General features: G+C 34.0%; 7 protein-coding genes and 1 pseudogene across 16 annotated transcripts; 5 read left to right on the forward strand and 3 right to left on the reverse strand.

Moving 5' to 3' along the window:
• Nucleotides 1–356: 356 nt before the first annotated feature.
• On the reverse strand, nt 357–4,837 carry LOC115995233 (protein RMD5 homolog). The gene is made up of 2 exons (XM_031119717.1): nt 4,674–4,837; nt 357–1,773 (listed from the first exon to the last, which is right to left on the reverse strand). The coding sequence occupies exon 2, from the start codon at nt 1,733–1,735 to the stop codon at nt 575–577; it is 1,161 nt and encodes a 386-aa protein (XP_030975577.1). The 5' UTR covers nt 1,736–1,773; nt 4,674–4,837; the 3' UTR covers nt 357–574.
• A 3,292-nt stretch (nt 4,838–8,129) lies between these two features.
• LOC115950758 (tRNA-dihydrouridine(20) synthase [NAD(P)+]-like) lies at nt 8,130–25,205 on the reverse strand. 2 transcript variants are annotated; one of them, XM_031067996.1, is made up of 10 exons: nt 25,076–25,205; nt 24,832–24,937; nt 23,194–23,332; nt 22,748–22,856; nt 22,497–22,633; nt 15,543–15,679; nt 13,900–14,006; nt 12,678–12,805; nt 10,777–10,909; nt 8,130–8,497 (listed from the first exon to the last, which is right to left on the reverse strand). In XM_031067996.1, the coding sequence occupies exons 1-9, from the start codon at nt 25,118–25,120 to the stop codon at nt 10,843–10,845; spliced, it is 975 nt and encodes a 324-aa protein (XP_030923856.1). In that variant the 5' UTR covers nt 25,121–25,205; the 3' UTR covers nt 8,130–8,497; nt 10,777–10,842. The 2 variants fall into 2 exon arrangements, with proteins under 2 accessions (XP_030923856.1, XP_030923857.1); XM_031067997.1 differs by lacking the exon at nt 10,777–10,909.
• A 27,798-nt stretch (nt 25,206–53,003) lies between these two features.
• Nucleotides 53,004–59,978, forward strand: LOC115994354 (phosphoenolpyruvate carboxykinase (ATP)-like). Its single transcript, XM_031118471.1, has 13 exons — nt 53,004–53,135; nt 53,572–53,851; nt 54,390–54,571; nt 55,788–55,941; nt 56,055–56,139; nt 57,161–57,261; nt 57,495–57,793; nt 57,993–58,166; nt 58,284–58,349; nt 58,599–58,777; nt 58,989–59,158; nt 59,261–59,429; nt 59,548–59,978. Exons 2-13 carry the CDS (start codon nt 53,577–53,579, stop codon nt 59,689–59,691), a joined length of 1,998 nt encoding a protein of 665 aa, XP_030974331.1. The 5' UTR covers nt 53,004–53,135; nt 53,572–53,576; the 3' UTR covers nt 59,692–59,978.
• A 3,821-nt stretch (nt 59,979–63,799) lies between these two features.
• Nucleotides 63,800–65,021, forward strand: LOC115950229 (annotated as a pseudogene).
• A 10-nt stretch (nt 65,022–65,031) lies between these two features.
• Nucleotides 65,032–69,584, reverse strand: LOC115993878. Its single transcript, XM_031117861.1, has 8 exons — nt 69,441–69,584; nt 68,902–68,979; nt 68,752–68,819; nt 68,515–68,655; nt 67,760–67,801; nt 66,476–66,615; nt 65,405–65,503; nt 65,032–65,290 (listed from the first exon to the last, which is right to left on the reverse strand). Exons 2-8 carry the CDS (start codon nt 68,976–68,978, stop codon nt 65,162–65,164), a joined length of 696 nt encoding a protein of 231 aa, XP_030973721.1. The 5' UTR covers nt 68,979; nt 69,441–69,584; the 3' UTR covers nt 65,032–65,161.
• Nucleotides 69,585–84,339: 14,755 nt separating this feature from the next.
• Nucleotides 84,340–89,972, forward strand: LOC115995226 (protein SPT2 homolog). Its single transcript, XM_031119710.1, has 10 exons — nt 84,340–84,666; nt 85,319–85,407; nt 85,493–85,749; nt 86,692–86,818; nt 87,540–87,614; nt 87,708–87,831; nt 87,937–88,382; nt 88,512–88,648; nt 89,180–89,266; nt 89,439–89,972. The coding sequence occupies exons 2-10, from the start codon at nt 85,387–85,389 to the stop codon at nt 89,548–89,550; spliced, it is 1,386 nt and encodes a 461-aa protein (XP_030975570.1). The 5' UTR covers nt 84,340–84,666; nt 85,319–85,386; the 3' UTR covers nt 89,551–89,972.
• Nucleotides 89,973–98,280: 8,308 nt separating this feature from the next.
• Nucleotides 98,281–112,664, forward strand: LOC115994395 (probable starch synthase 4, chloroplastic/amyloplastic). Of its 7 annotated transcripts, none has more exons than XM_031118529.1 (21): nt 98,282–98,646; nt 99,245–99,295; nt 99,383–99,425; nt 99,542–99,608; nt 99,697–99,825; nt 99,942–100,034; nt 100,404–100,608; nt 101,679–101,813; nt 104,583–104,687; nt 105,028–105,126; nt 106,004–106,133; nt 106,929–106,979; nt 107,052–107,162; nt 108,721–108,830; nt 109,096–109,264; nt 110,351–110,437; nt 110,699–110,770; nt 111,290–111,403; nt 112,030–112,091; nt 112,204–112,300; nt 112,447–112,664. In XM_031118529.1, the coding sequence occupies exons 1-21, from the start codon at nt 98,543–98,545 to the stop codon at nt 112,564–112,566; spliced, it is 2,154 nt and encodes a 717-aa protein (XP_030974389.1). In that variant the 5' UTR covers nt 98,282–98,542; the 3' UTR covers nt 112,567–112,664. The 7 variants fall into 7 exon arrangements, with proteins under 7 accessions (XP_030974395.1, XP_030974389.1, XP_030974390.1 ...); XM_031118530.1 differs by having other exon boundaries at nt 99,392–99,425; XM_031118531.1 differs by having other exon boundaries at nt 99,254–99,295.
• A 2,280-nt stretch (nt 112,665–114,944) lies between these two features.
• LOC115994891 (probable sphingolipid transporter spinster homolog 2) lies at nt 114,945–129,621 on the forward strand. Of its 3 annotated transcripts, XM_031119215.1 has the most exons (16): nt 114,977–115,202; nt 115,643–115,774; nt 118,291–118,392; nt 118,503–118,607; nt 118,714–118,789; nt 118,914–118,988; nt 119,842–119,944; nt 120,034–120,099; nt 122,883–122,964; nt 124,246–124,343; nt 124,555–124,631; nt 124,749–124,862; nt 125,834–125,953; nt 126,165–126,293; nt 127,451–127,529; nt 128,801–129,621. In XM_031119215.1, exons 1-16 carry the CDS (start codon nt 115,084–115,086, stop codon nt 128,932–128,934), a joined length of 1,611 nt encoding a protein of 536 aa, XP_030975075.1. In that variant the 5' UTR covers nt 114,977–115,083; the 3' UTR covers nt 128,935–129,621. The 3 variants fall into 3 exon arrangements, with proteins under 3 accessions (XP_030975076.1, XP_030975075.1, XP_030975077.1); XM_031119216.1 differs by lacking the exon at nt 128,801–129,621 and having other exon boundaries at nt 114,945–115,202; nt 126,165–126,359; nt 127,451–127,532; XM_031119217.1 differs by lacking the exons at nt 114,977–115,202; nt 115,643–115,774 and adding an exon at nt 115,779–115,797.
• Nucleotides 129,622–141,171: the final 11,550 nt, after the last annotated feature.

Here is a 141,171-nt window from a genome sequence, read left to right on the forward strand (position 1 = left end):
CTTAATAAATATTTGCAGTTCATACCAAAAAAATAAAAAATAAAAAATGAAAAGAGAAAAGAAAATAAGGCTATGTAGTGGGCCACTACCTGGACTTTTTCCTTATCCCCCAAGCAAACTTGAGGCAGTAGGGCTTTACATCCACCAAGTGGACCTCGACTTTTTCTTAAATTGGGTAAATTGAACCATAAAAATTCAAGACCCAACCCATTTGATTGAAATAAGGACCACGACAACATAGGTTGCCATCCCCATGAGCGTTAGAGATGACATCTCTCAGGAAGCTAGGGGTTACTGGGCTTTATATACCAACATGTCCCCTTCATAGTGTATCCTTAGCTTGTCTTCTACAACAATTTTCAGGAACTGACGTAACTTTTCATTAGCAACAGAGAAAGAATGTCTATTTACAACAAATGCATCAAAGGACAGTACATCACAACGGACCTGTCAGCTTTGGCCACCATCCCCACACACCCCAACTACACAACACAGCTAGTTTCTACACAACTTGATTCAGTTCATCACAGTGGAAGAAGAAGAAGAAGAGTAAAATACAACCCCCGAACATATATCAGAAATGGAGTTGTTTACATTGTCCTGCTTCAATATCACTAGGACAGTAAGGGCACTTGAAAGATTTTGTGTGGTTCTTGGACATCTTCATTATAGACTGCTTGCACAGCACGTGGCCACAGGACAACAACATGGGTGGGTTATCCTCTGTTGATTGCTCCTTGGACACCGGACACACAAAGATGGAATGGAACTGAAATTCCTTGTCCAACTCCACTGGCACAGGCAACTGCTTCATAGACAGCCATTCAAGCTTCTTCCCTGCCATCACATTCATAAACTTCAAAAGCGATGGCAACCCCTGGACCCCTGCTGCTACAGTCACACTCAATGGGCTCTCATAGGAGTGCCCCAAAAGATTGCAGAACTGCCTGGTTAGCTCCTCAGCTAGTTTATCCCAATTAGTGGGTGATAGTAATGCAGAATATGGGGCACGATCAAGTTTTCCAGCCCAGAGAAGACAGCCCATGAGCTTCTGGAGTTCAGCCATGTGGTTGGAAGAAAAAGGAGTTAGGTGACTTCTGGCATACTTGAGAGCTTCATCTGTGTTTCCCTTCTGGAGTATTTCTAAAAACTGCATGCTGTGAAGTCGCAGAACAAGGTCAGATCCATTTTGTTTAAGTTTTTCAGAGTTATTGGCTGCCCAATTCAGTGCTGGCCCTAAGTCCCGACTCTTTATAGCTTCAAGTATCTTATTCATTTCCAAAAATGGGGATTTCATTGCAGCAGCAGATTCCGGTTCCTCGGCCTCGCTTATGAAGCAGTCACCCAGGTCAAACAGGCCCTGACGGTAGAAATGGCCGGCAATTATCTGGTTCACTGTGTGCACATCAAAGTCAACATTTCGATAAGCCTTAGATATATCTGAATTGAAGGATTTCTCAAGAAGCTTGGAGTACTTGCTCAGTGCTATGTTCAGCTCCTTTTGTGTGCCTTCCTGCTGACTGAGTGGAGCAATATCTTTTAGTGTGGTTCGAATATCAGAAAGGACAGTTTTATAATCAAGTTCAGACTCAGGATCATGGGCTGACAGTATTTTCTCTAATGCCTTTTCAATTTCTTGGATAATCTGGTCAATTACTTCTTGAGTTTTTGAACAGGACAGCTTTTGTTTCTTCGCCACACGATCAAAAGCATCTTTAATGGTATTGAGCTCCATTGTCAATCACCGTATGACAAATTTGTGCCACGAAACACCTGGAAAAGAGTGACAAGGTCTCATATTTTTATAATTTGATTGCAAAGATCATGTAACATCAGAAAATGTTACTTATCATGTTACATTCATATAGAAGAAACATAGGAATAATAGCTATCTAGTTAGGGAAAAGGGTTCATACCATACTATAACAGCAAATGTATTACCTCTATAATTTTATTTATTTATTTATTATTATTATTATGATATTCCAAGGAATCAATACTTATTAGAGAATAGAGAGGCCCCGCCACATATATCAAAATGCTAACAAATAGCATCTTTGGTGGTTACTTTGGAGATCCTAAAAACAAGAAGGATTCCCAGTAAATTTAAGGTGTTTAATGAGTCTAGAATGTTGATGGGGGAAAAATTGAATGTACAGATCAGGATCTACTTCACATAGTAACTAAATGAGGACAACTAGCAAGCTCATAAAAGTAATTCCAGCAAAATTATGCCTGTTTGAGGGCCCATAATTTATTAAACCCCAACCAATTGACTGTTTATAAGCTCAGCATCAATATGTGAGAATTAATTACCAATTAAAGCATGGCTCAAGCAAATTTCAGAAGATGGAGGTAACTGCTAGAGATGCAAGGACATTACCACCACAACAGAGATGAATAATGATATTCTCAATTTAATTGGAGACATTGACTATCATTTCCCCTCTCAAATGATAGTCACCATCTCCAATTAATGTCCTAGTGAAAATTAATTGGAAATAGTGACTATTATAACCCCCCTCCAATAAAATATATCATGTAAATCATATTGTAGAGGAAAAGATCCATCCCCCAGAACAAAACCCACTACAAAAGTGGTCATGAATGACGAAAAATTTGAAACGGCAATCATTTCATGAAAAAATAAAACAAGCCGACATGCAACAACAAGATTCAATATGGATGCCACAGTAAGCAAACATAATCATTCCAAATGCTATTTATGACAATGGGGCTTCTAATACTTACCCTTAGACATTAATAATTAGCAGGCAGTATGGCACCCTTCCGTACTGATTGTATACTTTAGGTCAAGACAAAGGTATATTACCTGATAGCTTATTTAAAAAAATAATAATAATAATGATGATGATGATGATAACATAAAATATGATTAAATGGTTCATTTTCATTTGCAAGGATCTCCTCTCAGTACTGTTCTACCAAGTTCTACTGCCATATATAATTAAAAAAATACATCACAAATACATCGTATGACTTCATCCAACCAAACTACTATTTAAATTAACTGAAGCCTCATACAAAATGGGCCAGTAATTCGAAACTTGTTCTTGTAAAATACATATTAATTGCAATGCTCAATGACAATCAAAGTATGAATACTTTGATGTCCCCTAAGACTTTTCATTCCTCTTCCAAAAAACTTATTCAGTTCCTGATTACAACCTTATGCCCTTGCCCAGACCAAAGGGCACACAAGCAGCAAGGTACCTCAATATATTCATCCATGACTCAGATGCAAAGAATTACTGACTTCAGTGACTATAATTTAGAACTAAAATGATTCCACTCAACACTAAAGAAAAATAAATGCTGATGTAACTGCCTAGTACTAGAATAACCACATCTTAGAGTAGCAAATCATTTTGTTCAGTAAAGAAATGCTAGTCCACAACATTTTCACAACAAAATATAGGTGGTAGGTTGTTATTGGCAGTTATAGCCTGTAGGTGGGCAAAAAAGTAATTTAAGTTGTGAATTGAAATTAGAACCAATAACAACTTACCACCTATGATTTGTTGTGAAAATATTGTAAAATTGTTGTAGACGTAGCACTTCTCTTGTTTAGTAATATTATTCTGACAAGAATGACCCATCATAAAGGTTCTCGGCACAAATATAGAACTTTACATAAAAATTAATTGGAAACCACAGAAACCTAAAGCATCTAAACCATCATCACTAAAAACACCCAACTTCAAATAATTTTTATTTTATTTTTAAAATTCTTTTTAATTTCCCTTTTGTTTGCTTTCCACATAGTCGCATACAAAAAGACAGAATCTGGGAAAAAGCTCCCACAAGCAAATACACACAATACATAATAGAATTGCAAGAGCAGAACAGGAGTTCAAATAAAAACTAAGTCTCATCGATTAGACATTAACTAACAACTAAAAAAGAAAGAAAAAAGGGGGAAAAAAAACACTAAATTTATATTGGGAATTCAAAGATACTGAAAATTACCCAAATGTTAAAAAAAAAATCATCCTAATATCAACTAGATCAATGAAAATTACTATTAATAGCTACTTTCCTTCAACTAAACCATGGACATATCAACCACTTTAACTACTTTCACAGGTTGCATCAATTAAAAATCTTAAATTTTGGTGTCTAATTAGTGCAGAATCAAAAAATATATATATATAAAAATAAGCATTCAACAGCTAACAGATTCATGGTCAAAATACACAGATAAAATTAGCAAAAAAAATATTCAAAGACTCACTCAAATTTTGGATTTGGAATATTAAAAATAAAATTTCCTAAGCTGACAAAAAATAGTTGTGAGAATTGCCTTGCACTGAATCGTGTCTTAAAAAATTATATTTTTATGACACCGAAATAATAACAGAAGGAGTTAACCAAATATGCATCAAATATTTACTGTTAGCTATTTAAATAAAATAAAATAAAAACTGATTGGAATAACAGATCAGTAATACTAGCATTAAAGGTTCAAAGATCTAAAAAAAAAAAAAAACAAAGGCGAAATAAAGAAAAGGAAAAAATTGAAAGAAAGCGAAGAAGCATGGAAATGTGAGATTTGAGGAGAATGCAAAGTGAAATTTCCAAATTTGATTAAACTGTGTTTGTAATATGCAACAAATCCAATACAAGATTCAGAGAGAGAGAGAGAGAGTTACCAGAAATAGAGAGAGAGAGAGAATCGAAGAAGCGCGGTAGAGAAAAATGAATAGGCTATAAGCACAAGTTAATTGAAGCGTGTAAAAGCGGAATGAGAGAAGGAGAGAAAAGAGAAGAAGCCTCGGTGGGAAGTAAACGCACGCCTCTCTCAATATCAAAACAATACTTATGTCTTGTGACTTGTGAGTCGTGACAGATACAAACAGAGAGAGAGAGATATTTTTGTATTTACTAAATGACCCTAAATCTACTCTTTTCATAATGTTGTTGTCTTTTTTCTTCCTTAGAGACTAATAATTTTTATTTTGACTATTTACGTTTAAATTTTTTCATGATTAATATTGTTTTCATGTTAGTAATGCAATTCATTTTTGTAATGTAATCTTCCATAATATGTTTTTTTGGTGCATAATATTGAAAATTCTTGCTATCCAGATCATTTTAAAGATAAATTTCTCAAAATAGTTAAAAGTTAAAACGGTCAATTTACTAAATAAAAAATGAATGACATGAAAACAAAATCAAATATAAAATAGTTCCAAATTTTAAAGGGAAATGCTAACGGATGTTCTTAGAGTAATGGTTAACAATCCATTTAAAGAAAGTTTTAACAGTTTTTTTCATTTTTCATAAAAATTGTATAAAAACTTTCCTAAAATGAATTGTTAACTATTACCTTAAGAGCACTCGTTAGCATAACCCAATTTTAAATACCAAAATGTATTTTAGTAGTCTACTGTATATAGTATATACACATAGGGTAAAGCTGTATAGCTAGCTGTAGCTGTAGATTCATTGGTCAGTGATGAATTTGGACAGTTGAACTGTAGATGGGCTGGGCCCATCACCTGTTGATCTGATAATTGATTGAGAATGAAGATGAACTCAAGCAAATGCTCCTGTAGAGTGAGTGTGTAGACGCCATGCATGGCTCAGAGATTTTGCAACATGAACAAGTCCACTCTGTTTAGTTGCTACTTTTATGGTTTTATCTGGCTAGGTTATATTATACTTTATATGCCAATTTTGGTGCCAATTGCATAGAATGTATCATTGTATCTTGTCTTTTTAGCTTCTTCATTGGTCTAAATGTGTGGAGACTGTAGAGAAGAGAACAGGGTGTGAGCACTGTGAGGGACTGTTTATGAAAACTCGATAAGGAAAATTTCTTGTTGAACTAGCGGCTTTTTGAGATTAGATATATGTCGTAATCTGCTTCTCAATCTAGTATTTCTTTTCTTTTATTATTATTCTTTATACCATATAGGTGCATTATTGGAAAGCGAAACTCCCTTGATGTGATCCAAATTCCAATAACCTCATTAGAGAATAAAGACCCAGTTAAATTTTTCTCATTAGTGTTCTTATTTTTACAAATAAACACAAGTTTTGGTTATTTTAATGTGAGTAATGAGTAACTACTACAACCCACAATTTCTTGCCCCCTATTTTCTCTCGCCACTATTCGTTCCTGTCTCCCACGCAGTGTCTCTAGCTTCTCTTTCTTTTCCATTTTACTCGCCTTACATAAACTCTGTCCTAGTGATAATCCAAATATACTTCACTTTTGTCTAATTGTAGTTATGAATCACGAAATTCTTAAATGCTTGTGAATTGACTGGGTTATTATAAGGAAGAATATTCACATGGGTCTCACTCCACTGTATAAGCCCATGTTAACGAAAAGGTGACATGAGAAAAGAGAGATGACCTAAAGTACATTTCAATGCAACTTTTGACTACTTATTTGCTTATAGCTCTAAAAACAGAAAGTTTATTCCTTATTGCCAAAAGGTTTTGTAGTGACCCAAAAGTGGGGTCTTACATTCCATGGAATCCCACATCGCCTAGGGAAGCACATGAGAATGTGTTTATAAGGAATGATTTCCCTTTAATGTGTAGAGGCCTTTTCCCCAGCGCAACCTGGGGAAGAACAAAACCATGAGGGGTATGGGCCCCAAAGTGGACAATATCTACACAGTTGGAGTGAGGTCGTTACAGATGGTATCAGAGCCATGCCCTAGCCGGAAGTGTGGGCCCCACACGCGAGGACGCGTGTGCCCGTAAGGGAGGTGGATTGTAGTGACCCAAAAGTGGGGTCTTACATTCCATGGAATCCCACATCGCCTAGGGAAGCACATGAGAATGTGTTTATAAGGAATGATTTCCCTTTAATGTGTAGAGGCCTTTTCCCCAGCGCAACCTGGGGAAGAACAAAACCATGCGGGGTATGGGCCCCAAAGTGGACAATATCTACACAGTTGGAGTAGGGTCGTTACAGGTTTGTTAAAGTATAATTATACCTAGGAAACAAAAAACAAAAACAAAGAGAGCGGGAGAGAGAGAGAGAGAGATATGTTAAAAAATGGTCAATAAACAACTGAGCCAAAAGATTATTAAAAAAATAACTCTTGGTTTTGTAGAGGTTTTTAATTTTGGAACATCATTATGTTAAATGAGTGTGTCACTTTCAGCTGCACTAGTTAGGCTGACCGGCCAGCCCAAGGTACATAAATAATACCACAGTTACAGGGCCAAAATGGCCCATTAGCATTAATTTTTGAAATATTTAGCAACAGAGCACTGTTTCGGAAATAATTAGGGAAATACCACTTTTTCGGGCCCTATAGCGGCGTTTTCCTGCAAAAATTTTTTATAAGTCCCATAACAGGTTCAAGGGGCCCTATAGTGGCGTTTTTAAGCCCTATAGTGACGTTTTTGGGTCCTATAGCGGCGTTTTCCTGCAAAATTTTTTTATAAATCCCCATAACAGGTTGAAGGGGCCCTATAGTGGCGTTTTTTAAGCCCTATAGTGACGTTTTCGGGCCCTATAGCGGCGTTTTCGGAAAAAGTGATACTTCCCTAATTATTTCCGAAACAGTGCTCTGTTGCTAAATAAAAAATTAATGCTAATGGGCCATTTTGGCCACAGTTACAGCCTAGTTTGGATTCCTCAACAGTGTGTTCATCCAAAAAAAAAAAAAGAGATTCGCCAACAGTGAGCTGCAAAGATTCAATCGGGAACACTGTAACAGACGTAAACTACCTGTAGTAGCAAGACCTGTACTATGCCTTTTAAGCATAAATTGGAGGAAGTAAAAATCTTTGGGAAAATGACAAGCCCCTTGAATCCTCGATATAAGGAATTGGAAGCCTTGGAAAAGACAAGTCATTTACTCTGGATATATAAATTACTTCTTTTTTTGGCTAACAGAGAAGTTCCATTTAAAAGCAACCCAAACTCCTCAAGGTTTGGCACAACCTTGAAGGAAAACACCAAGTAGAAACAGAAACAAAAACAGTTACAAAACAAGGACCATTTTACCAATGTCATGAGCAGCCTCATTCCAGAAATAACAGCACACGGCTTCCGAATGGCCTCAAGGAGATGGCAATTTCATGATTCAATGCTTTAACTTGCTATTGTTATCATTCATTTCTGATGGATTCTCCGGTAGTTATTAAAAAATTATGATTTTCCTTTCCTTGAACATAAAAGTATATCTCAATCTCCTACATCATAGGTCAACAAGGAAAATTGATGCTACACCTACACACGCACTCAATTACTTCCAACTTAATCATACAACCCCTCCAAATGTTGAAAACCCTCAATATAAGGAATTAAAATTTAAGCAGAATTTTATAAACACAGCAATTTTGAAGAGCACAAAATTAGTTCTACAACTCGTCAACAACCCCATGTTGGTTCAGCTTTATAGGCCCCTGGACTTGGGACAAGAACACCATAGCTTTGGCTAACCCAACCTACAGGGCATCTCTGCTTCCGAAGTCTCTAAAACAAAGAATACTGCACAATTATCTGCACAAGACACATTTTGTGCATCTTCAAAATAAAAACAGGTACCCAAGGAAGGAATTATAGCAAGATATTATGGACTTCTAGCATACACGACATAAATAACATTAGAGGTACTGTACGAAAATCCCAAACAATGAAAGTAGAAGGAATAAGTAAATGATACAATTTCAAATGTATGCAGAAAACAGACTTATTCATGAAAACAGATTTCAAACTAAAGAGGAAAAAAAATTATCCAACCTGATCCTATGCAACTATTATATGGGTTTTTTTTTTTTAATTATTTTTTTTATGGGGTTAAGCCCATTAATTTACTCTAGAAAATATTTCCTTCCAAGAAGAGAACCAAATTTCCATTAATGAGATTGTGACCAGATAAGTTTTTACCTTTTTGATAAAATAAAGGCGAAAAACACATTTTGGTCCCTACATTTTCAGTCGATTTCCGTTTTAGTCCCTAAGTTTTTTTTTTACCGTTTTTAGTCCCTCTCCTGAAAAACGCTTCCATTTTAATCCCTGCCGTTACATCAGAAACGGATATTGCAGACGTGGCAAACGGCAAAGTTAAATAATAATAAACTAATGTCCACGTGGCCTAAATTAATAATAAAAAATATTTTTTAATGCCACGTCAACATCTAAATTAAAAAAATTAATTTATTAATTTTAACTAAATAAAAAAATTAATTTATTAATTCTAACTAAATAAAAAAATTAAAAACTCTCATAAAAAAAAAAATCAAAAACAAATTTAAAACTAAACCCAGCAAGAACAACAAAACCCAGAAAGAACTAAACCCAGCAAGAACAACAAATTTAAAACCCAGCAAAAACAAGATCAACAAAACACAAACACGGCAAATTTAAAACTCAAAAAATTAAATTCAAACCCACGTTGTTTTTGTTTTTTATTATTATTATTTTTTTTTAATATTCAAAAGCAAATCAATCCTTTCTCATATGATATCTCTTCTTTTCTCGGAGAAAAGAAAATCAGAAAACAAAGAGAAACAAAAAGAAAAAGGCCAAATATTTTTTTTTTTTGAAAGGAAAGAATTGAAAATGGCAGACCAACTCACCGACGACCAGATCTCTGAGTTCAAGGAAGCTTTCAGCTTGTTCGACAAGGATGGCGACGGTTCGATTCTCTCTCTCTCTCTCTCTCTCTCTCTCTCACCGACGACCAGATCTCTGAGTTCAAGGAAGCTTTCAGCTTGTTCGACAAGGATGGCGATGGTCCGATCTCTCTCTCTCTCTCTCTCTCACCGACGACCAGATCTCTGAGTTCAAGGAAGCTTTCAGCTTGTTCGACAAGGATGGCGACGTCTCTCTCTCTCTCTCTCTCTCTCTCTCTCTCTCTCTCTCTCTCTCTCTCTCTCTCTCTCTCTCTCTCTCTCTGTGATTATTATTAATTATCAGATCTACTTCTTTGATAGATCAACGTATTTTTCCGCCTTCCATGTTTTTTTCAATAATATATGCATTGTTGATTTAGATCATCATTTCTGGGTTACTAGACAATTTAATTATTATTTCCCCTTTTTATTTGATTTGGACCGTATTTGTGGTTTCACCGTTCCCTTGCTTGCAAAGAATAAGAGAAAGGATTGATTTGCAAAGAAGAAGAGAAAGGATTGATTTGCTTTTGAATATTAAAAAAAAATAATAATAATAATAAAAAACAAAAACAACGTGGGTTTGAATTTAATTTTTTGAGTTTTAAATTTGCCGTGTTTGTGTTTTGTTGATTTTTTTTTTGCTGGGTTTAGTTCTTTCTGGGTTTTGTTGTTCTTGCTGGGTTTAGTTTTAAATTTGTTTTTGATTTTTTTTTTTTATGAGAGTTTTTAATTTTTTTATTTAGTTAGAATTAATAAATTAATTTTTTTATTTAGTTAAAATTAATAAATTAATTTTTTTAATTTAGATGCTGACGTGGCATTAAAAAATATTCTTTATTATTAATTTAGGCCACGTGGACATTAGTTTATTATTATTTAACTTTGCCGTTTGCCACGTTTGCAATATCCGTTTCTGATGTAACGGCAGGGACTAAAATGGAAGCGTTTTTCAGGAGAGGGACTAAAAGCGGTAAAAAAAAAACTTAAGGACTAAAACGGAAATCGACTGAAAATGTAGGGACCAAAATGTGTTTTTCGCCTAAAATAAACTAGTAGAAAAATGCCTGTGCAACTTCAGTGGCTATGATATTACTAATGTAGGTAAGGATATATGGAAATAACTGTGTGGCAAATAAAAATAAAAAGGCAGGAAAAACTCACAAACTAGTCTCTGTTTGGTTGACAAACAAACTCTTGAAACACTTGAACAAAACTATAAAGATTCATCTACTCCCATGCCAATAACCTTTTTTCATGGACAAACTTATAGTACTTTTCCTCCCCATAAAGTTGCCTGAAAGGTAAGAGAAAACAACATCAGCTCTCAAAAGGAATAACTAAATAACCACAATGAGCAAGATTAATGAAGTTTTTAGTTTCTGGAAGCTTCAAAATCTAAAAATAATTTTTAGATGATAAAATGAAAGAATTAGATTTCTTAGGATCTTTTTTCTTTTTCCTCATATGGCTTGGGCTTTTTAAAATATCTGAATTTGTTGTTTTCATTATATCAAGAACATGTTATTTATCTCCAGAATCATAGATATTTAAAAGCATTAAATGAGGGGGAAAACCCTTGCTCCCAACATAGAATAATCATAACATTAAATATTTATTCACACCCATTATTCATACTTTATTTGATCTTCATTGTTAATGGTCTTTTGTGTTGCGTTGCTCCTGTAAAATGCATGTCTTAGAGCATTCACATCAGCTCTTGCATAACTGTGTATAAATGTGTAAAATACACATTTTGACCGTTTTTACATATTTTAAAGCAAAAAACACACTACATCAGTCCAGCTAAAATCATGCATAATCGTCTAAAATTTTCCACGAGCTACAGTACCCGTGTAAATTTACACGGGCACTATAGCTCGTGTATTTAGTTTTTTATTAATTTCCGTTCGCACCAATTTTTCTCTCTCTTATCCGTGCACAACGACCTCAATGGAAAAACAAACAAACCCAAACGGAAAAACAAACAAACTCAAACGAAAAAAAAAAAAAAAAAAAAAAAAAAAAACAGAGACAGATCGGTGCTAAAAAAAAAAACCCAAACGGAAAAACAAACAAATCCAAACGGAAAAACAAAAAAGAAACAGATTGTTGCTTAAACCAACACAGAGATATACTTGCTAAAAAAAAAATCCAAACAGAAAAACAAACAAACCCAAACGGAAAAACAAAAAAGAGACAGATCGGTGCTTAGCGGAACGATCGGAGCTCGTGGGTCTCGCTTGGTCGGAGCTGTGATGATGATCGGAGCTGTGGATCGGAGCGGTGATGATGATTGGAGCTGTGGATCGGTGATCGGAGCTGTGATGATGATCGGAGTTGTGGATCGGTGATCGGAGCTGTGGATCGGTGATCGGAGCTGTGGATCGGAGCTGTGATGATGATCGGAGCTGTGGATCAATGATCGGAGCTTTGATGATGTGCATTGGTTTGTGACCGAGAGGGAGAGAGATGAGACAGAGAGAGACCGAGAGGGAGATAGAAGAGAGAGAGAAATCAGAAAATATGAGGGAGAGGGAGAGAGTGCGCGTATAGAGAGAGAGAGGTCTTTCTGTTTTTTTGGCTGAATAGAGAGAGAGGTCTGGAAAAATGAATAAAGAGAGAGAGTGAGAGCGCGTATAGAGGGATAGGCAGTTGAGCGAAATAATAAAAAAATGAGAAAGGTGATTATTTTATTAAAATATCTTGTAAAATAGAAGAACTGATGTGGGTGTTTTATATAGGTGGTAGTGTAAAATAGAAAAAGTAGGTTTTTTCGTGTAAAATAGACGGAAAATTTACACGAACTGATGTGAATGCTCTTACAGCTAAAAGGTTGGTATCTAAAAGACCATCAAAGTCAGAAACTAAAAATTAAGCCGAAATCAAAATGGTGAATAAAACAACCATACCCAACATAAAGTAAGGGTGCTCAATGGATTTCCTGAATTCCAGTGATTAGCATAAACCTTAGGATAATTCCAAAGTAAAAAAATATGGATCATGGAATAAGCAAGTATAAATAGAAGCACTTTTGGTTGGGTGCCTAACTAATTTGAACTTACGCTAAATCTGCCAAGGATTCTGATTTGATCACGGCCTTCCCTTCTGGGAGTTCAAGGGATGAATAATGCATAATCATCTCCTTCAATGTGTGCTTTGTGATTTTAATGTCATTGTCCCACAAGATGCTCTGAAGTCACAAGTGCAAACAAGTTAGCTCAGCTAAACTTCAACCTAACCTACTAGAGTACAAATCTAGCCTGATGGTTAATGCTACATCCATAAATATAGAATTAAATTAATAAATAGTGATGCATGCACCAGTTTGACTGACTGAATCCATTGGCATGATAATTGTTGCCAATTTAATGTTGTGCTATTCTGCAATTTTCATTTCATTTCATTCTACTTTATTTTAAGAATTTTATGGGATTTGATTGTTATTTATTCATTAGCTGATTCTCCTTCCTTATTTGATGCAATTTGGTAGCCTATTTAAAGCCCCAGCGAAAGCATTATGGCATACATGATACATGATTGTGATGCAGCAATGGAAGCATAATTTGCTACTACTCTACAAATTCTCCTATTCATGATTTTACTTAATGGGGCCAATGTGTGAAGTCCAATTGAAGTAAAATTCATGATTTTAAGGGTCTAGTTATATGCATCTTAGGGTAAAACAGTTTTTAATATGGGTGTTTATAAGTATGGTTAATTTTGAATTTAGGAGCAAAACTGTAATTTCTGCAATCCTACGAATTAAGGGTATGTTGGTAGTTGGGTCTAAAATTTTCTATGAGCTTTTAAGAGTTTCTTTTTTTTTTTTAGTATTTGGCAAAAAGATGAAGTGGAGGCTAGTAGGGCCATATAACATGGAGGTAGCTTTGGGCAACTTCATTTGCCAGTCCTAGAACACCCCCGATGGTTGGGCCGGGGACCACACAGAAAGCCATCTGATACAAAAATGGCTTTACCTCAATGAGTAAAGGCCAAAGTAAACTTCCTTGAGGATAGCATATCTACTTAAATCTATATATATATATATCAGACAACTCTATTCATTTCAAAAAGGAAAACATCATAGACATTTCTAATTCATCATAAGTTTTTACAACTCATTTAAGATTTTTGTATGATTCAATTGTTATAACTAGTGGAGAAGGGGTGATTTGGTCCCCAGATCTCCTTATAAAGAAGACCAAGCAATGCCACTAAGCAACAAGGCTCTTGGCTTAAACTCATTTAAGAATAACTGGAAATACAATGTTTTGTCAAAATTACCTTCCTAATATATTCTCTTTTGACGTCTTCCTGAGATACTTTGCCTTTGGGAGAGAATATTGAAGCATTCCAAAGAGCTCCTCTTGCAACCATCACTGATGAGGCACCTGAAGAAAACCAGCATGACTTAGAAATTGTATGTATATTCTATCATTAATTATAATATTCATTAGCATTGGATCCTAGATATCATGAATACAAGTTTTAAAATGAAAAAGTCAGAAACATCCCTCAAATACACATCCACACTCCATATATACATGTAACAACAATTGGCCTGAAGGATTTGGATGACACCAAATGCTCTCTTTATCCCTGCTTTTCCTTCAAAGTGAGATCCCTTTGAAAGAGCACGATTCTATCACATTGCAAGAAATGATCGCCTTTTTTTTTAAAGTAATATATTTTTATTGATGACAAGATGTATCAATAAGACAGCCTGAAGAATTACAAAAAAATGTGAATTACAATCTAAAATAGACTTCAATGAAATTTACAACAAAGTATCACTAAGACTCAAAACATGAGACCATTCAAACAATGATCTTCAATCAAATCACCAAGGCTGCCACATCCTCAAATGTACAGTGATTCCTCTCTCCACAGTGTCCACAACAAGCATAAAGGGCCTAGATTCCAAACAAAAGAAGAGAGAGTGCCCAACCAATACCTCCAACCAAGATACAAGTAGCATATCATGAAATTTAATAATGTATTTACCACATAGCAGACGCATTTCTCTAAAGTAATTTCTTGCAGTACTCTGTTTACAGACCTACTCTAGCTAGAACTCTTCCATTATGCAAGTATCTTCCTTGTGACTGTGACTTTGTACACTTTATTCATACAGTCACAAATATCTCATGATCATAGAATAAGCAGACTTCACAAAAGGCTACACACCAAATAAACCATAATTTACCCCCCCCCCCCCCAAATGCTTATTTGGTTTATTTGGTGGGGTTATGGAGTAACCATTATTGTCACATGAAATTACCTATGCTTATAACACCCCTTTCCTATTGCTTTAAGGTATTGAACTTCTTATATGGTATGCATTTGGATAGGCTTATTTCATCAGTTTATGAATGAGACAATAGGCAAACAACTGTAACTACCTAATTGTCACTATTTGTTTATTGTGTAAAAGTACAGTTGTACCTTGAAAAAGGTGATGTTTTAAAAAGCTACAAATTACCTTTTGGTATGAAAATAGCTAAATAAGTTCATCCAATGAATGCATGGACAGACTCTCTGAATCAATAGCAGAAGAATCATCCCCAAAATGAATTTGCACAGCTGAGAAAAAATTCTAGGATTGTTGGCTAAAGCAATACTGGTTCCAACTATAGAAGAAACCAAAACCTTTAATAATCTTAGATTTGGCTGACAAATCATGATCCAATATGGATAACGACACGAGTTGTTAAAAACTCTAACCAATTAGGCCCTTGGAAATGTGAGGCATATATGATAGGAGAAAAGAAAGATAGAAAGGGCTGTGCAAGTAAGAAAAAAACATCAAACAAGGATAACAGCAGCATCTCTACTCCATGCATAATGGATCAAATTATAGGGCTCACTGTGCAGTAAATAATTTTTGAGGAACATCATTTACAATCAATTAAGAAACTCGTAATGACCTGTAGCATCTTTGATGCATTGAAAATCATCATACTCGAAGATGTCACCATTTGCTATAACTGGAATGGATAAGGCTGCTACAACATCAGCAATCTCACTCCACTTAGCTGGATCCCTGGGCCTATCTGCTACTCTTCTGCAAATATATTGAACAGGAACACATGAATCCATTAATTAAATAAAAGAAAAACATTGATTTTTAACTTTGCTATAGGTCCCAAACTCATGAAAGAATACTGGTAGCATATGAATATAAACATAGTGATGCCTTCAACACATTCGAATTGATTTCTATCAGTTCTTTAGCTTGTAAACTTGCAAAGTTGCAAAGTTGCAATGCAAATTGAGTACTCATGTTACTTATACTCTAAACACTAAAATACTAGTTTGTTATCCCTATCAACACTTCTTCTTCTTCTTCTTCTTTTGGAATATTATCCCTTTTAACACTGTAGTTACAATCTTACAGTGTAATTTTGTTCTTTTTGTTTCTCGTCATGTCTCTCTCTTTAACATCTATGTCCCTCTCTTTAGCATCATTCATTAACACCCTCATGTTTCATAAAGACACTTCCTTTACAATTGCTAACACCACTTTTCCTCAACCACTCATGATTGAAGTCTTTAAATATCAAAAGCAGTTTAGAACACTCAGGAAGTCTTCTGCCAAACAAGTCCATGGTTGAAAGTTCTGCTTCCTCACCTACAATTGCATCCTACTAACACCTGTCAAAACACTTACTATTACGGTCATTAACACCAATGTCTTACTTTACAAGACTTTTCTCATAGCATTATTAGTTTCCACAACTGCTCTTGGTTCACCTCAATTTCGTGATTCTCTAATTCTTGCACTTTTAAGCCCTCAGTTAAAACCCATTTCCAATCTAGATGGACCTAATTCATGATTGGAACATATTCCCTGTACTGTACTTCAATTTCAGCACCTATAAAAGAATGCATAGATGGTTCAGTTCTTTTCCTCCTCTTCTTTTTATGAGTGATAATAATTTTATCACTGTTTCCTTCTTATTTAGACTAGAAATTTTATTTTTCTTCTAACTTTTGCTATTAAGGAGGTAGTACTATTTTATATCCTACGGGATTGGAGAGATGCAAAATTTATTTATTTGAATTGGAAATAGACTGCAACTGTAACAGTAAATCAAGCTAATCTCAAATCTCATAATACCAAAGAGCTAACAGAAAGCTTAACCAAACCACCTATTAAAAAAAAAAAAAAAAAAACAGAATGATTAACCAAACTAATCTTGGACAATGTACTTATCCAAAAAAAAAAAAAAAAAAAACAAAAACAATCTTGGACAATGTGTTTGTTATGAGTAATAGCGGCAAAACAGTAATATCATGTACTATATATAAAAATAATATTTTATGTGTTAGGGTTGACTTATCAAACCCTAAAACACTTTCACAGTAAACAACATGGTATCAAAGCCACCAACCCGCCGCTGCCTTTAACCCGCCGCTGCCTTTAACCCTCCGACCACCACCCACCAATATTGTCGTCACCAACAACCATAACCTTACTCATTAGCTCCGACGACCCTAATAGAGACCTCCGACAATCTCGATTTAGTGGCTAAAGGAGTTTTTCTAGCGCCGGTGACCCCCTCTCCGGTCTCACGACACCAGATCGACATCGCCTGACCGCGAGAGAGGCAGGGTTTTACTCGCCCTCCTCCAACGACCCATCCTAGCTTACTCACCGGTCCTCGCGCCGCCACTTCTGCACCCTAGCGCCGCCACTGGAGTTTTTCAATTGAGGGTTTCAACTTTCAACCATGGTCTGATTTTTCTTCTCTTCTTCAATACATTCTCTGATTATCTGTTCAGGCAGCCTTAGGTTGATGTTTAGTGGTGGATTGGGCATTTCTTTTTGGTGTTGGTATGGATTTGTTGCTGCCTTATTTTTGGAATAGTTTGGTGTTGATTCTTTGATAGATGAGTTGCTGTTGGCGTGGCTGATTGGTTGAAGTACATTAGTTGTTGGTTGGAGTTTGTTTTTAATTCAGTTCAACATATTTCTTTAGTGTTAGTTTGTTCTTCAGATTGCTATTATGAAGTCCAAAGACAGTGCTCAGCCCCTTAATTATTTCTTATCTCCTGATATGTTATCAATTACCTTCATTCGTCTAAATGGTAGTAATTATGCTCAGTGGGCACAGGCAGTTGAAGTCTTTCTTCTTGGTAGAAAGAAGTTTGATTACGTGATTAAGGAACCTCCTGTACCTACAGACCCTAAGGCCTCGTTTGGAAGGAGAGAATGGAAAGGAATGAAAAGAATAATTTTAGAATATCCTTTCCTTCCCTTGTTTGGAAGTTTTAATGGAGGGAATGGAAAGCTCATTCCCTTATTTGGCAGTTTAAGTGGGAGGGAATGGAATGAGTGAGAGGGAACACTTATTCCTCTCTATTCCCTTAAAACCTTAAATTTTTATTCCCTTCGAAATTAGGAGGAATGGGAGGGAATGGAATTAGATTTAATAATTTTTTACTAAAACTCCCAAAATACCCCTATATATTCAACCATTTATTTTAAAATAAAGGTCTAATAGTAATATTGTCATAAAATGATTCTATTCCATTCCCTCCATGTTGCTCCCAAACAAGATTACTTACATTCCATTCATTTTCATTCCTTTCCATTCCTTTATTTTAAAACATCCAATCAAGGTTACTTAATTCCATTCCATTCTATTTTTTTTCATTCCTTTCCCTTACTTAAATATATTCCATTCCATTCCTTTTTATACTCTTATGATCATTCCATTCCATTCCCTTATGAGCTTCCAAACGAACCCTAAATTTGTTGATTGAAGAGCCGAAGATGCACAAATTAGGAGTTGTTTGTGGAATAGCATGGAGTCTAAGATCAGTTGTAGTTTGGTTTTCTTACCAACTGCTAAACTTGTTTGGGAACAAGCCAAGGAACTTTACTCTGGTGTTAACAATTTGAAGCGGATTTATGATCTTCATCAAAAATATTTCTCCTTGAGTTTGAGTGATATGTCTTTGGAAGATTATTATAACAAGTTTAAGGGTGTATGTGAAGAACTCAATATTTATCAGCCTATCTCCTCTGATGTTAAAATTATGAAGAAACGACGAGATTCTATGCATGTTGCTCGCTTCCTCTCTGGATTGCCTAATAGTTTGAATCCAGTAAAATCACAAATTTTAGTTAGTCCAGAGCTCCCTTCATTGAGTGAAGTTTTTGGTAGACTTCGACAGGCCACATTATCTGATTCAAGTATTGACCATTTCTCTTCCTCCAATACTAATGCATTACCTTCTGGCGATAAATCTGCCTTTACCACTTATATGGGGAGTAATAGAGGTGGTCGTGGAGGCCGAGGTCGTGGGGGCCGAGGCCGTGGAGGTCATGACCAAGGGGGCCGTGGTAGTGAACAAGGGGGTCGTGGTAAAGGACGTGGTCTTCGTAAGTGCACTTATTGTCATGGTGAAAATCATAAGGTAGACTTTTGTTGGGAGTTGAATGGTAAACCCTCAGCTCACCAAGGTAGTTTTCAAGTTCAAGAACCGCCTTCACAGTCACTTCTACCAACATCCAAAGTAGTCTCTATTCTTGAGGAAGAGTACAATCGCCTCTTGTCTCTACATTCCAACTTTGTTGGGTTTGATTCTACTACTACTTTGGCTCAACAAGGTACTTCCACTGCTTGTCTTGCCACTCAAGACCCCTGGGTCATTGACTCAGGTGCTACTGATCATATGACAGGTACCTCAAGTTTACTTTCTGACCTTGAGCAATCTAGTAGTCTTCCCAATGTTACATTGGCAAATGGCTCAGCCACTACAGTTTCTGGTTTGGGCACTGCCAATCTCAGTCCTAATCTTTCTCTCTCTTCTATCTTATATATTCTTGATTTTCCTTTTAACCTTTTGTCAATTAGTAAGCTTACTAAAATTTTGAATTGTGCTGCCATTTTTTTATCCACTCATTGTATCTTTCAGGATCTCAAGACAGGGAAGATTATTGGTGGAGGGCATGAAGCCGATGGACTTTATTACTTGGATCGATGTGGTTCTTCCCGTTTAGTGGCTTCTCATTTGTCTATCTCGCCTCTTTAGCATCATTGTCACCTTGGTCATCCATCTCTCAAGAATTTGAAGTCATTAGTTCCGTCGTGTCGTCTAATTGAGTCTTTACAATGTGAAGCATGTCAATTGGGTAAACACCATAGGGTGCCTTTTGCCTCTAGGTGTGAGAGTCATGTTAGTAGTTCTCACTGCTTGTCACCTAATTAATCGTATGCCTTCCACTGTTTTAGGTGGTCAGATCCCTTATACTGTGCTCTCCCCTGATGCACCTTTGTTTCATCTACCTCCTAAGATCTTTGGTTGTGTGGGCTATGTTCATATCTTAGGTCTAAGGAGTGACAAACTTGATCCTAGATCCATTAAATGTGCTTTTCTTGGGTATTCTCGTACTCAGAAAGGATACCGATGTTACTCACCTACTCTTCGGCATCGTTTCATTAGTGCTAATGTCACATTTGATGAATCTTAGTCCTATTTCTCTCCTTCGGTTGCTAGTGACACTTCTCCACCTTGTCTTCCTCTCCTACCACCTGTGTCTCCTATTGAATCTCCTCAGAAACCACTCTAGGTATATTGTCGTCGGCAAAAACCTCCAACAGAGACTTCTACCCCGCCTAGTGATCCAACTCTTGATCCTGCCTCTCTTCCAATTGCTTTGCACAAAGGTAAGTGTTCTTGTACCTCTCACCCTATCTCTTAGTTTGTCTCTTATGGTCACTTGTCTTCATCTCTTCATGCCTTTACCACATCCTTGAATTCTACTGTTGTTCCTAAGTCTGTCTAGGAGGCTATGTCCATCTCTGGTTGGAAATCTGCTATGGAGGCAGAAATGTCTGCCCTATTTGAAAATGCTACTTGGTCTTTAGTTAATCGTCCTCCAAGGAAAACTACTGTTGGTTGTCGTTGGGTGTATACTGTGAAGTATTTGCCTGATGGTTCTATTGAGCGTTTGAAGGCTCGCTTGGCTGCCAAAGGGTATACCCAAACATACAGTGTTAACTATGCTGAGACATTCTCACCTGTTGCTAAAATTTCTTCTGTCCGGATTTTGATCTCCTTGGCTGCTAATTTGGGTTGGCCATTATTTCAGTTAGATGTTAAAAATGCCTTCTTGAATGGCAATTTGAAGGAAGAGGTGTATATGGAGCAACCACCTGGGTTTGTTGCTCAGGGGGAGTCTGGAAAAGTGTGTAGGTTGCATAAGGCCATCTATGGTCTTAAGCAATCTCCTAGAGCTTGGTTTGGTAAATTCAATGAAGTAGTGTTAAAGTTTGGATTGCGACAATGCCACTTTGATCACTCTGTGTTTTCTCATACCTCTGATAGAGGAAAGATTTTGTAGATAGTATATGTTGATGATATTATAATGACTGGAGATGACAAGCAAGGTATTGATGATTTGAAAAGATACCTTCAAAACTCCTTTCGAACTAAGGATCTGGGTAAACTTCATTATTTCTTGGGTATTGAGGTATCACAATCTAAAGAAGGTATCAGTTTATCACAGAGGAAGTATGTGTTGGATATTTTGAAAGAAACTGGCTTGTTAGAATCTAAACCAGTGGAGACTCCTATGGATCCTAATGTCAAATTGTATGAAGATCAGGGGGAGCTGTTATCTAATCCTAAGCGATATTGTCGTTTGGTTGGTAAACTAAATTATCTCACAATTACTCGCCCAGATATATCATTTGCAGTTAGTGTTTTGAGCCAGTGTATGAAAGATCCTCGCCTTCCACATTGGGAGGCAGTTATTCGAATTGTGAGGTATCTCAAAGCACATCCAGGCCGTGGTCTTTTGTATAAAGCTAATGGTCACCTACAGGTAGAAGCCTACACTAATGCTGATTGGGCTGGATCACCGTCAGATAGAAAATCCACTACTGGGTATTGCACTTTTCTCGAAGGAAATCTGATTACTTGGAGAAGTAAGAAACAAACTGTTGTTGCCAGGTCTAGTGCAGAGGCTGAGAATAGAGCCATGGCACACACATCATGTGAGCTTATGTGGATTAAGAATTTACTTGAGGAATTAAGATTTGTTGTGAAGCTGCCTATGATTATGCATTGTGATTATCAAGCAGCAATTTACATTGCCTCCAATCCTGTGTTCCATGAGCGAACCAAGCATATTGAAGTAGATTGTCATATTACTCGGGAGAAAGTAGAAGATGGTGTAATTGCTACTCCATATTTTTCTACAAGAGTCCAAATTGTTGATATGTTTACTAAAGCCTTGTGTAAGACTCATTTGGGTTTATTATGTAACAAGCTAGGATTGTATGATATATACTCTCCAACTTGAGGGGGAGTGTTATGAGTAATAGGGGCAAAACAGCAATATCATGTACTTCATATAAAAATAATATTTCATGTGTTAGGGTTGACTTATCAAACCCTAAAACACTTTCACAGTAAACAACAGTGTTTATTTCCATAAAGGAGAAAGAAGGGAAGAAATGGAAGGGGACTACCCTTCCATCCATGTGTTTGGCTGTAAGGGATAATAAAATGAACCACAAAAAAACTCTTTAAATTTCATTTCTTTCCATTTTCCAATAAGGAAGCAAAAGTGGCAGAGCCAAGATAAAGTGCAATGATCAACTTTCCTCCCCTCCCCTCCACTCCCCTTCAACTAAAAAGGAACTCTTCCACCTTTTTTCCCTCACAACTTTAACCAAACATGCTTGAAGGAATAAAGATTGAAAAAGTACAGGAAGTATAACAAATGCATTTCAAAAGCTGATATTACGAAGAACAAAAACCTTCATGAAGGACCCCGCTTGGGGGGGGGGGGGGGGACAAACAACTGTTATAATGAAAGCTATAGAGGCTGGGAAAGAGAAACAGGTTAAATAAAAAATTACCTCCCATGGACAGCAAGAGCAGAAACACCAGTTTTCTCGATTCGCCTTGCTAGTTCTACCGTATCCTGAGATGATTTTAAAAGCCGAATCTTACATGTTACTGGGGTGTCCAAGTTCCTCTTTAATGTTGTCAAAATCTGGTTTTGAAAGGAGCAAGGTGAGGAGTCAAGTACAAAAGGCAAAAGTTCTTCATTGAGAGTAGGGGAAAAGGAAGAAAAAAAAAAGCATTTGAGAGGATAAGCATTGCATACATCATGGATTAGCTCTGGTTTAGTCAATAGTGCAGCACCCATACCCCCACTAATGGAAAATGACTTAGGGCAACCCATATTGATGTCTATAGCTGCTACATCTTTACACCTAAAAGAATGATTACTGTGTCAGTAATTTAATCATTGCATCAAATGAGGGAGAAACCATTTTATTTCCAAGGCAATCCATACTTAAGTTTTAGACAAACTATATTTTCCAAGCCCGTAAAAGTAGATAACCAACTAAAAGTAGACAGAGCTGCATTGTAAAACATATAGCACCTAATGCAACAAAATGTCACATAGCAGACATGTAAATCAAACTAAAAAACTTATAATTTATATCCAAATTTATAGAAACAAATCTTAAATTTAGAGTTATTACTCTTTTTAAAATCATCCTAATCTCATAATACAGAAGAAAATGAAAGCCCCAATTAACTTACACCATTTGCGCAGCAGTGAGAGCTCTCACTGCATCAGAAGTGCCTATCTGAAATACCACCCGGTTTCTTTCTTCGTTACAGGTTCTGAAAACAACATTCTCTGTTCCCTTCTCAATAAAATCGGTGGACCCAATGTGTTCTGAGCAATATTGAAAAAAGATATATGAGTTTCTTGAATTTTCCAAAAAGAAAAAACTAAACGAAGGAATTACTCAATAACTTCCTTCCACAACTTCCATCAAAAACATATACTTAAATGTCCATCAATAATGACATCATACCCCAAATCACGTTTCTTCTCTCTCTCTCTCTCTCTCTCTCTCTCTCTCTCTCTCTCTCTCTCTCTTTGATATTCTGCCACTGTTCACATGCATTAATTTTTTTGAAAGGTAAAAAATATTTTATTGAAAAGAGACTACTTCGTGAAAAAAGACATGAAGCAATCTAAAGAATTATAGATAGGAAAATATCTACATATGAATAGAGTCTATGTTCATGGATACTGTTCACATGCATTAATTGTTCATGGGTGCTGTGCACATGCAATGTGTAAGATTGTGGAGAATCTTTATTTCTGTTTCTTCTTACCTCTTTTCAATCCTAAACCAAATCTTCCTCTTCCCTACAAAACTCTTTTCATTCTTGAACTCTAAGCCTTCTTTTTAAAAGTTCTGAAATCTAGCTTCATTCTAATAAATTATTCTCTTACCTATCCCCCACCCCCCCAAAAAAAAAAAAAAGTTCTAAAACCCAGATCCACAAATCCTCCTAAACCTCTACCAACCACAAGCACATGTAGACAAATTTTTCAATTTGTCCAGCATCAAAGTGTATTTGGAATAGCAAAGGACCGAATAGAGTAGTATTTTTTTAGTGGACTAGTGTTGGGTAAAATGATTATAAACAGTCTTAGTAAAAGGAATAAGGTATTGGTTAATTAGTGTTCATATGTAAGGATAGCAGAGAAACCTGCAGATCGTCTTCTACTTTCATTGCTCAGTAACTCATGATTTGTCCTCCTTTCTTTTCTCAGTGTTTGGGGTGCATTGGGTTTTGTCATATAAGATGTTAGCAAGTGCTCTCATGTAGGAAAGGGATGTATAGAATAGAAGGCATAGTAATAGTGTTATGTGGGTAATTTGGAGCGAACAAAATAGTCACAAATTCTGATGTAGTAGAGATTTCTGTGACTGAACTCAAATCTATCATTTTAATGTTCTTTATTTGAATAGTGCAACATGATTATAGAGGTTTTTATAACTATTTAGTTGATTTTATGACCCATTACAAAGCTCTTTAATCAGAACTTCCTTTGATTAATAAAATTCCCTATTACTTAATAATTACTAAAAAAATTTATATTTTCCTTTCTATTAGTAAGCACTCAAGCAAGTTTTACTTCTGATCTTTCCAGTTTCCACATAAGATTAATTTAAGCCATTAGAAACAAGCAAATTATGATTCCATTATAATTAAAAAATTAAGAGCCTTGTAACTTAACTTTTGCTTCTCAAAAAAAAAAAAAAAATTGATTTTAATTATCACGAGAATTTCCTAGAACAAAAGCAATTAAAAATTTGATCAATGAATAGCTAAATTTGAAATCAAAACCATGAATTGTAAGAAGAATAGCGTTACCATTGACTCTTCGCTCGCATTTGACAAACTTATGGTCAATAATCTCTTCCCCGTATGTGATATCTGCACCATAATCAGCAGCTAGTAACCTTAACGGTAGCGTTCCCTAACGAGAAAAACTCCTCCTAATCAAATAAATTTTAAAAAAAAATATTGAACACAAAAAGAGCTTTCTCTCTCTCTCACTTTGAGTTTTCTCGGTAACCAAACAAAGAAAAAGAGTTTAAAGAGTTGGAGAACTTACAACGCGAACCATTGGAGCGAGGACGAGTTTGTTGTAGTAGTCCATCTTCGTCGGGCTCGGCTCGGCCGCCGGCGGCTCAGATCGGAGAACCGGGCTTGACCTTGACCGCGTTCAACTTTCAACGTTCCTCAACGAGTTTAAAGCGTGAAATAAATTTGCAAATTCATATATCAAAGATTTTTAAGGGAAACCATGGGCTGGACTTGCTTTGGGTTATTGTATCAAGTATGAAATAAATACTTCCGGCCCAGTTCATCCAATTTGTGACTTTCTAATCAAAGGGATGGGCCCATTTCTGACAAAAAAGCCCAAATCAAGCACTACGCGTTTAGTGATTTTGTCCGTAAGATATGTTATCTATTATGAACTTTGAACCATTTTAAGTGTGTGGCAACTTTTTTTTCTTTTTTTCTTTTTTCTTTAAGAATACTAAGTATTTTTAACACACAGTGAGAGGAAATAAATAAAAATTAAAAAAATTAAAAAAAAACTTGTAGTGGTGTATATCCAAAAAGGCCTAACTCTTTGATACACAGCACAAGTTTTAAATCTGTTTTACTCACACTCATTTTCCAATGTGGGATTAACCCACTATTTTTTCTTTTGAGAATACTAAATATTTTTAACACACACACGGGGAGAGAGGAGAAGGCTTTTTTTAAGAAACTTACAGTGGTGTATATCCAAAAAAGCCTAACTCTTAAATACACAACATAGGTTTTAAACCTTTTTTACTCACACTCGTTTTTCAATGTTGAATTAACCCACTATTTTTTCTTTTGAGAATACTAAGTATTTTTAACACACACACACGCGGGGAGAGGAGAGAATATTTTTTTAAATAAACTTACAATGATGTATATCCAAAAGGGTCTAACTTTTGGTTTAATATGTTAAACTCTTTGAACGGTTGTGGGTTCACATTAACTCAATTGTTAAAATCTTTTACCTACTCAATAGTTTGTAAGTGATAATAAGAGTTTCTCTTCTAAAAACTTGTTGGTATCTTGGTTTTTTAATAAAGAGCAATTATCCGAAACAAATGTCATAGCCTCATAGGTTAAAATTATATCTTTAAAAAAAAAAAAAAAAACTCTTTGAATGATTGAATTTTTATGATTTTATTTAAAATTTTGTGAACTACTATAAATTTATTTGAAAAATATCTATATACTGAGTTGATTTTGTAGTTGTTCTAAATAACTGTCATGTGAATGAAAGTTTTGGTTTATATAATTATTTAAAATTATTAGAAGTACTATTAATGATTATTTAATTATTTGTACTAGTAGGAACATCAGAACATGCCATTTTAATTCATTTTTAAGGTCACAGTCAAATAAGCTGCTTGAGGCGTGGTGCGTTGGTATGAGTTCCGAACGGGTCACACTTACGAGTTTAGGAGTCGTCTGATTCAAGTTGTGTGTTTTGCAAAAATGTTGTAGCACGACGTGGATAACCCTAATGCACCCAGTGGTTCCCCACAACATGAATTTTGCAGGGTCAAATAGGCCAGGTCAATGATCACACATGTGAGGCTTTTTTTTATCATTAAATAAAAAGTTACAATCAAACAAAAACATGAATCAATAATTCACAACTGTTTTCCAAAAAGACCTTACACACTTTCCAAGAACCATTTTCCACCAAAATAAATGGAGGATTATTTTCTCAAAAAAAAAAATGGAGGATTAAGTGTGGGTGTGGATTCGCGTTTTAAGCCCCACGTTTGTTTGTTTGTTTGTTTTTTTTTTTTTTTTTTTAAAGACCAGCGCTTGAACAGTGCACCAAGACATATGAACATAATAATAATAAAAATAAAAAAAATAAAAAATTTGAACAGTAATTTTTCACACATTTAAAAATTATTTTGCTACAATGTTTTCAGTTTTCAATTTTCAGCAAAATAAGTTGTATCCAAACAGATTCTAAGTGTTTGTTTAGCTAACTTATTTTTTGCCAACTTATTTTACTATTCAGCTTATTTTTACTACTATTCATGAGTCCAATTGCATTTTTTGGTACTATTTATGAGTCTCACTGTACTATTCCAACTAACATTTACCTTTATCTACCGTACTTTCAGCAAAAAGTTTTCAATTTCAACAAAATAAATGAATCTCAAACAGACCGTAAATAATACTTTTGTATTTGCATAGCAAAAGAGATTAGATGAAAACAAGAAAAAGAAGAGCGCATAACAGCTTTCACAACTATGCAATATAGTACTATCAGCCAGCTTCACCATTGTGTAATGTTCCTTACCACCAATTTAACAATGTATTGGATAGTCACTTTCGATATATACCCAACTATTAAAGAAATTGGATGTTTGTGAATGATGTCATAGTCAGGATAATGTTACCCTATTTGTTTTTTAATCAAGGAAGGAAATTGAAACAAGTATATATGTGAATAAATATTATTTGATCTTTATTCCAGTTAACCAAATAATAATAATAATCTGATCACTCTATGTTACTTTTTGTAAAATATAAGTTATTACAGGGATAATTGACTTGTAGTAACCAAACGTAGTTCAGTATTATATAATCGCTAGACTCCAACTTTTAGCATCGCGTAAATTTATGTCGACCTGATCTTGTGCAGATGTGCCCAAAGCCTAGTAGTGATTTAGTTTTCTACAGGGAATTTAAAAGAAGAATTAGAGAGGCTTGTGTTAATTGCATCTAATTAGCCTTGCAATTCTGACTTTGCCTAAACATTTCCACGAGAAACAAGGACGGAGTTAAGACTTTGAGTTAAGGATGGCGATTCTAACCTCTAGCTCGACGGCTTCTTAGTCGCTGAGGGTTTTTTTTTTTTTTTGTTGAGTTTTTGATGTGTGCGCCTACTGGGTAAAGGTAAAATTATTTTATTTAAAACTTTTTAAAGGGTCAGTTGTTTATTTGAGTAAAATTAGTTAATTAGACTTAATTTTTTTTAGATTTGCTATTGGTGATTTTTGTTGTTGCACAAATGTTTTTGGGCTAGTATATGTTGCTTTAAATTTTAGATTTATAAATTTTTTTAATGGCCTTTAAAATGAGGAAAGTGTTAGAGATACATTGTTGATATAGTGAGTGATTATTGGTAAGAAAAAAAAGTAATGTAAGTGACAAGCTCATATGCGAACCAATAAGAATTTGTATCTCAACAGTATATAAAAATGCTGTACCTAAGTTTGTAACTGTAACGTTATTCTAAAAAGAATCAAAGATATTGTTAAAAGAGTAAATTGTAATTTTATAGAATAAAATTGCTAAATTTAATGCATATATATACTAATATATTAATAAAAAAATAAATAAATAAAGGGGCCATTGCTCCCCCTTGGTCAATTAATGCCTCCGTTCCCTGACGTGAAAGGTAGGTATTATGTCGCTTCTCGATACAATAATATTTTCTGGAGGAGTTGGTATAACTTTTCTTTGGTATAGACTATAGAGGTCCCGTCTTGAACATCCTGCATATGATATCTACCTATCTAAATAGCGTGCATGTGTTACGGCGTGTATGGGTGGCCTTAAAATAATAATAAAGATAATGTGATATAGATATGACAAGTTTTATGTCCATAATATTTTTATAAAGTTGTTATTATTGATTCAAATTTGAACTTAACATTAAGATTTTTTTTCTCCAATAATAATAATAATAATAATAATAACAATCAATAATAATCAATCATTTAAAATTTATTGTAAAAATATTGTGAAAATATTATTTATACGAAACAAAGTTTACCACCGCTGTTGGTCCCCCATCTGGAATTCTCTTTTTGGACAGAGTAGGGCAGCCGTCCATAAATCTAGGCCATCTCTTGAGAGGTGGGATTGGATTGGATCACTCTGCATCTCATAATTGTATAGAATTTCAGGGCTCCAGCTACATCTTTCTTTGTTTTGTCTTGTTTTGCTCTTTCTTTTTTTCATTTGGGGCCAAATAATGTCAGCCATAAAAGAAGAAAAATGATATTTCAACGTATGGCCTCTTATTCTTTTAAGTAAAGAAAATAGAGAGAGAAAAAAAATCAAAACCAAAACAAAAAAAAATAAAAAATAAAAGGGAAACGATATTCTTGTTCTGTTTTCTTATCCATGACCTGGTTTTCTTTTGATTAAATTTAATAATGGCCAAAATATACCGTTAGCTCTTTTAAGTTTGCCTATTGGTCTCTCAAATTTTAAAATGAGGGGAATTGATCGTTCTATTAACAATCATTAATCTTAATTATCTACGTTACTAACAAAATAATGATGTGGTAATTTTTTAGAAAAAATGTTAATAGTATTATAAGTTTTACTACATAAAGATTATAAACTGACGTGATAATGACTATAATTGTTGGATTTTAATCACCTTATAACTGGATATTTAAATTGTCATTTGTAATTGTTGACACATTAGTTTGTAAGCTTAATGTAGTAAAAGTTATAGTACCTGTAACACTACTCACTTTTTAATGACGTGACATCAATTTTAATATTAAATAAATGGAATTTGATATGGATCAAACCATGGCCACACCTCTTGACCTGTAATGAAATGGGTCTACCCAAATCAAATCCCCATTTTGAAACCCTAAAGCCTAATTTGAGAGAAAGAGAGAGAAACAAAATCCCAAGTCCAATTGGTATCCGTTTATTTTGCTGAAACTAAAAACTTTTTATTGAAAGTACTGTAAATAAAGGTAAAAGTTAATTAAAATAGTATAATGGGACCCATGAATAGTACCAAAAAGTACAATGAGACCCAAGAATAGTAATAAGAATAAGCTGGCAAAAATAATCTTTACCAAACGAACACTTATGTGCAGTTTGGATAGCACGTCCACATTCACGTTCTCAACTTTGCGCGTTTTCAGATTTTTTTTTTTTTTTTTTTTTTTCAGAGTCGGTTTTGTTGACTTTTTAACTGTGAATAGTGCATTTGTGCACTGTTTACGAACCCACAAACTCCACTTTTTATCAACTTTTTCATTAAAAATGGGTCCCACAGTACTATTCACACATTTAAAAATTATTTTGCTACAGTGTTTTCAGTTTTCAGTTTTCAGTTTCAGTAAAATAAGTTTTATCCAAACAGACCCTTAATCTCAATTCACACTTGGGCCAATCAAACTTAATTCAAATTGAGTAGATTTGGTCCTTGATCTTTTATGTTTATTTCTTATGGATCTAAGTTGTTTGGTTGTTGAGAAGTGAAATATTGTTTTGTGGTTATTTGCTCTTGAATATGAATTGTTTGGTTGGTGAGAAATTGCAAGAAACTGAATGAAATTTATTTTATTTTTGGTGGATTAGAATGGTTTGGTTGGTTGGAAAGTAAAGAAAAATTAAATAAAATTTTGTGCATTTATTTCAAATTGATATTTTTGGAATTTCATTGGAAAAATTGTAACGATTGCTAGGAATGTTTTGACCCAAACAAATAAAGCAATGTCACATCCTTGGAATATGATGGTAATGTAACATTGAAACTAATCAACTAAACACCGCAATGTCATATTCTCAGAATGAGATTCCATGAATCTAGAATTACAAGAATCTTATCACAAAAAAAAGAATTACAAGAATCATTAGAATGTAATGTAACATTACACGAATGAAACACGCATTTGTTGAATTGGATTTTATTATTGCGTAATTATCATTGAATTAATAATAAAAATGCCACATATACCTAAAAAAACCATAACCTTAATAAATACTCCAACGTCCAAACAAGACTCTGAACTCGAATCGACAACTGAAAATACTTGAGCTGAATGGACCCATTGTATCAAGAAGTTTCGTAAACGCTTAGGTGTTGTTTGGATGAGTGAGTTTTGAGTGATATGATTTTGTTTTCATCACTCATCATCCAAAATTTGTGGGACCCACGGAAAATTTTTTGTTTGGACACCATCACTCATGATCCGTGACTCAGTTTCCATCACTCAATTCTCTGATTTTTGAGTTATGAGTTATGGAAACTGAAAACACATTTTAATTGTTTTCAATTCTCATAACTCATAACTCAATGGCATTTTTGTAATTATACACACATGGAGGGACCCACAGCCGCAACTTTTGACCTTTGACTTTTTTTTTTTTTTTTTTCAATGGTTGGTCTTCCATTCTTTTTTTTTTTTTTCAAATGGTTGGTCTTCCGTTCTTTTTTTTTTTTTTTTTTTTTTTTTCTCTTCACTGATTCTTTCTTCCTTCATCTCTCTCTTTTTTTTTTCTTTTTTTTTCACTATTCGGTCTTCAGTTATCCTCTTTTTTTTTTTTCCCTCTTCACTGATTCTTTCTTCAGTCTTCGTCTCTCTTTTTTTTTTTCTCACTATTCGGTCTTCAGTTCATCCTCTTTTTTTTTTTTTTTTCTCTTCAGACTCTGTCTTCAGTTCTTCGTCTCTTTCTCTTTTTTTTTTTTCACTGTTCGGTCTTCAGATCCTTTTTTTTTTTCCTGGGTTCAGTGAGTTTGGTTTTTTTTTTTTTTTTTTTTTCTCACTGGGTTTGGTGAATTTAGCTACTGGGGGTTGAAGGAAAATAAATAAATAAAAGCTACACAAGGTACAAGTATGGGACCCACAAATAATTGAAAAATATTGAGTGATGACAAGTGAGTAATGGTACCAAACAAGGTGGGATGTTTTAAGTTATGAGTGATAAGTAATAAGTGATGAGTGATGAAAACTGAGTGATGAGTGATGAGTGACCATTTTTTTAAACCAAACAAGGCCTTAAATAGCCCTCACTTTTTCTGTCTTTCACTGAAGATGTGGGCTGGACTTTAATGGTTAAATATGAAAGTTGGAATGGGCCATTGAAACAAGAAGCTTCGTCCACGTTACGGTCCATATGGGAATTGATTCCTCTCATGCAACTGTCAATGACTTTGAATGGCTTATTAATTAAGTAACATCCATGGTCTCTAACTTTGATTTTAATTCAACATTCAAATTCAACTATTCAACATGACAAAATTCAATGTCACGGATCATTAAAGTCTACACAATTTGACCGTCATTGTGCAAGCGAGACTGTCATTTTTCTGATGGTGAGGTTTTTGTAGAATATTTTTGCCATTATCCATCTAGTTAAAATTTTTAACTAGCTTGTATGCATTTATAACATAAGAATAAGTGCTATTATATATATACAAAACCCTAAAGATATTTAACAAAAAGTAGAGAGTTCTTTGTAATAAGAAGTTAAAGTTAAAATCTTCTCTAAAAAAAGAAGTTAAAACGTTAAAACGTTAATAGTTTGTAATATTTATTTTGACCTAGTAAACATGGATCCAAATTCGTCAAATCGCCCAAATTCAAAAGGCAAAACGTGGCCTAGAGGTATTTGTGCCTTTGCGGCCTATGGAAAATGGGTCAATACGAAACCCAACATTCGAAAAATGGATAGGTTACGAGTTTGTCCAATTGACCAAATAGATCAGATTATAATTTTACCCTAAATTTAAAAATTTATACTAAAATTTATGAAGTTTGATTAGATCTTATTGAGCCTAACAAGTGAAAAAAATGTCTTTTATTATTATTATTATTATAGGTTTAATACACGTGCACATTTTCAATATATGTTTATGTTGTCTTCTTTCTCTTCGTTCCTTTTGCTTGATTGTCTATTCTCTTATCTTTTTTAGCTTTCACAGTTTTTGTCCATGAAAGTCACGAAATGACAATATCACAAATCAAGTATAACTTTTTAGAGTCCCCAAATTCCCTCTCCAATTTCTCACCACCTGTAAAATACATGATGTATTAGCTCCCTATTGCTGTATCACAGTTCAACTAGCTTTAAGCATCCTTGATTTGGTCTAGGCCGCCCTAATTACTTCTTCTGATGACAGGACAGGTTTCTATGCTAGACTAAAAGCATTGCATTGGTGGAGCTAAACATTTTAGCATTTATCTCGAAAAGTTATTTTATCTATTTAAATACAATTTCAAAACATACTCTATATTAATTTTTTTATTTTTTTCCATTAACCAAATACTATTCATTTTTTTTATTCATTTTTTTCTCACTTCCTCTCCACAAAACCCAACAAAGGTCATAAATTATTATTATTATTTTTTATGCCTGCTTGCTTCAGTGATGAACTGCCAAAAATTTGTCTTTGACATCATTAATGTTAGATACTAAATTGGAGTTTGAGGTGGTAAAAAGCTATTTTACCACCGGTAATACTAATGATTATGCCAAGTTCATAAAAAATATACCTGGTATAACACACACAAAATAGTGTTAATTTATCATGATTCATATGATACACAAAAAATTAAAAAAAAATAATAATTAATTCATGATAATCAATTCATGCTTTGACAACGATATTTTTATAAATATTAAAAAAAAAAAAAACCATTTTACCTGAACTCAATTATGATAGAACCCAATTGGGTTAAATCTCAACTATACTCAGCCCATGGCCATCATCTCCCTCTCTTTTGCAAAATCTTCTTTTATTATTATTTTTTTTATACCACTTTTTAAAGCTATATATCTTGTCAAATCACATAAATTATTGTTATGTGCATGTGTGTTTGTTGTTTTATTTCTCTTTACTATATTGCACAACACAACCTACTTGACAATGATATCAAATAAATAGCAAAATATATTTTAATTGAACTCTTTTAATTTTTAATCCTTCTTACAAAATCCTTTTAAATTGAACTGGGTTCGACAATCAGTTTCTGTCAAACTCGTGAATTGCACGGTGCTAGTACATCTTACGTCTCTTTTCTTACAGGTAATTTAACAACCATTATGGAATTTAGACTCTGGAATTCTATCATATTGATTAAAAAATAGAATATTATAGTTTAATTACAAATCACAGCATGAGCAAGAAAAAAGTGACACTCCTTTAAAATTAAGATACAAGAAGCCAACCTTAGCACTGGCACCAACCACACCAAACTCTCCCAATATGTCTTTTATGTCTTCTGGTTCTGGGTCAAGAGCAATATCACTTTTTATTTAGTTTATATTATTGGGTCCTCCAAAGATGTAATTCCAATAGAGATATTGTCAATCTCCACCAAGCTTGGAATTCCCCCACTAGCCAGTACAATTTTGTTTAATTACTTTATATAAGCAGTACCCACCTCCCCCTGAACCAGACAAATCATAGCCATGCCACTCCACCATTGGAATCAAGTAAACCCTACGCTGATTGACCCATCAATGTCACAAAGACTCACTTAATTCGGGTAAGTAATAAAGGAAAAAGGCATTTAGCCTCTACCACATATCCCCTCCCCTACTATCATCCATCAACTCCTGTTGAAATCATGACCAAACCTAATCTCTTTTTAATTTATCGCTCACGTTCATGGAAAGTTTCATTTCACAGCAGCACTTTTTCTTTAATTAGTTTGAGTTTTCACGGTGCCCCTCATGTGAACGTGTCATGTGCGGCTTTGAAGTTTTGGCCTTGAATTGAATTTCCCAGTTGTTTACATCACCATCACCTAGATGATCACGAAGAAATGAAGAACGAGTAAAAGATTCTTTTTTAACCATAGTTCTAATTGAGCTCTTTCTGGTTAGCGTCAAAACTCATCATGCAATCAAAATTTAAACTTTGGGACCAAAGCATGCATCTTTTTGACCCAAAAAACACCCTTAGATCCAGGGGCGGCGCCAAAGAGAAATTCTAAATTAATATAGATGGTTGCACTACCCTAAAAAAAAAAAAAAAAAAACTTGAACATCCTAAATAAAAATTTGTCCATTAAAAAAAAATAAAAATTGACTTCTCTAAAATTTTGGTCCACTGAACATTGAACCAAAAAATTGCAAGAAGTGTTATGTTCACAACATGTTCTCAATACTTTTATAACAAATCTTAAGTGGTAAATTGTTACTAGTAGAAAAAAAAAATATATATATATATATATATAAATTAAAACTAGTAACAATTGCTAATTAGGATTTGTTGTGAAAATATTGTGAATGTAGTATTTCTCAAAAATTGTCCAAACAAACAAATTAGCCAAAAAGCTCAAATCAAATGTTTAATTGTGATATTTTAAATTATGTTTACAAAAGACTTTTTTTTTTTTTTTTTTTTTTTACAAGATAGAATTTCTACTCTAATTTAATCTAAGTGTATATGTGTGTAAAGCTCCCTCCTGGAGACTTGAACCCCAACCCTTACCCCCCCCACACCCCACAAGCATTTATACTTATGGAGTAACCACTACACCAAGGGTGTGCGGTGGTAAGACATTTTAAAATTGCTATTTTTTTATTAAAAAAATGCATATTTTCCAATAGCTAGTTAGTTACTACTTGCTTTAGTCTTTAGATGAATTTATTGGATTTATGTGATACATCTTGTACATACACGTATGCACTAAAATAATACCTCAATATTTTATTGAACATGATTAATGTAACGATTTAATGCCTAAGTTGAATACGTTGAATGAACTTGTAACTTACCCTTTCAGGGGCGGCGCCATATACAATTGAGGGTGGTCACAGGACCACCCTCAAACTTGAAAAATAAATAAATTTTATACCTAAAAAAGAGAAATTCTAAATTAATATAGATTGTTGACCACTCTAAAAAAAAACAAAAATTGAGCACCCTAAAAAAAACTTGAATGTCCTAAATAAAAATTTGTCCATTAAAAATAAAATTTGACTTCTCCAAAATTTTGGACCATTGAAGATTGAACCAAAAAATTGCAAGAAGTACTATGTTCACAACATGTCCTCAACACTTTTATAACAAATCTTAACTGGCAAATTGTTATTGGCAGATTTTTTTTTTTAATGATATGTAAATTAAAACTAGTAACAATTGCTAACTATGATTTATTATAAAAATATTGTGGACGTAGCATTTTTTAAAAATTGTCCAAACAAATAAATTAGCCTAAAAACCCAAATCAAATGTTTAATTATGATATTTTAAATTATGTTTACAAAAGACATTTTAAAATTGCTATTTTTTTATTAAAAAAAATGCATATTTTCCAATAGTTAGTCAGTTAATACTTGCTGTAGTCTTTAGATGAATTTATTGGATTTATGTGATACATCTTGTACATACACGTATGCACTAAAATAATACCTCAATATTTTATTGAACATGATTAATGTAACAGTTTAATGCCTAAGTTGAATACGTTGAATGAACTTGTAACTTACCCTTTATTTTTTTGTTATCACTATGGACAAAATTCTTATAAGGAAATTACTTTTATTACAAAATTTATTTTCTAAGCAAATTCGTATTCACTTGAATAATCTTCTTTTAGATCCTAAGCTATGAGAAAAGTTCTCAACTTTTCATCCTAATAATCGAGAGAAAATAAAAAGAGCATATTTACAAAGATATTCTTGTCAACCTCTTTGCCATGATTTCCCTATTAAAGAAATTAGTAGAGCACTACATTAATTTAATCCTGATTAGTTTAAAAAATACGAAATATAGGTTGGAACATATCATAAAAAAGGATGATGCATTTTGTTTATATTATTACTTATTTAGGTAAGATATTGGTAATTGAAAGGGAGATCAGTAGTTTAATGATTACTTGATTGTGTATGTTGAAAAAAAAATATATAGTTGATAGCATTAATAATGAAGCTATCATACAACAATTTCAAAATATGAAAAACTTGTAGAATGAAATTTTAAAACTTTATGTATTTGCGATTTTTTTTTATGTCAATATATTCAAATTTTATTTTTATGAAATTTTGTTTAATTTAAATTTCTTAATGACCACCCTGAACAAAATTTCTGGAGCCGCCACTACTTAGATCTTAGACTAAATATACTATAAAAAAAAAAAATTTAATATTCATTCCCTGTTAATAAAATATAACCAAAAAGACAAAATGTTGTATTTAACATATTTCAAATCAATCATTTATCAAAAATAATTTTTAGAATTCTTTTAAATTTTGAAAATATAATGGGGTTTAAAGATTTGGCTCTTTTTAACGATGCTTTGTTGGCCAAACAAGCTTGGCGTCTTCTTCATAACAAAGATTCGCTTTTGCATAGAGTCTTTAAAAGTAAATTCTTCCCAAATTGTTCTTTTATGGAAGCCCCAGATAATCCTAGTGGCTCACATGCTTGTCACAGTATTCTTAAGGGTAGGGAAGTTTTGTGGAAAGGAGCCCGTTGGAGAGTGGGTACGGGGGACACCATCAAAGTGTGCGACTATCCTTGGCTGCCTAGCTTAGAGCATCCAAGAATTTTATCCCCAACAATTGATGGTTTACAGGAAGCTACAGTTGACTGTCTCATAAACCCAATTACAAGGAGCTGGGATAGTGAAGTTTTATATGGTTATTTTACTCCTTTGGAAGCTGAATTAATTTTAAAAATACCCCTTAGCCCGACAAAGGTTGAAGATAAGCTCTTTTGGCCTCATGTACCTAATGGAGTCTATAGTGTGAAGTTTGGATATAGGTTCCTTGTTAAAGACAAATCCGATCCACTTCCATCTCCCCCCTCCCAAAATGAAGCCACAAGTTTTTGGAGCCGTCTGTGGAAGCTTTCGGTGCCAAACAAAGTCAAAATTTTTCTGTGGAGGGCGTGCAGGGAAGCTCTACCAGTCAGGAAAAATTTGGTTCGCAGGAAGATCCTTGATGATGAAGTTTGCTGCCACTGTAACGTGAAGGCTGAGGATGGTTACCACGCTTTGTGGGACTGTTCTGCACTCTCAGCCATCTGGGAAACTGACTTAATTTGGCTGTTTTGTAGGTCTAAGAAATTCTCAAATTTTTTTGAGCTTGCCAAGTTCGTGTTGGAACAAGACAAGAATCCTGAGATGTTTGCGTTGATCACATGGACCATTTGGACTCGTCAGAACTAGCTTTGCACCAGCAACAGACCCTTCCCGTTAGCCCAGGTCGTCCCTTTAGCTAGGCAGATGCTCCACGAGTATACAGAGGCAAACCAAACAGCAACGATTCAATCTCTCCCTCCTCAACGTTCTCAGCCTAAATGGGAGCCTCCGCCTCCACCGCTCATCAAAATCAACTTTGACGGTGCGCTATTCAAAGATACAGAGGAAGCAGGATTGGGAGTTGTCGTACGTGACTCTCATGGAAAAGTTCTCGCCTCCCTGGCAGAAAAGATCAAAATGCCATCAACATCCGACGAAGTTGAAGCTCTTGCAGCCGTTCGAGCTATCACCCTTGCTATGGACCTCAATCTACCCTCTTTTATTGTCGAGGGAGACTCCGAGGTGGTTATTTCAGCCTTAAGGAAAAAAGAAGACTCTTTTTCTTCTTTTGGCCATTTGATTTCTTCCGTTAAGCAATTTCTAGTTTACTGTAATTGCATTTCATTTTCTCATACCCGTAGATCGGGGAATTCAGTTGCTCATTCTTTAGCCAAATTCGCAAAAACTATTGATGGTGTGTTAGTGTGGATGGAGGATGTTCCACCACCCGTTTTAGATGTACTTTTAGCCGACTTTGGCTGATTTCTTTTCTAATAAGATGAAGATGAATTCTCAAAAAAAGAAAAAAGAAAAAAAAAAGACTCATAGTATTTTCCTTTTGACTCTTCATTCAATTAATAAATCAAATAATCTTTTATAAAATCATATTATTTATTGTTATGAAACCTACTTTTAATAATATTTATGATTGAAAATGTACGTTTGTCTTGTCAAGTTCTTTTTTTTTTTTTGATAAGAAGCATGAAATATTCATTCAACTAGAAAAGAGTTACAGCAGAGAGAGCATACAAACACTGAGAGAAAATCACAAACAATTACACACCACTCCCCTCAATGAACCCGACAGCCCAACAATATTTCTAAGTTTGCATATTAACATTTTTGGGGTCTCTTTTCTTAGGCTCTAGTGATGGGCTCATTAAAAGGAGAGATATTACTTGTGGTTTTCGGGCTGGGAAGTCCTTGGGCCAGAGCATGAAACATTGGAAAGCCCAAAACCGATTTTTGGCCTCAGAGGGCCATTGGGAAACCCGTGAGTGCGCAACAGAGGAGGGTGAGCAAACTGCCGGCACAGAAGAACAGCTGGCTTTCTCCGTACCCATGCTCACCGGATTGACAGCCACCGGAATCTGGAAGCCGGAATCTTCCTCTCTTCTTTCGTCCTCCGACCCGCCTCGCCAAGCAGCACAGAGCTTCTCAAAAATCCCCCTTCTCCAAATGGATAGATCATAAGACCCAGACCGAAGGAACCAACCGGAACCCAAAACACCACAAATAAAGCAAAAGGAAGGCAGCCATTCCATTTGAAGACAAGATCTGAAATAAAACTGGCAGATCTTTATTTGCTTATCTACATACCTTAGATCCAAACCCATTTTCCAGACAGATCTTGGAGTGGACTTGAAAGCTCGCACACGCTCCTCTAGGATGTCCGATCTCATGACTGAAGTGGAGCTTTCATCATCCTCATTTGTGGTGAGATGAAAATGCAGGAGTTCTCCAGCGATAGCATGATCCATGCTGCTGAGGGAACCTTGAAGGCAACAAAGACTAAGAGAATACCCAAATAGGGGAAGAGGGTTTGTACCATGGCAAGAGAAAAAACAAAAAACAAAAAAAGCTCCTACTGAGGGAGAGAGAAAGTCTTGTACCACGGCAAGAGAAAAAACAAAAAACTCCTACTTGTCTTGTCAAGTTCTAGCATAAACAAAAGAGTAAACACAAATACAATCACAACAAATTGATAGGTTGTTAATTTTTTAATGACTATCTCAACAAGGAAAAGAACTTGGCATTCGTTAGTTATTAGGGACATCCCAGATCGAATTGGAAAATAGAAAAATTTGTACAAGTAACACCTTCTTTCGTCACCAGTACTCTTGACACAAATCAAAAAGAAATTATGATATATAAATAAAAATATGTATTCTTTAGATCAACTACCATCCCATCAAAGTTTTGAAGGAAAAAAAACTTGTACATGCATATATACATACATATATGAGCAAGAAACTATAAAATAAAAGTAATACACACACACACCATATATATATATATAGTAATTTTGCTTGAAATACCCTAGACTTTTATTGCACGGTAAAACTTAGTTTTATGCTGATTAAGGAAAGAAAGAAAAAAAAGTTTACTAAAGGATTTTAACTGCACATGAAAAAGTAAAAAAAAAAAAAAACCCATTTTTTAATGTTTTAAGTTTATATATATATATACATATTTATTTATTTTATCACTTTAGACCAATTGAATTTTTAGGAAGAAAAAATTTACTGTAGATATTTATTATAAAAATAAATAAATTTGAGGGAGAGGGGGAAGAAGGGAGCATGGCCATGTTTGGTCCCAACATAGGTCTGTCCCTACATTAGCATGTAAAAATCAAGCTTGGGTTGTGTTAAATTTGGTTCAACTTTCAAGACAACAACACCAAAAAATCGATCACTAAACAATGGGTCATGCTAACAAGTGTCCTAACTCGTTAACAATCCATTTTAGAAAAATTTTGACATCGCTTTTATGGGAAATGAAAAAAGCCGTCAAAACATTAATTGATTTTTTTTTTTTTGTGAAAATGCACTTTTGGTCCCTACATTTTGGGCCTATTTACAATTTGGTCCCTAAATTGATTTAGCTCCTAGATCAGTCCTGATTTTCAAAAAATCGTTTTTAAAATAGTCCCTACAATCAACCCACTAACAGAAAATGCTGAGGTGGCAAACGGAAGTGCCAAGTGACATGTTAGATCTGACGTGGCTAATAAAATAACATTAATAAATACCACATTAGCATCCATGTCAGCATTTTGATTAATAATTTTAAAAATATTAAACTAAAAAAATTCAAAATCAAAAACAAAAAAAGAAAAAACTTTTTCAGAAGAACATTGTTCTTCTTCTTCCCCAGGACATGAACTTCATATGCTTCATGTTCTTCCCTAAATCAAACCCAATAAATCCAAGAAATCAAACCCATAAACATCCAGCAAATCAAACCCATGGCTTATAATTTCTCTTCTCCACACATAACCTCTCTTCTCTTCGACCCTTACTCTTTCTCTCTGTAACTCTCATGCACTCTGACTCTTCTTTCTCTCTCTACCCTTCTATTTCCCTTCTCTCACTCCCGTGACTTGCGATTGTTCTTGGTGGTTTCGTGGTTGTGCTCTGGCGATTCGTGGGTCTGATTTTGTGGTTGTGCTCCGGTTGGTCGTGGGTCTGATTTCGTGGGTTTTTGTTGGCTATGATATAGGTTTGAACTTTGTGGTGGTCAGATTCGTGGGTGAGGACGTGCTCGATGGTGTCGCTGTCGGTTTGGCCGCGAGTCGTGGGTGACTGTGCTTCGATGGTTCCGATCGGTTCGTGGGTTCGACTGGTTCATGGTTCGTGGGTTTTTCTTTTTTTTTTTTTTTTTTGCCATGGACCGTGGCTGATTTGGCCGTGGGTCGTGGCTAATTTGGTTGATTTGGTTCATGGGTTTTTTTGGCTGTGGGTTGTGGTTCATGGTTTTTTTTTTTTTTTTTTTTTTTTTTTGTTTGGCTGTGGTTGGTGGTTGCAAATTGAGAAGTGGTGGAAGAGGAAGGTTGTTAGGTTGTGGCTGCTGTGGTTTGTGGTTGTGGCTGGTGGGGCAACGGTGGAGGTGATTTCGTTGAAGCAAGATGACCCAAACAAAACGCCAACACCGATGGAACTTCAGTCAATCACGGATCCAAACGAAACCCAGATTTAAACTGAAAAAGCTATGGAGATTTAGGCATGGGTCTTTGTTGAATTTTTTGGGTTTTTTTTTGTGTTTGTTTCCCAAGAAAATTTCTAGGTTTGGGTTTGTTGGAGATTAGTTAGTTTTTTTTTTTTTTTTTTTTTTTGAGTTTATAGGTTTGATTTGCTGTAGAATTTGGTGTTGATTGTGTTAGAATTTGTTGAGTTTGATTGTGTTAGTTATGTTAGGGAAGAACATGTTCTTATGTTCCTCCAAAAAAACAATGAAAAGCAATTAAAAAAATACAAATTTAATTATTTAATTTAATGAGATTTAAGGTTTTGTTTTTTTATTTTATTTTATTTTTTAATTTTCTGACATGGATTTTTATTATTAAAATGCTGATGTGTTATTTTTTAAAAACCAAATAATTTTTATTATTATTATTTTATTAGCCACATCAGATCTAACATGCCACCTGGCACTTCCATTTGCCACCTCAGCATTTTCTGTCACTGGGTTGACAGTAGGGACTATTTTAAAAACGATTTTTGAAAATCAGGGACTAACCTAGGAGTTAAATCAATTTAGGGACCAAATTGTAAATAGGCCCAAATGTAGGGACCAAAAGTGCATTTTCGCATTTTTTTTTCCCATAAAAACTTTTTTTAATTGAATTCTTAACCAGTGCCCTAAGGACACTTGTTAGCATTTTCCCTAAACAATAACATATATATATATATATATATATATGAGATTCGTTCCATCTCTTGAAGCACCAAACTAACCATTTTAACACATACAACCAATGATAATACACCATTTGAGAAAAAATTATTATTTAAAAAACAAGGTGGATAAACTTATAGTTATGCTTTTAAAAAATGAGCTTTAATAAGTTTTAATTATATTAGCGGTGATGTCGTGGAAGCCTAAAAAAAGTGCACACAATACTCTATTTGATGGAACAAAAACTAAACTATTAGTTTCTAGTAGTAATCTTGAATCACCGACAAGTTTCTTGAATTCACAAGGTGATAGGTCTGGAATCAACCAAAGGAAAGTTTGAGAAAAACTCTAAATTTAATTAATAATAATCACTCCCCAAAAAATGTTTACAAACTTAGGAACTTATTAAGGGTTCCATAAAACTTAATGGATAAGAAAATATATTCTAAAATAAGTCCTAATTAATACCTAATCATAACAAGAACCAAATTTGACCTAAAAAGCATTAAAAGCATCTAAAAACGAGTAAACAAATAATCTCAACCTAAAATAACGAAAAATTATATAAAAATTCCAAAATTAAATAGTTGATTCTATCCTACATCAAGCAAGATGTATAAATAAATTGGATTTTAAATTTATCTAATCATACACAAATGCATTTTAGTTAAATAAAACACCAACTAGCTAAGGGATACAATCTTTGGTTTCTATTGAATTAACCTATCTATTAGAGACGGCTCATATCAGTCATCATTTCCCAAAATGCCTTAGGAGTTGAATAGAGCATAGTGGAGCAAACACAACTGGTAGAGTGAAGCCTATAAGGTCGTGAATGTTTAATTAGAGTTTATTTTGCTAGGTCGAATAATAAGTTGGAGGTATATGGTCATTTTAGAAATTTTTACAGGTACATGATTATGTTATATATATAAGCACTATTATAACCATTTTTTTTTTTTTATATCGTGTATTATTAGCCCCTCGTTCCCATTGCGTAGGCATATTGCTCAATCACATAAATTATTTATGTTAATTTCTCTCTTCTCCCTTCTTCAATCTCATGCAAACTAATTGTTTCTCAACACTATTTCTTATGTATAAAATATGTAATTAAATAGATATAACAAGTTAACAATATTTGATTGTATACACTAGACCAAGATAAGTCTATTACACCAAATGTTAATACAACAACATTAGTATAGTAGTATTAGACACAATATTGCATCTATAAGTTTAAAATCATTGCAATAATAGTTTTATAGTAGTAAATTATCACATTTACAATAATTAGTTGCAATAACTTATAATTATTAGGCCTACATTAGAAAAATTTATTGCAATAACTTAAAATAAAGATATTGTTACAATAACTTGATAACAGTTATTTTTGCAATCTATTACAACAAAAATTTCAAAGTGGTATTTTATTGCAATAAAGACATCATTGTAATCATTTGATATCAATTATTTTATAATCTATTACAATGACAAACTCGAAACTAATATATCTTTGCAATAACTTGATATCAATTATTTTACAATCTATTATAATGACAAATATGAAACAATTATTTCTTACAATGAATATATCATTGCAATAAATTGTTTATTGCAACAACATATATATGATAGGAGTTTTACCATACTGTTACATTAGCTAGCTTAGGAAGTTTGTTAGTAATGAGTTGTGAGAGTTGTACTAGTGGTTAGTTAGTTAGTTCAGGAGTTGTAACTAATTGTATAACAGAATTCATACATGTACTAAATGTATAACATATTGCTCTACTATAAAAGGGTAATCTGAATTGTAAGCAAGGATATTGAAGAAAGATATGCAATTTCCTTCTCTTTGCTCTTCCTACTACTCTCTCCTCTTCTTTACTCTAATCTACTCTAGGAGGCCTAGTTCCTTCAAAGAACTACCATAATTATTTTCATTACTTGATTAAGAACTATTGAGTTTTTATCAATATATCATTGCATCAAAATTTTTATAAAAATATCTAGTGATTATTGCAATGAAATTTTTTGTTGCACAAACTTATTACCTCAAAATTATTGTAACAACTTGCATCGACTATTGCAATGACTTTGATGTTATTCCAATGATTTTTTGTTGTTGTAATAAACATTTTTTTAGAGCATTCACATCAAGAGTGTTATAAATGCTAAAATGCTATTTTTAGCATTTATAACCCCAAATCCCTACTCCATCAAAGATGCCATATGTTAAAAAATTTGTTATCTTGCTACAGTGTGCTCTCATTTTTGATACCGCATTGTAGCAACATGCAAACATTTTTTATTAATTTATTTCTCTCTCTTCCGTGCTTGTCTCCTTCCCAAGTCTCTTCTCTCTCCTCTCTCATTTCTCCTCTGTCACACCATCTCACCCAAGCTTCTTCCTCTCCCTCTCACCATCTCAACCAACTCTTTCACCACTACAATCCAAAAAATACCTAGAAAATACCAGAAAGAACCCTGTTGCAATCACACAAAAACTCAAAAAGAACCCCATTGCAATCACATAGAAACCTAACCAGAAAATCAGCACACAAAAAAAAAAAAAAAAAAAAAAACCCCAAAACCTCACTGAAAATACCCATAAAATACCAAGAAAAAAAAAACACAAAAAAAAAAAACAACTTCCAAAACCCAAAAAATCAATCCTAAAACTCCCTTTGTACACACCACCAAAAATAGCCCCAAAACCCAGCAACAAACCACTAAAAAGCCCTCAAAATCTCATTGCAAATCCACTGTTGAGATCGTGTGCGGTGGTTGGCATTGCCGTTGGCGTTGGTTGGGTTCAGTGGTGGAATGGGGAGGCTTTGTCTTGTTTGGATCAAAGTCTAAGTAGGATCGGATCAAGTTTGAATTCAAAGATAGAGCAGAGAGAATGAGGTTGTTGAGTGCTGTGGTTGGAGGTGATACGCTTGAAAAGCAGCGGCCATGGAGGTAGCTCAGTTTTAGAGAGAGAGAGAGAGAGAGAGAGAGCTCAAAGGGGTGAGAAGTGTTTTAGGCCGATAGAGAGGGTGATAAGTGTTTTAGGCTGACGGAGCTTGGTGGTCAACCATGGAGCATGAATTTAAGAGCAGAAGATCAAAGAGAGGGAGAAGGTTCTAGTCTTCTACAACTATTGGGTTTTTTTTTGAGAGAGAGAGAGAGAGAGAGAGAGAGAGAGAGAGAGAGAGAGAGAGAGAGAGAGAGAGAGAGAGAGAGAGAGAGAGAGAGAGAGAAAAATGAAAAAAAAAGAATATATAAATAAAGTGGTAAAAAAAATAGAAGTTTTGATGTAGGGTGAATTGTAAAGTGATGTGTCAAATGCTATAAAGTTGGTTTTTGAGATAATAAATACTAAGGTCCGTTTGGATTGAACTTATTTTTTCTGAAACTGAAAACTAAAAACATTGTAACAAAATAAATTTTAAATATGTGAATAGTATCATGAGACCCATTTTTAATATTTTTAAATGCGTGAACAGTGATTTTTGTCTCAGCACAGTAAAATCATGTGATTTTACTGTTCATGCACTGAAAAAAAAAAAAAAAAAAAAAAAAAAAAAAAACTGAACGCAAACGCGTAAAACGCGCAATCCAAACGGGTACTAAATTTTTTTAGACTCTTGATGGGAATGCTCTTATAGTGTTAACTAGTTTTTAGCATTTCTTTTCCCTTACTATTTGCGGGTCCCACAATAAAATTGCTTTAGTATTTTTGTTGCAAGTCCTACTATTATGCTTTTGGTAAAAAAAAGCTAATATAATTAATTAAATGCAGGTCCCATGCTATACTTTTTTTCACAAGGCCAAGTATTTTTAGGCTTATTATAGGTCCCATTCTATTTTTTTTCTTTTTTTTTTGCTAAAGTACTTCTAGTAAAAAAAATTCAATCAACTTATTTTATTTAGCTTTTATCAATAATATTTTTAGTAAAAAATTAGATAAGTTATTTTCAAACGGAACCCTTAATATCGGTTCTTAGAAAGAAGCACCAGTATTCAAAATCAAGCCCCTCTTTCCCACTTGTTGTAATCAATGTTGTTAATTATGTTTTGGTGTTCGTTCCAATTTTTCTGCTGGAACATAATTTTTCAGTATTGGTCAAATCCAATATATCGTTTTGAGATTTTTGCTAATATATAAATATTTAACACTTATATTTTACTCATCATCAATGAAATAATAATAATCCCATCAAAACAACATATCATTATTATGAATAGTATTTATTTAACAAAAGAGAGGAGCAAGCTAAAATTTGATCAGAATGAACTGAAATAACCAATTGAAATTGGTTGAAATAACTTGAAATTGTCCAGAATTCAACTCAAGGTGGAGCGAAAGAGTTTTTCATTATGGTTTGCTTACTGATATGATATTTACCAACTATTCAGGCCGAAACAAAATCTACAACAATGGTTGTAACAATTATTTGAAAAAAAAAAAAAAAAACTAAAGAATTTCAATATTAGAATGTTAGAAGTATATGGTTAAATAATTAAATTTACCATATCTCAATAGCTTAAGTTTTTTAGACAATCAGTAATTTAACATAATATAAAAGTAGGAGGTCTTGAATTCGATTCCTGTCTCCTCCACTCTATCTTCTATTTAAGTTCCAACGTGTTGGGCCTCACATATTAAAAGGTAGACTATATTCCAATAGTTTAAACTTTTAAGATAATTGATAATTTAACATAGTAATACTATATTGATTAAGAGTCTTGTAACTTAGTTGATACCTCAAAAAAAAAATTTTAATTTTTTTTTTCCAATAAAAACACCCATAGTTTAAATCTCCCTACTCCATTGTAACAATTGAATTTTCAAACTGGTAATACATACTTAACAATGTAAGTTTATATGCCAAATGGACGAGATTTGCCATTTTTGACAATTTTGTTTCCCCTTTGAATACTTTTTTAATGAATTTAGTCCAAATCCCAACTTCCTTTAAATTTCAAACTTTAAAGATAAGGCTTCAATTTTCCAAGTCTTTCAGACGTTTCAAGCATATTTGCCAAAATTAAACTATCACCCCAAATACACTAATAGCATGATTATACATATGATTTTCGTCGAATATATTAAGAAATTATTGGGTCTAAGCTTTGACTAAGCATGGACCGCTCGTGTGCTTTGCACTCTAGGGTCTACTGGACAACATTTGTGTGGTTGAGCCGAAAAAAGAGAAATTGTGTCAGCTTGCCATCTTACCAATTTACCATTTAAAATAAATTGGATTTCAGATAACATCAAGCCAAAATAAATGGATAGTGACATGGAGCCATGTGCCTAGGCTTTCTTGACAGAAGAGTTGGGTTGGTGAGGACTTTAACTTATACATCAAACTTAAGCATGGAATTAACATGCTTATCTACAGCTCAATTAAACATTTTGAGAGAATTTATCTTTTTTTTAATTGGAATGGGATATGATTTACTTACTTTTTCAAACGGGTTTTTTTTCAAAATAAAAATTAGGTAGTTTATGAATCTACTACATGAATCCGTCTTCAACCATCCAAGCAAATTGATAAATAAATGAAAATTCATGGTAAATAATTTCTCACAACAACATATGCTTGATTCTCACCTCATGGCTCATTCGAAGGCACAGGATTGTTTTTTCACCACTAAAAACAAAAAATATTTTTTTTTTTGAGAACTAACCAATTCGTATATTAAATTTAAGAGTCATGTTAACGGGTACTCTTAAGGTAATTGTTAATAAATTATATTAGGAAAGTTTTGACATTATTTTTATAAAAAATATAAGAAACTATCAACAAAATTAATTGTTTCATCATTTTTCTATAAAATAAAAATAGTTTTTAAGGGTATTGATCAAATTATTTCACAATTTTTTTACCATAAATTAAATGAATTGGATTTCACAACATTTAATAGTTTTTCAAATTTAAAACCAACAACAACTAAAGTCATTAATTTCCAAAACTCTAGAAAAAGTAAACACTTGTTCAAAAAAGTTTTAATTATTAAAACATAAATTTTTTTTATCATTATGTATTATTTTAATGCTGGTTGTGGAAGTGGAACGAGGGTCCAAGTTTTTGACTAAAAAATTTATATCTGCGTCCATTTAAAGAAAGGAATTATTTAAAGGGAAATGTTAATGAATGCTCTTAAGACAATAATTAAGAATCTAATTAAAGAAAATTTTTATTAAAAAAAAATTTAATATTTTGACAATTTTTTTTATTCCTCATAAAAATAATATTAAAACTTTTTAAAAATGAATTATTAACCAGCGTTACTACGGACGCTAGGTAGCATGACCATTACTTAAAAAACCATACAAACAATGTTGTTCCTGGATGATGTCGTAGCCGGGATTTCTTGGGAGGGACAGTTAGGATGCTTAAACCTCGGATAGTTTCAAGACAACGACAAATGACGTGGCGCTTCGTTTTGGGCTGTACTTAATCTGGATGACCGAACGATAAGCGGCTGACGTGGACGTAACGATGTGAAGGCAATCACTATTGACGCGTCGTTTCTTGCTTTTTTCACTCAACAACAAAACAATTATTATTATTATTATTATTTTTTGATGCGGCTCGGCTTCTTCTTTTACTCCTTAAGGAGTACCTCCACCCCCACCTCTCAGAATCTGATTCTTTTGCAAGATGTGAGAATTGACGGTGCAGATCCAAGGATAACGTTTTCCCAATGAAAAGATTATTGTCCAAAAAAGATTTTTATTTAATTTTTTATTTTTTAAAGACTGTCCAAATTGGAGAATAAGTTAGCAATACTAAAAGATATAATAAATTTACAATATTTTTAATAACCGAGTTGGTAAGTTTCTTATTCGTTTTTTTTGAACCCACAACTAAGAACACTTTTTTTTACTTATAATTAATGATTTGTCACATTTATAAAATTTCTTTTATATATTTTTTAATCTATAGAGTTTCTCTATTTATTTAGGTTTTAAAAAAAAACATATATTACTTATTTAATAAATTAGATAAAATTTAACATTTATTATTTTTTATCATCAAACCAAATCATTATTATTATTTTTTAATATATGGTGCCAGGACAAATTTTGAATATGTCGAATGTCTCAAGAACTGAATTTTCGGGCAAATAACACTGACCGAGTTTCTCTGGAACTGAAATAATTATTCTAAAATCTTGAAGATCGAAGACATCTTAAAATCACAATACTCTTCAAACTGTATACAGAAAACTTCCCTCAAAATAGGGTGAACCATAAGTCTTAAAATACATGAATTTAGGGGTGGAAAACTTAATTTTATAGTCATCTTTTGGACTAATCAAATTATATGCAGCAATGATCTAATTTAGCAATTATCCACACACACACACAAAAAAAAAAAAAAGTTTCATAAACGTCACAGCAATTTCTGCGAACCACCGAACAAACGAAAAGTAAAAAAGGGAAGAGGAAAAAAAAAGTCATCCAGAATCCATTAACTTTTGGTACAATTCGATAAGAGATAATTTACAAAATAGGTACGTCACGTATATTTTTGTTTTACACCTCATCACGATTTCCAGCCATGTTACAATTGTTAATCACAAGCGTCCCATAAAAATGTACACTGTTATTGATGGGGTCAACAGCCAACAAGTTTGCCCATGACGATTCGTTTTCAATGTTTATGATGGACCTATGATTCTTGCATAGCAATTGGGCAAAACAAACTTATAATTGAGATTGTAATTCCTTCTCATTATTTTTATTTGTTTCAATAAAAGACCATGATATTATATATATATATATATATATATATAAAGTTATTCATTGGCTTTTTTTAAAAAGAAAAAGAAAAAGAAGATATTTCTGATGTGAACTTAACGATACTACGTATACCATCAGAGTTTTGATAAGACTATCATACACCACATGAATTAGTTGGACTCTTGGCAAAACTTTTAATTATTACGAGTAAGCAAAATATAGTTTAGTGCTCGGGTCAAAACTTTTTTTTCCCTTTAATAGAAAAAGGCTTTTCTTCTTCTCCTTCTTCTTTTATTTTTTTTGATAGGAATAAGAAAAAGGCTTCTTGTTTGGTTGTGTAGTTCAAATACATATTTTCATATTTTAAACAATTTTACACATATTTCAACACACTTTTTTACTCACATGTATATTAAAAACACTCAAAAAACATTACTCAAATTTTTCTACCGAACAGACCTTAATTCTAAACATCGTCAAATTCGGGAATAATGACTCGGATCGCCACAGGTTTTTTTTAACCTTTTTAATACATCCATAAGTTTTATTTTGTTCAGGTCTAATTTTTTCAAAGTTTATAAAAATTATCTTGAAAGCTTATAAATATTTTTTAAGAAACAAATATTAAATAATATTCTTTTCAAAAATTAGATTCAAAGCAAACAAAAATGGAGCAGGGAATATAAAATTAAGTGGACGGAGTAATTTAGAAAATTGTGTAAAGGGATTTTAGGAGCCTAGGTCCTAGGACAGTGAAGTAAAGGAATTACCGTCAAACACAGATCACTTGCTTTTCCACATTATCTTCACAATTTTCCATGCGATCATGTACTACCATCATTTGATAAGGATTCACTTCACCTCCACCGTCCGATTCATCACAGGTGGTGGTGGCACGAAAAACCCTTTAAATCAAAGGACAGACAAACTCTCCAACAACAAAAATTTACGCTACAGGCCTGGCCAGAATTATTCACACCGCTAGTATCACAAAATTTTATATTATTTTTGTTATAATTTGTGCCGTGACGAGTTTTAAACGGTAAAAATATAAATCTAATAGACTCATGATTTTTTCACCATTAATAATTCAGCATGTGGTGAGTTGTAATAAAAATGGTGACACAATCTTTTTATCATTTTTCTGGAACTATTGCTAGAGCCTAAGCGTGCGTCTGGATTGGCGTTTTGCCCAATCCCCAATCCTGTGTTATGTGTTTTGTCTGTGGGTGTTATGGGTACTGTTTACAGACCCATAAAAGTTACACAAACACAAATTTCTAACAAAATTTAGATCACACAATACTATTTACATAATTAAAAATTATTTTATTAAAATATTTTTAACAATAAATTTTTAATTTTTAACAAATAAACAGTATTTAAATACGCCTTAAGCTGAACTTTAGCTTAGGTGAGAAGCTCAAAATAAGTGGACGGCTAGCTAATAATCAATCACGATAATGAATTAGTGGGTCCCAAATTTGATCAACACTAATGCATAGAAGCTTGCGGCGACCACACGCAGATAAGTTTTCCCATGCACATATTTTAAGATCTGGTACGTGTAAATCATCACACGGTAAATATGAAGGCATTATTGTTCACAGACTCACAGTGCACACTGGAAAAAAAGAGAGGGATCTATAAATCCACCAACGTATAAAAAGTCCGAGTTTTTGAAGGGACTTGAGTCACTTTTTGACAGTAGTTCCGGAACTGAACATGAATTCAAATTTGGTTTATTTACCCCCAAAAAAAAAAAAAATTTGGTTCAATGTAACGCATAGAGTTCAAACTTTTTGTACACGTGTGGGGGCTACGTTTGCTTCCATCTCAACTTGCATGTAGAGATTAAATCAGCTGAGCGTGAGACCACGAAACATAGATAATCTTATCCAATCAGTTTCTTGTATTAAAAAAACCGCTCGTCTTTCGGCTCAAAAGTCAAAAACATGGTTAATAAACAAAGTCACTAAAACCTTTATCTCAACATACATTTTTTATAGTTAAAAATTTGTAATTATTCTCTTTTAGCTTTTCACAATTGATTCTATCCTATCGTGTTAATCCTACCATTCATTTTTGTCACTATGGTTTGAATACTTAACATTCATTGGATAGTTATTTAATGAAATACTAAGCGTGCGTTTGCCTGACGAGTTTTGCGCGTTTTACCCTTCTTTTTTTTTTTTGTCTCACGATACTGTTTATGGACCAGTCTATTTGTAAAAAACGCGTGAACTGTGTTTTGTCTTTTAAAAATTATTTTGTTACATTATTTTTAACAATAAATTTTAATTTTAGCAAAATAAACGGTTTTTAAACAGACTCTAACTCTAAAATATTATGTAATAATAAGAATTTTATAATTATAGACATAAAAATATAGTATGGACAATTAGACTATTTACAAAAATGAACAACAAAAAAGTTAAAATGAAAACCACCATAATTTAAGGGCTAGGATGAATTCTAGTTTTTTTTTTTGAGAAGGAGGAAAATATTAATTTAGTATTAGTAGATGGACTAAAAAAAAAAAAAAAAATGTAGCAAGTTGATTGATGAAGACTACGAAGCTATGGTGGTATGAGAAGCATCGGATTCCCAGTCTATATCCGAGCTCAGCTTCTCTCGTTTATTGGGTTTTGGAATTTTTCTCTTTTGGGAGCTTGACTCGGGGAGAGATAGGATTTAACCATGGTTAGGAGCACTAGGGTTTAATCTTGGTTAAGCACGGGCCGGGCCAGCCCAGTGAATCCTTTAAAAGGCACCCCTTGCTCCTCTATTTTTCCCATCACCTTCTCGTTTTCCTTTTCTCAGACTCAAACTATTGCACCTTTGATGAACACAACCCTTTATTTCTATTTCATTTCTCTTTAGCCTTTCGCTTTTCCTTCTTCATTTTCGTTTCAAGCTCGCAATCTCTGGTCTAGCCTCTCTCTCTCTCTCCTTCATTTATAGCCTTTTTTATTTCTCTTAGTTTTCATTATTGTCTCGCTATGATGATAATCTTTCCCTATTCATGTTGCATGCCGAACTTAAATGATGTGCTGGACTGTCATTTTGATCTTAAACCAACACAGCTTCATAATATTTGACAACCAAATTTTTTTGCTAATTCCTAGAGAAAACCCAAGTTGGTTTTCTTGTCTTGGGGAACCCAGAATTTCTTTTCTTAAAAAAAAAAAAAAAAAAAAAAAAAAAAAAAAAAAAAAAACCACCTCCGCTTGAGTTGCTGACAATATAAAGTGGGACAAAAATTAAAGTTGCTGATCTAAGAAACAATAACATAAATATTGTGATTGTGATTGTGATTGATCAGTATCTTATTATTGTTGTTGTTATTTTATTTTGTGGGTACAGCAGAGATGGCAGGAAACGGAAGCGGACACGCGAACGGAGAGTTCAGTTTCGGGAATGGAACGGCACGGAACGGTCTGGCTAAGATCCAGACGCATAAGAAGCAAAACGGGATCTGCCACGATGACAGTGCGCCTCCCGTGAAGGCTCAGACCATTGATGAGCTCCACTCGCTGCAGAAGAAGAAGTCCGCACCCACTACCCCCATTAAGGGGACCCAGGGTGCCTTTGCTAGCACCATCTCCGACGAAGAGCGCCAGAAACAGCAGCTCCAGTCGATCAGGTATATCAGACTTCCAGTAAGCTCGGTTGGTAAAATTATCGACCACCACGCGTATTACTTTCAATAATTATTTTATGTTGTTGTTAATTAATAATTAAAAATTAAAAAGTAAAAGCTAAATTAATATAGTAAATTTAAGAAGAAACAGAGAAAAAGAGAAGGGGAAGTGGCACTTTTTAAGGAGTGGGACCCAGTGATGCCTCTGATTTTCGTTTGACTTAAAAAAAAAATTGTATGATCCGGTGGTGTAGAGTCTACACTGGACTAATTTTGATTATTGACAAGTGGGACCCACGTAATGTTCGGCGATGTGGCACAGCCACTGAAACGACAGGTTACCAGATCCCGTGAGAATCCGATGAAATTACTAAAATATTACTTTGTGTGGGGCCCTAATAATATGGGTGTGGTATTTTTATATTCCAAACATGGTTTAGAAATAATCATGGTTATAAAAAGATGTTGTGGGAAATTTCCAGGAAGAAAGAAAACGTTGGAAATATGTTTGGTTTCTCATTTGTTTAACTGTTTGAAACAGTGCATCTTTGGCGTCACTTACGAGAGAAACTGGACCCAAGGTGGTGAAAGGTGACCCAGCTAGGAAGTCAGAGACCCCAAAGCACGTAGCACACGCCCATGAACACCATTTCACACCGACTATCAGTGTCAGCGACAGTTCCTTGAAGTTCACTCATTTCCTCTACAACCTCTCCCCTGCAGGTACATGTACATACATGTTACATGTCTCTAACGTTTTCCTTTCCTATCAATTATTTTATGGATTTGTTTTTCATAATAAAAATTTATAAATAAATAATTGTAATGGTTTTGTCGAGAAAACAAAAGTAGTGGATTTATGTGAGCCACTAGTAACATAGTAACATGTGAAAAAAATTGTGGTAAAAATTGTTGTTATAAAATATCTCATCAAAAAAATCTTAAGATTAATATCTTTTGTAGCGTAATTTTGCTACGACTTTATTGTGGCAGAAAAAATAGCAAGTTTATGTTAAATTGACAGATAACTAATTAATAAAGTGAGATCCTTGAATTACTCGGTCCTATCTTATCATATATACAAACGTAGCGCTCTCACACACGTATTATTTTGATCATGTAAGTCAATGTTGTTTTTCTTCTTTTGTGGGATTAGTTCTTAAGTTGAATTTCTTTATATGTGCTTAAAATATATATATATATATATATATATATATATATATATGATCTTATTGCGTAAAATGGATTATAATTTAAGTCCGTACTGGACCCATAATTATGAAAAAAGATTGTGACAAATTAACTAATGAATCACTATAAGATGATAGTCAGCGAAGAAAAGGCGCCCCACTAGCTTGTGGGTGACTCGTATATGTTTTGGGGGGGGGGGGGGTAGTTCAAGATTTGCGAATATCTGCAACAGTTTTATTTCGTCACCGACATATATTTATCATGAATAAATAGTCATTCTGAGAACCCAGAAAAGGAAAGAAAGAGAGTCAAGAGTGACTGGACAGTTCGGCTATGAACTGTGTGAGCATGTTTGAAAATGAAATGAACTATTTTGAATCCATACTATAAATAATCCACCAATTGAGAAGCAGGATATGGGTGTGATAGCTCGTCACTTCATCCAAAAAGCAATTTTGAGCTTTAAGTCAAATTGGTGTCTAATTTTTTTTCACTAAAAGTCTATAATCCTCTTCATATTTTCGAGACTCCTTTATATCATCTTATAGTAATTATCATCCATTAGTATGTAATTTTTTTCAATTAACATACATGGAAGAATAAATCCTGGACCAGGAAAATCAATTTTTCTGTATGAGATCCTAATACACTAACTTTAGATGGGGGCAACCCGAGACGTTTGAAGAGTCTGCCAATTAAACTACAAAGCTCTCGACTAACGCACTAACTTTTGTGACATGTGGTGCAGAGCTATATGAGCAGGCCATAAAGTATGAGAAAGGGTCATTCATCACAGAGACTGGTGCCTTAGCAACACTTTCTGGAGCTAAGACAGGTCGATCTCCAAGAGATAAGCGTGTTGTAAGGGATGAGACAACTGAGGATGATCTTTGGTGGGGAAAGTATGTGGTCCTTGCTCATCACCCACTCCTTGTCTATAATTTTATCTGCATGAGCCTTTTTTTCCTTTCCATTTTAACAACTACAATTAATATCTTACTATTGTTTATGATAGGGGCTCACCAAACATTGAAATGGACGAGCACACATTCATGGTGAACAGGGAAAGAGCTGTCGATTACTTAAATTCTTTGGACAAGGTTAACTTCTACTCTCTCTTAGCTTCCAACCTTTATTTACTTTTCTAATACTTAGCTTTTTGGTCTTCATTATTGAAAACTCACTTTTCCTTATAAAATTACATGAACAACAGTCTATTATTTATTTATTGAATTTAAAAATATTACAATGAATTTTACGCGTTTTGATCAAATAAAAAAATGGTAAAGGGAAGTGGTTTATCTTGTATTTTTGTTTTTCCTTTTAGATGGGGTGATGTTGGTGATGCCGTGATGGTATCTATTTTGTCTTTTTTTTATGCAGTTGGCCAAATGGCCTCAGATCCATTATCCCTTGATAGAATCAACTTTGTCCTAAAAAGAATTAATTTATTAGTCCTTCCTTGCTCTTTATTTCTTTTACTTGTGTCGTATTCTCTTTATTTATTTTTTTTGGGTGGGGGGCTAAGAATACTTGTGTCTTATTCAACCTCACCAATTCATTTACAAGTTTAGCATAAAAAAATATAAAATGCTAAAACTAGTACCGAATTTATTTAATAGACTTACTATTACAAACTGATAAATTGATATAATAATAAATATGATTGATGGCACTTCAACAACATAATAAATAAATGTTTAAATTATATTTTTATGATTTGTGACACATTACTTGTAGCTTAATTGGCACCAGTAGGTCGAATAGATGTCTAGGGATCAATGGACAAAATGTCAAATTGACCTTCTTTGGCACCAAGAGTAAAGTTTATTTAGTAAAATTTGTAGTATTTCTAGCATTATTCTATCCATTGATCCTTAAAAAAAAAAAAAAAAAAAAAAAAAGAAGAAGAAGAGTAAATTAAGGGTGTTTGATTCCATATACATACAGAGAGTAGGCAGTATGTATTTCAGTTAATGTCTTGCTAACTATAAATCAAAATGTCTTCCTAAAAGTCTTAGATATGGTTACGAAGACAATGATTTATATATTATTTGGTCATCCTTTTCGATATGGTGGAATAATTGTAATTGCTGATGGGATGAATTTCATGATTTTCAGGTCTTTGTGAATGATCAATTCTTGAATTGGGACCCAGAGAACAAAATTAAAGTCCGGATTGTCTCTGCCAGAGCATACCATTCCTTGTTCATGCACAACATGTAAGTAAACATGAATAATTAACAATTACAGCTTTCTTTGTTTCTCTGTTGTCCCTTCCACAGAGGTCTATGCCTGCCAGATAAGTCTCCTTTAACGTTGACATAATGCTAATTTATCCTATATTGAATAACTATCATCCCTAGCCCGAATTCCATGGAGGGAAATCGATGAGAAAAAAAAAATGTAATGGTCTATTAGCTTAGTGTACAATTGGATAACTGGGTGGGTGCAGGTGTATCCGACCCACTCCTGAAGAGCTGGAGAATTTCGGTACTCCGGACTTCACTATATACAATGCTGGCCAGTTCCCATGTAATCGTTACACTCACTACATGACATCCTCTACTAGCATAGATCTTAATCTTGCTAGAAGGGAAATGGTCATCCTCGGCACCCAGTACGCCGGGGAAATGAAGAAGGGTCTGTTCAGTGTTATGCATTATCTCATGCCTAAGCGTCAAATCCTCTCCTTACATTCTGGCTGCAATATGGGAAAAGATGGAGATGTTGCCCTCTTCTTTGGATTGTCAGGTATAGTATCGTTGGATCAGGTCATGGTGTGGCTCCAACTGCTGCCATATGATATGTGCCTTAAAACTCTTTCTCGCCGTCCTTGAGAACTTATTAAAAACTGTTACAGAATAAGATTTGGCATATGCCCTCGAGAACGTAATTCTCCTTCACGTTTGTCACTCATGAGTTTTTATTTTCAAATTTCTTTTATTATTAGGTACTGGAAAGACAACTCTATCTACGGATCACAATAGGTTTTTGATTGGAGATGATGAACACTGTTGGAGTGAGAATGGTGTGTCAAACATTGAAGGCGGTTGCTATGCCAAGTGCATTGATCTCTCAAGGGAGAAGGAGCCTGATATTTGGAATGCCATTAAATTCGGGACAGGTAATAGAAAAAGTGGAAGATGACTGAAAGAATCATATTTATTAATTTATCCTTGTTTTTTTATTTTTGGGATAGATTTGTCATCATGAAAATAATTGAATTGATTGTCAATGGCAGTTCTGGAGAATGTAGTGTTTGATGAGCATACCCGAGAGGTTGATTATTCTGACAAATCAGTCACAGGTATACTTCTAATTGGTTGAATTTAGTTGAATATGATGAATATTAAATATCAGTGCTCAAAGTTGACAAAGAATTGGAAAAGGTTATGACTTGGTAAAATCAGTGTAACATCTGATTTAAATATTAATTATCATTTCTGAAAGCTGACATGGAATGGGATGTAGTTATTTACCACAAAGTAATATGCTTAAATATGAATCTAACTAAAGTTGACGACTTTTCATGAGGTTGCTCTTCTTGTTGAATCAGAAAACACTCGTGCTGCATACCCAATTGAGTATATCCCCAATGCAAAGATACCATGTGTTGGCCCACATCCAAAGAATGTCATACTATTGGCATGTGATGCATTTGGTGTCCTCCCACCAGTGAGCAAGCTGAGCTTGGCACAGACTATGTACCATTTCATCAGTGGCTATACTGCTCTGGTAAATGTCTCATTATTGAAGTACTTCTCTTCTTTAAATGAATTTATTTGGTAATAAATGGGGGTCCATGACTCGGGCCCTTCATTAATATTTTGAGCATATGAACACTTTCTGCTTAATTTAGGAAAATGAAAATGTGATAGCTGCATCTAAAACAATCTTATTGGGCTACTTCTTTATTGATGACTGAACGTCTTGATGAAAATTTTAGGTAGCAGGCACAGAAGAGGGTGTGAAGGAGCCACAGGCGACATTCTCAGCTTGCTTTGGTGCAGCATTCATTATGTTGCATCCTACCAAGTATGCAGCCATGCTGGCTGAGAAGATGATGAAGCATGGTGCCACAGGATGGCTTGTCAACACTGGCTGGTCTGGTGGAAGGTGTATTACTGTATACTGAGCTAATTGAAGTTAAGTTACACCATTAATCCAGTTTCACAATGAAGCTGATTTCTTCCTTCTTCTTTTTTACCCTTGATGCAGCTACGGCTCGGGGAATCGAATTAAGCTTCCTTACACAAGGAAAATCATTGATGCCATACACTCTGGCAGCCTCCTGGATGCAAACTACAAGAAAACCAAAGTGTTCGGACTTGAGATCCCCACTGAAGTTGAGGGAGTGCCTTCCGAAATTCTGGAACCAATGAACACTGTTAGTTTGCCTTCTACTTAATACCCTTCACACCCTTTTCACCATTGTTTGGTAACCTTCTCTGTGTTCATGTGCTTCCATTTTTCAATTTCCTGAGATATTTGATTTTGACTTGCAGTGGGCAGACAAGAATGCTTACAATGCTACACTGCTGAAGCTGGCTGGCCTGTTCAAGAATAACTTTGAGACCTTCACTAACTACAAGATTGGCAAGGATGGCAAGCTGACCGAGGAGATCCTTGCTGCTGGTCCAATCTTCTAATCATGAGCTGGACAAACAAACAAAACTGATCCTGGGAGTTTGTGGTTGATAGAAATAAGGATTAAGTAGGCTTAGATGCAATCATGTGGTTCCAGTAATTTACATGTAAAATGGTTTGCCTTAGTTCATTTTGAATTTTATGTTACTTAAATTAAGATTAATCCTTTTTAGATAAGTCCAAGTATTCCTATGTTGGTCCAACTATTGATAGAAAAAAAATATCCATGATTGTCAAATTTTCCAACCAGAAATGTGACTTAATTTTGAGCAGATCAGCTTCGTCCAAATTGCCGACTCTAAGATTGTCCAAATTGCCGACTTTAAGAATGAGACAGTTTCATTATTTCAATAACAAACCTTTCAAGCAGTTCGCTAGACTTTGTCAGATTGTTGAAGTTATTCCATGGAAGTATGATTAATTAGTTTTCTTCCAACAAAAGCAAAGAATAAGTATTTGCTAAGCTTTGATCAAACATATAGACTGCTTTTATCTTTGTACGCCACAGATTTTCTTTGCATTTATTTGGGGGCCTATAGTTTAAGAAAGTGGGATTCATGTCAGCTCTGCATTGGCAAGGAATAAAGTACACATAGCAGCTCTTCAACGATAACATGAAAACCGCTAAGAGCATTATGACTTCGTCCAAATCGTGCGTTTGTGGCTCGTTGAAAGATTGGTGTTTCTTATTTTTATTTATTATGATTATTATTATTATTATCTTTCTTTGCACTATGTCAGCTCTGCATTTGCAAAGAATAAAGTACATATTATTATTATTATTATTATCTTTCTTTGCACTATGTCAGCTCTGCATTTGCAAAGAATAAAGTACACATAGCAGCTCTTCAACGATAACATGAAAACCGCTAAGAAAGAATAGCTTATAACTTCGGCCAAATCGTGCGTTTGTGGCTCGTTGAAAGATTGGTGTTTCTTATTTTTATTTATTATTATTATCTTTCTTTGCACTATGTCAACTCTGCATTTGCAAAGAATAAAGTACACATAGCAGCTCTTCAACGATAACATGAAAACCGCTAAGAAAGAATAGCTTATGACTTCGTCCAAATCGTGCGTTTGTGGCTCGTTGAAAGATTGGTGTTTCTTATTATTATTATTATTATTATCTTTCTTTGCACTATGGTTTTGTATGTGTGGATTTAAGACTATTTGGGATTATTCAGAGTGAGCGAGGGGGTTTCTAAACCTAAAAATATCGTCGTTTATGCATAGAGTGATGTGTGTTTTTGCATAGAATGATGCGTGTAAAAAACCAAATGTCTATATAAAATTGAATATTCCAAGTGCTGAATACTCAAAGGTGCTTTTCCTATACTATTTATAGAGTTAGGACTTCGTAGACTTGGAAAAATCAATTAGATTCCTCTTTTTATCTTTAGCTCATATTTATCCCTCAATTTGATAAGAGAAAATTGCATGACTAAAAATTGAGTTAGGGGCTAAAAGATCGAGTTAGAGATATTTAATTGAATTTTTTTTTTCCTTTGACAATGATGACTAAATATGAAACCTAAAAAAAAAGGCTTGGATTTCGTGTAAGTGATTGAATTCTAAAGATTCTAAAGTGACGTGTGCTGTGTGTGGATGGTGAAAAGTGCAGAAAAATAATGGGAATTCGTGGGTTTGGATGTGGGTGAGTTTCCTATGCACTAGAGCTCCAAAGCTTACGTTGGGTGAAGATACTGGAACCCTTTCTCAGGTAGGATGGTTGTGAAAAAAGCCATCAAAGAGACTATTTGTTTGCATGGTTTGATTGGAGATTTGAGGATTCATCAAGAGCATATCTGTGAATTTGTGATAGTCCAAAGTGTTATTCATCTATTGTAGAACGAAGTCCATAATTCTCTACTAAGCACGTTGATGTTCGCTTCCACTTTGTTCTTTAAAATTGGAGAGATATATTCTTTTTCAAAAGATTGAAACTTCGTAAACCTACTAACATTATGACTAAATCAATTCTTTTGCACAAGTTTGGCATTGCTTAGACTTGATTGGTGTTTGAGTTTGAGTTTGAGATAGCGTTTAGGGACTCTAGTAGAGGCAGGGCCGGCTCAAGGTATTGTAGGGTCTAAGACGACTACTTTAAGGGAGTTCTATTCTTATACTTTGAATATTAATAGAATATTTATTTTTGGTTTTTTTTTTTACATTTAAAATCTATTTTTTAGAAAAAAAAAATACAAATTAAAATGAACTCATTGCATTACTCAATGACTATACAACTAAAATAAACACTATTTATTAAATGAAGTGACCAAATACTAAAAAATTATGATTGAAAATTTAATAAAGTTATATATTTGAATAAATAAAATTTGAGTATAAATTTATTTACGGGTGGAAGATTGACGAGTTCTTTTAACATTTATGTGTAAGAGATTAAATGATTGACTCATCCAATGAAAATAGTTTTCTTTAACTATTTTTTCTTTGATAAAAAACAACTACTTTTTATTTATTGATGAATATTTAGGGCTTAATTAATACTTTTATTGGTACAAGAATATCTCTATTGGTAAAAATTTAGGGGTCTTTTTTTATTGTGAGCCTTAGGAGGTTGCCTATTCGGCTCACCCATTGAGCCGGCACTGGGTAGAGGCAATGGAGAAGTTTATGTGAGGCCAGATCCAATGCAAGCCAAGATGGAAATTTGTTAATGCGGTTTGAATTGGATGGAAGTTCACCTAACATGGAGTTCTAGCCTTTATATAACACTTTTATACCAACCTACTTTGCCAGCAAAGAAATTTTTTTAATAATTTTTATTTGTGAGAGAGAGTTCATTGGGTGTATTTCAGATTTTGGTTTTATGAAAGTCTCTATATTAACTTTGTAATTGTAATTTCCATTTTTAATTTAGTGAAATTGTCTCCTCGTCGCTGTTGGTGGACATAAGCCTATGACCAAACCAGTAAGTCCTTGATGTTCTATTTTATATGTGGTTATGTCTATTTCTCTTTTTCAAGTTTTCTTTGTTCCTATTATTAATTTATTTATGAAATCTTTCTCAAACTCATAATAGCTTTCACAAGCAATCTTGTTTGTGGGGCTGTTATTTGGAGGCCTCTTTGCACAACAAAAATAAGCAATCTAAAACCACCACAGTTTTTGCAATGTTCTCTTTGAATTGATCATATTATAATTTTCCAAAAACTAAATCTGATCGCAACCCCATGCACTACTAAATATTAGCGGTGACAACCAATAACGTGCAAGATTTTGAAGAGCCGATTGTTTTGTTAATTAAATTCAAAAAGCTGTTTTCGCTTCTGAAAGAATAAGTAATGAAAATCTTATAGAACTCATAATATTTTAGAATTTAGATAGTTGTTTTTAGGGAAAAGAAACCTCATAACAGTCTGTGTTTGATAGATTTTAGAGAAGTTAAGATAATATTATTCCAAACGTGTTGTTGGTGTATGTTCAGCTGGTGACTTGCTAACAAATTTTTTTTTTTAATAAGTGTAGTGATTAACTCTTGCGTGTTGGTGACAATGAAAAATCTTCTACAAACACAACGAAATAGTACACTATTTTTGCAATAAGTTAGGTATTAATTCATCGTGATTCTAAAAAAAAATCACCATAAGTCAAAATAAAATTAAAAAAACCCACTATAACTCAAATGTCAAAAGATTCGAACAAGCTTATTATAAAAATATTGTGAAAATTTGTTGTGTTCATAGACTCTCTTTTAAAACAAATTAGTCACAAACCCACTAATATAATTATTTTTATATTTTATAAGAATATAATATAAAATTTATAGGTTAAATTATGCATATTTATTCAAAAGTGTTTTCTATTTTTATAAGTTTTATACAATAGAAAATATAATGTATTTTGCATTCAACAACAATACATAGCCCCATAAAAAAAAATTACATAGTAATATATATATATATATATATATAGTACATAATTATAATAAAAAGATTTATATTACATAATTACGATGACATTTCAGTCACGGGTAAATTATACTTGTTTGGTTATGATCTCAGGGCTTTTTTTAACTAATAAATGTTGAGAAGAAACCAGAATAATCTCTAGGACCTTAGTCATGCTCACTCTGTATTCAATAACATGATTAATCTACTAGTGACAATTCCAAGTAATTCTTTAACTAAAATAATAATAATAATAATAATAATCTAGGGTTGTTCCGGGTAACTCTTTGGCCCCCAAAAAAATCAAGATGGCTTTTTTTTCTGGATGTTTATGAATTAGTGTGTGGACGAACCAGAAGAATGGTGTGAAAAACTCATTTCAACCTACATATGATAGTCACTCCTAGCTGAGGTTTCTTCTTGTTGCAGAGAACACCCTTACAGCCTACCCAATTGAGTACATTCCTCCTCCAGTGAGCAAGCTAAGCCTGGCACAGAGCATGTACCATTTCATTAGTGGCTATACTGCTCTGGTACATATCTTTTTATCAATGTACCTATTCATTGGAAAATTAGTAGTATCTTTATGGTGACTATATAGTATATACACATACTATTAAAAAACTAGAAAAGTGTTGTGGTGACTGGTAACTAAATATAGTGATTATAAACATGGGTAACTGGCCACAGTAGAGGGTGTGAAGGAGGCACAGGCAACATTCTCAGCTTGCTTCGGTGCAGCGTTCACAATGTTGCACCCAACTAAGCATGCAGCCATGCTAGCTGAAAATATGCAGAAGCATGGTGCAACCAGGACAGCGTTAACACTAGGTGGTCAAGTGGAAGGTGTGTCTTGAATCTTATAATTGCATATTTTGATATATTGCCCATCAAACGACAGCATTTATCAACGTCCATAAGAATACTTGAATCAAAATTTTTCTTTTTTCTTTTTCCATGCAGCTATGGCTCTGGAGATCGAATTAAGTTACAGTACACACAAGGAAAACCATAGATGCCATACACAGTGGCAGCCTCTCAAATGCAAATTACAAGAAAACTGAGGTTTTAGGCTTGGGATTCCCACAGAGGTGGAGGGGTGCCTTCAGAAATCCTGGAACCAGTGAATACTGTAAGTTGGCTATCCTTACTCCCCTCCCTCCCGCCTTTTTTTTTTTTTCAATTGCTTGGACTCTGCCTAGTTCATGTGATTTATAAAGGTTGATATAATGATTTTTATTTAAGCGATGCAGTGGTCAGACAAGGATGCTTACAATGAAAAACTGTTAAAGTTGGCTGGTCATTCAAGGATAACTTTGAGAAATTCACAAACTACAAGATTGGTGTGGATAACAAGCTGACAGTTGAGACGCTTGCAGCTGGTCCAATCTTCTGATCATGGGAACAATAAAACAACAAATCTGTGGAAAATGTAACAATAACCAAAAGTCAATTGAAAATCATATATTTGGAAAAGGTTGTTTTGTCTGTCTTGGTACTAAGAAAGCCTGTAATGGTCAATTAAATTATGAAATTGGCACTCAAAAGCCCGTGATAGTTAAGGAATAAGTTTCCAAGCTTGATGCATAATTTCATCACTTAGAAAGGGGCGCAAAGACCACATTAGGCAGTAGCTCTCTAACTCTCCTGATGATAACTTGAAATTCAGAGCAGAAACAATTTTTTCCTGCAACAAGGTACAATATTATATTCATATGTGTAGACCCCAAACCATATCAGATGTTTGTAATGTTTATCCAGATTGGAGAAATGACATGAAGAGAGATATGGAGCTCACTACCTGCATTACGTAGTCTTGTTTAAGCATGCTGTAAATGAATCCCATCAGGGCAGCAAAATCAGTTACTTCAGGTCTTTGAATTCGAGATGATGCTACTTCCTTTTAAAGAAAAAGTCAGCATTCAGGCATTAAAATCATAACAAACATATCCATCAAATCAAAATACCATGCAATGATTCTTCTACTAGTTGTGTACAAATCTGCATTAGGATTTAAATGTTGTAAAATAACTAAATAATCAGTCAGCAATATGAGAGAGAGAGAGAGAGAGAGAGAGAATGAAACAGTTCTGTAAAAGTTTTTTCATGCTAATGTTTAAATACAGATCCAGACAAGCGTTTTGTGATCCAAAAGTTAATAATATAAATTTGCAATACATAGAATCTTAGCCAAGAATTTCTTAGTTCTAGGGATTTTTTAACTACATCACACATGGCTAAACCAAAAATTGGCTGACATGTTGAATATTGAGAAGCATAAATTAAACCTAGTTATTGACAAGAAAAGACACGGAATGTTCCTAACAGCCAGGTTTCCATGCAGTGCGTACAGATTGCAGGCATGGAAATGAAATCTAGGGTGCCAACAAAAAATTCCATTCTAAGAGATATAGCATATATTGTCACATTTCTCATTTTCTCAAGTACGGCTTTAAATGCTTCACTGATAATTAAAACATCAGAACAGCAGGAGAAATTGCCAGGCCACAATCATCTTCTTCAATAATTAAAACATATTTGATTGCTACATCAGAAACAGAAGGAGATCATTTGTGCCTCGATAGTTCAAACTAATTGAATAAGAAGGTATTGTTATCTTAACTCATCAGGTTTGAAAGGGTGGAAGATAGGATAATTTTGCCAAAAAATAAAAATAAAATTTAACAACAAAAAAAGGCACTAGTTTATAACAATTGAACAAAGAACATTATTAAGAACTACAGCAAGACAAAACAAATTGGTTACACAAATTTAAACATGAGAAAATATAGAGTATATATAAAACAACACATTAATAAATGAAAACAAGAAGATGAAGGAAGAGAAAAGAAAGGGGGGCGGGGGTGCCTACCTTGCCATTAGTAGTTGCTTGTTCATTCAACCCATCACCAAAATCTTCAATGCAAATTGGTGATAAGGTGCCATTCACATTTTGCATTGCACTAGTTACATCCTCCAGGAGGCATTCAAGTCCACTAAGTATGCTTTTTGCTGCAATTCCCATTACAAATTCAAACATAAATTCAAAGCCACAATAATGGAGCTTAAATTTCCAAAAACAATAACCTCCAAAAGACAATGACAAGGGGAAATTTACACTCTTATTCATGCCCTTCACATAAGCCTACATAATAAAGTTATAAATCCATGCTGAAGCATGCCACTAAAAAAGAGGAGGGAACGGAAGTTAACAGAACAAACAATGAGAAACTTGTCACTGCCTGTATTTCTAGATAACATATGCAATTCCATTATTCATAAAAGGTAACGTATTTTCTTTTTTCCCCCCTAATTTGTGACTAACTCACCCATCTTAAAAGATTTTTGAATCTATGACCTCACCCATCATGGCGCCACCCCATTCTTATGGGGGGCAGAGGTCCCATTTGTCTCAAAGACTATTGGCATTTTTTTTTTGGATAAGTTCAAAGACTATTGACAATTGGCACTCCTCAAACTATTAAAAGATATTAGTCTATCTCACATGACCACACACAAGGGGAGTGACAACCTGCAATGTTTCCAGCCCTTGAAAAGCATAAATCTCCATATAAATAGCTCTCACCCCCAATTAAAATGGAATAACATTAACTTCTTAAGAAATGTTTGCTTGAACAAATGAGGAAATTTCTTTTTGAAATTAACCAAAAAAAAACCGAAATTATTCTATTCATTTTTCAGGTGAAATGAAACTTTCTAGAAAAATGTAAAATACAAAGAATACCAATCTCGTAACCCGATGCATCCTCCTATAAGCAAATTTTCAAAGAAGTTCATATAATTGGGGGAAATGTCAACTTTTGTTGCACATATAAGTTAAATTGTGCAGCCAAGTTTACTAGGCATTGAGCTATTGAGCCATTTCTCTAGGATGGGTTAGCATATGTGGATATTCCACTAAAAGTTCCACCATTCCAGAGATGATTAAAATGTGGCAGTGGCATTGACCTAGTACACAGTGCAAACATTAATAAACATCAGACACTGCACAGAAGCAAAATCTAATGCTATGAACATATAAGATCATATATCACTTTTAAGGCATCAATGATTCATAAATGTATTTGAAGAGTTTTACTTTGTGATTGAGAATATAAAAGAACAGGAAATGGGAAATTTCAGAAGGCGTAGTTACCTTTACTTAAGTGGTCACGAAGTCCAAGTTGGCATGTATGCACTTCTGTATGCACATTTTTCCCGCATACAAACAATAATTGCAGTTAGACCAGTAATTTGCGGGTAAAATTTTCAAAATGCAAAGTTAACTTGAAACATCATAGCAAATCTACACAAAGACACACAGAGGAGGGGGGGGGGGGGGGCAGAGACAGATAAATGAACCAATAATACACCAAGAGCAGAATTAATTTGCTGGGTCGACTTCTAGAAAAAAGTGTGAGGGTGACAAAATGAGGAAAAGATTGATGGAGAAGAGTTTAAAGCCTTTACATTCCAAGGAACAGAGAGATAGTCTTACTACAACAACAACAACAACAAGCCTTAATCCCAAATTTTTGGGGTCGGCTATAGGTCCTCAACAGATTAGTTAGGGTCAGCCACATGTATTCTTTTCCTCCATTCTATTCTATATGAAGTCATATTCTCTATTACTTCCTTAATTGACAAATCCTTTTTTGTTACTTCTACTAAAGTTATTTTGCGCCTTTCTCTACTTTTTTTCATTTCCTCAACTTGGATCAACTCACTTTTTCTTACCAATGCATTAATCACTCTCCAAAGATACCCAAATATATATATATATATATGAACTAGGCAATTTGTTACCCAAAAAAAAAAACTCGCAATGCATAGAATGTACAGCACCATTTATTCAACTAATTCCAAAGATACAAGAAAATAATAATAGCAATAGAAAACAACTGCACTTACACTTGCTTATACTATGAACACCATCATGAGTATTGATACAGCCAGCTTCAAAATATAATTTAACTCTCTTTGTTTCGTTAGCTTTGATAATATTCTCAACCAACTTAGATGTCCTATCTATTGGGGGTCGCCGAAGATACTCTACATGAAAATTTAAGAAAATAATAATATTGAGAATAGTAAAAAGAAACATCATTAGTAAAACAAATAAAACCATAAACTCTAGAGAACACTAACCCAGCCCTTCCTGAAAGCCTGCAAGTAACCTGCCTCCTACAGCCACCAATTCCTCAAACTTCGTAACCCTAACACAGTAACAGTATTACCATTCAAAATCATCAAATTATATAAAAACAAAAACAGATTAAAAACTTAAAAATGGATTACCTTGTCAAAAAATCCTTGTATATTTGGTAAATTTTCTCATCTAGTTCAGAATTCAATTTGCCTTCATCAGTTTCCATTCTGCAAAGACACACAAAATATAAAAAAAAGCAACCATATAAGCGGAATGCCACTTAACTGATTGCTAAATTATCTAATGGTCTCCAAATAAATTAAAAGAGAAATCTTGAAAATCACATAAAAAGCTTCACAAATCATCAATGTCGGAGATGATTGATGTGGCTCACTGCACAATTAACAACCCATTAATGCCCATGAGTTGAGAGGCGGCTTAAACTTGGATCAAAGTGGGACATTCAAATTTATAATACAAATAGCTAAATTTCCCAATTCAATTAAATTGACGAAAAAAAGTTTTAATATATAAGAATACAAAAGCTGAGTAATTGGGTTTGGGTTGGAGAGAGGTAAGGAAAAACAACCGCAATTCATAGGAATTAGAGAAAAGCAACAGCCCAACAGCCGCTGCTACTCTCAAAACTTAAATTCAGAGAAAAGAGAAAGAGGAAAAGCAAGTGTACCTTGAAAACACTTCCAAAACCACCACGCTGGAAAACAAAGAAGACTGGCAATGGTGGAAGCTATGAGAGAGAAGGTAGTGACAGCGGAGTGTGTTGGGCGAAACGATGGAGAGACAGTCGAATTTTTTTTTTTTTTTTGAGCGTGTTTTCTATTTTTTTTTTAATATTATTGATATGGAAAATTGCAGCAAGAGTCATGTAGCTTAGGGATGTTAATTTTCGACCCAATCCGCGAGCACGATACGAACCCGACACGGGTTTTTTCGGATTAGGATTGGGTCTTAATGGGTTTTGATCATAAACAGGTCGACCTGAAAGTGACACGATAAGAAATGTGTCATAAGCACGATACGAACACGATACGGGTTTTTTCGGATTAGGATTGGGTCTTAATGGGTTTTGATCATAAACGGGTCGACCTGAAAGTGACACGATAAGAAATGTGTTATAAGCAGGTCAACCTGTGTAACCTGTAATAAACACATTTGACACACTAATTTATTTGTATCAACCTGAAATGACCCACTTAACACAACTCGTTTAACGTGTATAACAAATAAATATTTATTTTATTTTAAATTTGTCAAATACCTTTTATATCCAACATATATTTTAAATTTAAAAAGAAAAGTGAGTAATTAAAAAAATTTACAAGAGATATAATTGGAAATTGAAACTTTATAGACCCTAGAACTAATAATACTTTTTTTTTTGGTATAGAACTTGCACAAATGAAATTGGATGAGCTTGTGAAAGATGTTATGAATTTGGATATCAACAAAGAATCTATAGATGATAGTCGTGGTTATAGTTAGGATTAGTCTACTGTTTACTCAAATTCTTTCAATATTGATACTTAGCATTTGGTGAATTCTAAGGATATTATATTTTTGTTGAACTATGTTATTTTATTTTTATTAAATTTTGTTATTTTGAATTTGGGTTGAAGTGTATGCACTTCTTTGGAGTGTAAAGAATTTATTTCTAGATGAATGTTATATTTTTGTTGAACTATATTATTTTGAATGTGGGTTGAAGACTTTGAAGTGTATGCATTGCTTTTTGGGATGTAAAAAAAATTATTTCTAGATGGATGTTATATTTAATATTTTGCAGGTTGAATTGGGTTGTGTTACATTTGTGTCAACTCAACACGACTCGTTTATTAAGTGTGTCAAATAGGTTGGGTTAGGTCAACCTGCCTTATTAACAGGTCGAGTTAGGGTTGAAGGATCATGACACGATTATTAAATGAGTCGGGTTAGGGTTGAGTCATTTAATTGAATACCCCTACCTTGACACGTCACGAATCTGACACGTTAACCCGAATTGACACCCCTAAACTTGTCCTACCTAGGCCTACGCCATGACCTAAGGCCGCCTGACGTAAGAAGGCCCCAAAATATGGGGGTAATTTTTTTTTTTTTTGGAAAAAAATGCAAAATGAATGGAGAGAGAGACTAAAGTCAGACTGAGAGAATTGAGACCGATTTGGAGGGTGGGGTCTGCTGATGTGGTTGGTTGATTGGAAAAGCGGTGACTTTGCTGAGATTGGTTCGTTCCCCTTAATGTTTTCTTCTTCTTCCTTTTTTTTTTTTTTTTTTTTTTTTTTTTTTTTTTTTTTTCCAGATTTTTCTTATTTTATTTTATTTTAATTTTGAATTAAAAAAGAAAAAACGTCAAGAGTTCCAACGGCAGCCATTAATTGAGTTGTAACGAAGTCTTGCATTGATAAAAATTGAAAGTTAGAGGATTTACATGACAAAATTGAAAATTAAAAGACTGAAATGAAAAACGGTGAAAGTTAAATGGTCAATTTTACATTTTTGTCTTTTTTTTTAATAAAATAAAAAGTGTGAATTAAGTGTATACTTTATCCCAATCTTAAGAAGGCCTAAAATATTATAGTTATGCTAATATATTACAAGTTTTATTATATAGGTCTTACAAATTTTTTTGAGAATCTATAGGTCTTACAAATTGATATGTCACAAATGAAGTAATTCAATACTCATTTATTCTTTTGTTGAAGTGCTACCTCATTGACACATCAATTTGTAAGTTTTTTGTAGTAAAATTTGTAATAAGTTTAGCATTTTCTAAAAAAAAAAAAATTTATAAAAATACAACACATTCAACATTAAGTGTATGAAAAATGCTAAAGTTAATACAAATTTTAGGGAAAAAAAATTACAAACTGATGTGTCAGGAATATGATCGATGTTACTTAAATAATATAATAAAATAAATATTTGAATAACTTTTCTTTTATTGGTGATATGCCAATTTGTAAAATCTATATAGTAATTATCATTAGTTCACTTTGAGTGAATTATTCATATTAATAAGTAAAAGGGATAATTACACATAACCCACCTGTGGTTAGGGCGAAAATCACTTTGCCTACCCGTGGTTTGAAAAGTATCACTTAACCCACCTGTGGTATGTTTCCGTCAATCTGCGTAACCCACCTCAAGCCCAGTCGTTACAAAAACACCTCTTAACACCAAAACACAACATAACGCAAATCAAAACACCCAAAACTCAGAAACTTTTCAAGAGAGAGACTTGTGGTGAGATCAACGTGTTCTTCGTGGTTTTTATATCTCTTTTTCAGCATCACTCACCCGCAAATCCCTACTCTCTTTCAGTTTCATGGGGTTTCCTCATAGACCCATTTTGCATTCCACCCGAATTCCCACAAACCCAGTTCAGATTAGTGGGTTTCGTACTTGTTCTTCGTGCCACTCTTACTCTCACCCGTTGAGTTCTAGCCATGGAGCCGAGTTTAAGAATTTGGGCCGTTCTGAAATGCGATTTGGGCAACTGGGTTTTGATCATTTTCTAGTTTCTATAGTTTCGAATGGTGGGTCGGGTGGCTATGGGCAACTGGGTTTTTTTTTTTTTTTTTTTTAATTCGAGGAGTTAGCCAAAGGGTTGAGGGAGGCAATGGGGGAAAACTTCTATCTTTCTTTTCTCTCTATTGTGAACCCATAACCACTGGCCACCGTGATTTCTGCCAAAAAAAATAATAAAGCACACCCAAATGCAAAAACCAACAAAACCCACAAATGGTGACACAAAACCACCAAATGGAGATCCACAACTCATTAATGGCGAGAAAATTTGTAACCACTTATGATGAGCCAGAACCACCGTGATGAGATGAAACCACCAGGCCAGGACATGCTGAAAAAGAGATATAAAAACCACGAAGAACACGTTGATCTCACCACAAGTCTCTCTCTTGAAAAGTTTCTGAGTTTTGGGTGTTTTGATTTGTGTTATGTTGTGTTTTGGTGTTAAGAGGTGTTTTTGTAACGGCTGGGCTTGAGGTGGGTTACGGAGATTGACGGAAACATACCACAGGGGGGGTAAGTGATACTTTTCAAACCACGGGTAGGCAAAGTGATTTTCGCCCTAACCACAGGTGGGTTATGTATAATTATCCCTAAGTAAAAATTAATAATGGATTTGAAATTAAATAAAAATAAATAAATATTATTTAAGTGATATTTAGATATAAAAAGACTCCTATAAAATTCTCGCCTTAGGCCTCAAACAATCTTGGGCCGGCCCTGGTTCTACCCTCCCTTAAAAGTTAGGACAAAATTTAGGTACAGTACTTTAGGTGCTGTTTCTTAGGTTTCTTTCTTAAGATTCAACCATACGAGTACTTAACTAAAAAATATACTTCCATCTCATGAACAAAAATCCACATGGCAAAATCTTAAAATGGGAACCTAAGAAATAACACTTAAGTACTGTACCTAAGTCTTGTCCTAAAAGTTAATATGACTTTTGAGTAGAGTTGTGGTGTGTTTTTGTATTAGAACTCATTTCCTTCTTCTTTGTGTGTGTTTGTTTCTCAAAATAAATAATATAATATATATATACACATATACACACTTAAAAAAATAAAATAAAAATAAAAGATATATAGGTTGTGTTTGGCATTGGCTTAAAAGGCTTTTTTTTTTTTTACTATTTAGATCATTTTTCCTACTATTTATAGGTCTTATTGCATTTTTTAATAAAAAAAAAAAATCAATTTCAGCTAAATAAGCTGTCCTCAAATAGACTCAGTGTCTAGATTAATTGTTGACCCCTTGCATGGTTTTTATTTTTTATTTATTAATATTATAAGCAAACACATTCTCAATATATATATATATATATATATATTAAGCAAACATGTTTCAAAACAGTGTTTGTTATCTAAAAGAAGAAGTATTATTATTATTATTTTTTTTTGGTCAATAAGGAAATATCATAAAACTAGGAACAAACAAGTCTGTTACAACACAAGCTAGCTTTATCATTAGCTAGGATTCTTTCCACCACAGACGGTGCATTCAAAAACACAACAAAAGAGTTTACATTGTTTGCGCCCATTTTGGCCATTGCATCCGCACATTGGTTGGCCTCCCTATATATGTGCTTTATCTGCATGTTGGGGAACTCCTTCACTAGGTTCCTGCAATCATTAAGCAAAGGTTCCAAAGTCAAGTTGTTGGTATTATTGTTTAAGAGTAATACAACACTTAATGCATCCAGCTCTACAATGATGTTGTGCAGCCCCATTTCCTTAGCAAGTAAAAGACCATCCCTCACAGCCCATAGTTCAGCCACACAGCTGTTGGTGCTACCAAAAGATCTAGCATATCCTTTCAACCATTTCCCCTCATGGTCTCTAAACACTCCGCCCCCACCAGCACGTCCTAAGCTGCTAATAGCTGAACCATCTGAGTTTAGTTTCACCCAACCCGCTGGAGGTCTCTCCCATCCCACGGCCACAACAGATTTGATTATAGGCAATTTAGCATTCAGCCCTATAGAGAAGTATTCAACACTATCCTTTACACTCTTATTGTAGCAAGACCGGTTCACCTTGCCGGATTTGAAAAGAAAGGTGTTTCTATGCAACCAAAGCTGTCACACTCCCATGGGGAACACAATCTTCCAAGGAATGCCCATTCTACTGTGTTTGATTTCTGCCTTACAGTTGGCTTCAAGCCATCTACTAACCGGTAAACTAAAAGTATCCCTTAGACAAACCGGGAATTGAATTTGCTGCCAAAAGTCACGGGCAAACCAGCAGCCCCTCAAGAGATGATCCATAGTTTCCATGCTTTGAAGACAGATTTTGCAGGTGGGGTCAAGACTTAAACCCCTTGAACCCAAAACTTCCCCGGTGGGCACGCTATTTTGAAGACACAGCCATAGTAAAAACTGAACCTTAGGATAAGTTTTAGCTTTCCACACCCAATCCACCATGTTAGTATCAAGGTTCAAAGGGTTTAAATCCCTTGCCAACAAGTATGCAGATTTCAAGGAGAAAAAACCATTTTTGGAAAAGGCCCAATGAAGAGAATCCTCAACCTCCGGGCTGCAAGACAGCGGAGTAGCTTTAATGACGCTGAGAATGTGTTCCGGCAGATCAAAAGAAAGACATTGAGCTTGCCATTCATGGTTTTGATTAAAACATTGCCTCACCGTAATGAGATTATCATGCCGATTTAAAGGCCCTTCTAATATGTTTTTCAAAGGTCCAATAGGAAGCCAAAAATCATCCCACACCTTTACTTTCTCCCCATTCCCCACTGACCATTTTAGTCCCTTGACGTAGACTGGTCCACCCTTCTTGCAAGCTGCCCATATAGAGGAGCAAGGAAGCTTATTGGCTTCAACACATAATCTGCTAGGCGAGAGATATTTTGCCACCAGCATCTTCGCCCAAGGAGCTTCCTGCTCACAAGCTAATCTCCAGCAAAGCTTCGCTAACAAAGCACAGTTCCTATCCCTCATATTATGCAGCCCCAGCCCTCCAAGTTCTTTGGGAAGTGTCACAGTCTCCCACCTAACCAGATGCAGCCTCCTTTTTTCCTCAGTTGAACCCCAAATAAAGTCTCTTTGAAGCTTATCAATTTGGTTGCAAACTTTAGCAGGCAGCATATGGCATTGCATAAAATATTCTGCCACAGGAGCCGCGGAGGATTTAATAAGGACCAGCTTACCAGCCCTAGATAATAGTTTAGACCTCCAACCATCCAGCTTACTTTGGATCTTGTTTACCACAAAATTAAAGGCGTTCCCCACTCTTCCTTGGTTAATAATGGGAAAACCAAGGTATTTACCTAAGTTGTTGGTTGCGGCAATACCCAATCTCCTACAAATGCCTCTCACCCTTCCTCTAGTCACATTAGGAGAAAAAAGAACCTTAGATTTGGTATAGTTAACTTTCTGTCCAGCCAAATTGCAAAAATTGTCTAGGACTTCAATGATAGCTTCGCAGTTTTTGTAGTCTGCTTTGGCAAACAGCAACAAGTCATCAGCAAAGAAAACGTGAGAAAAGCTTGGACCACTTCTAGAAGCCCTTACTTTATCCCACCTTCTATCCTCGCACATACCAGTGATTTGGGCTCCAAGAAACTCCATACACAGCAGAAAAAGATAGGGAGAGATGGGATCTCCCTGTCTTATTCCTCTTGAAGGATGGAAAGACTCAAGTTTGCTACCATTGAACAATAGCGCTGTGGTAGTGGAGGAGACACAACTCAAAATCAGCCTTATCATATTCTCTGGAAAACCAAAATGTTCAAGCACCATTTTAATGAACGACCATTCTAGGCGATCATATGCCTTTTCAAGATCAATCTTCACAACCATGAACCCTGTCCTCCCCTTCCTCTTCCTAAGAGAGTAAATTAATTCTTGGGCAATTATGACGTTATCTGAACCCCTTCTGCCTTCAATAAACGCTGCCTGCATTGGGGAGATCAAGGATGGTAGCAAGTGACGAATCCTCAAAACAATAATTTTTGTAATAACCTTGTATAGTGTGTTGCACAGGCTTATGGGCCTATATTGATTAACAGTTTCTGGACCAGGTTGTTTAGGAATCAAAACAATTAAGGTTTGGTTAAGATACTCCGGAACTTTTTGCTTCCTAAACACTTCTTTGATTTCCCTTTTAACCGATTCCCCCACTACTAACCAGAACCTCTGGAAAAAACCCGCATGAAGCCCGTCAACACCAGGAGCTTTGTAGGGCTTCATTGTTTTGAGAGCATTCCAAATTTCCCCATCCGAGGGAATGTTCTCCATACTAACAACATCCTCATGGCTGAGCTTGGCACACCAATCTGATCTCCATTGGGAGGCCATAGGACAAAACACTTGTTCGGAAGTATACAACTTCTTAAAACTAGTATTAAAAATTTCCTTCACTTCCTCAATATTGTGACACCATTCACCCTCATTATTCTGTATACTGGTAATTTTATTCTTACTTCTTCTGCGGAGCGTGGAAATATGAAAATACGAAGTATTCCTCTCCCCCAAAATAATCCAATTAGTTCTGGATTTCAAAGCCCACAGCTCCTCTTCTAGCTGGCTGATAGAGTTATATTCTTCAGTCAAACGATCTTGTAAATTAATCAAAAAACCATTTGGACAGGTAGCTAAGACTTTTTGGGTATCTAATAACCTGGCCAAAATTTTCTTTTTTCTAGCGAAAACATTTCCAAACACTTCTCTGTTCCATCTCTGAGCTTTGGTCGAGAAGCTAGAGATTGCCTCAGCTAAATTCTCTTCCCTACCAGCCCAAGCATCCCTCACAACAGTCGGGAAGTCACTGTGGCTCAGCCAAATTGACTGAAATCTAAAAGGTCTGTTAGCAGTGGACCCTAAAAAAGGATTCAAACTAAGCAAAAGAGGACAATGATCTGAATTTATCCTGGCTAAGTAGGTGACGTTAGCTTCCGGATATAATTCCTTCCAACCTGGATTAACCCAACATCTATCAAGTCTACACTGTATCAAATTACCCAATTCCCTCTTATTAGTCCAAGTATATTTTGGGCCTGAAAACCCCAGGTCCATCATCCTACAATCATCCATACATTCCTTAATGGCCCTAACCCTCCTCTGGCAGATTGGATTCCCCCCATATTTCTCATCCTCAGACAAAACTTCATTAAAGTCCCCCATAAGGGCCCAAGGTAAATCATGCATGTTAGCTAACATCCTAAGATTATTCCAAACAATGCATCTTTCTTCAAAACGAGGACTGGCATAAATTGCACTAATTAACCAGCATAGAGTTTGAGACCTTACCCGTATCAAAGCATGGATCTCTTGCTCTGTTGCTGCCAGGACATCCACATTCACCAAGTCTGAGCACCACAGCAACCATATTCCTCCAGCAAATCCAATGGTGTCAGCCGCTGCATGACCATCAAAAGGAAGGGATTCAATGATCTCATCTGCTCTAGCACCACTCATCCTGGTTTCAGTGATCACCATAAGGATTGGAGCATGCCATTCCACTAAATCCATGACCGTCTTCCTGAATTGAGGTTTCATAGCACCCCTACAGTTCCAAATCAGAATGTTCATCATTTTGTAATGAGTAGAGACAACATCCTCGTGAGCTAGAGAAGGAGAAACATCAGTGTTTCTCAATCTCCATACCTCCAACATCTCTTTCCTCGACTCCCGAATCCCCTTGATTAGAGTCACTGAGTGCATGATTATTCCCAAGTCCCCTTGTGTTGCCTTGACTACAATCGTTCCGCTTAATCTGGGTTCGGTAAACTGGATCATTTTCACCCTGTGAAGGCTGCCCATCAACAAGCATTCTACCGGGAAGTTGGTCAATTTCTTCATTTCTGAAATCACTGTCTCCGTCAACATCGCTTCTGCTTCCGAAAGATATTTTTCCGAGTTCTGCATTTCGGATCTTGTTGCTGATGGCCCTGAGTTTGTCATCGGAATGCTTGGTACTGGAGGCCGATCCGTCAAAAACCTCCACCATGGGTTCGGCGTTGTGATCCACGCCTCGTCTTTCAGAGGCAAGTAACCCAGCTGCTTACTCCTCTCCGTTAGAGGAAAAATGTTCTTCCATGCCACCATCAGCTCTGTTTCGAACCAGCCCCACACCTCTGTTGGGTCTTGCCTTATCCACCGAATGGTTGAGTCGCTCACCGGTATGATCTTTCCTTTGTAGAGAATCCCCCACTTCTCCTTGCCTTCCATCACCTTTGCTGTATTGTTTAGTTGCTGTATTCTCCTTTCCCGTTGGACTGCTATACTCTAAATTGGTTACTTTTGGGTTCAAAGAGCCAGAAAAACAAACCGGGCCTTGCTCTAAATTAGACCCAAACACAAAAAGCCCACTCTTGCTGCTCTGGCCCACTTCTTTTGGTTGTAAACCAACTGATTTCGTTGCCTTCTGATTAGTCCTGGAACTTATTCCCTTATTCTTTGCTCCCTTACCACTTTTTAGCTGACTATGATTGGACGTAGCCATCTCTCTCTGTGACACGACGGGTTGCGTGTGCAGAGATTTTCTTTTCCCATCTCTTCTACTCATGCTTGCAACGCTAGGCTCGGCAGTGGTGGCTATGGAAGATTGCGTCATCTGCACATTCGCCGTATGACTCACCGTCTGAACCCGTTGCACTGGTCTAGCTCTATTATTCCCTTTCCTTCTGTTAACAACCATCCATTCTCCATATTCCTGCTGCACATCTTCCTTTTTCTTCAACCCTTCTCCTTCTTGAGCACTTTGCATGCCCGCTTGGTCATCCTTTTGCTCCCCTGTTTCTTCACCACTTCTACCCGTATTCTTCTCCTTGGGCTGCTCTCTTATGGTGTACGGACATGATTCAACCTTGTGGCCAATCCTTCCACACGAGAAACAGAGGGTGTTAATCCCTTCATAGAGCACACACTGCTCTAGCTTGCCGAGGTAAAGTTTCCTAACCAACGGTTTATCCAAGTTAACTTGGATACACAATCTAGCAAATCTGCCCCTCTCCCCATTAGCAGTATGAGAGTCAATCCTCAGGACCGGTCCAATAGCTTTCCCGATCTTAAGGAGTGCATTAGGCTCATAATACTCAATGGGCAACTCAGGTAGTCTAATCCAAACTGCTACTGAAGAAAGAGTTGTTGTGGAAGCCTTAAACTCCGGTTCCCATTGTCTAATAGCAATAAACTGCTGACCAATGAACCAAGGACCCCCCATGAGGATAGTATCTACATCTTCATCTAACTCGAATTTTACTAGGAAATAATCATACCCCAAGTCTATGCAGTCCATACCTCCACACGGATTCCACATCTTTCTCACTCTCTCAACGAGGAATGAAAACGCCATTCTCCTCCCAAAGGTTTTGATGATGAGAGCTTTTTGCCAAGGTGCTCTCATTTGAACCTTTTCTTCTCTGGAAAATCCAATTCTGAGGCTACCGTCCTGGTCACTTTCCTCTTCAATGTCAGACTCCAAATCCTCTTGCATAGCGCTTTTAAGACCAAACGCTTGTGCAAATGCACCAGGCATTGCACCCACCAGCTTATCCTTGTAACTCCCTATTTTAATCCCCTTTCCTTTCTCATTCGTCTCTTGAAAACTATGGCTTTCCTTGAACTTTTTTGTGCTGCGAGCTAAGGCATCTTCTTCTTCTTCCGAGCGCTTCAGACTTTCTCTCTCCATGCTCTCACTTGTAACTACTTTTTTTAATCCCCTTGAAGAAGTATTATTTATTATTATATAATGAAGTTTTTATGTTATTCTTTTATTATTTTAAAATTCAGACACTTCTAATTTGTGGTTGATGAATCTGATTATAAGTTTTTATATATGTATATATACACTTATATATTTGATCGTCGCTCAATAATTTGTTCCGAATATGTTGATTGACCTCCTAATAATTCATAAGATAAATAAAAAAATAAATAAAATAAAATAGATCACCCAATCAAGCTAACCATGGGGAAAAAAAAATATACACACCCTAAGTTAATACTCCAACAGTAGTCATATAAGATTTGTTATTTAACACACGCAAAAAAGAGAAAGGAAAAAAAAAGTGAAAGAAGTGATATGAGTTAGCCTTATATTTCTTTATGATCATTCCATTTTATTCTCTTATGAACTCTAAAAAACAGGCAACTTTACCCTAGTAACGTTGTTTGTATTTTTTAGAAATACATGTAGATTAAAAAAATGTGTAGAAATACGTGTAATATTGTTTAAACATTGAAAACTGTTGTTCAAAATACAATATCAAACACCCTCGTAATAACTATAGTTGTGGGGAATTTTTCTTTTCTTTTCTTTTTAAGATAAGTAACTATCCCACTTGAAGTGTAATACAAAAGGACACATGAATTAAGATCTTCTCTTCTCTTTCCATGTGTGTGTATTAAAATATTTAGTATTCTCCACACAAAAGGAAAAAAAAAAAGACACATGAATTAGATTATTTCATGAATTTTATAAACTATTGTGTATTAGATTAATTCATGCGTTTATTTTTAAAAGTAAGTTGATATAAATAATTTATGGGCTTTGCATATCTTTGCATTTGGAAGAACAACATTTATTCTTTGAAGTTTTGAAATCGTTGATGCACAGTAATGCTACCTTTTTTCTATATTGTAAATTACTAATATCTCAATTTCTATCATATACAGATAAAACAATAGGTAAATTTCTAATATCTCAATGTTCGTAGAATTTCTCATATCAATTTCAGCCTTTTTAGCATTTTTCTACCATTTCACATTGACCCAAAAAAAAAAAAAAAAACCAAAATTTATTTTAACTCGTGTAATAGCACTCACACTAGTTATTGCAAAATAGAAAAAAGTGGTCAATTTTACACATTTTACCCTGATGAGGACTACGCTAACAACATTCTTGGTCACGACTAAGTACATGTACAGGTCTCACCTTCCTCTGGTCAATGATAGGACATAAGCATTGGCCATGTAAGCTTTCAACTTTGAGAATGCCCAGCCACATTCGTCAGTCCACTAGAAATCCTTCAATTTTTTCAATAATTGAAAGAAAGATCTGCACTTTTCCACCGATTTAGAGATTAATTAGTTGAGGGCAGCGATCATGCCAATGAGTCATTGTACTTCCTTGGGATTTCTCAGTGGGTGGAGGCGTTATATGGCACTGATCTAATCTGGGTTGACTTCTATGACTCGATAATAATTGTAATGAAATTTGGAGCCATTGGCTAAGTTTTTGGGCTTTCCCTTTTATTAAAAGCTTATCTAGCCTACAACACAGTTCCTTGGCCCGGGCTTAACCTTTTATCTTCATTACCCTAAAGTCATGAGTATCGTGGCCCTTGGGTATGGACTAATCCCCCACAATTATGATTTAGGACAGAACTTTTAGCCAAACCAGGTTGGAGGAATCTTCAACCCAATACATGGTGGTTCATAAAATCACACATGTATTATATCACATGATTCATTAAAATAATCTAAAAAGCCACATGTCTACTAAATCGATCATACGATAAAAATGCATGTTGATACTCATTTGGCTTGCTACATAGTGACTTGAATGCTTACAACTTTTTTTTTTTTTGATAAGAGAATGCTTACAACTTATACAGTAGTTTGTTGGGAGTTGCTTTCACAATACAAAATTAACGAAGTTTTGCGGGATATAATTAGTTGTAGACATAATGAAGATGTCAGTGACATTGTATGAGTCGTTTAACAACGTTTTGTGGGATATTTTGCTATGTACATGCTATTGAGCACTTATTGAGAATATTAGTGCCTACGTCGTTAAAGTCCTTCACAAGTACACCATAAGTTGAAACTCTTTAAAAAAATAAAAACATTAAAGTAAGTGGAGTCATAATCTTTGTCAACAAGGGCTTTTGATAAAACTCCAAAAATTTAAAATATTATACATAATAATATGAGAAGAATGTGTTTTGAAGGGAGAGAGTGAGGTTTGATGGATGTATATTTTATGTTTTTTTTAGAGGCTCAGTGTATGAGATTGAGAATGGAAAAATGAGAATGAGGCAGAATAAATTGATGTTCTTTGATTGCCCCTCCTATTATGCAATTGCTTTTGGTCCACCTATATAATGGGTATGGTTTGGTCTTTGTAAAATAGAGATGCCCTTGGTATGTTGTAAAAAAAATGTACTTTATATCATAAATTCTTAATCGGTTTAGGATGCTTTTTACGTTGGGTAGAGAATTGCAGTAGACTTGGCTTTGTTAATCAGTTGAGAAATTATTAAGGTGAAAGTATCAAATGGTTTTAGCTACAAAAGGGAGAGATGTTTTATTAGTAAATCAAATTAATAGTAGGTGGCTGTAATTAATATATTGGATAACAATTTATATTAATGGAAAAACTGAGAGGAAATAAAAGGGAAAGATCGTGTATGCGACATCCTTGAGTCAACCTTTTGATTCGTGTATTCCAAAATGACACATTAACTCAGGAGATGGCTACCAAGTCTGTCATTCATCAAGAACCTATTTTGCTGCTCAGATTGTCCCTGATATTAGGCCATGAGTTACATGATGGATAGTAGAAAAAAATGACATATAAAATTATTGGCTTCAAGATGATTGTTATGGTTAATTGAGCTCATTATTTAATCGTGGTAGTTGCCTTTTAACTTGTCATGCAAATAATTTGGCTTTTGACATGCATTATATGTACAAGTTGATTTGCAAATTATTGTATTTAAAAAAGGAGAAAGAAAGATAAAGAAGAAACATGAATTGAGCTTGTCACAAAAGACTGTGAAATTTGTTTAAGATGGTTTTAGTTGTAAATAACTACAATATCAATATTTATACGACTATAGAGGTATTTTTATAGTCAATTTATAAATTTAATTTTTGTTTATGTTAATTTTTTATTTTACTTCTCTTTCGTCATATTTAATTCAATTCCAATGGTTTTAGTTCTTAATACAATTTGAAATTTTTGTATATCATATTTATGAGTGAAACGAGTATCTAATGAGATTCGTAAACATAAATCAAATTTAGCTAATAATCTTGTAATTTAATTGGTTGGCACTTCTTGGTGTTTATAATGGAGATATCTATTATTCAAATCCCCCAATCTTCCAACTATTGAATTAAAAAAAATTAAAAATTAGGATGCATTTTGGAGCATGTATTGTTTATGCAAATTATCCAACAAGGTAAAAGTTATAATACAAAGCCGACTTTAGGTTTAGGCCATTGCCTAAAGCTCTCTATTTCAGGCAAAAAAAAAATCCCTAAATGTTGATAAGTAATTGGTTTCAACATAATAATGATAATGATAATGATAATAATAATAACCCACACTTAGGTAGTACACTCTCTTCCCCATCCTGAAAAGGTTGCCCAAATTGTGAATCAAAAGAAATGAAATTTTATTGAAATGCTATATTTTTTCATCAGTCATATTATTCATTAGTCATAGCATCAAGATGTTAGCAAAACCTAAATGCAAAATTGTAACTAGCAATTTTGTGTCTTAAAAAGGAAAGAATAATCGATTTTTAAAAAAAGTATAATATAAAAAGTGAAATAAATATAATTTAATTGAAATTCAAATATATAGTTGGTTTGTCAAATATTCATACGAGACAATATTATGTATAGCTCCAAATTTATGAAAACTAAACCGGTAAAGTCTTTAATAGCTAAATAAGATATCTAAAATTTAATCCTTGCCTACACAAAAAACTAATTAATATCTTGGTTTGATGATAATAGCATAATCATCAAAAGCGAACGTCATAAGCTGAAATTCTAATAAAAAAAAACATTTAGCATAAATATAATTTAATCCATTCAGAAAATAAATAAAGAAAATCAAATTAGGAACATAGAGCCATACCTTAATTGAGCAATAAAATCTATTCCGTAATTTCCTTTAAAAAAAAAAAAAAAAAAAACAATCTATTCCATAAGAGGACCATTTGTTAGATGATAATTACATGATTGGGTTTTTAAAAATGGCTGATTTGCTTGCCTTTCTTTCTTCCACGGTTCCACCTATGCGAAGCCAATTGCCAACGAAGCTGAACCTTAATAATTATAAAAAATAAAAATTAATAGAAATGTGTCCTACACAAACTCGGTACTCCAACTCAAACTCGGAGTGGGACTCAGGGTGTGCGTACTACGCTCCTCAGTGCACGTTAGCAACTCGCCGCTTTGTCTCTGGGTCCTTCCGTTTCCACTCTCTCTCTTTATTCCTCAAACCTCACCCTTACAAGCCATCCCCATTCGCTCATTCGCTCAGTTTTGCTTTATCTCAGCGCGCTTTGTTCTCTCTCTTCGCGTGCACCATTCGTCCTTTATCGGATTAGGGTTTTTTCACTGTGAAAATCGCGAAATTTCGATCCAAATCCGCCGATTTTCGGCCTAATTTCAGGTAATTTATACTATTCCGCATCGGATCTGAAATTTTCGATTGATTTGAATTCGATTTCTGCTTTTTTTTCATTAAAAAATATACAGATTGCATCAGATGGTTGAATTAGAACTTCGTTTCAGAAAATTAGGGTTCTTTTTCTTCTTCTTCTTCTTCTATTTCTTATTTTTTTAGATTTTCGATCAAAATTGCATAAAGTTGATTTTTTTTTTCATTATCAAACCTAAGGCTCGATTCGATTAATTAGCAATCGATTAAAATATTTACTTCTCGAATAAAAAGATTTTTTTCTTTTGGGAAAAACAGAGATTTTATCGTAAAGTTCGCATCGTTTGTAAATCTCTGTGAGCTGATTTTTTTTTTTTTTTTTTTTTTGTTAAACTGACCATCTGGGATTTGATAAATTGTTGAACTTTGTTAGATGTTTGTCTGTGGATATTAGTCCTCTGATTGATGAATTTGATTTTCTCTTCGAAACGGAAGCAATCTGATTCAGCTTTCTTCTTTGCATCCCGTTTATGAAATAATAATTTTTAAAAAATCGAATTAACTTTATTTTTTTTTTTTAACCAAAGAACTTGAATTGACTTTAGTCCTCGTTGAATTTTCAGAAATTTCCCTGATTTATTTATTATTTTTCCTGGGGTTTCAGGTGCTCAATACATTTAAGTGTTGATTGGCTTATTGTCTAAACAATCTAATTGGCGATTCAAAATCGAGATGCGGGGATATGATAGAGAAGTAAGCAGACTTGGGTCTTTGTTGAATTTTTTTTTTTCCTTACTTTTTTGTGAGAGGCATTTGATATCTGTTTTGGTTGATGTAGGAATTACATGGAGGTCTGGAAGATTATGATGAGTATGAGGAGGAAGGTGAAGAGCTAGAGGAAGATGTTGGAGAGGCAGGAGAGGAGGAAGAATATGAAGGAGAAGAAGAGGAAGATCCTAAGCCTACTAAGGAGGAGATAGAATACCTTGAATTGAGGCAACGATTGAAAGAACAAATCAGAAAGCAAATGAATAAAGATACCAGTTCTTCTCACAACAGTTCCAATGACAAAAAGAAGAAACTTCCATATGATAAGTGAGTGATGTGCCTATTTCTTCTAACATTACACAACTAATCATTTTTAATTATTTTAGCTTGTCACAGCCCTCTTCTTCTTCTTTTTCTTTGGTTTTTTTGCCTTTTTTTTTTTAATTTTTTTTTTTATGTGATCAACTTTAGACTCTTCAATGGAAACAGCCTACTAACTCAATTTGTCACAATCTAATTTGATCACAACGATGGATTTCATTCCTGGCAGAAAGTTTTCCCCCGTAGTTTGGCTACATTTTGCTTGCAGTATTAATTAGGAGATCAGCAATTATTGAAATTGGACCCTTTTAGTTCATTCGTCCTTTTAATGAAAAAAGCAGAAACTACATGAAAATACACCGAAAATCGGCGAATTTTGATCAAAATTCTGTGATTTTCAGAGTGAAATGTGTTCAACTATTTCAATGTGTAATGCACATGATGAGAGTGTAGTACAAGACTGTTTAGATTGGACAAGCCACTGTTGAGTTGGAAATTTTCTGGAAATTAGGACCAAGACTGGTGGCCAGTGGACAGGATAATGGTTGAGTATGTTGGAACTCTTTCACTCCTCTTCCTTGGCCATAATCCATCACACGTTGACATACATGTTTGTTTGTTAACACAATGCTGTGTTTGGTAACATTACGATGGTAAATTTATTCTCTTCACTATTGGGCAAAATTGAAGAGAGATATGTCCTCACGTCTGCCCTGTCCCACTGATTAGGATAATATTTGGTATGGCAATAGTATGAGTTTGCATTCAAATAATATGGTTATTATGTTTTATGTTATTTGATGTTTAGGTTTAATTTTAATTTTATTTTTTATAATGACAATAATAATTTTTTTATGTTTCTTTTGGATATCAAAAAATGAATTTTACAAGTGAAATAGATTCCTAATTTTTTTGTTTTTATTTTTGTGTTTTTGCTTGTTTCTGCAGTTATGGATCCTTCTTTGGCCCATCTCAACCGGTTATTGCTCAAAGAGTAATACAAGAAAGCAAGTCGTTGTTAGAAAACCCACATTTGGCATCCAGATTTTCAAAATCCCACCATGGTGTATCTACTGTAAGCCTCTCTTTTCTGATATTTTATAGCCTGTATGCTTCAAATCTGATCTTTGTTATGCATGTTTACTTAGGGGTTTGTCTCACATTTGATGGGACCACCTCTGGGGCATTCATCCAAGTGATTTGCTGCGTTCATTTAACTAGTTATGTTATATTGACTTATTTGGGATAATTAATAAAATATTTGGTTTCTTCAAGAGCATGAATGAACATGCTTTTACATAATTGATACCTATTATAAACTGAAATATCCAAAGTGTAATTGTATGTCCATTTTTATCTTTCTAGTAATTTGTATCCTACTTGGCTGCATAATATGACTTTCTTCTAACAGTTTATTTGTAACTTGCATTAGCAAATAGTCTTTTTTATGCAATTACTTCATAGTGCTCTCAACTCAGCTTGTAAGGACAAGAACATTTTTGACTTTTATCTTGTTTTTCAAAATGATTGTTATACTAAAATCAATAATGATCAGGGATTTAATGATTCTGTATACTCTCATATTCTAGAGGTTGACTTGCATGGTCAAGATGTTACCTAGATGTTTTTTGGTGGCTTTCTTGCTCCTTGACACTTTTCCGATTCCTTTGCCACGAGTTACGGATTGTGACATTGGGAATATTTGCAGAATGCAAATGCTTTGAAGTTTTCTGTTTTTGCTTTCAACTTTATATTAGATGTAATTTTTATCTTGATGATCTTACCTGCCCTTGCAGGACAAGAAGAATTCTTCAGCTGCTACAGGGTCAAAACCTGGATCACGTGACCAGCTACCCAAAGTCAGAAGTGAGGTATTTATAGAGCAATCTGTTTTGTGTTGGTCTTGAACATTGACAGTTGCTTTTGAACTGTTTTCACCAATGAAATAAATTTTTTATATGCAGCTAAATACTAAAGTCCAAAAACTTAAGCATACAAGAGATTACTCCTTCCTATTATCCGAGGACACAGAGCTCCCAGTTCCTACTAAAGAACCTCCACCTAGAAAAGTCTCCGTTCCACATTCTGGTGTGTTACTGGTTTACTAGATCTATCTAGCACTTTGGTCTATCGTGCTTAAATCATACTATTTTCATTGAGGAAACTTATACAGGTTTTTTGCTGATGTTGAAGAGGCGGCGTCATCTCAAGTGCCATTGAAGAGTAAGCAACCTTTGAGTAATAGTGGCAGACATGTTCATGGCAGTCGTGAAGAAAGGAAAACGGTTTCTATGAACGGCCACTTGTATCCTAAAGCGGGGCCCAACAAGTCGACTTCTGTTAGTAAACCTAATTCAGCCTCTGTAGATTCTAAGAAACAGCTTGGTAGCAATAATGGGAATGGGCCTGGCCGGCCCTTGGTGCCAAAAGGCTTGCCTTTGAAGAAGCCTGCTGCAACCATGGAGAAGAAAGCCTCTGCACCAGTTGCAAGACATTCCATGGCTGGTGTGCAGAAACCACTCCCTTCAAAAGTGCACCCATCTATTTCAAAGCAGCGTTTGGAACCGAGAAAGGGATTACAAGAACCTAATAGGTCTAAAATGTTGCCAAAACAGCCAATGACATCGTCTAAACCACAGGTTTTTGCCTATTCCTTTTCACATGCACACTTGCACACCACTAACTTGCCTTGACAGTGTTTTTAGGAAATTATGCTGCAATTATTTGTAGATTCATAATGTATGCTCCCTTTGATGAATTTTTTACAGATGAACAAGCCACAAAAGAAAATTCCATCACATCCTACTTCACAAGAGCATCGCCCAAAGAAAAAGCCTGTGAAACGGTATCCTGATGATGGGGATGAGGATGAAAATGCTATTAGTTTAATCAGACAAATGTTCGGGTAGAGTTTTCTTCCCCCTTCTACTTATTCAATTCTCTCTTTTACTGGGTATAATATAATGGTGTGAAGAAGTCTGAAATTTATTTCAAAAGTTCATTTGCAATGGTTAATTCATTTCTATGCTATATATATATATATATATATATTTTTTTTTTGGTTCTTCTGGAGTGTGTATTGTTGTTTATATGAAAAAGAAAATTACTTGGTTAAAAGTTAAAACTGCTTTTTAAACTTGGTTAAAGGTAATGATTAAATCTCTTGTCAGAGTTGTACAACAGTTTGGGGAAATTGATTTGAATTGTTGTTTGGTTAAGGGACTGGGACATTGGGGTAAACCTGGGTTTGACATTGACCTAGAGTTGAACATAACTGCCAATTGACGTGGGTTTGACTTTGTCCTAGGGTTAATCAGAACTGCCAATTGCAGCAACTAGTTTGGTGCTTTTGGATGTTGAATTAATATTATAATGTATATATATATACATAAAATCTGTGTCTTATGTCTGAATTGAGAACTTGTGTATTTTGCAGGTACAATCCCGGCAGGTATCGTGATGAAGGTGATGATAGCGATATGGAAGCAAACTTTGAGGATATCATGAAAGAGGAGAAAAGAAGGTTTGCAATGTTTTACTTTGTTTATATCTTTACTCCATTTTAATTCAATCATATTCACTGTGATTCCTTCCATCCCTTTCCCTCATAAATTATTTTCTGTTTTATATCTGAGCTTTTCCTCCTCCTCCTCCGCCTTGGTTACATTTTAATTTTTTAATGTGTTCCTCAACAGTGCAAAAATTGCAAGGAAGGAAGATGAAGAACAACTTCGCTTGATAGAGGAAGAAGAGGAAAGGGAGCGGCAGGCACGGATGAGAAAGTTAAAGAAGCGTAAGCTGGGCTAGTAGTGACCCATAGGGAATTTAATCTGTTAGGACATTTCTCTGCTTTATGAAGTCCCTCCTCATTCCATCATATCACCATTTTGTTGTAGCTGGATTTTTTTTTTTCGGCACAAAATCTGCTGAATCATATTTTACTTGTTCATTTAGTTGTAAGATTAATATATTGCCAATTTTTCATGTTTTTGGCTAGGAGGCATGGAACACCTACATGGGCTTCACTAAGCCTAGATGCATAACAAATTTCATAATTTTTTTATTTTCCAGCTGTTGAGGTGATGGATTATGATTAGTGAACAATAAAAATGATGTCAATGGTGATCTAATGTAAAAGTGATATTATACTAATCATAATCTGTCATCTTACATGTTGCGAAATGTTGTAAATATGTTTAGATTATGTTTTTTTGGCTGAGAATGTTTTAGATTATGTTCAAAAGCCATCTATTTTGCACAAGTCGTTCACACCGCTAAGTGGCATTGTCAAATCAGCAAAATATTATTTTTAAAAAAAATGCTTAAGTGCAAAGTACAGTCTTTGAAATTTTGGAGTATTTGGATTTCATACGTTGAAGTTTTAGAATTTAAATTTTACACCTTGAAGTTTTATACTCTTTTAACCGTTAGTCCCTTAGTCAATTTTTTAGATGATGTGTCCATTAAGTGTCATATTAGCTTACGGATCCGTTTGGATACAACTTATTTTGCTGAAAATTGAAAACATTATAACAAAAATAATTTTCAAATGTGTGAATAATGTCGTGAATTTTTTTTTTATAATAAAGTGGTTGTGGGTCCCATGAACAGTGCGTAACCAGTACGTGAACAGTGCATGAACAATGCTAGTTGTTCCTTAAAGCTTAAACGCGTGAAAAAAAAAAAAAAAAAAAAAAAAAAAAAACACTGAAACTTCAGACACGTGAGTTTTCAGCCGAATCCAAATGCTACCTACATATGCTAACTAAATTAATTAAATCATTACAGTTGTTATTAAGTATTTCATGTTGTAAGAACACAAAAATCAAACAGTCCAAGCCCACTTAGAATAGTGAGGATTGTGTAGCTCAACTAAGCCTAAATCAATAGATATTTGTAAGAGAGTGGGTTAAACAAAAAATGAGGGGGCTTAGCTCGAGGACAAAAATAGGAAGGACATAACTACAAATCAAAGTTTACGTATATATAAGGCTTATCACAAGCTTGCCCAAGGAGGTAATTCTTATACAGAATGATATACTATTCACTTTCTTCTCTCAATACTCCTGTTCTAGTTTCTCTCTGTTGAGGTACAAATTTTTTGGTTCTAATTTCATTAGCTCACTCACTAAAATATACGCACACAAGCTCATAAACTATTTTGAGCTCACATAAATATTTCTCACAAATTACCCAAAATATTCTCCATATTATTGCCCAACTTGGGCTCCTACAAATATTCTCCATATAAGCTCTATAAATTACCTTGGGCTCTCTCACAAATATTACCCATTATATCTTACACATTACCCAAGTTGGATTTTCACAAAAATAATCATCACATTACTACCAAAATTGGGCCCCATAAATTATACTTCCTCCACAAAAAAAGCCCAAAATCATTTAACTTGTGGGCAAAACCCAACAAAACTCTCTCTAAAGCCCATTGCTACACGGAATCTCTAAAACCCGTTACTACACGGCACCTATCAAAAGCCCCTTGTTACATAGCACCCTAAAGCCCATTGCTACACGGCAATATTTTTACAAAATCCAATATTAATTTGGCACCTATTTTACAAAACTCAAATACTAATTTGGCACTTATTTTACAAAAATCAAATATTATTTTGGCACTATTTTACAAAACTCAAATACTAATTTGGCACTTGTTTTACAAAGCCCAAATACTAATTTGACACTTATTTTACAAAACCCAAATCTATTTTGGCAACTATTTATAAAAGCCCAAAATACTATTTTGGCAAAAAGAATTACATTATGCTCAAAAGCCCAAAAATATTTCTTGGCAAAAATATATACTAAAGTCCCTAATTCATGGAAAATATAAATTATTCATCTCTCAAAAATATTCATTTTACAAAATTTATGGGAACTATGCTTATTTTTCCATAATCAACTAACTACAAAAGCCCATGTATATTACCCATGGCAAAACCATTAATTTTTGTAGGGATGACCAAGCCCAAAGAAGCTCAACTACAAAGCCTAGCTAAGCTAGCCCAGCTCATACACAAATTCCAGCAGTTAAAGCTCACGTGAGCTAACCAGCTAGATTTCAGCATAACTTAACAGTTACAGCCCATTACCATCAAGTTCCAACTTATCCAATCAGATCAGAAGAGGACACGTGTCCATCAGGGGTTAAATCCTTCCTTCACAAGCTGAAATTTCATCATTTCTCATGTGACATCAAATTGAAGTGACATAACAAAAAGCTGGGAAGCTTCAGGCAACTTCTTTCTTCTCCAGCCTATTTGGTCAAGAGCAGTCATGACCAAGCCATGAAAGCTCCTGAAACAACTTGAAATCAGTTCATTTTTATACCAAAAACGTATATTCTCTGGTTCATGAACCAAGAACATGAACCCCAAATGGGGAAACTTAAGGAAATGTGGTTTGGATGGCACCAAAGGAATCCCAGCAGAGTTCCTAGCAAGGACTCCAAGATTGACACATGGCTTAGGGTGATACAATTTGCCCTGGGGAGCTCTAATTCTAGCAGCAGCAGCATAACTAAGATCATTAGCCTAATGCGTGCTTTAATCCCATCAGTTAAGGCCAATCAGCATTTAATGCTAAGTCAGAATCATAGCTTTTATTACCCAAAATAGCAAGAACCTTCTAAAAATTGAGCTTACCACTCTTAGCTAAAATCCTAGGAATGATTCTTTAAATATTTTTCTGAAAATTGAGAAAGATTTAGCAGAGATTATTTGCTAATTACCCCCTAAAACTCAACTATAAATGGAAACTCTTCATTAACACTTGGGGGGGGGGGGGCAGAGGGATATACACTAAGAGACACACTAATAGAAAGAGGTTCCTCCTTAACCTCTTCGATTAGCTTTCTCCAAAGCTCTAGCAAAGATCTGAGTCATTGAGTTCTTAGTTTCAAGGTTAGAAACTAAGTTTTCCAGCTCCTAGCTCATAAACATCCCTCATACCTCTACTCATAAACACTTATCTACTCCTAGCAGAAAGCCCCAGCAGTTTTACTGGACACTCTCCCTCATCACTCATACTACTCACAAATGGCCCTCACTACTCATTACATGTGTCATATCCATAAGCATGCCTTGGTATCATGATGATCTTGTTGTGCTAGTTGAGATCTCTCTCTCTCTCCCTTCATCTCACACTAAGTTTTTCTCATTATTTGTCATAATGGAGCCCATAATATTCATTTACTCATTTACTATTGAAGGTTATGATGTAACTGTCACTATAGAAATTTTCCCTCATATTATTATGTTAGAAGACTGTTTTCCAGAGCTAATGGATGATGAGTTTGAAAATGTGGATACTTTTCTTAATTTGTGAAATAGCTAACAATTGGAGGTTTATTTTGTTTTGTCTTACTTTACCGCTAAGACATTTTACCGTTGGGCCATTTTACTACAGAAACATTTTACCGCAGGGCTAGTTTATTGCAAAAATATCTTACTGCTAGGCTATTTCTTGCAATATGTTTTTTAATCATGCTGACATGTCTGTTGTAAGAATTGTTTATAGGTCATTCTTGTCAGTCTCAATCTAGGCCCAAGGCATAAGATACAGTGAATTCTTTGGATCTTTACCGATAGCCTTTAGGCCGTGCATCGAGCCCATTGTCGAGTTTCGGTTTAGGCCCATAACTCAACATAAATCTCATTTGTCGAAATGAAAACTTTTTCACCCCCAACACTCTCTTACCCTTGTTTCTCTCTCCCCTCACCTGGAAGTTCCTTTTCCTTATATACTTCTTAGCCCTTTACATCTTGGCCTTCCATCTCTATTACCTAGGCTCTCACTATGACACTTCCCTTAAACTTTTGTTGAAGGTGGTAGAATGAGCTGCTTAGTTGTGAATTTCACTGTTCAGGTCACTTTCTCATCAATGCAGTTGATAAAGCTGTTGCTAGTCATTTAATGCAAAGGCAATAGGATAACTCTCACTGGAGACTTCCCCTACTTTCCATGATTCTCTCTCTACACCTTATCTTCCTTATCCAAACTTCCTAGAAGTCTTTTGTCTCTTCTCATCCTATCCTCGAGTGGATCCCCTCTTCGAGCTAATGATGCCTCAATAGTGATAACTATAGCTCATTATATCATTCCTAGGTCTTCAAGCCCCCACACATGTCATTAACTAATCTTAAAAAGACTTTATAAAAATAGAAATAAATCTTTAAAATCTATTAAATTGATTAAATTATAGTTTTAACTTTTAAACTTTTTATTACATGATATGAGATGCCAAATTTAAACTAAAATGAGATATCACAAGTGGGGGACGTGCATGTTGGGGAGCATAGTAAGTATTAAGTAATACGCAGGACAAAAAAAATTACGGTATGTAATATTTATGCATTTCATTTAAGTTTAGAACTTTAAAAAGTGTTAAAAAAATGTTATAAAAATGAAAATGAAAAAAAAAAAAAAATGCGTATGAGTATATTACAAATTAAAATTAAAAAGTTGTGACTAAATAATGGCTATGAGTTAAGTTATTTCCTTTATCATATTCCAATTTAGCAGCATATTTAAATTATCTAATATAGGTTTATAAGATGTTATTAAAAAATCTACCAATTAAGCACTTAATCTACTTAGTATTTTTTTTTTTCAATTTTTAGTTTACTTTTTGAGAAAAAAACACATGACAAGTTAGTAAATGAGATTTAATATATTATTTCATTTACTTATTTAGCCCAAAATATTTACAAAAATTATTTATTATCTCATATTATTATAGTTTAAAATAATATATATATATATATATATATTAAAATCTAGTATACATACATATAGGTTATACATAACAATAAGATCTAATTATTAAAATTACATATACAAAAATATTAATAGATAAAAAAGTTAAAGATTATAATAAAAATACAAAAACTTTATTTTATTTTTTTGCTAAAAATAATAAAAATATTGATTTTATAGTAAATGTGAGGGTAAGCAGGTCGAGTAAGTGAGTTGGGCCGTGGGCTGTGCCCGATGACATATAGAAGCTCGAGGATGGTATCAAGGTCTATTAAGTTTTGGGATTAATAAGCCGAGGATAAGGAAAGATAATAACGAATTGATAGTAGGTCCCGAGGAGCCGAGCTTTCTCAGGAAAGTATTGTGGAAGGTTGGAACCCAGCCACCTCAGGAATGCTGTACAAAAGGTAATCAGTCTTTTAAGAAAAAGCTTCAAGAAAGGTAGCTAACAACAAAGGCAGAAATATCTGAGAAGAAGACTACTACCACCACATTAAATACTCTGCACCTAACCAAATGGCCACATTTATGTGGAAATGACATTTGAACAATGGCATCTCAGTTTACAACTACTCATAAAACTTCCAGGAGGTTTTGGATGGGACAAACATCCAAGAGATCGTCTATAAGGTCAACAAGTGGAAGGTTGGGATGAAGGATGGAAGGATTATATAAGGGAAAGACTCCCATAGAAAACGGGCATGGAATCGGAGAATGAGGAGAAGCAAAATAAGAACACCTTGTACTTAGATAAACTTGAGTGAATATAAGAACACTTCATCCTCGGACTTGACCAAGGAGTGATTATTCCTTTCAAATTGTGTTTTCTTATTTATTTGACACGAATCCAATCTGCTGTGGCCCATACTTGATTCATTGAGTCTTTTACCTGCAAAATCCACTATTTAACAAATATATTGCTTTGGGCTTGTTGGACCATCATCCATTTTCGTTGGGCTGAGGGTCTAATTTTAATCCTTACAGTAAATATTAAGACTAAAATTTTTAGTCTTTCATAAATATATGCTAATAATTAATAATTGAATAATAATTAAAATTATATTATTTGAATTTATTAGATAAAATAATTTTTATTTTTGAAGCTATAAAAATTAGTTCACCAATTTTGTATCGTTAAAAATTGCAGATAATTGGGGTTCAATTAAAGCAATAGTCAGATAATATAATCTTTTGTAGTACTTGTGGGGGGCCTTTTTGTACTATTGGGCCTTAACCCCTTCTGTTGTGCTATAGTCCGTTAGTTTGAGGTAAGAGAATTAGGACTGGCCTTGTTGGGACTGTGCTTAAGGTCAACTTATGCACAAGTTAGGTTTACCCAACGTAGATGTGTTCGGACATGAGTGTTATGGGCTGAACGTAAGGTGTGATCACAACAGGAGTGACTGTTACAAGTGTTACAACAGGAATATATTACAGCAGGATAACCGTGATAATAAAACGTATTAAATAGATCTATCATTGTGAAGAAAATTAATAGAGTTATAATAGAATAATACAGCAAGTAGGAATAACACTACAGTAGAAAAAGGTAAATAACTTAGTAATTTCTAGCCAAACAGTGGGTAAATCATCCAATAAACATAACCAACGAAACAACTCATTTGCTAGGTTATGGGCTTAGCTTTTCAACAAAAGCGAACCCAAGAAGGGAACCAATCTCCAACGTGGGTAACCTCAGCAAAAGGCTCTTGCCATAGAAGTTACTTGCTCTGGAGAAAGGGCCTAAGTGATTTGAGCTTCGATTTACAATCTTCAGAGAGTGGATTTGTCAAGAGAGAGAGAAAATGTGGTCTATTGATGCATGCCTCTTTTCTTACTGTCTTACTTTCTCTCCGGTTTTCTTTTTACTCAATCTTTCTATATTTTTTGTTTGTCTCTCCATGTTCTATTTTCTCTCTTCCTTTCTACCTCTTACTTTCCTCCCCCCTTCACTATTCATGGTTACCCCCTTTTATACTGTCTGCTATTATGAAATTTACCCATTTTGTCCCTCAACTGTTTTTGGCTTCTTGTGGGCATCTCTCCAAGATTGCCCACTAATTTGCTAGCTGTCTAGCCATTACATCTTCCCAGAGAGTGTTGGTTGCACTACTCTCCATTTCTAAACAAAATTACTTGTCTTGTTCCTCACCTCCCTCTACTCTTGTTCCACTTCAATAGATAAGGATTAAACTACTTCACCACCTACCTTTATGACATGCATCAATTGGTCCCAGCCCACACTTATCTCTTTTGGGTGAAATGCCATCCCAACAAGACATTCCCCTAAAGAAGCTTGGGCAGGAACCCCAGATTAGACCCCCTATTTCTCTCCATCACCAAACCACACCCTCTGAATACCTTGACCCATGGCCCATCTTCCATATATTGGCTGGGTACAAGTAGGTGGTGCCTTGGTCCTCTGTGCACGCTCCACTCCGCTTGTGTTTGTTTCTTTTTGACCTTCATGCCATTTTATGCTGCTCTTGCATTGTTTGGTTTTGTTGTGTGTACTAGTTTGTGTTTATTCTTTATGGCGTGGAGGATACGTGGGCTTTTGGTCTCATGTCTTCTTCCTTTTATCCCTTCTTGGGTTTGGTATTGTCCAGGTGAAGACTTTTGTCCCCATAGCCTATTGGGCCTCCGTTCTTGTCTCTCTTCTTCATGGTCGTGGGCCTTTTAGCCATTAATCTTGCCATACTGCTTCATTGTGTTTGCCACGACCTTGTCTTGTCTTTACTTCTCATAATCCCCGTGGGCTTGTTGACTGGTGTTCTTGCCGTATCAGCCCATTGACCCACCAATTCCCCTTTAGGCTTCCTCGGCCCATTTACTTTTTTTTTTTAACCTCTTTTTACTCCCATGGGTTTATTGCTAGATTCATTGGGCTTCCTCGGTCCATTTGCTACATTTTTACCTATTATTACTTTTATGGGCTTGTTGGCCCTTATTCTTACCATGTCAACCCAACTAAGTTTACCACTTTATTATTTAGGTTTCCCGTTTACTTCTTATTTATCTCTCATTATTCCCATGAGCTTACCATTTCATTCATTGGACTTCATCGACTCACTTCATCTTTACCTCTTGTTACTTTCATGGGCATACTGGCTATCAATCCTACCACATCAGCCCACTAGGCTTGTTACCTCATTTTTTTACCTTTTTGCCCCTCTTTTTTTTCTCATCTCCCTTATTATTGGGCTTCTTTTGCTATCGGGTCTTTTGTAAAAAATGAGCATTAACAGTACTCTATATTTATGGTTTGAACCCAATTTCTATCTCCCTCTACTATCCACCTATCTTAAAATATAAATAATTTTATTAAAAAATACAATTTTTTTTTTTTGGAAAAAAAAACACACATGCCCGCTTCAAGAATTGCCTACTTGTAAATGTTCAGAAGTTGCGTGGCCAATTTGGGTCTGTTTATTTATTTATTTTAGATGTAAAAGTACTAATATTGCGGCTTATAATTTAGCATTTTTTTTGAGTAAATATAATTTAGCATATTCAAGGTAATGTCTCAGTTTGGTTAGAAGAATTTCCTTATGTATACTGTTTTAATTCATCATTAAAACTTTCTAAAATTTCCTATAAATATATATAATTTTTTTTTTTTTACCTTTAAACATACAGTAATAATCTATTTAATAGAGCTTCATATTTATTTATTTTTTAAAAAATAGAGCTTCATATTTGTTAACGAGTACATTAATAACAAGCGTTTTCTCTTATCAAAAAAAAAAGAAAGTGTTTTCTTGAGCCTCGAGCCTCGAGCCTCGAGCCTCAACTGTTCCTAAACGTCATTTACTTTACAGTCCTACACAGTACACACTTATCAACAACAACTGCAAAAAGTTCCTTTTCCCGACTTTGGCAATGCAATATTCGGGTGTGAACTGAACCGAAATGGGTAAAAAAATCTCAATCTCAGTTCCCAAACTCTAAACATACGAACACGCGAAACTGAAACTCATCGATCCCTCTCTCTTCGCTTGTGTACGCGAAGAAGTAGTGAGAAATGTTGACGATGACTTCACTGAATGCAGTGACGATCCCTTCGCCTCCAAACCCAACCGCAGCGCTCCGCAAACCTCTTAGACCTCGACCCGTTTGTTGTTTGAGGTAAAAAAAAAAAAAAAAAAAAAACCTCCGTACCAAATCAAACTTTAAAGTTCAAACCACAAAACTACTTTAAACCACTTTTTATTTCAGCTTTAATACCTAACTAAAGGTTAGTTGTTATAGTAACATATTCTTTGGACACACACATTAAGGCCTAAGCTATGAATCCTAACGTTACTTTTTTTTTTTTTTTCTTTTTTTCAGAATTTTGGTTTTTTTTTTTTTGATAAACAGAATTTTGGTTGTTTTGCTAACTACACTTCTCTATTCTTTTTGAAATTCTATTCATTGCGGCCTGTTTGGAAGCTAATTATTCAAAGTGCTTTTAATTAGTTAAATACATACTGTATATCTTCCTCTTTGAAATTTTGTTGGATACCACCAATCCATTACTTTGAATTGGAAGAATTTCCACTTTCATGAGTAACACGCGCGCCTGGTGGGTCGCGGACAACGACTCGACCCTTCACCTTGTAATTATGAGAGAAGGAGGTCCCTTCTTGAACTAGAGTTTACTGCCAATTCCATTGCTACTGTATGCAATGAAGAAGGCAGTTCTGCAGCAGTTACATTTGAAGTAATTGATACTAATTTTCAGGAAAAACAGGGGCGGCAATGGCTTATATAATAAAGGGTCACCACGTGTGGAGTGAGTGTTCCCTTTTTCTTTTCTTTCAATAAATATTTTTTAAAAATGAAAATATCCATGTACAAGTTTGATATGTATGCATTTTAGCCTTTTTAGGTCAGCAGGTCTTGATAATATGGAGATTCATCAGGTATGTAGTGGTTTCTCCAAATATGACTTGATGGTTTTTGTTTTTTGATGGCATGGTTTAATTATGCAGTGATTTTTTTTTTTTTTTTGCTCATTGCTAATTTGGAACTATTTCAGTCATCAAATGGGGAACTGGAAGTGAAACGGAATAACATTGGGAAGCTTTTTAGAGAAGCTCAGCAGAGTAAGTCCACAATTGGGGGGGGGGGGGTTGTTCTCTTAAATGTTAGTCATATGTATTCTAATGCTTTTTTTTTTTTTATGATATTCAGACATATTGTACTTGAACAAACAACGTCTCGTGGCAGTGGAGGAGCTGAACAAAGCAAATAGAGAGAAGCAACTGTTGCTTGATAGGATAGAGCGATTAGAAGTAGAAAAGCAAGCTGGTGTGGGAAAAGGTAATAGTACCATGGCTTAACATGGTTGAAGCAATGAGGCATGACTAGTTGTAGTCCAATGTATTTTTGATGATATTCAGACATGTTGTACTTGAACAAATAACGTCTCATGGCAGTGGAGGAGCTGGACAAAGCGAATAGAGAGAAGCAACTGTTGCTTGATAGGATAGAGCGACTAGAAGTAGAAAAGCAAGCTGGTGTAGGAAAAGGTAATAGTACCATGGCTTAACATAGTTGAAGCAATGAGTCATGACTAGTTGTAGTCCAATGTAGATTCTTGATTTAATTTTGGTTTTATTTCTTTGTTGTATTTTAGTGTTTGTCTGCTGTTTCACTTGAAAAGTCGGGCATTGCATTCTTCATAATGATTGATGCGATCTTGAAGGACTTTCTTGTATGTTTAATACTAGTACCAAAATTTTTGTTGTGTTTAAAACATCTTAGTTAGTGCATGTTCTCTGTTTTTTCCCCCTTAAAACTTCAGTATTTATGCATTCTGTGTGAAAGGAAAAAATATCATCAATAGCAATGTGTTCAAGTTGAAAATTGTGTTTCCATTGGTGTCCCACCTAAACCAGATAAGCTATCACTTTGTTGGGAGTTGCTGCTTCGGATAGACTCAATGGTCCTCAGTGGCATGATTAGCGCTGGCGAAGCATCTGATTTCAGAAGGCTGATCATGGATCACAAGGTTATAGTTGCTGATGCTTTTAATGAAATCCTGCAGAAGAAAGATGCTGAGCTTCTAGCAGAACTCCTCCAATTCTCAGATAGAAGCAAAAAGTATAATTGCCTACTACATGTTGCAGCATTTTTTTCTTGAACAGTTGAGGATAATGAACTGAACTATGGCATTGAGTATTTCCTATGTCATGCGTGCACACACACACACATAAAATGGACATGCATAGGGACACACTCAGAGTGATATGTATGTATGAACGAACAGACATATGTCTGTACTTTTTATATAATTATGAATGGTATATTGACTTGCAATTAAGTCATCTGCCCTTTTGTACATTTAATGATAACTTACAAAATTAATATATAATTTGAATTATAGACTTACAGAACAGTATATTCTGAAATTTGAACTGAATTTCCCTCCAACGCACCATGTGGTGACTCAAATGAGCATTTACATGTACTTTTAGTCACACGGCCTATTTAAAAGTCATGTGAATTGTTTAGATGACTTAAGAGTTGTTCTAGGACCACAACCTTTTTTGCTACAACTTTGTCACAACTTTGATGTAGCAAACTGTGAATGATTTCCTATCACTTTCACATTAACCTACAATTTTTTCTTCACCACTCATAGTCTGCCACATCAAAGTTGTGGCTTGAATATTTACTTTTGTTAAATTATTCTATTCATGTAGATTTGTATGCAAGTATTTCATCTTTCTCTCTTTGCATGCAATAGCCTTTGTGTTAACCTATCTCTAGTAATGTCTATGCTGATTGAACATTATTAATATTTACTATGCTAAAACATGTATGTTGACTGGAGTATAGAAAAGATAAATAATTGGGATTTCTTAAAAAATAAAAAAAGAAGAAGAAGAAATGGCGGGGATGTCTTGCAACAAACTTTGGCATACTTCATTTATGACAGTCCCGTAAAAATGTGGTTCGTGTGCTAATCATTTCATAAATGGGGTGTTGTCCATTCAATTGGAGATGCTTAACTACATTTCCCTTTCAAAATCATAAACTTTGGTCTAAATGTAATTTATTATTATTTTTTCTTCTTTTCTTTTATGTGCTTATTTATTTATGTATCTTTACCATTCTTCCACAAGACTTTCTCTGTTCTGACAATTGAGTTTTGTATAATTTTCAATCAGGAGTGGCTTTCACGTTATCCATATTTGTACTGAAATGTCACCGCTGGTCTCTGTTGGATCTTTGGCATCTTATGTGACAGGCTTATCTTGTGCACTACAAAGAAAGGGCCACTTGGTGGAGGTTATACTGCCAAAGTAATATAGGACATTTTCTTTGATATTCATTCTCTCTCAGATTGCTTGTCATTGGAATTTAGCAATGAAAGGTCTAGATCTCTTTTTGCATATTCTTTTAGAAACCATGTGAATGCTATAACATTTCTCTCTTTGGGTTTGAGAAAGAATGAAGGAAAGAGAAAGAAAATGCTAACATTTTGGTTTACCAACTCTCTGTCTTTCATCTAACGCATATCTTCCCATTGTTGTCTCACGTGTCAAGCTCATGCATCTACAATTGCCCTTTGGGGGGGGGGGGGGGAGGCTTTAATCCAAGTAGACAATTATGTGCCATTATGAACTTGAGCAGATGGTTATAAGTTGAAGAGGACAAGAGAAAAGTACATCAAAAGATTTGAAACCTGTTAAGGTAACCTCCTTGTTGTCTCTTCCCTAGTAGGACCACCATTTGCCTTCGTCATCAGTAGGAAGTGGAAGCTAGATGAGATTTCGGAAACTAAGGCAAAAGAGTATTTAGCACCTACATAATGATATAAAAGTTGTCAGGTCACATGGGATATAAGTTCTCTAGCTGAACTTATAGCGCAATATGGTTTTTAGGCACTTATGCAGGCCATAATGGAATAATCCCCCCCTTCCTGCTGTTTTCTACTAGGCAACAAGGTATAATATTATGAAATCATTTATACGTAAAACTTGCAAACCTTTCCCTCCTTACCTAGTATGACCAATTTTTTTTTGAGAATCATGTTTCCAGTGAACAAATGATGTTTCTTTTTTGTTATCTTTTGATGGTTCTGATGTTCTTATTTCTTAGGCTGTAAGAACTTGAGTTGTTTTGTATTAACCCTTACTCCCCTGCCTCCCCTCCCCCCCCCCCCCCCAACCCTCCAACCCAATGTTTGCGTGTTGATCTAAAGATCAGATGATTTAACGTATCTCTTCCATTATCTTTTGATGTTCTTATTTTTGGGCTGTATGAACTTAAGTTATTTTCTGTGCCTATCAGTCTTGTAGGAAGCATCTACAAAATTCTGACAAAAGTATTGGCTAATAGATTGAAGGGGATTTTGGGAGAGATTATTCTAGTTCTCAAAATGCACTTTTACAAGGGAGAGAAATTTAATTCTGTCCTCATTGCCAATGAAGGCCTAGATAGTTGGTTGAAACTTGGGAGATCATGGGTTTTGTCCAAGTTGGATGTGGAGAAAGCATATGATCATGTGAATTGGCAATTTCTGCTATATACATGTTACAAAAATGCTGTTTTTAGGGAATATAGTTCCTGTGTGAGAGATACCAGATGTGATGGAGCTAGTGGGCAACTTAGGATGTTGCATATCTTACCTTCTGATGATGTATCTTGGATTATCATTGTGAGCTCAATTCAGGGCAAGACGTATTCGGGACAACCTTTTATAAAGAATACAAAAGATTTTGGCGGGGTTGAAGAACGGGACAACTCACTCTAATCAAAAGTACATTATCTAGCCTTTTAATGTATTTTTTTTTTCATCCTTGTTTCTTTACCTGCAAGAATGGCAAAAAGGATGGAGAAACTCCAAAGAAATTTTCTTCGGGGTGGGATGGCCTAGGAATTTAAGTTTCATCCAGTCAATTGGATTGCTACACGCATTCGTATTCCTTATGGACGTTTGGGGATTAAGAAGTTAATGGATTTAGTCAAGCACCCCTTGGCAAATGTTTGTGGCGTTATGTGGGGGAGGAAGATGAATTATGGAGGAAAGTGACTGATAAACAGCAGGGCATCTCTTAGGGAGGTTGGTGGTCATATATGGCTAAAGGACCCCATAGAGTGATCCTATGGAAAAATATTAGACAAGGTTGGGAATAAGTTCCTTAAATTTGTTAGATTTGATGTGCAAAATGGGTATAGAGTTCATTTTGGCATGATATAAATGCTGATATTCCACTTAAGAAGTACCCTGAAATTTTCTAATAATTAGAAACAGAGATGCTAGAGTAGCAGATTACATAATTCTAAAATGGTTGTGTTTTTTGGGCACCGATATTTTGTAGAGTGAGACATGCTTGGGAATTGAATAATATATACAGCAGTGTTTGGATGATGTATAAGCTATCAAGCCAAGATGGGAGAAGGTAGACAAAATGGTTTGAATTCCATTGACAAGTCATGGCTTTCAAGCAAATAGCTACTACAGGCACTATATGGGAGGGAAAAATACTTTCCATGGCAAAGCATACTGAAAGTTATTGTATTGCTGAGAGTGTCTTTTTTTTTTCTTTCAGTGCGTTGTATGGGGGGAAATTTTGACCATAGATGATCTCTAAAAGAGGGGAATTATAATTATGGATTGATGTTATGTGCAAGAGCCCTGGGAAGTCAGTGTCACGTGTCTTCATTGTATATTGTTTGGGAATTATGGTCTTTAGTCTTTCTCTTGAAGACCATCTATGAGTGGACTTTTGCTTCTAGATAGTAAATATTTTATACCTTTTTTTTTTCCCCGGCTCTTCCTTTGTAGACATCCTGTGTACTAGGGTGGTGCCTCTTTGTGCTTTTCAAAGAAATTATTACTTATCAAATTAATAGCATATGTTTGCTAGTTGATCAAAAGAATGAAGAATTTAATATTTACTGTAAAAGGAAGATAGTTTGACCTATGTTCAATTTATTGTGATATTGTGCATCAAATTGAAAGGATCTTATTAAACATATGCTTCCTCTACACTTTTGATTCTAAGTGAAATTGCAAGTTGGACATTTCTGATATGTTTCCTTAAAGGAATCTACCTTGTAAATAGGTATGCAATTATGGACCTAGATGAAGTTCAAGGGCTGCAAGAAATTAAGGCGGGGTTTTATTCATATTTTAATGGTCAACAGCATGGAAACAGAATTTGGACTGGGTGAGATTTCTTGTTCTATATACTGCATATTTAGGTTGAGCTGTTGATCAACTTCAATTATACTTAGGAGTAGTTGAGAAGGAAAATCAGCAAAATCAGTCAGAAACTGCATTCTAAATTGCGCTTAATGAATATTTAGACTCTTCTTTTTTTTGATAGGTAAGAAAGTAATATTATTAATAGAAAAGAATATAAGATACACAGAGTTCACGGTAGTGAACAAAGAACAACTTGGCAACAAAAAGAAATAAAGGAATCAAAATCCTATTCTAAGAGACAAAAGAAAATCAATAATAGTAGACTCTTCATAATGTTCTTACACTTTATACTCATTTTGCAGTGTTGTCAATGGCATTGGAGTCTCTTTTATTGAACCTTTGTACTACTCGTCATTTTTCAGCCGTGAGAAGGTATATGGCTACTCAGACGACTTTGAACGGTTAGTAGCTAATTTCTATAACTTTTTTATTTTGTATCTAGTGTATAATTTGATTGTTGGCATTCTCTTGTATACTTCCCATGTATTTGGTTGTGCCCCCTTTTGCACATTTATAAATGGATACATTATAAATATAAATGGATGCATTATAAAGAACAAAGTACCTCTTGTGAAGATTTTTGCGCATTAGAGAGTAAAGACAATTTTTATGTCATATTAAACATGACACACCAAATTGGTTAAGTGCACAAGCTAAATTTTAGTTGCATGATTTTGGTAGTTCCTATAGGATAGAACACAAGCGCTACTCTGGTATAAGCATTATTGTACCAATGAGAAAGCAGTGCAAAGAAAGTAGTTTATGACCATTTAAAAAAAAAAATAGTTTAGAATCCGGCACACTCTTTGTCCTGGTAACCATCGCCACCAGTGGTTCCATAATCCCAACCATGGACCTGCCCTTTCTCCAGCTTTTCCATTACTCTGATTAAACTACTGCACATGCTGGAAATCTCTCGACACCATTACTCCACCCTCAATACATGCTGCCCCATAGAAAGTGTGGAAAGCTATTTAACAGTTTTTGTAGATTCCATCTAACTCAAAAAATAAGACTCTGAACTTCTATTTTTTTATTCAATTTGGAATCATACTCTTATAAAGTGAATACCTTATTCTGGTCTTCAACAAGGGAAAACACAAGAAAGGTCACTGTGAAGGGTCAGTTGTTCAAGGCACTTTACTTATTTACTCTCTTTGAATGAGACACCAAATCTTGTGATGCCAATGCGAGGAGATTAAGTCCTTTAGTTTTACTATAATAATGGATCTTCCAGTGCAATTTAATTATTGCAGCCTATCCGTTTGATGCTTTCAGATTTACGTATTTCTCTCGTGCTTCATTGGACTATATAGTAAAATCTGGAAAGCAGCCCGATGTGCTACACATACACAACTGGGAGACTGCTATTGTTGGGCCACTTTTCTGGGATATATATGTTAACCAGGTGCAATTTGAAATTGCTTTTCTTTTTCTCATATTAAATTTTTTTGATCTGGCATGCTGCTGCAGCACATATATGCTATTACTCATTTTCGATATTATTTTTCTCATTGGATCAATATAAAGTTGTGTTGGCACCTTGAAGTCAGCTTTGCTTTTCTTTATGAAGGAAATTTATCTTATTTTTCCCCCACCAATATTTATCTTTAAATAAATAGTTGATGTAGGTTCAGTATAATAATTTGGTGAAGTTACTTGAGTGAACCATCATGCTAATTGGAATATGGATTAGCAATGAGTGTACACTCTTACAGACACTTTGCTTGGAAAAAATGGAGACATTTTTAAAGCCTCCTTTCTCTTGTGGATGAGTGGGAAAGTTCTCTGTGTGGAAGAATATTGACAGTAATGGGTAGCTAGATAGATGGAACTACACTACCAGATTGTGAAAGTTAAAATTATCATATCTGCTCCTGGCTTCTAACTATTGATTTCTTCATGGAATTCCTCATCAAGTCCTAGTGGTCACATAAAAGGGCAATAGGCAGTATGTGGGCCTTTGGAACCCATATTCATAACTGTGAATTTCAGTCTTTAAACTCAAAATTCTTTAGAGCAGGATTTATACTCATTCACTAGTTCCTGTTATGCTGAGGTGAAAGCTCTCTAAGCGCTGTTTTTTGGCTTTAAATAATATGGGACAGTTGATTTCTTTCAGCTAATGCCAGTTTTTCTCTATTCCATATTATTTTGTGGTTTTCATTCTCACAAATAGAAATGCTCTCACTTGTTTATATAGGGACTTGGAGGTACTAGAATATTATTGACATGCCACGACTTTGATTCACAGGCAAGTTTCTTTCTTGTAAATCTTTCTGGCTTAACTTGACATTATTTGATATCCCCCATATTTATGCTTTAGTGTCTTGAGCAACCGGATAAGCTTTCACTATGTGGACTTGATCCTCCTAGACTTCACCGTCCAGATCGTTTGCAAGATAACACTAAGACACATCTTGTCAATATTTTGAAGGTATGCCCTATTGCCTATTAAAGCTTACTCGTTCTTCTTTCATTCCCTCAAATACTGCATAATCCATTATTTAGCTAAAAATATCATTTAGGATGTCTTGTCAAAGTATTTCTAGCATTGGTGACATGTTTTTGCTCCACCCTCTTTTCAACATGCCTAAAAATATTGTAGAAATTAAGTCCAACTTGACTTAAGCGAATTTCTAAATTCCAACCAAAGCAAGATTGTATGTTTGTATGTATGTGAATCATATGTTTAGTTTGCAAGGATCGGATACTGCTTTGAAATAAAGAAAGCCAGAATCTCATGTCATTGGTCAATTCTATTGTTACATCTTACATGTCAATCGATAAGGAAACTCTTTACTTATTGATTCATATACCTAACTCGAGTTGATTTGAAACCTTGGATGTGCAATAAAGGATTTGATTAATATTGTAACTTTATAGGCACCACTGTACCTCTGGTGGAAAAATGACTTGCAGTTATTTATTTTTGTTCTTTTTTTTTTTTTGAAGAAATGCCTTTAAATTTTCATATCTTATTAAGTGTAGCACTCTTGTTGTGTCATTTGTCATTTTAATAGGAAAAAAAGTAGGGCCGGATTTTGGGTTTTCTTTTGCCCGTGTATGATCTTGAAGGACAAAGGTATATATGCACCCTACAATAGGGTGAAGTTAAATTCAATGCTGTTTCATCAATATCAGATGAGGATACTGAATTATCCAAAAAGAAGAAGGATGAAGGATACTTATTGACTCTCTTTCACAAATTTCTTGGAGTTTATTGAACTTTTGAATTTTAGAATTTTTTTTTTTCTTTTTTTGGGGGTCTTGACACCCCCCCCCCCCTCTTTAATTATTTATTAAAAGAAAATTGTTGTTAAATGAATAGAGATACATAAATCTTAAGATTCAAAAAGAGACATTAGTCTTGTTAGAAATATGGTTAAGTGATTAAGTTCACCATTTCCTATGAGCTCAAAATTTTCGGGACAATTGTCAATTTATCATGGTATAAGAGTAGGTGGTCATAAGTTCAAAGTTCAAACTCTGTCTTCACTCTACATGCCAAAGTTAAAAATTCTAGTGTTTGGCCCAGTAATTAAGGGGGGAGTATGCTCACATTTGAGGGGGAATGTTGCAATTATGGTTAAATGATTAAGTTTACTATTTCCTAATAGATTAAGCTTTTTGGGACAATCGGTTGTTTATTACATCTCACATGACAACTAGGTTGAAAATGTCTGGTTTATGATTTAATACAAATGGTATGGTTAACAAGGGAAGGCCAGCTTGCAAGAATTTCCTTTTCATACCCCTTTCCTTACCTAGAAAGAAAAAATAATAGCACACCAACAACGAGCTTTTATTTTTATGTCTTTTACATTTTCTTCACATCTTTACCTAAATTTAAGCTTCTACATCTGTTGAAATGGTCTCTCAAATTATTTACCTTGATCATTTATATTATTCTTATATTGCAAAATCTCTGAAGCTTCTTGCGTCTTTTGACTGTCTGGCATCACTTAAAATTTTGAGTTTATACGTGTTTGCAGGGCGGAATTGTTTACTCTAATCAGGTTGTGATGGTGTCATCCATGAACTCAAAAGGCAGAATCATTAGTAGTTTCAGTCATGAATTAAAACCTACCTTAAGCATCCACCAGTAAGTAACGCCTGTTTACCATTTTAAAATTTGAATAATACAATGTTTTTTCTTCTGTGAGTCGTTGTTTTTGTTAATCCCCCCTTTCATTGTATGCAATCTGAAAAGGAGCAGAAAGTTCTTGATATAACAAGTTTAATGGCCCAGTAATATGGTGCTTACCTATATTCTTGCCAATTTTTTTTTTCTTTACCTCCTTGCTTAGTATACTTGAAATCTGCTTCTTTCTTATGTTGATAATCTCTTCTATTTTCCTGTATTTCAGGGACAAGTTGGTTATTGCTCCCTATGGATTTGACAAGTCCACCTGGGATCCTTCTAAGGACAACTTTCTTCCAGAAAATTATAGTGCAGAGGATATGAAAGGGAAAACTGTTTGCAAAGTTGCATTACAGCAACACCTGGCGTTATCTGGCAGTGCTTCTTCTATTCTTGTAAGCTTTGCAGCTGGGGTCATTTTTAAACTTTGTTGCTTTTTTTGTCTTGACCAATTAATTATTTCTAAGTAACATGGTAATCTAAATGTATGTGTGAAAAACTACTAATGAAATAAAAAAGTACGTGTCTGACCTTAACTAATATGTTGAGAATCCATAGCTGACGGCAAAATTTTAGGACTCAGGCTTTGTTGTTGTTGTTAAGTGAATCTAATACCTTAAGGTGAATATGGGATGTGTACTGATTTCAGAAATTGAATGTCTCTTTTTACAAGATTTTGTGTATGCAAGTAAGAAGCACTATGGATAAAGGGTTGTTTGATATTAGTTTCGATGTTTGTTTGACTATATTATGTACGAGTATCAGAATATCTTACTATTATTCCTGCATAAAGATGTATATATATGTGCAAGGGTGACTGTGCCTATAAAAAGTATAGTTGCTTTAAAATTGGCAGAACTAAATCTGTTCTCAGAATGTTTGATGTAAAACATAGGTAAATTTTGTTCAACAGTTCAGTTTAACATTAGCTCTGCAGAGTGCATATATTTCTGCAATTACTGTGGAGGTTGCATGAACCTGGATCTTCCATATAAGTGGACCTTACATCTGTGGGTCCCCTGTAATGAATGGTCCATGTCAGGTAGCAAAACTTATTGCAGCTGATAATGTCTCTATTTTGCAAAATTTGATGGTATGACTCAAATACTTCAATGGAATAGTGCTTAGATGTAACCTGAACTGGACCTAAAACTCAATGACAGAAAAAAATTTCTTTGGTTTTATTTACAAAATAGTGAGCCCGGCAGATTAGCCCATTTCCCAAATATATGGAGGTTGAGAAAAGTAATTATTTCAGTTAAGGGATGTTTTTCTCCACGTCTTTCTTCTGTCTTTTGAAAAGATAGTTATATGGAGTGGCTTAGGTGTATCTTTTGTTCTCTTTTAGGTGGTTGATGAACTGGGATGATGTTCCACTTCGTTTCTTATCATTCTAATGATTTTTCTGTCCTTAATTTTATTAGTTTCTTTCTTCTCTTTATTGGAATGGTCACTGAAGTGAGGATCTGATGTTTTATCAGGTCGGATGCTTCTTCGCAGAACTATCAGAAATTGATATGGAGAACTTGAAGGCAGTTGTTCAGAATGCAACCAGGAGAGGCGTCCAGGTTCTTGCTTCTATCAGAGTTTGTGGTTACTTTTTCCTAAGAAAATGCATAACTTAGTGGACGAATTTAACTGAAATCCCTTACCAGATGATGTGGTAGTGAGTTTATATTTTTGTTAGAACTAGGTTACAATTTGTTGATGGTAAGGGAAAATGTAATGCGCCACATTATTTGTTAAGACTGGATATATATCTGGGTTTTAATTTTCTTCTTTTTCCTTTGGATTTCTCATTGATGTGACTGTTAAGTTGAATCCTACAGGTTATTTTAGTGGAAATCAGCAAAAATTCAATCACAAATAAGAAACTGGAATCTTTTCAAGAACTCCTCAAGGTACAGGCCTCACTTCCTTTTGTTCTTCATCTTCTTTGACACCCTTCAACAACTTATCATACACAATAAATAGAAACAATTGCATTCAAAACTTTGTTGGTTTTAGGCCATATTCCATCATCCTATCATATTCGAGCTGACAATGACTGTTCTGTTCTTAACTGCGTGCTATTTAAACTATTTGTTTCGAAATTAAAGTTTTCTAGAAAATGAGTCATTTTCCAAAGAACATTTTCTAGAAAACTATCTCATTTCCTTGAAAATGAGCTCGAAAACGTGAATCTTTACCCCTTTGTTTCATGTGGTGTGAGATAGAGTTGTTTTTCATAAAAATTTAATAGAAAACAATCTCTAAAAAACAAGTTTTACATTGACCAACCAAACTATCTTCACATAAGTTTTTCCATCCAAACAGTCCATCAAAACAAAGGGAACATTAATTCAAAAAAGACAGAATAGTTTGTTTGATGAGCTACTCGCTGATAATAACATTTGTATGTTTTCTTTGTATGTACTCAGGATCAAAATGTGAGATTTATAAACAGACTTGGTGAAGCTATATCACATTTAGTCTTTGCAGGATCTGACATTATCTTGTGCCAATCTTTTCATGAACCTGATCTCCAAGTGCCAGTAAGTCCTGTCACTCTCACTATTTATATGTAAAGTTTCTTATGAATGTTTTTCAAACTCCAAGCTACCACCTTCATGGACCACTGGGCTTTATTATCAATTTTTCAAAGAGATCCCATACACACTAGCACATGCATAAATACAGAAATACATGTATATGCATGTACATATGAATACAAACCACTAGATGTCTATATTCCCGTTACTTGAAGTTGGCTGCATGGATCTCTTCTTGAAGTGCATATTCCAGCTACCCTTTTTTCATCTTCATTATGGTTGGCTATATGAATTCTCTTGCAGTACTGGCATGCAGCTCTATCTAGGGCTATTTCCTCATGATTCTGTTTTATTTTCTCTGCCCCATGTTCTTTTTAGACTGTTTTTTGTCCTCAAAGTGCTGTTATCTGTATTTGAACAATTCTCTCTGTTCTGGTGCACTTTGTTCATCTTCATGCCTGGCTGAATTATGATAGATACTATGATTTGTTATAAATTTGGTGCTGCTTCCACAACCTCTTTTTCTTTGTATGACCAATTGATGTGTGCACATGAAATTTACTATAAAATGTAATGTTCTGCAAAATGTTGTTTCCTGTTGTTTTATTTTTTGGTTGTGAAAAATATAGCTCAAGGCTTTAAAATATGGAGCCGCGCCAATTGCAATAACCTCCACTGATGATATTTCCAGGTAACCGGGTTTTTTTTTTTTTGGGCAGAGAAGTATATTAAATATCTATCTTTTTTCTCTTAACTCAATAAAAAGCGAAGAATTCATACTTCTCTGCTCAACGACTTTACAGGAACTTTGTAGATTATGACTACGAGAGGACTAAATTCTCCCAGTTCATCAGCTCTAACTTTGGAAAAATGTCCTTAAGCCAAGCCCTAGATGAAATTGTATGAATTTATTTGGGTGATCATAGTCATAGACTTCCCTTCTTTTTTCCTGGGGTTTTGATTCTGCAGTTGGAGGAAAGTAATTATTTAGGAGAATGTTTTGTGTAGCTAAAGGGTACTAAAGATTTGAGCTTTGTTGTCTGTAGGAGAACAATCCATCCAGATGGAATCGAAAAATATTGGCTGCAATGGCAATGGACTTCTCCTGGGATGCAGAGTGCTGTGATGTGCATGTTTCTGCCTACACTGCCATCAAAAAATTGTGAAGCAGGACCTTATGTATGTATATATGTACATATTTAATTTGTATATGAATTGAGCATATTACAAATAAGGAATTGAACAGAATAATCCCTTTTTTTTTAATGGATTTCTTAACTACTCATGTTCAGAATAAATGAATAAATAAATTCCTTATAAAAATACCTAAATTCTTTATTTAATTCGTACGCTATTGTTGAGTCTCATCAGTGTAGCATTTCAGTCCTTTTTGGTCCATTCAGTCCATTTCTGGCTACTTTGGTCCATTCGGTCCACTTAAATTCATTTCGGTCCGTTCAGTCCATTTGGTCCATTCATTCTACTTCATTTAGTTCGGTTCAGTACACATTGGTCCATTTATTCCCTTCCAATCAATTTGGTCCATTTAGGTTCACTTTTGTTCATTTGGTCTGCCTTGGTGATGCTTTGGGAGCTGCTTCATTAACAATTATGTCATTTTTTTAACAAGGTGTTAGTAAGTTCTTGATAAAATTACATTTTTTTAATGTTATGAAAGTCTTGTATTTTTTTTTTTTAATAATATAAGTAATAGATTTACTTATATCTGCTTCCTCTTTAGTTTATTAAGGACTTATAGATGATGAACCATTTGTAAGGAACACTAAAAACAAATTCCAATCACACATTGCATTATTTACAAAATATCTTGCCTTATAATATTTGAATGCAAAATGCATTATTTTCCTTAAAAAAAAAAATTACAAAATTTACAACACTATCATATAAAAAATATAGATAGCTTAGTTAAAAAATCTAATATATTGTATCAATTATACTTTATTAGAAAATAATCACATCATTTTAAGAAGGATTTGAGACTAATGCTTATAAGTCTTGTCTACTATTTTCATCTATCACTTAACCCAAAAAAAAAGTTGTCAAATTTTTCTACACATTGCAAGAGTTTGCGACTAGTTCATATAAATTTAAAACCCAATTAAAAATTATATATTAAAATAATAACATAAAATAAAATAAGTGGGTTTTCAAAGATTTATGTAATGACTGATAGCATTAGAAAAAAAAAAAATCAACAAATGGTGAAATGTTTCATTTTATATATATTGACTAAATTATACTTACCTTTATTAGTTTGAGATGGTTTTTATTTTTTTGGTTTATTAAGTTTGAGATTTTTCATTTTGGTTTACTAAGTTTGATTTTGTTTTCAAAATAGTCATTTCATTCTTGTCAATGACTAATATGGACGTAAAGTTAGAGAGAGAGAGAGAGAGAAATGAAATAACATTGATTTGTTGACTCTCACAATGATCATTTTGAAAATGAACAAACTTGGTAAACAAAAATGAAATTCCCAAATTGAAAAGACCAAAATAGAAACAATTCAAATTTCAAGTATTAAAATATGATATGATATGGAATCCAAATTTCAAGTATTAAAATATGATATGTCTATGCGATCAATGGAATGGGCAAAATGGCCTTTATAGCTATGATATGATATTATGTTTATGTACAATGATTTTATAGTTTAATTGACAAATTTGGTATTTTTAGCGAAGACTTTTATAGTTCAAATCTCCTAATTATCCCATTATCCAAAAAAAGTAGTAGTAATTAGAATAATGATATTAAAAATAATATCAAATGTAACCCACACCTTTGCATATAAACATTCAACAATGATAATATATGGGTTAAAATAAATAAATTTTAAATATCAAGACCAAAATTAAAATTGCACGAAACCATAAGTTATTATTTTATTTTTAATTCTTTAGATCCCCTAGATACCAATTGGTCTGCGCCACCAAAAAAAAAAATTTTTTTTTTTTAATTTTATTTATAAGAATACCAATTGGTTTTTGAGCCAGAACCCATAATAATTTTCATTTTTAGTTAAAAATGAAATTACCAAAACCTCATCTCTTTAGACTTTGCAGTGTAACATTTTACTATTTGAGAGAAGATTCTTGGTAGCGCCTACCAGTCCAGGTACAGAGAGTGTATCGGTTGGAGGGTATACGGATGACTGATGGATAAACTACCATGTTTCGGTAATACTAACTCAGTATTTATCTTGGAATTTTTCATTCAATAAATAAGTGTTACTTGTTTCAAAAAACTATATCAGACGCTATCAAAAAAAAAAAAAAAAATTATATCAGACTACTTTAATAAATTAATCACAATCTTCTATATTATTAGGAAGATAAATTAATCATTTATAGGAATAGTTTGATGTGATTTTTAAAAATAGGGATCCCTTATTTACTGGGTACCAAATAACAAAATAGATGTTGAGGTGTATTACCGAAAAATTGTATTTTTCTCATAGTCATGAGGGAGCAACGTGGACCTTGGACTTGGAGTTGCAGCCTGTACCTGGAGGATGCTTGCGTTGCTTAACAAAGACTACCAAGGAACAACACAACAAACAAAATAGTATAAAACTATATATATATATATATATATATCTCAAATATCAGATAACAAAAATCAATCCTCCATCACAACAAAAACAACTTCCCCCTTAAGAAATGGATTCACTCCATCCTAACCGTTCCAATCTCGAAGACGAAGAAGAAATGGACACTAAACCCTTAAAACACGACGACTCAGCTCCCACTTCTTCTCCTTCATGGTTCACCCCCAAAAGGTACAACACAATTCAGACCTTCTCGTATTTTCAATTCTGTATTGCAAAAAATATTCTCGTTTTCAACTACATCAAATTTCTAGGGTTTGCGTGTCAGTGTTTTCTAATGTCTGATTGCTTTTCGAAAACTATAATCTCTGTTTGGTTGCCAAGAAAACATGTTAACATTTACGTATTTATTGCTAATTTCTTTAGGAAATGGAGTGAATGATTGATTAATGAATTAATTTATGATACTATATATATATATATTTTTTCTGTAATGCAAACATTTAATCATAAGGAAGGAAAGCTGAATTTTGTGTGAATTAAAGTTCAGCTTGGATTGCAATGTTTGCTGATTGGGATTTAATGCTTAGTTTTGTTTGAAAAAATAAAATGAAGATTTTTGGAAACTGGCTCCTGCATATGTTGATAAAGGATTTATTTTCTGTTTGCAGGTTACTCTCGATCTTCTGCGTAATTAACATGATAAATTATGTGGATCGAGGTGCAATAGCAAGCAATGGTGTAAATGGTAGTCTTGGGACTTGCACGGATGGTGGAACTTGCACTTCCGGTAGCGGGATTCAGTAAGATCTACTGGAATTATTTTGTATGATTATGTAATTATCAACTACAAATTTTACACACAATTCATCAGGGAAATAAAGTTAACCTACTATGAAGTCAATACGAGACACATTATGTCGTGCTTGCTAAGAGTTAGACTTGCATGAATCCTATGTAGATAAATTCAAAGTCCCATATTCCCAGTACAGCAAAGGGGTTAAAATGAAGAAGAAGAAAGATTCAGCACCCATGTCTTACTATTTTCAGATATGATAACTACTAGTACCATTAATAACTCTTGTAACTATTGCAATTTATTATGTTATAAAATATTATTAAGATACTATAGGGTTTTGAATTCCTAGATGGCTATGAATGAATTTCTGGAAATGAAAACTTGAAATGATATGCTGGAACTCATCTTCATCCAAGACTAGGATAGTGTTTATGTCGTGAAGCAAATGAACTTTGGTTAAAGGCGGGTTCAAGATCCACTGTATGCATGTGTTCTTTTCACATAAAAAAGAAACAACAAATAGTGATGTAGCTCATGAATGATGTGTACTCTACCTCTCCCCACCACACCCTCTCTATGTATTTGTCTCTTTCCATGCTCATGAAGATACATGCTTATGTTCCAAAGACACAAACAAGGTATAAGGATACTAAAAATAAATGCAATGCCAACCAAATTTTTATGTTCTAAATTTTCATTATATTGTAATAATTTCATTAAAAAAACACAAAAAGTTGTGTGACCCTTATACATGGGAAGTATACAAAGGAAGAAAAGACTAAGGAACACAAATCCTGAGCAATATCACAATGAAGGAAAAGATGTGACATTGACTCCTCATGGCTCTTACACATATAACACTAATCCATGATAATTAATCCCCTTTCCTTGAGATCATCTGCTGTCAAAATTTTCCCCATTCAACACACCAAGAGAAAAAAGCCTCTCTTGATGGTGCTCATATGTTTTGGAATGCTTTGCCATTGAAAGTGTTTTTTCCACTCCCATATGAAAAGCATTGTAATAGCTCTTGATTTGAAAATATTACATTTCAAAGGAATTCAAGCCATTTTGTCTTCTTCTTCTTCCATATAAGCTTGATTGCATATTTGCATTTAAATATTTATCCCACTGTCCCGTTTCGTTGGCCTTCTGTTCCATTTTGGGATGTCCCAAAATATGGTCCTCTCCTCTTTGAAAAGTCAATGGAGATGATGTTAATTTTTTTTCAAATTACCCTTTTCATTATTTGAAGGGTTAATATTCCTCTTTATTTGAGTTTAAATTAAAGTTGGTTGTTTTGGAAACTTACATATTTTAATTTAAAATACAATGCATTAAATGATGTTACCTTGCATTTTCTAAACAAAACCAGCAGTAGGGGATGGAGGAAGTAATTGTATGCACACATAGTGGCATATTTTATCTGACAAGTCTCTCATAGAACTTTATGTGCATGTGTGTACGCGTGCATTGGCATATTCTATGATACAATCTTTATCACATTTCAAGATTGATAATTTTCTCAGGTCTCTCATAGAACTTTATGTATGTGTGTGTGTGTGTGGGTGCGCATGTGAGTAAGTTCTATTTATTTTATTTAGTTATTCAGTTAAACCAATGATTTGTTATCGTAATAAATAGCAATAACTACTTCATCCAATTTGCATATTTTTAATTTTCTATTTAAGCTAGAAGTTTGGTATTATTTATATACATTCTTATATGAAATTAAAATGACTGCCATTTGATTTGATCTGAATGGCGCCAGCCATCGTATTAATTAATCTTACTTTTTCTTGATAAGATTCTCACATCTGTGAAATGCTTGACTGTTCAGGGTGCTCTTAATAAAATTCGATGTAAATCCAAAGATGTGGAATGCACCAGAAGCCAATTATTAGCAACTTTTTCTAGCACTTTATTTCATTGGTCTCGTGTGTGGGGCTATATTCATTGTGATTCCATTCCTGTGTTTCTAGATTCTTTATCTTTTTGTGCATAATTTTTGTAATTCTTTTACTACTTCATGCCCTTGCTCATTGCAGTCTTTTTTAATAAAATTTATTATTTATCAAAAAAAATAAAAATAAAAGGAGTGTTTGGGGTGTAGTGTTTATGCTTCTTGTTGGATTTGTGCTTGCTATATATGCATGCATAACGTACACATACCAGATATCAATTCTTTGTCTATTTATGACTAGTAAAGTAAGATTTACCGCCGATGGGTACATGGACAGGCTGGCAGCCTTCATGCATGAACACACACTGCAATCATTCCTCCCCTACACCCACACCCCCATGACATTCTAAATTTCGGGAGAAGATGTAACCGTTCTTAATCTATTGGCTGAAATTTTACAATCATCCTCTTCCAACATTATGACTTGTAGTTGAAGCTTGATATGCTATAGATTTTTTTTTTAATTTATTTAAATTTTTAGATGCTATGATATGCTACAGAATTTGTTTCCTTAAAATCTTGGTCTTCTTTGGCTTATCATATCATTATTCTTGCAGGGGAGAATTCAACTTGAGCAATTTTGAAGATGGTGTTCTTTCTTCTGCATTTATGGTAGGACTTCTTGTGGCATCTCCAATATTTGCATCCTTGTCAAAAAGGTGAACACCTTCTGTAGTATATAAGTTGCTCACTAAAATAATATCAGTGTCTTATCATTTACCTTATTGGGATCCAAGTTCTTATACATAGCACATCATTGCACTTGCAGCCACAATCCCTTTAGGCTTATTGGAGTTGGGTTATCTGTTTGGACATTGGCTGTAATTGGGTGTGGTTGTTCCTTTGATTTTTGGTCCATCACAATATGTCGCATGTAAGTTTAACAAAACTGTTGCTTTCAAGAACTGCACTTTTTTTAGTGCCTTTTATCGCCTTCATGTACTAGATTGTGAACTTTAACATGCGAGTTGTCTGTCTAGGCTGGTTGGTGTCGGAGAGGCTTCTTTCATAAGTCTTGCTGCTCCATTTATAGATGATCATGCTCCTGCTGCTCAGGTTTGTTTGCTTTGCTTCATCTTTTAGTTTCTATTTTTAAGTTATTATTGAACTTTTAGAATTTTCTATTTATTTATCTGCTGATTTTGCATTTATTTTATATAATTCTTTGTCATGGCCCCAGAAAACAGCATGGCTTGCAACATTTTACATGTGTATACCAGCTGGAGTTGCTCTAGGCTATGTTTATGGTGGATTGGTAAGTTTCATATTTGGGTAGCTAAACCTCCAGATTCTGTATCTATGATTCTCTTTTTGGTTAAAATTGCAGCTTCTTTTGTCTTTGTTTGTGAAGGTGGGTTTGGTTGTCCTTATTTAGCTTACAAAAATTAGCCTTGTGTGCTACACAATGTTGATTAAATTTTTTTAAAAATATATTTGCAATTTTTTATAATATTCTTTAAATGCTACACCATGTCAACTGATAAGTTTTGGATGAGGTGATTACTAATGGTGTTCAAGACAAAAATTGTTTTGTGAATAGCCCTTTCCTTCATTACCTGCAAATTTGGTTGGCCTATAATACCACTGCTGAAGTCAATTTCCTATTCTAATTAGTACTGAATGGCTTGCTGTTTGCTCTTTATCTGGAGCCTTAGCCCTCCTGCCTTCACCTTTCCTATGTCCCCCTTTTTCCCAATGAACCAAAAGGAGAAAGCACTGTTGTGTTCTTTCCTGCAAGGTGTATATGTTAGTACTCGCTTCTGTTGAAGGTTCCCACAAAACTCCAAATTGATGTTTGGACCCTGTTTTGGTTTTATGACGGACTATCCCTGTTAAGATGATAGGGTTAGTTTTCTACTATTTGGCCAGTTATTAATGGATTATCAGATTTTTTAGATCAGAGAACCTTCACTGATTTATGTGATTTTGGTTTCAGTAATCAAGATTAAAAAGGTCCAAGAATCTGCACTGTTCTTATCTCTTTGGCTCCCCTAAATTTTAATCTGTTTTAATGACATTTTTTATGTTGGTTCACTTGGTGGCAGCTTTTTCTATTAGACTCTGGATATGTGTGATCATTAAAGGCTTCTGATTTTGCTAATTTTTAGGTTGGAGACTATTTGAATTGGCGATTTGCATTTTGGGTAGAGGCCATTTTTATGCTTCCATTTGCTGTTTTTGGTTTTGTGATGAAACCTTTGCAACTAAAAGGTACTTCTTTTGGGATGCATCACTCTATATGTGTGTGTGTGTTTGTGTTTAATATTAACTTGGTAATGGTATTGAGCTTGTACCCACAGGATTTTCTCCTATTGAATCAAAAACATCATCAACATCTGTTGAAATTGCTTCGCCTGTAATTGAAGGTATTGCATATTTTGTCATTATTTTTATTGTTATCACTTTTTTTCTTCTTCTTGTTGTCAGCACTGCTCATACAATTTCATTTTGGCAAGAAACTATAATCTAGTTCTTATCATGCTTTTTTTTTGGATAAGTTCTTATTATGCTTAATTGAAGAGTGGTCTTTAATAGTGGGGTGACAGAATAATTCTTATTTACCCCCTCTCCCTAGGGGATGCTCCTAGAATTCTCCCACCTGTTGTCGATCGATGGATCAGGCAAAATTGTCCGTAGCTGACCACTTGGTGGATGGTTGAGCCCTAGGCAGGTCATCGTTTACAACATGTTTCCATAGAAATGTACTCCAAAAACAAAAATCTAATTTTGTGAGTAAAAAATACATTTAATTTATAAATCAATATTTACAAGATTTTATTTCGAGCTCATCAAAAGCAAAAAACAAAAGATGAGGTTGTCCCCACTAACAAGAGCTTGCATCATGTGATGCTTTGGGAACCCAAGGTCATAAGGACCCAAAACCACCACAAATTATAGAGTTACAGATAATAGCTGTGAGAAAAGCATAGTTTAAGAAGAGAAAAGACACAGATTTACCAGTATGTGAGGAGGGTGAGAGTTGAGTTGCAAAACTCACGCCATGGATTAAGAGAAAAGTCATGGACTCACAACTTGAATGAAGATTGAGGGGAGATGAGAGTCTGAGAGAGGGGGTAATCTATTAAAAATGAGAAAAAGAAAGATGAGAATAATAATAAGAGATAAGGTTAGATTCTCAGTTTACAACAAGCTTACCTTAGCCAAAAAAAGAAAAGAAAAAGAAGAGATAAATATGAATTAAAGATGTGGTCAGGTTGGTTTTTTCTGTTAGAATTTCCTTAAACCCGACACTTGACCCGCAACGTGCTTTTTAAGGAAAATAAGGCCTGCAGCTGGAGATCAATTTTTGAAGTTGACACTAAACCACCCTCTAGTTTGCACTAAAGTGAAAACGCTATTGCATATTTGGTCATCAACCTTTGAACTTCATTTCAAAATTGTCCTTAGACTTTAAAATGTTTCAGTTTAGAAATTAGACCTTATACTTTCAAACTGATCTTTATCATCATCTAATGGACAGAAAATTCTGACTTGACAAATGAAATTCATGCCATGCCATAGGCTCCACATTGTCAAAGTGACACTAGTTTCATGAATCCCATTTAGTATGCCTGCATTTTCAATCCATCAGTTTTTAGTTGACTATGTGGACCTTTTTAAAACATTTTGAAGTATAGGGATGATTATGAAACAAAGGTGAAGGGTTGTGGACTTGTGGACTAAATATGCAATTTAACCTTAATAAAATTTACAATGTGGACATATTTATCACTTGAGCAAATATTTAATTCCTCATGACCAACCCCATTGGCATCTTCCATTGCTGTCTACTGCTGGCGTATGGTCTCCTGAATTCTCACCACTCTTCAAGACCTCATAGCTGCCCAAAACCCACTGGTTCCCTTTTAGAACCCGATGCCCATAGCCTACACCATGGAACACCAAAATCAACCCTAACCCACTACTATAAATCCTGCCCTTCAACCATTAATGTCTAAAATTGATCCATTCAGCTGTTGTTGCCACCACCAAACTGATGATCCATTTGATCTGTGAACCCAATTCCACAAGAGTTGCCTTCAATTGCAAAATCCTCAAGCTGCTGCCCCTTTTTTAATAAATCAACGGTCGGTCACCCAAACCTTGAAACCCAAACCCATTACCCACTCCTTGATGGCTCTTTGGTGAGTTGGGAGAGAACATGATGAACATAAGGAGGGGTGAGATTTCAGGACAGAGAAGGAAGATATGAAGAGAAAATTAACGAGTTCAGTTTAGTCCAATCTACAAGGTATTTTAGTGATAACTTTGAAATTTGAAGGACTAACTTACAAAATAGGTTAACCACAAAGGGTATTTTGTAATTTTTCAAATAAGGGTTGATTTAGATGGGGTATTTTTCTCAAGCTACACTCAGAAAATTGTACACATAAATGTGTGAAAAATCAGTTAATTTGGATGGAACCCTAATTATTTCATTTTAGTACAAACTTAAGCGTAGCTTAGTGACAAATTCAAAAATTTAGGGATTGAATTGCGAAATGGGTAAACCGTTGTAAATTTTGTGTGTGTGTGTGTGTTTAGGAAGCATACGTTTTACAGAACCGATTTGAAAGCAGTTTTTGATGCTGATTTATTGTAATGCAGTATTTGTGTGCCTAGGATGTAAGTGCAGGCAAGTTTCTGGTGGTGATATTATATAACTAATACACTCAGTAAATAGGGCTTTAGAGAATGATTCTCTAAAATATATATATTAATGGGTAAAAGATGGCTTACATTAGCCCATACTTGACATATAAATAGCACTACACTTTCTAATGACAGCTTGCATAATAATAACTCTCCCCTAGTTCCATGAGCATGCAATCAAAAAGTCATAAAAGACTATTGACTCAAATTAGGACTTATTGACTGACTTAAATTCTACACAAACTATAACATAAAGGATTAAACAATAAACTGACCAGACTTCAAGAAATATTAATTTGAAAAATCATATCTAGCTGGTTGCATCACATTGGAAGTGTTTATCTTTGCAACATAGTTCTGTGCTTCTTGGTTCTTTACATGTTTCAATTTCTTTTTCTTTTTTTTTTATTTTAATTTTTTTATGATAAAACTATTCATTATGGTTTTCTTAGATATAAAGCTTCTTCACTGAGTGCTAATTAGTTCCCAACTGTAGATTCAGAGGTCTCTGATATAAATGGTCATGATGCGGTTCGTGTTGAAGGTATCATGGCTCAAGCCTCTGATAAAGGTTCTGAGTAAGTGGTTCTTGCATCTGTGCTTCTCCATGCCTCTTTTATTCTTACATATGGCTGTACATGTACTGGCATTTGCTAACATGAGGAAAATTGGATTATGCCTCCTTTTAGAAATATATAGATAGTGAAGGGAAAGGAACTAAATACTACTAATGTTATAAAAAGCAGAGGGAGAGTTCCAAAACAAGAAAAGTTAAAAAAAAAAAATATTATTATTATTATTTTTAAATTTTTTTAAGAAAGACACCGCTACAAAAAACTAAGTACCAAGTATTCATTTTGTCCTCACTGAAGACTCATTGTCAAAGCACCTCAAACTTAGATTTTTTTTTGGGTGAGTATAGTTAACAATGCATGTTGAAAGACAGAACTTTAGCTATAAGTATAAGAAAGATAATTGACTTGTTAGTGTCTCTAGGAAAAGAAACAAATAACATAACGCTTCTATGAGAATAATGATTAAATTCACATTTTTTCCTCAAGTTGAACTTTTGGAAAAGTGGTAATTTATCATGGTATTAGAGTTGATGTTCCTGAGTTTGAACCCTATCTCCACTCTACCTCCCAATTTTTTTTTTTTATATAAAAAAATCCCATATGTTGGGCCCTTGATTGGTGATGAGCAAAGGAGAGTGATTAGGAAAGTATGACTTTGAATAGAATAGAATGGTGGAAAAGATTATATGCTGACCTGGGTTAGTTTGTTCAGGATTCAAAATTTTGGGATTAAGGCTTTGTTCTTGGGTCTCATTTATTAAGGGGGAGTTTGGGCCTACACATGAGGAGTGTTAGAATAATGATTAAATGATTAAAATCATTCTTCTTTAACAGTTTAAGCTTTTGGGATAACTGGTAATTTATCATTTTCTATTTTTACGTCACATATTGTATTTACAGAGTGAGAATGCTGGAGAACCTAACAGAGGGAAAAAAAAAAGAAAAAAAGAAAGAAAAGGATGCTGGAGTCACTTCTTTAATATTCACTGTACCAATCCTCATTTTGACGACTATGATTGAGCTTAATTATTTTAAGTTTCAGTTGGGCCTGTGCCATTAAGGTGGTTCATGGCAATGCAGGTTTCTTATTTGTTTTGTCCATTGCTATGCCTAGTTATCCATCTCAAGGGATAAGAGTTTTTTCAAGTTCCATTTGTATGTCTGGTAACCCATTTGATGTCTTTTGACACCTCATAAAAATTTGTTGCAAATAGAAAGAGTATACACATCTCATCTCCTTACCATCCTCCTCTATCTAATTGTTTCCTCATCTTTGTATTTCAGGTCAGAGGGTGCATTTGGAATTATGAATCGGTTTTCTAGATTTTCAGAAGACATGAAAGTGCTTTTGCTGGATAAAGTTTATGTTGTGAATGTTTTAGGTACTTTCTCATTTTCTGCATAAGATTGCAGTTTCTTCATTTAGATACAAACTTAGAAAAGTATCAACTCAAAATGAGCTCATAATTGTGATCATGATCTTTGTTAGTTTTATTTGGAGTTTCTAATAGAGTGGTGGCTATCAGGTTACTTATCTTATATATTAAATATTTGTTTATGTTGTTATTATTTTCTTTTCCATTTGGTTGGTAGGTTACATAGCATACAACTTTGTCATTGGAGCATACTCATACTGGGGACCAAAGGCTGGTTATAACATTTATCATATGGTATAAATATTTTATTAACTTCCATTTATTATCCTTTCATCTGGGAATTTTTTTTCCCGGTTAATTTTGACCTTTAGTGATAATAGCAACCTTGTGGTTAATTGAGACTCTTGGCAGAGTGATGCAGATTTGTTGTTTGGAGGGATCACTATCGTTTGTGGAATTTTTGGGACGTTATCTGGAGGCCTCTTCCTGGATTATATGGGTGCCACAATCTCTAACGCTTTTAAGGTGAGTTATGTCGCATCTAAGGAATATGCAGGTGAATGGCTCTTGAAAGACATCTTCATGCATTCTTAGATATCCCAGCTGCTGATTACACTGTAATTTTAAGTTTGTACTACAATTGTGAGTAATAAGACATTATTCAACCTTTACATAAGTACACTTGGACAAATATAATGTTTGTTGATGTTGCATACTTGCATAAATGCTTGAACTTTTCATTTAATGGATTTGCGGATAATTTACTTGAGCCATGTTGTTCATTGCAATAATTGCAAAAGTTTGAAAAAGCTTTACAATTTCCACCCCAAATCTCACTGTTAGTTGCTTTTAAGCTTGCATGAGTTTTATTTTTTATTTTTCTTGGGAGGGGTGGGGGGGTTATGTTTTTCATTTTTGTTTTCTTAAATACCATTTGCCTGGGCATGTTTGTATATTTTGATTTTGATGGGTATTTAGGATCTTAATTTTCTTTCATATCCTATGATCACATGTACGCACATGAAAACACAGACATTCACTTTATTATTGAGCAAGTAACTGTTGTAGGTTTCTTACTAAGCATTTCCTAATCTCTTTATTTTATTTCTGGTTTTGGTTATGTACAACATAATTAGTTTGAAACTTTGAATTGATTTTCAATAGTTATTTGTTGAAAGCTCATACTATTTTTTATTTCTTTATTTTAAATTAACTTATTTCTGCAAATTTTTATTGTGATATCGAATATCTTATTTATAATATAATCCTGAAAATGGCCAAATTTTATACAGAAAATGATTTTTGTGACTTCTGTATTTGTGTACATGCACTGATGGAGATTGTCATCTGCTGTTTGTTATAAATGTAAAATTTATTTTTTTTTTATCAAAAAAAATAAATGTAAAATTTTCATTTTTCATTTTTAATATCTGAATTTTCTGACAATAACTTGTGTACTATTTATTATATTCTAACTTCCTCTATTCCTGTAACAGCTTCTTTCTGGAGCTACATTTCTAGGTGCAATTTTTTGTTTCAGTGCCTTCTGTTTTAGAAGCTTGTATGGTTTTATACCTCTTTTCTCAGTGGGTGAGCTACTAGTGTTTGTCACTCAGGTAAATTTATAATTTTGTGAATTTGGTTAAAAATTTGATTGTCATATTAGCTGGGCTTGCAGTTGTTCTTTACTTAATGGCTGATTTTTTTAAATAAATAAATATATATATAGTGCAAGTTGACAGTAATTTTTAGAATGCTTTTATTCTGAAATAATATTTTGAAATTTGATTTTCACATTTCCTTCACTGCAACTCTTTGCTTTTGCAGGCTCCTGTTAATTATGTGTGTCTCCATTGTGTCAAACCAAGTATGAGGCCATTAGCTATGGCTATGTCGACTGTTTCAATCCACATCTTTGGTGATGTGCCTTCCTCACCTCTTGTTGGGGTCCTTCAGGTGCGTCTTCAAAACTCTCTTGATTCACATCTTAGAGGAAGGGGAGAATAATGTCATTGATATAAGGTTGTCTCTTTAACATGCATAAATTATTCCAATAAATAATTAAATAATATTCATTGTTTTATGATTTATTTTGTGCTGAAAGGTGTAGCATCTTCCACTTTGGACAAATAATCTTGCTACTTTTTTGGTCCTTTGTGGCTTCCTAATTAAATTATTTTTTTGGCAAAAGTAGTTTTTAGATGTGGTATTAGTGAGCATTAGGTTGATAATTCATATGAAATCTGGACCTTTTTCATAAACATAAAAGTTACTCTCTGGGTGCTTAAGAAATTTTGCTTATGACATTCTGTAATGTCCCAATTTTGGTGGAGTGGAGAGATTGGGGACATTGTAATGTTTTAAACTAAAGTGCGGACATTGCAACTACCTTATACTTAAGGGGGAAAACTGTAATATGCCCTAATTTTTAGGAGTCTCTTCTTTTGGAGCTATCCTTTATTGATAAGCTTACTTTAAAAAAATAAAAATATTCTAATGTTCCCATAAGCCATTTGCATGTGTATGCAAAATAGTGAAGCAGAGATGGCCCAGTGGAGGTTTTAGAAATTAGGAGGCTAGAAAAACACATTTAAGAAATTCTTAGGCTTGTATATCTGGTTAAAGTAGGATGTCTTTCGGCCTGATCATGAAAAACTTACTCTAACCAAACCTATGGTTTTATCAAATGTGGTCAGAAAAATTAAATGCACCTTCTTTTGATTTCAAGGTTGTGGAGGTTTCTTTGTTGAACTCCCACATTATTGAAAACCTCATTACTTCATAACATGATAACCAACTCCACATTTGGATGCTTTTTGTTTATATGCTGAAATTTTTTTAATTAAATCGTTTTGTTCATCTTTGGAGTAAGGCAGCCTATCAACCACCTCTCAAACCTCGGAAAACATTGAGCCTTGTGCACTGTATACAACATTTTTTATAGTAAAATCATTATTTTCACTGTTTGATAATGTCCTTTCAATTCCTTTCTTCAGCTTGGGGTGTTAAAGGCTTCTAGTTTGATTTCCTTTCCTGCTTTGCATCCTTAGCCTTTTCCATCTTCAAATATTTTTTGATGGCATCATCTTGGCTCTAATAAATTTCATACACAGGATTATGTTAACAATTGGAGGGAAACAGCACTTATTCTGACATCCATTCTGTTTATTGCTGCTGGAATATGGCTTATAGGTGAGTGACACAGAATCAGTTAAACAGCTTGTGCAGAGGTGATGATATGAGTGTTTCTACCTTTGGCTTCAATTGAAGCCTCCAATATTTTGTTTTTTTTTAGTGAACAGTTTAAAAAATTTAAAGAAAGAAATTTTAAATTCAATATAACATGCATTAGTTGTATATATATGTAAATACATGTAAAGGCAGTTACCCTGTTTTGGTCCGGGTCAAAGTAGGGTCCTGGTGGGGTAGATGGAGATAGATAGATAGTCTTAAATATTAGTGTTTTCTGCCTGAAGTGGCTACTTGCAAGACTGCTGTATCTGTTCAGCACAGATAAGAATTTTTTTTTTTGGAAAGGATTGGCTCCAAACATGTTTGAAGCCTTAGGCTTCAACCCCCAATAGGAAGATAACATGTGTCCTTGTCATGTGCAATGCACATGACTCACTTAGTTGGTTGAGTTAAGTGTGGTTAAGTGAGTTGACAGGGACACATGTCATCTTCCCATTAGGGGGTTGAAGCCTAAGGCTCCAAACATTTTTGGAGCCAAACTTTGTCTTATCTTTTTATAGTAAATCGCTTTGTTTTCCAGTGTTTGGAGCCAAACTTTGTCTTATCTTTTTATAGTAAATCGCTTTGTTTTCCAGAATCATGATTGGCTTCATATACTTTAAGAAGCTTTCACAGTAATGTGAAGCTACTGATTTTGAAGTTAATTAAAGAAAAAAGGTAGAATTTGAAGCTATTAATATGAGCATTCATTCTTAAGATACCACAAATTGTTTTTCAGTATTTATCCAAGCCACGCTTACCAGATATGCCTGTTCTAACTTGACTTTCTCAAGTGTAATCTGTTAAGGCCCCAATAAGCAAGACAAAGGTGAATTGTGTCAAGTGTTTTTTGAGCAACTTCTGGATAATTCTAGTAGAAGAAGCCTTACCTGAATATAGTTAAAAAAAATTGAGTAAAAAAAAAAAGAGTAAAAAAAAATGTACCACTTTTGGACTAAATACTGTCACTAATTGAGTAAAAAAAAAATTCATGGCATGGTAAATTGTACAATTCATTTATTTTGTACAAAAAAAAGAGAGTTGTACTGTTTATTCATTCATCAGCAAGTTATCTATTTTGAGCAACATAGTTAATCTTTGATAATGTTCCATCATACGTCTTTCAAGCCCAGGGATGTGATGACTGGATAAGAAAGTCAATGAAAAGTTATCTGATTGTTGATGAAAACTAAATAATATGGAGTTTAATGAAAATTGTATTACTTTTACAGGGATCTTCCTGAAAAGTGTGGACAAGTTTAATGAAGGTGATGAAAATGAAGTCTCTACGGTTGAGAAGGCCAACATGAAGCCATTGCTGGGAGTGAACAGAAATGAGATGATAGATGACCCTGGCGAAGCATAAGTTTCTATGATAATATGTTGAAACTTATGCTTTGACAAGTAGTTGAACTATGCTTTCTCCCTGATGCAGTGCATTCTGCTTTCTTCATCCTGAATATAGTGCAACATTTGATAGTTTATTTGGGTCTTTCCTAACGGGTGATTTGTGGTGGAAATATACAGCATTGTTATAGGTTTCTTAAGATTTTCCTCCAATCTCTAACTTGATAATTGGACAAAAGTAAGCAGCTATCGTCTCTTTCTGGTTCAGAGTCTTTAAAGTGAGCAACTTGATGAAAAGGTACTTGACAACTTATTTAAGAGTGGATCTGAAAAACTCCTGTTCATCTATAAGATTCTAGTGCTGTCGGATGACAAGTGTTAGGTTGCCACTTGGGTAAGATTGCTGTCAAAATTTGTATGTTGAAGATTTGTGAGAGATCATGCAAAGCTAAAACTGTATTTCCACCTTCAATCAGTAAGAAAACAAGCAGGTAAATGTTAAGGTTGAGCTTTGCTATTTGTTTGTCAGAGAAATTGTTGATAGCAACAGTTTGTAACAAGAATTTTTTTGAATCGTTCACAGTACATTTTTTCTGGTGTATAGTCTTCAACAATTATGTAAATAAAATTTATTTGTTGACAAGTTACAACAACGAAGCCATAATGCTAAATTTTGGGGGTCAATTATGGATCCTCAATAAATTAATCAAAATCGGCCACATGTATTTATTTTTTCCTTCATTGATTTTATCTGAAGCCTGTTACTTTACATGACATTTGACCTTTTTTACTACTACTACTAATAATGTTATTTGCTGACAAGTTAACAGAATTTAAAATATTGGTTTATTATGCTCTTCGTAAATTGTGTTTACCACTTCATATAGACGCATCAAGCAAATGTGAATCATTTAAATCGACGTGCTGTGTGTGTGTTTGCTTGAAGCATCTTTCCCCTTTCTACCTAAATTTAGTAGAACTAAATTAGTAGAAGCAGAAGTGGCTCAACATAGTCTACAGTCCTGATCATTAAAGTCTATCACTAAACCTACAACTACAACAACAACAAAAATTACATTAGTGTTTGGGAAAATTGTATAGTTTTAACTTTTAAGCCCTCCATTAATATTATGGTATGAATCATGCAACTGGTGTCTAACATGCAAGGTGCAACTAATGTCTAGTTGGTAGGAATCACCTGTGGATCCCATTATTTGTATATGATACGGATCTTATTTGTGTATGATATGGATGTACAAAACTACAAGAAACCACCCCCTTTCACTCTTCGTTTTAGAGCACTTACAGCAGTGGAGCTAAATAGCTATATTGCTATTTTAGATGTGCCAAACCATAAAAAAACCTCACGCAGCAGTGGAGCAATAGCTAAATTTTTTAGCTGAATTGCTACAGTGCACATCTATCTTTAGATGTGCACTGTAGCTTGAAGCTAAAAAAAAAAGTAATTTTTTATTCAGCACTCCCACTTGCTTCTCTTTTTTTATTCATTCTCTCGTTCACTCTCTCCTCCGTCACTGTCTCTCCATTCACTGAAGCTCAATTCTCTCCATTCACTGAAGCTCAAGTCTCAAACTCACTCTGATCGCCGCCGGCCTGACTATCATCAACGTCGCCGCCACCGATCGTCAACGTCACCGCCATTCACCGTCCGCCTCCCAAGCCGCCGCTCAGCTCAGACCCGATCGTCACACCCGATCGTTGCCACCGATCGTCGCACCCGATCGTTGCCACCGATCGTCAACGTCAACATCTGTTTCAACGCCTCCCAAGCCGCCGCTCAGCTCAGACCCGATCATTGCCACCGATCGTCAACGTCAACATCTGTTTCAACATGGTCCCAAGCCGCCGATCAGCTCAGACCCACCGCCGATCAACTCTTTCAGCCTCAGACCCACCGCCATCCACCTCAGACCCATGCCGCCGATCGGAGTGCTTGCTCGCCGACGTTGTGTTTGTTTGTGATTTTTGATTTTTGATATTGTTTGTGATCAGTGATTTTGATTGGTCTGAGTTGAGAAAAAGATTGAAAATTTGGGTTTTTTTTTTTTTTTCTGCTGTGGACTGGTGTGGGGGGGGGTGTGGTGGTGGTGGGTGAAAATTGTGGCTGTGGCTGTGGTTGTGGTTGGTGTTGTGAATTTTTTTTGGGAAGTGAGATATATTATTTTATTGTAATAGTTATATTATTTTATTATGGTATTTATATTATTTTATTGTGTTAAAAGTTAAAATAGATCCACTGTTGCAGCATATGTATAGGTAAAATAGATAAAGTAGTTTTTAGTGGAGTTAAAAAGCTAAATTTTTAGCTCCACTGCTGTGGATGCTCTTAGGGATATTACAAATTCTACTGGATAAACTTTACAAAGTAATATATTATCAATCACAAAAAAATTATTTTATAATTTATTTACTATTATTATGTTATTGCAGTGATACCAATCTTATTTATTACTAACCCAGTTTGTAAGCTTTTTATAATAGTTTTAGCATCCCAAAAAAAACGCTTGGATAATTTTTAATAAAAAAAATTTGAAATCTGCATAAATTTATTGATCAAAGTTGGTTAGTGATGGTCACATGTTAGTCCACTCAATTGAGAAACCAATGTTTAGGGATATATAGCTTGTGATAAGTTAATGATGCAACATCATATAAGTTCATTACTAATAATATTTTTATTATACAACACATCACACCAAAAATTGTGAAAAAAATGTGCATTGTTATAGAGCAGAGAGGCAAGGAAGGGCACTCAATCAAAGAAATGGACAGACGGACAAAAGGAAACAGTGGGTCGGGAATTTCTTTGCCACAAGCAACGGTAAACACAATATTTGGAGTTCGGAGTTTGGACCATTTGACAAGTTGTGGAAAGACAAATGATGTTATAAATGGGGCGACAGAGTGTCTTCAATCTTCACTAGTCATAAATTGCTCATTGATGTCAACCACCGAACAGATATGTATATATGTTATTTAATTCGAGTTACTTGGGGCTTGTTCAATCCCATGCACACCTTCAGATAGAGGTGTGCTATTAATTAAGTATCCATACGATAGTTCCAGATGTCGTTGTCTATGGCAAATGTGTTTGTCAGCAATTTTGAATATTCATTGATAGTTTTAACTTTTAACTTTAGATGGGTCTGAGTCTAATTGCATCACATTAAGTTTTTGACTTTTTTGTGTAGAATATGAACAGAAATTTAGAACCAATTACTCTTTTAACATTATTCCTTAACAAACAAAGCACATGGTCATATTGTGTTACCAATGACCAAGTTGTTCAAAGTAAATGATATAAATGTGATGAATTAAATCGGGGAAAAGGGGGATTAAGGATCTCAATATTTACTCTGGATGGGCATGATTATTTTATGGTGAAGTTTTAATGAAGAATTCTATGAATACATCCAAATTTACGCTTATTTCTGGTGAAATTGATTTGACTTCCACGGTTCCACCTTATTCGGCAATGTTAAAATTTGAGAGGGGCAACTGTAATGGCAGCCATACTGTGTCTTGATTGAAGTATCTTCAATTTTGTATTAGGTGTATGAGGATGCCAGGGTGTAGCTTACTCATGGCTACATGGTACTTGACTTTGTCTCGTTGGATAAATATCTATCTACCAAAAAAAAAAATACAAAAAGGTACTTATTATCTAAATTATACATATAAAGTAATCATTATCTATGTGTCATTTACATTCAAGAAGTTTCATTAATTTGTCAAAGGTCTTGTAACTGAATTGGCACCTCCCTATGTACAAAGTGCTTGGAGGTTTAGGGGAGAAAGGGATTGAACTGCGGGGTTAGCAGTATGTTGTAATTATCTCTAAAAAAAAAAAAATGTTTCCTTAATTTTATGTTGATTTTATATTTTATGTCATAATTCTCGCACGCTCCAGGGATTATGTAAGTAAAATTTCATGACTTGTCAAAGATAAGTCTAAACTATATGTAACATTCTATATTTATATAAGTATAAATGTTTAAAATTGTATATTGTAAGGACACAATTAATAACGACCCCTGACTGATATTGGGCTCGTACGTAAAGGATCCATACAATACAATTTGTAGAGCGAGGGTTTGTAAGGTTAGGCCTCGATCTCTAGACAACGGTTAGTCATGGTTTCTACGAAAATTTGTACGAGGATGAACTCTGCTTGTCTAGCAAAACCTTCTTCTGGTGCGGCTTGGGTAGTTCCGGTCTTCAGACCTCGTCCGAGGAGATTAATGTTCTTCTCCTTTTTCTTTTTTACCAGATCCCCCTTACTGATATTAGTTCTCTTTCCCTTTTATATTAGCATTTTTCCTCCTTCCAATGTCCACGTGGAAGTTCCATTTTTTGGGGTGGAGACTTGTCCTATCAGCCCATACCTAGAGTGGTTGGGGGTGGTTGTAAAAGCTGAATAACATGGTGAAGAGCATGGACCTGTCAGATGCAGAGTTCTTTATTACAGTATTTAGCAACTTTTCACTTGTCCTGCCCCTGCACTAAGCTTATCCTTTCCTTTAGGCATTCTGTGGGGTGTCCAGCAAAAGATCGTCCTCAACCATATCCTTAGGCCTTTTTTGGACTTTAGTTATGCGTCCTCGGCAGTAGTTCTCCTCGGCTTGGACCTTGGACCTTGGGCCTTAATGCAAAGTAGGCCGGGGCCATAAATTCTCTGGCCCCACATATATATATATATATATATAATTATATACTTAAGACTGAATTATAAGGACAAGAACCTTGTAGTTCAACTATCTTTTGGTATTTCTTGTGAGGACATCTAAAGTTTATATACTAGTATTATTCCCGTGCAATGCACAAGCTTGATGAAGATTTATATGTAAGCTAATTTTTTTTTTAAAATAATTAAAACAAAATAATTAGATAAATAGTAATAATAAATTATAAGATAAGTAAATAGTTTTAATAAAAAAAATTGCTTTATTTTTTATTTTTTATTATTTTTTTTTTTTTTATAGATAGAAATTCTACTTTAGAATAATCTAAGTGTATATGTGTGTGAAACTTTCTCCTGAAGAGTTGAACCTTTGCCCTTGCCACCCACTCCCCACAAGCACTTATATTTGTGAAGTGACTATCACACTAAGAGTGTGTGATGGTAAAATTGCTTTAAATTCTGATTGTTTAGAGTTTGGACTATAACTTAATTAATGGGTGTCCATTGTTTTGTTTCTTTATAGTAAACTTCCTTTGACATAATATCTTACACATAAATTTAGAAGTAAAGAACAATAAATAAGATGAATTTTTTAGATTAAAACATAAGCACAAGTTGCATCTTGGGGAAAAAAAGTGAAAAAAAATACAACACAAGGACTGTATTGTGTGTGATTTAATTATAAGGATGACTTTAATGGTTAAGAGAGATTATATCAAAAAGTCATAACTTTATATATATATATATATATATATACACATGCACGCACACAAATAATAGACTATTAATTATAGTAGAATTTAAATTTCTAAAACTTAGATGATAAATTTTATCTAAATTAAATTATTGTTAAATCTTATCCCTTAGTCAAGAGTTTTGTTGGTTAATATTAATGATGTAAAGAAAATCAGTAGGCTAAATGCTCCGGGTTTCAATGGACTAGTGATTGCTTGGAAAGCCTGAAAAGAAAAAGACACAATCAAAGGTGACCGGAGTGTACCGGCCAAGAACTCTTCGATGCTTAAGTTAGTTTCTCTCTTAAATTCTAGAATTCCAACTTTTTATGAGTTGTCTCCAACTTACCTTCATTTGAAGTGAATGAGCGTTTATATAGTGTGCTCTTGAAACAGTTACTTGTCTCGTAACTTCCCTTATATTTGAGGAAGTCATAAAGTTCAAGATTAACTTCCACAACCGCTATAGAAGTTAGAATATTTTATCTTATTCTTCTATAACTGTCGTTGGAAGTTAAATACTTAATAGGAATATCCTAATAAAATGTTAATTTAATAAGATGAAACTTGAGGGAAAAAAAAAAAAAAAAAAACACAAAAACACAACAAAAACGTGAGTTGTGTGAGATTTAAGTTTAGAGAATTTTGATAATAGGCTTTTAGTTTTATTTAAATTAAACAGTTGTTAAATGTTACCTCTTTATTGAGGAAATATATCACAACAAATAATATGAAATTAATTTACTAGTTAGTTATTCTTTTTTTCAATTTATATATATATATATATACACAATATAAAATTTTTATTCTAGTATAATCTAAATGTATATGTGTATAAAACTCCTATAAACTTAAATCCCGATCCTTGCCCCCACACATCTCACGAACACTTATACTTGTAGAGTGACCACGCATTAAGGGTATGCAATGATGGTTTTTATTTTTTATTTTTTAGAATACTAAGTATTTTAACACACATACACACACGGGGAGAGGGGATAAGGTTTTTTAAAGAAACATACAGTGGTGTATATCCAAAATGGTCTAATTCTTGAATACACAACACAGACTTTAAACCTCTATAACTCACACTCATTTTCCAATGTGGGATTAACCCACTGTTTTTTCTTTTAAAAATACTAAGTATTTTACCAAATTTACAGTAGTGTATATCCAAAAGAGCCTAACTTACGATAATAGTTAGTTATTCTTAAAATGTTGATAATAGACTTTTAGTTGGAGTAGAAGTCAAAATGTGATTTTTTGTTTTATTTTATTTATTTATTTTTTTGAGAAATAACATGTGGGTTGTTGTCTAGAATTTAAGTTTAGAATTTTTTATAATAGACTTTTAGTTTAAATAGAATTTAAATTTATAGAAATACTTAAGTTTATAAATTTTTTATAATAGACTTTTAGTTTAAATATAATTTAAATTTTTTGAAGTTTAAATTGTAGGGTTAAGGGCCCAAATCATATATTGGGCCTTAGGCCTTGGCCGAGAGTGTGAATAGTTCAAGGAGGAAGGAATGGTAATGAATGGTTCAGACCCAAGACTTAATGAGCAAGATACAAGTGGGAATGTGGTCCGAGGAGGAATATCTCCTCGGATATGGTAAATACAGCTCAAATATGTATTCCAACAATCAGGGTGATCTTCCAAGAAACTCCAGTGACAGTAACGTGCATCATGAATATACGAGAAGGAGGGGAACCCAAAAATATCTAAGGGAAAGCTGCTACCACCGCATTAAATGCACTGCAGCCACTTTTCTGGCCGAATTTATGTGGAGAAAACCTCTAAATAGTGCTGCCTTGGCTACCACAACTCACAGAAAGCCAGAAAGGGTGTCTGAGGGGACATGTACTCAAGTAAGGACTTAAATGACCAACAAGTGTAGGATTAAGATGGTCCAAAGAGATATATATAATGTAAGAGATCCTCTATGAAGAGGGGATCGGAAAAAGGAAGAGAGAACACTGCAGCCCTCAAAATTATACTTGCAATAGGTTTAATTAATTTATATGAGGATTTACCTCCTTGGACAGGGAATTCATTCAAATCTGTGCTTCTTACTTTTGCTTGATCATCATCTAAATCCATACTAGCCATTGTCCAATTCATTAGGGCCAAGTTCTTCGACTCACTTTTTACAAATTTATTGTACTGGACTTACTGGGCCAATATCCCATACATTTTGGGCTTGGATTGCAAAATGTGTCCCTACATAAATGATAAAGTTTTATTTAAATTATATAATTGTTAAATATTACCTCTTAATTTGAGGAAATTTATCATAACAAATAATATAAAATTAATTTACTAATCAATTGTTCTTAAAATATTGATAATAAAATGTGGAGTTGAAGTTAAAATGTGGTTTTTAAAATAAATAAATAAATAAAACGTGGGTTATTGTTTGGGATTTAAGTTTATAATTTTAATAATAAACTTTTAGATTGAATATAATTCAAATTTGTTGAAATTTAAATGGTAAAATTTTACCTAAATTAAACAGTTGTTAAATATTATCCCTTAATTTGAGAGAAAACATATCCTAACAAATAATATAAAATTAATTTATTAATTAGTGAGAATAGCCACTTGGCTCAACCATGGCTTCTAAATCCAACTTTTATTATTAGTAAGTACTAGTTGCTAACCCGTGCGAAGCACGGGATAATTAACAAATGTTAAATAATTTCAGGCATTTATTACCTCTAGCTTTTCTTCTTCTTCTTCTTCTTCTTCTTCTTCTTTTTTGTATTTACTCCATCTGTATCTTGCATAGAAATCTCAACCATCTTGCCACAATCCATAAATAAAATTAAAAAAATAACATTATTCATCATGTAAAATTTCAGTTAAGTTCATATATTTCCTTGAAAAAAATGCATAGCACTTCATAGGATCTATACATTGCTATATATTCTAAACCTTACCTCTATATATTTTTCTAGCCTTATCCACCAAAAACCACACTCCATATAACCCTAATTCCTTCCATCCACTTACAAACTATAGAAACAATTTAGATATATGAAACAACAAATAACAAATCAACTATTTATACCTAGGTTTTCTATTTCCTACTTGGATAATAAAATACCCAATACCCAAAATAATACACTACAAAATTCTCACAAAAAAAAAAAAAAAGAGTCCAAAAACTCTCCAGTCTCCTCCCCTCCATCGACTTCTCTCATGTTGCTACTCATTAAGCCATTCTTTCCACACGCCCAAAACCTTGTTAAACTCCTCAACCTCTATTTATAATAAGTTATTGTCTCTCTTATTAATCATCTGTCAATTGCATATGAGGACCGGATTTCTCAACTAACCCATGCTTGATAAACCAATTAAAATAATCAAAGCTGACATTGAAGACTCTCTCAAATTTGAATAAGAGGCTAAGTATTACCTATGATGCTAAATACTTTGTACCACAAATTTCACAGGAGCTAAACAAAGACTAAAACTAAAGAAAAGCACAAAAAAAAGAAAGAAAGATAAGATATTAAGAAAATTACCTGTATGCATATATTTCAATAGTAGCATCTGATAAAGAAAAAACTAATGATGTTCACAAGTCAAGTCATCATTAGCAAAATAAAAATCTAAATTATGAAATTGAAGATAGAAATTTAAACACAACAAAAGTTACAATATAGTCTCTTTTTTTTTTCTTATGAAAGATGCAATTACAGTAGCATGGTACATTTAGAGGGGGGGGGGGGAGGGGGAAATAGAGTCACCAAAATTACTCGAGCAAAATTTCACCCAAAAGGATGTCAACCTCACCATAAAACTTCTCTAAATAAACCCAAAAAAAAAAAGGGGAAAAAAAAAACCTTACTGTAAAGACTCACCTAGACCTACAATAGACCAAAGATTCAAAGACTCATTTATTGTGCGGCCTCAACTGTGTGTGGAGTTTACTGTTTAGAAGAAGTTATAGGGTTTAACATTTTGAATTTGATAAAAGAAAAGATGGACGTAGAAGCAAAAAAGTAGCCTTATGGAGACAATATTGGTGCTGATTCATAAATCTAATAGTGAGAATCAAATTTGTAGTGTTTGGCTGGGATGAAGGGAGAAACGGATGAGAGTGGGACAACAATAGGGTTGCGTTAGGTTTAGGGTTTGAAGGTAGATTTATAGAGTTAAAAACCAAATAATAAATCTGTATCAAAAAAAAAAAAAAAACCAAATAATAAATCAAATAATAATAAATAATAATGATGTGGAAAATTGTGGAGGCTCCAAAACTTATGTGGCACAATAAGTTAGTGTGTGAGAAGAGAAGAAAGATTTGTTCCTTTTTTGGTTTTAACGTGTATTTGATAGGGAAAAATTAGATTTATTTTTAAATCAAATTTAAAAAATAAAATAAAATAAAATAAATGCTGACGTGGAAAATTGTGGGAGTTTCAGAAGCTTCGGTTTTATATATATATATTTTTAAATCAAATTTAAAAAATAAAATAAAATAAAATAAATGCTGACGTGGAAAATTGTGGGAGTTTCAGAAGTTTTGGTTTTATATATATATATATAGACTAGTGTTATGCCCGTGCAATGCACTACTTAATAAAAAAGTATATTTAAATTAAAAAATTTATTTCAATAATATAATTAAATTATTTATCTTAAAAAAATTAAATTAAAAATTTTGAACTTATAAAGGAAATTTTAACTCATGTTAAACAGAATAGCATCATAAACACATAAACTCTTGTTGTGTCTTATTGCATGATTTCACATCTTGTAAAGTTGCTTGATTGCATCTTGGGAAGTTGCTTATCAAAGATGGGCTAGCTAAGCTCCTAGGAGTCTGTGCTCTTCTTCATCCTATTGTGATCGCATGAGTTCGTAAGCATATATACATCACCCAAGAGTCTATTTCGTGTATCCAATTTTTTATTAGCTATGATATATATAGTAGATAAATATACATTATGGATTACCCATTTACACTAATTAGGAATTACTATTATACTATAACTCATTTACAATGAAAATCGGTTTTATCTCAATAATCAAATAGATATAGGTATATTACTCTCCAACTCATACACATGTCTAACTCTTCCTAACTATACATTTTTTTTTTTTTCACTTTAAAAATTGGTGAGATAGCATTAACATGTATCTAAAAAATTGTTGTTATTTTTATTTATAAATTAGTGATAAAACAATAGTTGATAAGAACAAATAAGAAATTGTTTTTATCTAAAAATTTGTGGAAGTGTGAAGCTAAAATCTAAATCTAAGAAATAAGTAGCATGTGAAGAGGAAATTCAAAAAAGAAAAAAAGAAAAAAAAAAAAAAAAAGATAACCATGTGTGAAGAGGAAATCCAAAGAAAAAAAAAGTGACGTTGCTGCGCTTAGGGTCATAGAACCATAGAAGTCTAATTTTATAAGAAGTATTAGTAAAAAAAAAATTAAGTAAAAAAAAAGTAACAAATAGATTAATAAATGAAGTAAAAAATAGTGAAAACTAAATTAATAATAAAAGGATTAGAATTTGGATTGTAATCAAATTAAGATTTTTATCAACTTAAAAATTATAAGAGAAGAAGATAAGGACAAAGTAAATATATATATCTTTTTTTTTTATAAATCTAATACAATTTCCGAAATTTGGTAAAGCCACTTGGTGTAACTACAACATCTAAGCCAAACTTTTATTATAAAGTATATAATAGTAAATGATTAGTTGTTCTTAAAATTTTGATAATAGACTTTAGTTGGAGTACTAAAAGTCAAAAAGTGGTTTTTTTTTTTTTTTTTCATAGAAAGAAATTGTAAGTTGTTGTCTGAGATTTAAGTTTAGAATTTTTTATAGTAGATTTTCTGTTTGAATATAATTTAAATTTCTTGAAATATTTAAGTTTAGAAAATTTTGATAATAGACTTTTAGTCTGAATATAATTTAAATTTGTTGAAATTTAAATGATAAAGTTTTATCTAAATTAGACAATTGTTTGATATTATCTCTTAATCATATAATATTAATACTAATTAATTTTTCTTAAAATATTGTTAATAGACTTTTAATCGGAGTAAAACTCAGAACGTGTATTTGTTTTTTTATTTTTATTTTATTTTATATATATATAGAAATAAAATGTGAATTGTTGTTTGTGATTTAAGTTTAGAATTTTGTATAATAGACTTTTAGTTTGAATATAATTTATATGATAAAGTTTTTTTTTTTTTGAGAAATAATTATAACATGCCGCTAACCCTGCAAATCGAACCCTTTCTTCCCTAGAGCCCCCAAGCACTTTGTGTATGGGGAGGTACCAATTCAGCAAGAAGACCTTTGGCTTAAATGATAAAGTTTAATTAATGAAAGTAGCCACTTGATACAACTATAACTTTTAAGCCCAAATTTTATTATATAGTATATGATATGAAATTGAAAATAAATAAACTAATTAATTAATTTATGAACAAACTTAACTTATTTGATAATGAACCAAATTTAAATATACAATATTGTTTGACATTAAACTTAGCCTTGACTAGTATATAATCATAAGTTTTTAATAGGTAAAAATGTATTTTTGATCCTGATATTATGGGTCGACTCTTGTTTTGGTCTATAGTTTTCAATCACGCCTACCTAAATCTTAAAAAAAAACAAAAAATCAAGTCCATTTTGATTCTTGCTGTCCGCCCACTACCAAAAAGATATATACGTGGCAAACAGATTAGATTGTTTGCAATGCTGACAAGTATACAATCCTAAATTTTTGATACTTGATTCAACCCAGGTCCTATTACAACTGCATACAAACCGACCAAAAAAA

The sequence above is a fragment of the Quercus lobata genome, chromosome 6 (genome assembly GCF_001633185.2).
Source record: "Quercus lobata isolate SW786 chromosome 6, ValleyOak3.0 Primary Assembly, whole genome shotgun sequence".
NCBI classification, from domain to species: Eukaryota; Viridiplantae; Streptophyta; class Magnoliopsida; order Fagales; family Fagaceae; genus Quercus; species Quercus lobata.

What these genes read in the sequence shown, in the direction of transcription:
- LOC115995233 (XM_031119717.1), bottom strand. Translation starts at nt 1,735, where the DNA reads ATGGAGCTCAATACCATTAAAGATGCTTTTGATCGTGTGGCGAAGAAA.
- LOC115950758 (XM_031067996.1), bottom strand. Translation starts at nt 25,120, where the DNA reads ATGGACTACTACAACAAACTCGTCCTCGCTCCAATGGTTCGCGTT. An exon ending in ATGCGAGCGAAGAGTCAATG is followed by an intron (nt 23,333 to 24,831) that starts GTAACGCTATTC and finishes AATATTGCTCAG; the next exon opens with AACACATTGGGTCCACCGAT. An exon ending in CTCACTGCTGCGCAAATGGT is followed by an intron (nt 22,857 to 23,193) that starts GTAAGTTAATTG and finishes TCATTCTTTTAG; the next exon opens with GTGTAAAGATGTAGCAGCTA.
- LOC115994354 (XM_031118471.1), top strand. Translation starts at nt 53,577, where the DNA reads ATGGCAGGAAACGGAAGCGGACACGCGAACGGAGAGTTCAGTTTCGGG. An exon ending in TGCCATTAAATTCGGGACAG is followed by an intron (nt 58,167 to 58,283) that starts GTAATAGAAAAA and finishes TGTCAATGGCAG; the next exon opens with TTCTGGAGAATGTAGTGTTT. An exon ending in TTCTGACAAATCAGTCACAG is followed by an intron (nt 58,350 to 58,598) that starts GTATACTTCTAA and finishes TTGTTGAATCAG; the next exon opens with AAAACACTCGTGCTGCATAC.
- LOC115993878 (XM_031117861.1), bottom strand. Translation starts at nt 68,978, where the DNA reads ATGGAAACTGATGAAGGCAAATTGAATTCTGAACTAGATGAGAAAATT. An exon ending in TCGTGACCACTTAAGTAAAG is followed by an intron (nt 66,616 to 67,759) that starts GTAACTACGCCT and finishes TGGGAATTGCAG; the next exon opens with CAAAAAGCATACTTAGTGGA. An exon ending in AACAAGACTACGTAATGCAG is followed by an intron (nt 65,291 to 65,404) that starts GTAGTGAGCTCC and finishes ACCTTGTTGCAG; the next exon opens with GAAAAAATTGTTTCTGCTCT.
- LOC115995226 (XM_031119710.1), top strand. Translation starts at nt 85,387, where the DNA reads ATGCGGGGATATGATAGAGAA. An exon ending in TGCGGGGATATGATAGAGAA is followed by an intron (nt 85,408 to 85,492) that starts GTAAGCAGACTT and finishes TGGTTGATGTAG; the next exon opens with GAATTACATGGAGGTCTGGA. An exon ending in AGTCTCCGTTCCACATTCTG is followed by an intron (nt 87,832 to 87,936) that starts GTGTGTTACTGG and finishes CTGATGTTGAAG; the next exon opens with AGGCGGCGTCATCTCAAGTG.
- LOC115994395 (XM_031118529.1), top strand. Translation starts at nt 98,543, where the DNA reads ATGTTGACGATGACTTCACTGAATGCAGTGACGATCCCTTCGCCTCCA. An exon ending in GCAAGCTGGTGTGGGAAAAG is followed by an intron (nt 99,826 to 99,941) that starts GTAATAGTACCA and finishes GTCTCATGGCAG; the next exon opens with TGGAGGAGCTGGACAAAGCG. An exon ending in GGGATATATATGTTAACCAG is followed by an intron (nt 106,134 to 106,928) that starts GTGCAATTTGAA and finishes TTGTTTATATAG; the next exon opens with GGACTTGGAGGTACTAGAAT.
- LOC115994891 (XM_031119215.1), top strand. Translation starts at nt 115,084, where the DNA reads ATGGATTCACTCCATCCTAACCGTTCCAATCTCGAAGACGAAGAAGAA. An exon ending in GCCTCTGATAAAGGTTCTGA is followed by an intron (nt 122,965 to 124,245) that starts GTAAGTGGTTCT and finishes TTTGTATTTCAG; the next exon opens with GTCAGAGGGTGCATTTGGAA. An exon ending in GTTATAACATTTATCATATG is followed by an intron (nt 124,632 to 124,748) that starts GTATAAATATTT and finishes GACTCTTGGCAG; the next exon opens with AGTGATGCAGATTTGTTGTT.